The sequence below is a fragment of the Camponotus vicinus genome, unplaced genomic scaffold, assembly GCF_025532165.1.
Source record: "Camponotus vicinus isolate PSW18456_S1 unplaced genomic scaffold, iyCamVici1.0 SCAF_3, whole genome shotgun sequence".
Classification (NCBI taxonomy): Eukaryota; Metazoa; Arthropoda; class Insecta; order Hymenoptera; family Formicidae; genus Camponotus; species Camponotus vicinus.
Window position 1 is genome coordinate 20418497 of NW_028141967.1, and position 113822 is coordinate 20532318.

The 113822-nt window shown below is 32.4% G+C and overlaps 15 protein-coding genes, 1 long non-coding RNA gene and 1 other non-coding gene across 31 annotated transcripts; 8 read left to right on the top strand and 9 right to left on the bottom strand.

Moving 5' to 3' along the window:
- Nucleotides 1-433: 433 nt before the first annotated feature.
- Nucleotides 434-5242, bottom strand: LOC145969235 (uncharacterized). Of its 2 annotated transcripts, XM_083095192.1 has the most exons (3): nucleotides 4947-5242; nucleotides 1763-2214; nucleotides 434-876 (listed from the first exon to the last, which is right to left on the bottom strand). In XM_083095192.1, exon 2 carries the CDS (start codon nucleotides 2188-2190, stop codon nucleotides 1828-1830), a length of 363 nt encoding a protein of 120 aa, XP_082951318.1. In that variant the 5' UTR covers nucleotides 2191-2214; nucleotides 4947-5242; the 3' UTR covers nucleotides 434-876; nucleotides 1763-1827. The 2 variants fall into 2 exon arrangements, with proteins under 2 accessions (XP_082951318.1, XP_082951317.1); XM_083095191.1 differs by lacking the exon at nucleotides 4947-5242 and having other exon boundaries at nucleotides 1763-3337.
- Nucleotides 5243-5779: 537 nt separating this feature from the next.
- LOC145969236 (uncharacterized) lies at nucleotides 5780-15165 on the bottom strand. Of its 2 annotated transcripts, none has more exons than XM_083095193.1 (6): nucleotides 15011-15165; nucleotides 13628-14617; nucleotides 8798-13479; nucleotides 8436-8530; nucleotides 7151-7455; nucleotides 5780-6963 (listed from the first exon to the last, which is right to left on the bottom strand). In XM_083095193.1, exons 2-6 carry the CDS (start codon nucleotides 14464-14466, stop codon nucleotides 6216-6218), a joined length of 6669 nt encoding a protein of 2222 aa, XP_082951319.1. In that variant the 5' UTR covers nucleotides 14467-14617; nucleotides 15011-15165; the 3' UTR covers nucleotides 5780-6215. The 2 variants fall into 2 exon arrangements, with proteins under 2 accessions (XP_082951319.1, XP_082951320.1); XM_083095194.1 differs by having other exon boundaries at nucleotides 14919-15162.
- Nucleotides 15166-15253: 88 nt separating this feature from the next.
- On the bottom strand, nucleotides 15254-17301 carry Dph5 (diphthine methyl ester synthase). Of its 2 annotated transcripts, XM_083095196.1 has the most exons (5): nucleotides 17146-17301; nucleotides 16928-17066; nucleotides 16613-16789; nucleotides 16179-16503; nucleotides 15254-16038 (listed from the first exon to the last, which is right to left on the bottom strand). In XM_083095196.1, the coding sequence occupies exons 2-5, from the start codon at nucleotides 17060-17062 to the stop codon at nucleotides 15824-15826; spliced, it is 852 nt and encodes a 283-aa protein (XP_082951322.1). In that variant the 5' UTR covers nucleotides 17063-17066; nucleotides 17146-17301; the 3' UTR covers nucleotides 15254-15823. The 2 variants fall into 2 exon arrangements, with proteins under 2 accessions (XP_082951322.1, XP_082951321.1); XM_083095195.1 differs by lacking the exon at nucleotides 17146-17301 and having other exon boundaries at nucleotides 16928-17139.
- A 10264-nt stretch (nucleotides 17302-27565) lies between these two features.
- Nucleotides 27566-29871, top strand: Emre (Essential MCU regulator). Its single transcript, XM_083095264.1, has 2 exons — nucleotides 27566-28230; nucleotides 28537-29871. Exon 1 carries the CDS (start codon nucleotides 27889-27891, stop codon nucleotides 28165-28167), a length of 279 nt encoding a protein of 92 aa, XP_082951390.1. The 5' UTR covers nucleotides 27566-27888; the 3' UTR covers nucleotides 28168-28230; nucleotides 28537-29871.
- On the bottom strand, nucleotides 28866-36569 carry Flii (FLII actin remodeling protein). 2 transcript variants are annotated; one of them, XM_083095260.1, is made up of 22 exons: nucleotides 36131-36569; nucleotides 35675-35785; nucleotides 35234-35472; nucleotides 34968-35129; nucleotides 34676-34896; nucleotides 34384-34600; nucleotides 34037-34278; nucleotides 33849-33937; nucleotides 33701-33771; nucleotides 33347-33593; nucleotides 33047-33232; nucleotides 32649-32963; nucleotides 32280-32452; nucleotides 32079-32205; nucleotides 31874-31996; nucleotides 31584-31787; nucleotides 31352-31473; nucleotides 31000-31251; nucleotides 30729-30858; nucleotides 30339-30521; nucleotides 30117-30230; nucleotides 28866-30003 (listed from the first exon to the last, which is right to left on the bottom strand). In XM_083095260.1, the coding sequence occupies exons 1-22, from the start codon at nucleotides 36191-36193 to the stop codon at nucleotides 29869-29871; spliced, it is 3726 nt and encodes a 1241-aa protein (XP_082951386.1). In that variant the 5' UTR covers nucleotides 36194-36569; the 3' UTR covers nucleotides 28866-29868. The 2 variants fall into 2 exon arrangements, with proteins under 2 accessions (XP_082951386.1, XP_082951387.1); XM_083095261.1 differs by lacking the exon at nucleotides 36131-36569 and adding an exon at nucleotides 35893-35952.
- On the top strand, nucleotides 36371-38851 carry Mge (translocase of outer mitochondrial membrane 22 homolog mge). Of its 2 annotated transcripts, none has more exons than XM_083095263.1 (5): nucleotides 36371-36487; nucleotides 36912-37023; nucleotides 37308-37411; nucleotides 37818-37923; nucleotides 38033-38851. In XM_083095263.1, the coding sequence occupies exons 2-5, from the start codon at nucleotides 36981-36983 to the stop codon at nucleotides 38236-38238; spliced, it is 459 nt and encodes a 152-aa protein (XP_082951389.1). In that variant the 5' UTR covers nucleotides 36371-36487; nucleotides 36912-36980; the 3' UTR covers nucleotides 38239-38851. The 2 variants fall into 2 exon arrangements, with proteins under 2 accessions (XP_082951389.1, XP_082951388.1); XM_083095262.1 differs by lacking the exon at nucleotides 36371-36487 and adding an exon at nucleotides 36789-36836.
- A 3391-nt stretch (nucleotides 38852-42242) lies between these two features.
- On the top strand, nucleotides 42243-43367 carry Mrpl17 (mitochondrial ribosomal protein L17). Its single transcript, XM_083092883.1, has 3 exons — nucleotides 42243-42607; nucleotides 42833-43043; nucleotides 43120-43367. The coding sequence occupies exons 1-3, from the start codon at nucleotides 42413-42415 to the stop codon at nucleotides 43251-43253; spliced, it is 540 nt and encodes a 179-aa protein (XP_082949009.1). The 5' UTR covers nucleotides 42243-42412; the 3' UTR covers nucleotides 43254-43367.
- Gcc88 (GRIP and coiled-coil domain containing 88 kDa) lies at nucleotides 43299-50587 on the bottom strand. Its single transcript, XM_083092882.1, has 18 exons — nucleotides 50447-50587; nucleotides 49126-49238; nucleotides 48935-49047; nucleotides 48705-48869; nucleotides 48484-48629; nucleotides 48081-48315; nucleotides 47683-47995; nucleotides 47296-47603; nucleotides 46725-47188; nucleotides 46465-46618; nucleotides 45678-45759; nucleotides 45406-45524; nucleotides 44893-45088; nucleotides 44669-44830; nucleotides 44264-44408; nucleotides 43988-44191; nucleotides 43543-43806; nucleotides 43299-43462 (listed from the first exon to the last, which is right to left on the bottom strand). Exons 2-18 carry the CDS (start codon nucleotides 49193-49195, stop codon nucleotides 43381-43383), a joined length of 3222 nt encoding a protein of 1073 aa, XP_082949008.1. The 5' UTR covers nucleotides 49196-49238; nucleotides 50447-50587; the 3' UTR covers nucleotides 43299-43380.
- Dtd (D-aminoacyl-tRNA deacylase) lies at nucleotides 49443-50587 on the bottom strand. Of its 2 annotated transcripts, none has more exons than XM_083092884.1 (4): nucleotides 50447-50587; nucleotides 50116-50206; nucleotides 49806-50041; nucleotides 49443-49678 (listed from the first exon to the last, which is right to left on the bottom strand). In XM_083092884.1, the coding sequence occupies exons 1-4, from the start codon at nucleotides 50487-50489 to the stop codon at nucleotides 49545-49547; spliced, it is 504 nt and encodes a 167-aa protein (XP_082949010.1). In that variant the 5' UTR covers nucleotides 50490-50587; the 3' UTR covers nucleotides 49443-49544. The 2 variants fall into 2 exon arrangements, with proteins under 2 accessions (XP_082949010.1, XP_082949011.1); XM_083092885.1 differs by lacking the exon at nucleotides 50447-50587 and adding an exon at nucleotides 50318-50433.
- Nucleotides 50588-51124: 537 nt separating this feature from the next.
- LOC145967853 (uncharacterized) lies at nucleotides 51125-58897 on the top strand. 3 transcript variants are annotated; one of them, XM_083092879.1, is made up of 12 exons: nucleotides 51125-51732; nucleotides 52288-53152; nucleotides 53357-53445; nucleotides 53531-53731; nucleotides 53804-53839; nucleotides 54071-54310; nucleotides 54419-54591; nucleotides 54690-55151; nucleotides 55257-55579; nucleotides 55690-55793; nucleotides 55865-57205; nucleotides 57303-58897. In XM_083092879.1, the coding sequence occupies exons 1-12, from the start codon at nucleotides 51613-51615 to the stop codon at nucleotides 57474-57476; spliced, it is 4128 nt and encodes a 1375-aa protein (XP_082949005.1). In that variant the 5' UTR covers nucleotides 51125-51612; the 3' UTR covers nucleotides 57477-58897. The 3 variants fall into 3 exon arrangements, with proteins under 3 accessions (XP_082949005.1, XP_082949006.1, XP_082949007.1); XM_083092881.1 differs by lacking the exon at nucleotides 51125-51732 and adding an exon at nucleotides 51751-51934; XM_083092880.1 differs by lacking the exon at nucleotides 53804-53839 and having other exon boundaries at nucleotides 51128-51732.
- A 1022-nt stretch (nucleotides 58898-59919) lies between these two features.
- Nucleotides 59920-65771, top strand: LOC145967840 (lysosomal Pro-X carboxypeptidase). Its single transcript, XM_083092842.1, has 7 exons — nucleotides 59920-60181; nucleotides 61629-61769; nucleotides 62150-62430; nucleotides 62871-63028; nucleotides 63104-63276; nucleotides 63365-63714; nucleotides 63998-65771. Exons 1-7 carry the CDS (start codon nucleotides 60011-60013, stop codon nucleotides 64200-64202), a joined length of 1479 nt encoding a protein of 492 aa, XP_082948968.1. The 5' UTR covers nucleotides 59920-60010; the 3' UTR covers nucleotides 64203-65771.
- On the bottom strand, nucleotides 65216-69114 carry Klp64d (kinesin-like protein 64D). Of its 2 annotated transcripts, none has more exons than XM_083092840.1 (9): nucleotides 68944-69114; nucleotides 68101-68519; nucleotides 67690-67880; nucleotides 67473-67612; nucleotides 67170-67367; nucleotides 66645-67030; nucleotides 66084-66501; nucleotides 65783-65896; nucleotides 65216-65635 (listed from the first exon to the last, which is right to left on the bottom strand). In XM_083092840.1, exons 1-9 carry the CDS (start codon nucleotides 68956-68958, stop codon nucleotides 65498-65500), a joined length of 2019 nt encoding a protein of 672 aa, XP_082948966.1. In that variant the 5' UTR covers nucleotides 68959-69114; the 3' UTR covers nucleotides 65216-65497. The 2 variants fall into 2 exon arrangements, with proteins under 2 accessions (XP_082948966.1, XP_082948965.1); XM_083092839.1 differs by having other exon boundaries at nucleotides 65783-65908; nucleotides 68944-69111.
- Nucleotides 69115-69310: 196 nt separating this feature from the next.
- On the top strand, nucleotides 69311-95101 carry LOC145967837 (uncharacterized). 6 transcript variants are annotated; one of them, XM_083092837.1, is made up of 21 exons: nucleotides 69412-69500; nucleotides 71103-71374; nucleotides 81999-82177; nucleotides 86201-86451; nucleotides 88949-89034; nucleotides 89183-89381; nucleotides 89679-90046; nucleotides 90358-90583; nucleotides 90671-90819; nucleotides 91008-91043; nucleotides 91310-91404; nucleotides 91493-91666; nucleotides 91865-92062; nucleotides 92144-92413; nucleotides 92494-92667; nucleotides 92780-92972; nucleotides 93068-93294; nucleotides 93354-93573; nucleotides 93891-94011; nucleotides 94078-94289; nucleotides 94482-95100. In XM_083092837.1, the coding sequence occupies exons 3-21, from the start codon at nucleotides 82115-82117 to the stop codon at nucleotides 94634-94636; spliced, it is 3417 nt and encodes a 1138-aa protein (XP_082948963.1). In that variant the 5' UTR covers nucleotides 69412-69500; nucleotides 71103-71374; nucleotides 81999-82114; the 3' UTR covers nucleotides 94637-95100. The 6 variants fall into 6 exon arrangements, with proteins under 6 accessions (XP_082948959.1, XP_082948961.1, XP_082948963.1 ...); XM_083092833.1 differs by lacking the exon at nucleotides 71103-71374 and having other exon boundaries at nucleotides 69311-69500; nucleotides 94482-95101; XM_083092836.1 differs by lacking the exons at nucleotides 69412-69500; nucleotides 71103-71374 and adding an exon at nucleotides 74339-74566.
- Nucleotides 75205-77682, bottom strand: LOC145968116 (uncharacterized). The gene is made up of 3 exons (XR_014437672.1): nucleotides 77427-77682; nucleotides 76043-77354; nucleotides 75205-75981 (listed from the first exon to the last, which is right to left on the bottom strand). It is a non-coding gene; the product is annotated as an uncharacterized LOC145968116 (long non-coding RNA).
- Nucleotides 94778-96821, bottom strand: Svip (small VCP interacting protein). The gene is made up of 3 exons (XM_083092843.1): nucleotides 96594-96821; nucleotides 96161-96328; nucleotides 94778-96070 (listed from the first exon to the last, which is right to left on the bottom strand). The coding sequence occupies exons 1-3, from the start codon at nucleotides 96657-96659 to the stop codon at nucleotides 96056-96058; spliced, it is 249 nt and encodes an 82-aa protein (XP_082948969.1). The 5' UTR covers nucleotides 96660-96821; the 3' UTR covers nucleotides 94778-96055.
- A 2725-nt stretch (nucleotides 96822-99546) lies between these two features.
- LOC145969519 (U1 spliceosomal RNA) lies at nucleotides 99547-99709 on the top strand. The gene has a single exon (XR_014438141.1). It is a non-coding gene; the product is annotated as a U1 spliceosomal RNA (small nuclear RNA).
- Nucleotides 99710-100654: 945 nt separating this feature from the next.
- On the top strand, nucleotides 100655-113529 carry LOC145967794 (somatomedin-B and thrombospondin type-1 domain-containing protein-like). The gene is made up of 6 exons (XM_083092749.1): nucleotides 100655-100841; nucleotides 101021-101620; nucleotides 106100-106300; nucleotides 106824-106902; nucleotides 107663-107736; nucleotides 111503-113529. Exons 2-6 carry the CDS (start codon nucleotides 101362-101364, stop codon nucleotides 111865-111867), a joined length of 978 nt encoding a protein of 325 aa, XP_082948875.1. The 5' UTR covers nucleotides 100655-100841; nucleotides 101021-101361; the 3' UTR covers nucleotides 111868-113529.
- The last annotated feature ends 293 nt before the right edge of the window (nucleotides 113530-113822 follow it).

Genomic DNA, 113822 nt, shown 5'->3' on the forward strand with positions numbered 1-113822 from the left:
CAGCTTTCATGTTTCTCTTTTTTTTAATTTAAATACATGTTAACATGATACATATGCATATAATGATTTTGTTTGCTTGTTCATCAGTTAAAAAAATAGCAATTGTATATGCAATGAATACAACATATTCAGTATTAAATGAATTTCAATTATCCTTTCTCAGTTTCCAAAATATTAATAGACATTAATGTATTAGATGCATAAAAAATAATTATTATAAAGATTAAAGATTTATTATCCTTAAAATCAAAGCAAAATTATGAAATATAATAACAAGAAGTATATATACAGCTATACATTATTCATTATACAAATACATATATGGTTTATCGACAAGATCCACATAGATACGAAATTACAATATAGAAATATTTTCAGCCTGCATTATTCAAATTATCATAATTAATACCTTAATTATATCGCAATAAAATTGATATGAAATAACAAGAAAAAAATATTTCAACATTCATATAATAATTTAACTAACTTCTATCGCATATATATATATATATATATATATATATATGCACATCTCTTGCTTTCGTAAAAACAATGTTTTCTATTATTGCTTTTGTCCTCATCATCATCGTTTATCGTCATCTTTATACGAAATTCAGAGTAGGAAAGATAGAACGAAGTAAAAATAATGATAAAGTACAAAGATTGCTATGAAACAATGTGTCATTAGTTATCATTCATTAATTCTGGAGACGTATTCGATGAATTTCACGAAGTTTGAGCCCAAAAATACACAGTGTTCCAAAAATATACATATGTCAAGCATCGTGAAGATCAATTGATTCAAAAGTTGTTTCTTCGACACTTCCAATCCAATTCTCAGATCTCCTCCGAGTACACGGACGAATCCACATATTACTGAAAAACAAATAATAGATGGTATGAGAAAAAGTATATTGAGATAATCGAAGAGAACGCATGCCAGAGAATTCGGTGCTAAGAATTTAAGGGTCAAGGGCTCGGGGCGCGCTCGGTGTTATATATAAACCGCGTTTGTAAAAGCCACATCCAATGAGATGTCGCAGATGCACACATGTTGCAGCTGTTTACATTTTCCTTCTGCAGTTAATGAGTGCTGATTAATATTAGCACGCATTCGTCGCGATCATCGCGAGCTATTACGCTTCAAAAATAGAATCTAGAAAATAATATTTTTTATTTTATAGGCAATTCTCGCTATATTTAATCAAGCACTTGCTATGTCGATCATGCAATGTCTGAATAAAAGAAAATATTAAATAATGTTCATTATGTGATACACAACCCTATTATCTCTACTGATAAATCTCTATTATATTTCATTATAATTATTTCAAAACAAAGAGCAAGTTTAATAAACTTGAAAATTCTTTAATAGAAAAATTTATCATTTCTGAAAAGATTTTTTTGATAAATTTGTTTGTTGATTTTTTTATTCTTCTATTATTTGTGTTTTAAATATCTACTCACACAAGCCATGCTATAAAACAGTATTTTTAGTCGAACAAAAATCCACAAAAATTAGTTAATAGATACGTAGAAGTAATTAATATCAATATGAACTAAAAGAATTAAACATTTTATATTTATGATAAAAATGTATAATTTTTAATAATTAGTTATGCAATTATATATATCAAAACATAAGAAAAGAAAAAAGTTAAATTAAAGAATTCTTACGCCTTTTACTCAATCTCTCAACAAACACACATGTATAATCAAACGGCCATAAATTTACATCAGCGTAATCATAAATAAGAAGCACCTTTAGTATAATATCGACAGCCTATATTATCCTTCATCCAACGGGAAAAGATCAAAAAGTACAGCCTATTGGCCGTTCTGTTTCAGCAATTTCCGCGTCTTGAAGCCACGGAAGCCGGCCTGGATCCTCGCCGCCGCAGCCTGAACAGCTTGTTGTCTCTTCCGTACCAGGAAACCGCGGATACCCGCCTGGATCTTGGTCGCTGATTTCTCCTCAAGTGCCTCCCGAGTGTTCTGTCTCTTGAAAAGATGGTCCTTCGACTTCGGATGCTCCTGCTGCTGTTGTTGATTCTTCTGCTGATGCTGCGGCTCCTGATGCTGTTGCTGCTGACTCTGACGACGACGTTGCGTAGATTCCTTCAACTGCTTGCGCACACGGTATCCGCGAAAGTTGGCCTGGATCTTCGTCGCTGCCGTATTGGCCTTCATCTCATCGGCCTCCTCCTTAGGAGTCTGCGACATGAACGGAGTTTTAAGACGATCACGCGAAAAAGCTCCGTGTCTCTCGACCGTTAAAATCCGTCGATCCAAATTTCTTAAGTCATTCCATGAGGATCGATTCCGAAAAAACGTCGAGATGCTTGTTGAAATTACATATAAATATTATTTTTGGAGAGCACGTACGTATCTTTGGCTTACAAAAATCGATCCCAAGAACAGAAACAATTTAAAATTATTCTTGATTGCCTGTGAGATCGCTTCTCAGAGAACAAGCTAAATTCAGGATTTTCCTAGCAATCGGAAATCGATCGAAATTGATTCAAAATGAATCAAGAGAGTTTAAAAGAGATGAAGATTTCCTAGATTATTCTTCAAAGTTTATTTTAAAAGGCAAACGTGGGTAATTGTGAGAGCGGAATATTCCCTCGATTATTTATAATTCCACCAGCGGAAGTAGGACAAACTTTAGGATACTTCCAATCATCTATAAATATCGATGCCAAAGTGAAAGAAAGAGCAGCTTCTTCCTTTCTGAAAATTCTTCAAGAAGAAAATCACCTCAATATTTCGCCAATCGTTTTAGAAATTGACTTGAAAAATCGCTACTATGATTAAATGTAAAAAATAGCGAAGCAATCGCAGAAAGCAGAACTTTTCAGTAGCGCAGACCGATTGAACGATCTTCACAATGATCCATAAATATCGATTAAAGAGAACAAACGAAGTAAATCTTATCTTTTTGATTCTTCAGGATTAATGTTAAAATGCGATTTTTCACAGGGAAAAATTCAAAGATGAGAACGATTGTTCTTCCGGTTCAGCACTCTCGCTCACTTCCGATCTCACTATGATCTCTATCGCGCGTCCTCTTGTCTAGAAGCGAAATAGGAAACTGACGCGTAACGGATGCATGACAAAGAGTCTCGGCGATTGTGCTTGTCCATCTCGAACCAAGGATGGATCTATCGCGCATGCGTTCTGTGATGATACCCCGCTACGAAAGCTCTCATTTTCCACGTCGTCGATCGCGTTACGTCTTATTCAGCGCGTTCTAGAGAGAATGGTTAATTTCGTGTAAACTTGGCAGAGAATGAGCATAGACCTTGTCGATAATCGTGGCACGGTTTTTGTACATAAATGATAGCTAAAAATGAACGCTAACTAATTATTTATCTTATAAATAAAATTAAAAAATATGCAATTCAAACTTTTATTATATTGCATCTCGAGTAGAATCATTCCTATTTTTCGAGACAATTTCCATTTAATTTATATATTTAAAAAAATTGTATATCATTTACTCTCTTTACAGTTTGGAGAAAGTAAAAAATTACATGTACAATATTTTGATTAAACTGAAAGATCTTCGCAACAATTACATATATGAAATTTTATGCATCAAGCATCGGAGCATGTTTTCATCACAACTTTCATTTTAATTTCATTTTCCCTCAATTATTTGTTTTATATTCTGTCAAAAGTATAAAATAAATAATTTAATTTACGAAACTTTAACACACCATTTATAAAAATACCATTTAGATATTTATATTCGTCTACTTGCGACTTGATTAATCGCAGCGAGCAAAAAAAATCTGTATTAAAGGGGGACCTCGCAAAGTATCCGTAATATCATCACCCGGGCACAGCATCAATTTCGGTCTCGTGAGTGCGGTTGACGCGCGCGTCACAGTAAATTCGTCGTCTTGAGGCCAATATACGCTGATTGATGATTGATGGTCGCGAGAGTGTCGACGAAAGTCCGCGGACGCACGCGCGTGCGACCGAGAGCATTCCAATTTGTTTGCGTCCGCCGTTGGTCTCGGACGCATATTCGCGTATAACGCTTCCCTTATGCTGATCATCACGAAAATATACTCGCTCGCGCGAACGATATACGTCGTTCAATCGGCCAGCTCGTACATCGATAACGATCCCGCCCATGAATCTCGCGTATATTCGCGTCACGTCTTATTCTCCTTTAACCATCATAAATTTAGCACAAATATATCATACAAATCATATCACAGTTAATTTTCACACACTGCTTTGTTTTTTAAATTTTATTATATCATGATATGTAATTATAAAATTAAAAAACTAATAATTTTACCTTTTTAAGCTAGAGCATAAATGTATATGTTGTTCGCTTATTATACGAGAATGTCATTTTAATCAGTATAAGTTTCATGAAAAGGTAATATCTAAGTTTTATATAGTTTTTATAATTTTATAAAAGTATACGAAAAGAATAGAGAGGAAAATCACTGCACACTATACAATAATATCAACAGCTACAAAAATTTGCAAAATGCAATACAGACAATGAATTGATACGGATATCTCCGTTATTAAATTAAAGACATGTCTGAGAGAAATTAATTTTAACTAGTTTCAATTATCAAGATTCTTTTGTGAGATAGTGCAAAGAAAAAAAATTCAACGGAAAGCCACATCGTTAATTTTATTTTATTCTCTTTCATAGCAACCTATAAATAAAAATATAACAATATAAGAGAAAAAATATATATATATATAAAATATATTATTAAATATTAGTAATATATAAAATATATTATTAAATATTAGTAATATATAAAATATATTATTAAATAATTTATTATAGAAAAATGTTATATGTAAAAATTAATATGCAATTTAGATCCTTTAATAAATTTTTTGAAATGATGCTACCTGTCTCACAGTTTGCGACTCGCGTTCGCGCTTTTGCTGACCTTGCTTACCTCAGGGATACCGGACGTATCAAATACCGGACGTGACAAAGCTGCAGAGCAATCACTGACGACTATCGGCAAGCGCGACTGATTCTCCCGAAGTGGCAATATCGTTTACACACGGAAGCGAACAATATACACGACGAAAGAGAGAGCGGCGACAGGTCGCGGTGATGTCTACGCGCGAGTGACCGCGGCGGTGGCAACGACGACGACGACGATGCCGATGCCGATGCTGTCGTCGCGACGCCCAATGACGTCACTGCGACGTCGTGCTCTTACCTTGGATCCCCGCTCACTGAATGCTCGCGACGATCACGATACTGATTTCTCGTTCCTCTCGTTTCTCTCTCTCTCTATTACGGCGGGCACTAAAAATATGTATCAAGGTCCGTGTACCCGAGGTCCGTTTGCATTCCGCGTGATCGAAATGCAAAACATTGCAGGCTCGAGATTCAGAGCTTTTTTTATTATTATGGACACAATTAATGTCTGGAAGATGACCTTTAATGATGAAACTTCGTCTCTATGTTGCATTTCGATCAAAACTTTTTCAGAGAACCAGTAATTAAAATTGATAGCAATATATAATATTTAGAAATGACTAAAAGATTACATTTTTTTTATCCTCGCAATTTGCGATTAATTCATAGTACTATTATGCATAAACGGCATTATAATCATGCAACGTAAACATCGAGAATATCTTATCACTGAGTATAATGTTTAATTTTTAACTTACGGTTATCTCTTGTAGTTGTGTAATATTGATTGAAATTATTAAATATTTTTTATACGTGAGATATAGATATTCTAAAATGAAAATAAATCAATATAATATATATAATTTATCATATAATTTATTACTGCTCTATGCAGCATTTATAAAGATATATATCTCCAAACTATATACGTAGCGGGAAGAGATCGCTCGCTTGTATTGTGTAGTATAATTGCAAATCCAAAACTCGTTGCATTTTTATATGTGTATTAGTAACGGTATGTAACGTACATTTTAAAATTATTCCTGAGAAATAGTCTCTATTCATCCTCTATTATTCTCTATTATTCCTATATCTATATAATCGAATTAAAAATTAAAAACTCTAAATCGTAGAAGTTAAGAATAATATTTCCTTGCAAAATTATCCTAAAATAATACATGCAAAGTGAAAGTACAGTGATAATTATTATCTCACACACAAGCGACGATCTTAATTGAAGGAACTAATCGTGCCGTGCTTCGATTCACTCCATATATTTTCATAAATTTATAATTCACGTTTTTTCATTCTCCTCTTCTTCCACGCGCTCATGATTGTCGCAAGAGACTTCGCTAGATTCTTTTTTCGCATCTTCGCTATGGGAATCGTCTTCTGAGATGCTCTCAAGGTGCTTGCAATTAGACTTTTGTCTTTCGGTCTCTCCGTCTACATGTTTCCGGTCTTCCATTGCATCCACGATCCTTGGCGATGTTCCTAAATCATTCTTTTCATCCTCGAGGGTACATTCCTCCGATGGCACCGAGCTATTTGTATCTAACGAGGTTTTCGACGTGGTCGACGGTTTTGTCGCGGACTCAGATGGGACAAGTTCAGTTTCCAGACTAGTCACTTCCTCAATCACGACACCCTGAGGAGTGCCCGGAAGAGCTAGGGGTTCCCTGATGCTACCTTCGCCGGAAGTTGTCGAAGGATGAACTTCGTCGGTATTTTTCGAGCACTTTATTGTGTCGTTTAGCGATAAGGAATCCATGTTGCAGCCGAGATCCTCGACACTGGTTATGAAATTCAAATATCGATTCTCATCATCTCTCGGGTAGCCTAACATTAGGATATCCGTTAATGTCGGTTCCGCAGGTTTCACTCCTCCAGCGTTTGTATTAAAATCAGGATGGGAATTCTGACTGACTGTAAAGTGGCAATTGCGAGATGCATCCGCTAGCAGATGCATCACGATTGGAATAGTCGAATGATCGGTAAATATGTTGCCTTTTTGAAAATTTCCTCCGTGTTTGTCATCGTGACTGTACAAAATAACAAGATAATTATATTTAATATATAGTAAAAGATATTTGTAAAGTAAAAAGATATTTATAAAGTAAAATTTATACACACACGACGCTATCTATTTTATGATATATTTTAATACAAGTTATTAGGAAGCGGATAATATTTAAAACATTCTTAATTTCTCTTATAATAATTACTTACACGGAATTGTTCTCGTTGTGACTAGATTTTGCAATATCAGATTGATTAGTTTGTTCTGCATCTTCCTCAATCGCCTTATTCAAAAATTCGTCCGATGTGGTTGAATTATCCTTACGATAAATTGGATCGAAAAGAGCCAACGGCACAGAATCGTGAAATTCGCCGGTATGTTGAAGTCTACCTGTAGCGAAAGCGTTCTCCAACGAGAGAGTAGTATTTCGTAGAGCTTCCTCTCGTCGAAGACGTTGCCTTCCAGTTTTGACTTCTCGCGAACTTGAAGAATGTGGCACCGTTAAATGGTCATCCTAAAAATTAATAATCTATTGAATTATTGATTATATCGTTATCTTTTTTTAATATTAAGAAATGGAAGACATGTTCTTTCCAGAAAGAGAAATACTGTCCCTAGCCCTAATTATACTTTAATAATTACACTTAATTATACTTAAATAATTATACTTAAATACATAATTACTCTTATTAAGGGAAACATTTAATAAATATTTATTTAACATAATTTTAAATTTTATTTTAAAATACAAAATTGAAGGAAATCTAACAGAAATAATATTTATAAAGTCGTGGACGTCAATTCGAATCTAAGAAACAATTATTTTAAGGGACCAGCGCTCTCGAAATGCATTTGCCAAGTTTATTACTGCCAAATGCCAAACCGCCTGTTGCAATCACGAAAACGCTGACGTTTAGCAGTGACCTGCTACTTCCTCTTTTACATAATATACTTCCGGCGGGCGTGGCGTACAAAATATTACGTTCAGCTGTTCGACTTTACAAAACGGAGGAAAATCAATAGATTCAAGTTCGAGGCTTAATTTCAATATATTGAATAACTGCATGCAAAATTACAGTATGTATATAAATATTTGAGAAGGCCTTATTAAAGGTTATTATATATATAAATATTTTTAAGAAGGCCTTATTAAAGGTTATTTATTATATAATTTAAAATAATCCTTCTCTTCAATTATATAATTCAATTATACAATTTTTATATAAAATTTGCAGTTGCGTGCAGCAATGGTTTTTATTATTATCCACTCTTAAAAAAGTCATTAAATCGATATTATATATATATATAATACAAATTGTTATATTAATGCATTTATTTAAATTTAAGAAAATTAATGATAAATTTAAAGTGAAATTTAAGATTTTATTAAAAATTAAATTTATTTATTTAAAAAAAATATGTAAATAGGAAAAAATAGGTAAATAAAAATTTATATATTTTTTAAATTATTATATATATAATTATTATACTTACTATATCTATTTTCTGTGCTGAAGAAATATTGTTCGAAATAGATTTTGAGCTTGCATCTTCTTTCATGCGACGACGCATTAAAAATCCTCGTAAACCTTCACAAAATTTTGTTACTTATTCTTTTATCATTTCTTTAAAAAAATTATACTTATCGTAATTATCTCAAAATAACATTATTCTATCTTCCAATTTCGATAGAATTAATGATCCTCGAACTTGTCTTTTTTAAATTTTACTATGTGACATGAATATATCAAAAGATAAGAAAATTAGCAATCAATTGTTTACACTGTATGTATGCAAACGCAATATAATTAAAATATCAATTTATAACATAATTTAATTAAAATTGCATTACTTACAAGCTTGGATTTTTATGACTGCCGAATGAAAATTATCTTCTTTCTGAATAAGCGATTCGTCTTGGATAATTTCTGGCACATCAGCATTAGGCTCCATTCCCTCGTTAGAAGTAGAAGTTCCAATCACTGTTTCCACGGTTGATGATTTCGTTTCCGTAATCCAATATCCACCATGAAAATGATCTTCCGTCGATTGTTCCGATATTGGTTCGTGAATATTCTGTATCTTTGCTGAAAGATCTTCGGATTTTTCGATCTCGTTATTTTTCGTTTCTTTTTCTGCCTCATCGTCAATGATGAATTCGTCACAAGTAATTGGCTCAGTCTCTCCTTCATCGTTATTCGTCGATTCGTTTATCGAGCCCTTTCTTGACTCTGTTGCTTCCAAAGGCATTGTTTTGATATCAACAATATTTTCCTCTAATTGTAAATTTTCGTGATTATCTGTTTCTTGGATTTTTAAATCTTCTTGCGTGCATTTCTCTGATTTTTCTTGCTGATATTCTTCGTCTATTTCTAATTTTTCTTGTTCTTCTTTTTCCTCAACTTCTAATTTTTCCGGCTCACATTCTTCCCTATCTTGCACCTCTTCTTCACTTTTCTCTTGTTGTTCATGCAATTCTTCAATTTTATTAATATTTTCGTTACTTTGGCTTTCTATAACTTCCTCAATCTTTGTTTGACTATTTTCAAGATTTTCCTGATTATCGGTTGAAACTGTATCAGTGTCAAGCTTATTTTCGACTGTAATCTTTTCTTCATCTGTTTTTATTATTTGTGTATCATTAAATTCTAGTAATTCTTGCTCAAATTGTGCTAAAGGTGCAACATGCGCAATTTCTATACCATCTTTTTCTTCCACTTGCAGTTTAAGTTCTTCAGTTTCACTGTCTATTACAACGTTCTTATCTTCACTATCTTGTTTGATATCTCCTATTTGGCTAGATAATTCATTAATTGTTTCAGTCCTTGCAATTTTATCTAATGTTTGAATTTCCTCTGAAGAAATTTCATGTTCTCCTTTTTCCTGTTCATCAACAGATTCCAACAGAGATTGATTAGATTTGTCATTCATATTTAAACTGCTCTTCTCAGATTCTCCGTTCTCTTTAGATTTTTCTTCTAACGCTTTAACGTAAAGTTGCATATCTTCTTCCAGTGAGCCTATCAATTCTCTCGCAATCTCTTCCTCATTGTCTATTTTTTTTTCCATCTCCTCGTCTCGTAAAAGTGGGCCAACTACAACAACATCTTCTGGTAAAGCCTTTAAACCAATACTGTTTTCTGGAGATTTCACTTCGTCCTCTAAATTGATTTCCAGAGATGACGGATCCTTCTCCAGCCACTCATATTCTGCATGTTCCGCTTGATATAATTGATCGGCCTCCGGAACTTCCGATCTTAAACTTTCCGTGAGCTCTTCGGCAGCAATATCTTCTTCGCGATCAGCCAAATTCGGCTGGTTCATTAATCTCTCGTCCGAAATCAATGGCTCGATCAAGGACGTCGTGGTGTCGCTCTCTCTAGGACTGTCATTGTTCTCTTTCGTTACTGTTCCGTTCGCCGTCATTTTAAAGGACGATACCGTATTATCCTGAAGAGAATCCAGGTTCAACTCTGGCACTATTGGCCTGTCCAGACTCGGACTCTCGATCGATTGATTGCTCACGGTACTCTCCTTTACGTCGCTTGATGTGATTGTGTGGGTATCCTGCGTGCTTCCGTTCTCTTCCGATGAGTTCTCTATCGTGTCCCGGGATTCTACCACAAGATTCATGTTTTCTTCATCTATCAAGCCAGTATCTGCCATTAATTCCACGGTATCAGGCGAAGATTCATATTTGGAAATTTTGCAGGAAATTTCCTCAGCATCCTTAGATTCGGAAGTCATTTTCATGCTAGTTTCTTCATTCTCCTCGTGTTCCACGATGCCTTCCAAAATTACAGGTTTCGTCTCTTCTTCATGTATGATTAGTTGTGTATCATCTTTTTGCTCTCGAGGAGTCTCTATCTCTTCTTTTTCAACGTCTTTTTTCTCTTCTTCTTCACCTTCTTCCTTGATGTTGTCCAAGTCCTGATGAGCGATTATTATCTGACTCGATTTTACTCCTCTCGTACTATGCACGAAATCAATATCAGGCAAAATGTCGACTTCCGGTTGGATATATTCGCCGAAAATTTCCATGCCATTTTTATTTTCCTGTGTTTCACTTTTTTTAGCGATATTGGAATGGATAAATGATTCTTTTTCATTCGTCGATTCAAACTGATAATTCTCATCCTCTAGAGTCGCGGGAGATGAATAGTGTCTATCCGGAATAATCACGGTTGTTACGGAATCAGGTATCTCGCAAGGAGAACCCTCGCTCAGAACGTATGAAAACGGAAGTTCTAAAGAGAGTGACGTTGTTGGACAAGAGTCGATTTCGCGTTTTTTCCGCCCTTTCGTCGCTTTCGCAGTATTTTCATCTGGAAGATTTGTTGCTGAGATTTCCCTTTCGTTCGCAGCACTTTCGCAAGCTACAGTCTTGGAAAATTCATTTACCGTATTATCAGCTTTATTGTTAGACGCTGTTACATTATCATCGTCTGTTTCACAAACAGCTGCTTGAGTCTGATCATCATTGTTTTGTGATTTTAGATTTATAGACTGTGCATCTTCAGTATCAATTTTAACTGTTAATTTTTCCACATCAATTGGTGACTTTTCGTTTATCGATCTTTCATTTTCATCCGTTGATTTTTCGTCTTCAGATACTTTGATTACCTCTTCTGCTGCTTTTGTTAATATTTCCTCTTGATTTGTCACTTCTACTTCATTTGTTAATATTTCTGTTTCATTCAATTTGTTTGTCGATTTTTCAATTTCGTTTACTGAAGTTTCTGCTTCATTTGTCGTATTTTTCATTTCATTCGATGATCTCTCTATTTCCTCTTTTACTTCATCCTCCGATTTTTCTGTTATATTTAATAAGTTTTCCTTTTCATTCATCGATATTTCGATTACATCTTTAACTTTTTCTATTTCATTTGTCGTATTTTTTCCCTCTTCATCATTTCCTTTTTTTTCTTCGTCGTCTTTATTCGTTGATATTTTTTCCGCATCCGCCGACTTTTCTATCTCACTCACAGTTTCTTCCATCTCATCAGCCAACTTTCCTACGTCATTTATCTTCCCGTCAATCATCGACTTTTCCGCTTGGCTCGTTTCTTCGCCAGCGTCATGCATCGCGAGTTGTTGGCTAGCCAATGCCATCTCGATATTTCGTTCTGCCATCTCGATCTCGATCAACTTGTCCTTCAGTTCGTCGAATGTGTTAACTCGCGCAAGATCCATATCGTCGTTTTGAAGTTTCTTTTCCTCATCGGGTTCCAGCGAATCCGGTCTTGGCGGCACATCTACCACTTCCGGCGTGACGTTTAAACTGTCTTTGAAGATTTCTTCCATCTTCTTTCTTTCCAATTCCTCATATTCTTCAAGACTTTCACATTTCTCAATAAATTGTTCTGGAATATTTTCCAGAAGAACATCATCCGTATCTTCATCTTTTTCACGTTTTTCTGCATCAATAACGTCTGATACTGTGCTCGATATTAAATCAGTATCGAGATCCTGTTTTGTATCTACAATCACTTCTTCATGACCATCTTCTGGAAGGATCGCTATATCTTCTATGTCATTCGTAATGTCATGCATTGTTGAGGCTTCCTCAGCATCCTGTGATTTTCTAGAATGGTTGCCATTAGTTGCAACCGGCAGAACCGGCAAGGATAACTCATCTTTCTTCTTCGTCGACTTGGGAGCTTCCGGAGAAATAGGCGGCAGAATCAGACTATCCGAACCGTTCTTAGTGGCGCTCCTGGAGTTTCTAGAAGACGGTGGTCTTACGATTGGCAGGGATACGACGTTTACGTGATCAGAGATCTCTGATTCCGGCAGCTCACCTCCCGCAGAATCATTCTTGCGAGCACCGCCTAAGTCATATGTGGACTTCGAGATATCTTCCAAAATGTTTTGTGTAGCCGTCAGTTTCGCTTCCAAGGTATCATGTGTTGCACCGGACTCATACTCCAATTTATCACTGTGCTTGCCATTAATTTGATCGACGACTCCGACATCACCACCGTTTTCGCGTTTTCTCGCTTTTTTGCCCGATCCTCCACTGCGCCTCCTCGATTTCTTCTCCTCCGTTTCCACATTCGAAATCATTTCGTCTTTCTCGAGATGGTTTTCCGTTTCTTCCTTTTTAATGGTATCGACTTTACGTTCTGGCAATTCATTTCCAGTTTTTCTTTTGCTTTCCTCTTCTTTTTCATAATCGCGTTTCTTTCCATCTCGACTGCGCTGACGAAAGAATTCCTTGTTCCAGGCGAGATCAACTGATCTCGAACGCTTTCCCCGGGATCCCCTGACCTCCTCCAACTTCTCCTTAATGATTGGCGCCGCACGATCGATCACCTCCTGCACCTGTTCCACATACGTAGGCGACCGCAATACTTCCAGACTCGCAGAACTCGCGAATTTGCGTAATACATAGGCCCGGATACGATCCATACTGAGCGCTCTCGACGACACTTTCCTCTTGGAGGAATGTTCGGAGAACTGCGCTTCCGGTCTCTTCTCCCTGTTTTCAATCCGAGCGATAATTTCGCTGTTCGCACCATTGTTCTTGGTGCTCGATCTGACAAATAAAGAAAGATTTAATCTTAAAAATAAATCTAAAAAATTTAATCTTAAAAATAAATCTTTTTAATTCTTATTTATGTGTATTCTTTATTATACATAAATTATTATACAATTAACTAATAATTATAGTAAGCTACTATTACCCATTTTCATGTCCAGTCTTGGCCATTGTTTCACCACTTATTGTTTCTGTTTCGGTCTCGGATTCAGTCTCTATTCGTCGAACTTTTCTCAAAGGTCTTCGAGCAGAGGTTCTACTCGAGCTCGTCGTCGTCGTAGTATGTTCAATATCCTCTTCGGGATCCTTATCCGTCTTGGAAATCCTCATTCTAGATCGTCTCTCATTTCGAATTCCTTTCTCCGTATTGTCAGTCGCTCTCACTTTCTCGCCGCTTAATTTGTTTCTCCTGAGTTCCTGCTTAATATCCTTAGTCTGGATGTTTTTACCGGGAAGAACAGACATTTGCGAGATGATTCTCGTCGCGCGAATGTCCGATGTTGTCTCGTTGTCCTTTGATTTCTTCGAACTTTTTTTCGTAGTCGAGAGACTTCTCGTGCATGTTTGCTTCGACGTTTTCCGATTCTCTCTATCGGTAGAAACATCCGTGCTTTCTTCCACGTCAGCAGACACTTTTCCACGTCTCTCAAAGATCTCGATCTCTTTCTCCAAGGACCAATCGCTATTTGTAGATCTTCCGATATCCTTAGCCTTTTTGGTGGGCCACAGTTTGAAATCGCAACCAAAGTCATGATCGAATTCGCGACCACTGTATTCTTCAGCGTAATACTGTTCGCGCAATTTCAGCAACTTCTCAAAGTGATGCGCTGCAAAAACATATATGTCCTCGGGACGATGACGCAGGACCTCTCTAGTAAGACCTTCGACTACGGACGCGAGCCCGTGAGGTACTCGCGGCGCGATAAGGTATCTGGTACCAGGATGTAGACTAGGACGATCGATAGGCGAAGTAGAGCTCAACATTTTTTTCCCCACTTATATATATTATATTTTCAATATTTTATACATAATTTTAATACTTCCTGCTTTACAATATTATTTCTTTTACCGCATTGATGCATTGCGAAATAGAGTTTTCTTCAAGGACGATGTTAGTGCGACCCTTCGTTTTCATCTGCATTTCAAATATGTGAAATTAAAAAAAATTATTTTAAAGAGTTTACTTGTTATAAGAAAATACAATAATTCTCTCTTTAGATTTTTTTAACAAATAATGAAATATTTACATAATTTCAATACAGTAATATAATAAGGCATATTTTTTTGCAAAAATAATTATAATGATATATATATATATATATATATATATATATATATATATATATATAAAATATATGTGCATATTGATGTGCAATATTATTACGTAGAACACAACAGTGCTCGTGATACTTAACAGTTAACACGTATGTGTGTACCTGTTAAAATAGAAAAACAATAACAAATAAATATATATCGTTATTTTTTACGTTCTGTGTTTCGTGTTTTATTTTCTGGAAATTAAGTGTACCTGCTCGGAGAGAATAAAACAGAAGGGTTGCCACCACCGAGCTAGTGCACCCCCGTGGCACAACTGAATCACCAATACGAGCTTCGTTTGGTGCGGTGGTCGATGCTTATCCATTGATTAGTTGGCCCTGACACGCGGCCACGTGACTTCGCCGCAGAATAATATACATGTGACTTAAAATATGGAAAAGAGAGTCGGCGGAGGAAATAATAGAATAATAATGCGGTATATGCAAATACAATATACGAAAATCAATTTTTCTATCTTTTATGAGGCGGTCTCACGAAACAATACAGTTCGCTTATAATCGATCTTTGCGTATATAGCCGAGAATACTGAACATTTAATAATATAATCAACGACAGCGCTCTTGTAGATTTTACATGACGTAATTCTGAGGATAGAAATTATTATAGATTCCATAATAAGATTTGCAAAATATATAAAACATCATATACTAATAATAAATATAAATCTATAATTCATATTGCACATTTGTATGCTGGCAGGCATATGTATCTTTAGAGAAAGGAGATATATATAAAATATAAATCTAGATTTTTAAAAGTGGAATTTAAAAATTAGCATATTTTAATTAAATAAATTAGTAAAAATATTAAAATGTAAGTTCTTATTGATGACATTTTCTAAAAATATACAATTATATTGATACAACTTGCATTTAAAAAATAAATATTTTATATTGTATTTAATAATTTCTTAATTAACTTATTTTAATTCATTATTTTAAGCATTTATGTATTTCTCTGAGGTAAACAATAGTTTAATCTTTTCTTTATATGAATAAAAAATTTATTGTATCATTTCTTTAAATTGACTTTTATCAAGAATATATTGTGTTAGAAATTCGATCTCAAGAGGATGCAGTTTCTCGGCCGGTATAACGAGGCAGTGCAATGGTGGTCCCAGGTCTACACGAGTCATATCTTGCAGAGAACAAGCAACAATATGCTGATCCTCACAGCCTACCCGTGCCAGACCTATTGCTAAGCTCTGATGTGTAAATGCTATAAAAACAAAAAGAATATTATTTCAAAAATAATGTGTAAATATATTATCTTCAATCACATTAATTAAATCTTAATTATTTATGTACTATTATAGTTATGATTATTATATTTTCTCAATAGAATTTGGTGTAACAAACCTAAATCTTTATGACCATCTTGAATTTTATTGTCGAGTATTGCTATTAACTGATTAGCTGCTTCATTAACACTCATAAATCTTGAAGGCATATATTCCTTCTTCTTTTTCAAGATACTCTCTAAAGTAGGCTCCTTGATTTTAATATCCAAGAGACATAATGTATGCAGTCCTCTTTGTCTGTTAGAAGCTATCTTTTCATAAAAACTGTCTGGCTGCCAAGTATCAGTCCAATACGGAATTGAAATTGTTTCTCCATATGAATACAATTGTAAACCACAGCAACCAACTGCAGTCAAAATTGACGAATTGTGTATGATTTTTACCTAATTGAAAACACAATGTTTTCAGATAATCTTTCTCAAATACTTTAACAAATCATAAAATAATCTAAATATTTCTTAAGAATAATAATTGTTCCTCTATTTTCTGCACCTTTATATTTCTCTCCTTTGCACGCAAAATTAAATCTGTATGTGTAGTAGCGCCGAAAGGATCTCCTACAACTAGAAAAGCAACATCTTCATCTTCATTCCTTGGCAATATCTCATCTGCACCACTCTCTACTAATTCACGATCAGCTGTGATCAGGGAACGTCCATAGAACTCTTCCTATTACATTAACATATGTATGATGGAAAATTGTATATTTAATGTATTAAATTGAAGTTAAACATTTCGTTATATAAAAATATTCGGATTATATTGTAACATGTTTATTTCATAAAATATAAAAGATTAGAATAATACCAGAGCTTTTTGTTGTACTGTCAAAATAGAAGTATATGACTCCAAATATACACGGTCACATTTCTTGATAATTTCGAGTCCCTTGACAGTGACATCTTTCGCATCGCCGAGCCCTAATCCTATCACATAAAACATGATTCTTATTCGGAAATAGCCTCTACGCTCGTCACCTGCTTTGTTGCAAAAAAATAATATACATCTTCCAAGTTTTGAAATACCTTGCTGAAATTTATCCTATGGCAATTATGGCATTCACAACCAAGGTGGTAACAGCAGTTTGTTCTAAAATCTCTATCAGTATCATTACCAATATAGAGAATTTATCTTACTATCCATATACTTGTGATTGGTGGATAGTGTTTGTCTATGGTGTTGACAGAGAGAAGACTGAGAGATGTCATGGCCCGCTTTTAGGTGATCCCTGGAAGCGATACTCCCTCTGTGGACATTAAAAACGTGAACATGAACTACAAAGCCAATGTCCACGAATGTTCTCAGAGGGTAACATATATGTCTCTCTGATAATATAAATAATATAAATAAAAATATAAATAATTTAATTAATAATAATTTATTATATAAAAATAGTATATTCTCTCTTTCCACGCTATTATTTATTTATTTATTTATGTGTGTTCTTTTTCTTCTCAACATCATTTATTTATTTTTTATTTATTTATTTATTTATTTAGCTCGCTCTAAGTCAGTCTTCTAAAATGCAAAACTAAATATTATAGAATTTGACTTTGAAAATAAAATAATCGAATAAATTCAAATAATTAGCATAACGAAAGGTTCCGTGATAAGTTATTTAATAAATAATCAATATTAATTAATTAATGAAAATACTTCTATAATTTAATATTCCGCGTTAGCGTATATTTTATAATATATAAAATATTTCGGCAACGAATTATCGATAACACGGTGTTCGACTTTGGCAATACAAAAAATAAACAGTAGCGCGCTATATTAAAGCTTTAATATTAGAATTAACTATATTTCGACCAATGCTTTAAATTTTCTCAATCCTTGTTATTAAACAATATACAATTTAATCGAAAATCGATTAAATGATAGAAATCCAAAATATTAAATAATTACTTCGATCGTTGCGATTTTTACGGACAATAATAATTATTACAATATTTAGAGTTATAAATATATTTCATCCGTGTTACTTTATCGTTCTACTTGACAATCTAAATGTAATTTGGATTGTGAGAGAACACGAAGTAAATCAATCGAATTATAGATGCAAATAATTAGCATAACGAAAGGCTCCGTGATAAATTGTTAAAAAATAATCAATTTAAATCAATAAATTAAAATACTTCTATAATTTAATATTCCGCGCGCGAATATTTTATATTACAGAAAATATTTCGGCAACGAGAGAATTATCAATAACACCGTGTTCGACCTTGATAAACAGTATCGCGCTATTGTTAATACGTTACACGGCTTTATTATCATTCGCACAGCAACCTTGAGCAATAAAGTAGTGACGTTTCATATATTATCAAATTCTTCCTTTACATAGTCGACCCTGGCGATATAAACAGTACCGCGGTAATGTTCTTGACTTACGATCATTCGCTCAGTGGCTCTTGAGCAGTGAAGTAGTGATGTGAGACGTTTCATATATTATCAAATTCTTTCTCTAAACACAATTGCAAGTGCAACGAGGAACTTTTCGTGAATAAGTGTAAGTGCAACGAGGATTAAAGTGCCACGAGAAAAGAGCGAAGGAAGCAAAAGAAAAAAGGAGGTTTTGGAAGTGGATGGATCAATAAGATATGATGTAAGTCATTAATATAAATTATTTATCACATTCATTATTTATTATATTGTTGCGTCCCCGCGTCCCGTCCCGCTGAATGTATTCGTCACCCGTTGAATTCTTTCGAAGAAGATCGTTTTCGCGCGCGTTGTCAAGATATTGTTATAAACAACGACTGTCAGAGAGTCTAAGCCCAGCTGTCAAGTTGTGCGGATGCGCGTCTATTTGTGATCCGTTTTACGATTATTCTGAATTCTTGTATGTTACTCGCGATTTATTAAAATTCTTGGGCACCTTAAATCGCGTTATTATTTACGAGTGCACGAGCGTCAGCGTATGCTATGTATTTTGCCGATTGTGTCGCGCGTGTTCGATATATATCGCGTTCGATATATACCGCGTTCCGCGGACGCAACAATATATAAATTATTTATCAATAATATATATATTCAAAATATACATATTTCTCGTTTCGTTTTATTTCTTTGATTGTGATTTAATAGTGATTTTAAATTGTAACATATATAATACATATATACTTATAAAAAATATTCCATTTTATTTTTAAATAATTAAAACATTTATAAAATTTGTTATTAATTAATATTTTCAGATACTTTTATGTTTTATAAAACATTTCAAATTAATATATATATTTAAATATTTCATATATAAAAAAATAGAAATTTTTTTATTTATCATATTTTTAAAAGTTTATATCTAAGAAATATAAATTATTTTGTAATTACGCAGTTTATAATATTAAAATATATCTATTTAAAAGTAAAAATGTAAAAATTAATTGCGCGCAATAATTAGGTTTAAAATCAATTATTTTGAACATTGCTTTATATAATAGATGTTCTCTTATCCTTTATATTTTGATTTATCGTATATTTATTTATATTTGCGAATTTAAATTTATGTACTATATTACAAAATAAATTTCAAATTATGTATTATATTATATATAAAATTATATATAATATAACCCTCCCATGGGGTACACCTTGTCGCGGTGGGAGGGCTTAGTACTTGGATGGTGCCTTGAGGTTTATTTTAAATTTTTCTATTTATGATAAATCTTAAGGTGCCTGAATGGGAAGCTAAGTACCCTTTCGCGTCGTCGGTGCCGTCAACGTGCCGCGGACGGCAAGCGCTTCGTTACCGCGTTTTCGCGTTGTAGTATTCTCGCGTCGTCGCGTTTTCGCGGAACTTTTGGACTTTTCATATAAAATCCCAATTTCATTTATTGTCACGAGTCTCTACTTCCGATGCCAACTAACTTGGATGTTTCGAGTTTGCACACGTTGCTATGCAACGTACACTCTTGCTTCGTGCTTCGTCAAGTGATTCGGCCCGAATTAGTTAGAACTCGATCGATTGCTCGGAATGGTCGTCAATGGGTCCCTTCTCTTTGCTCGTCTACAGCCACACGCACTGCGTGTGTTAACCCTGTCGAGGAGTCGAGTGGATTCCCCTAGGCACGATTTTCGCTCGGTAAAAGGGGTTGCCTCCCCATTTTCTAAATTGCTGAATGTTAGCATTTAAAAAATGTGGGTATCCTCTTCTTTTGCCGTCTACTAGCCTGGTGTAGCATATAGCAACCGCGAGAGGCATAATATGTCCGGGCGGAGCACCTGAAATCGTGCTTAGCGGGTCCAGGTTCGATACGAGATAGGATAATTATGCGCGAAAAAGAGTTGGTGAACTTCATTTTCCTCTATTTCCGTTAATCGCTTCGTCTTCTTTCCGGTTTGGGCTTAGTCCTTGCTCGTTGTATCGTTGCATTCCCGACCTGTTGACTCGAAGCTGATTCTCGTAAGTGAAATGGGATTTTCGCTCGTACCGAAACCGGGAGTGCCGTTCAAAGTATATACATATTAAGTATATACATCGCGCGATCAAATAGAAAATTTTTTATTGTACCGAAATAGTGCGGACACCGTTAAGTATCGCGCGTAAAATAGCGGAAATAGCGATATAAAAATATCGCTCGCGAGTGCGGGAGTGTCGTTATCGCGCGCCAACAACATGAGAGGAGGAGGAGGCCTGGGAGAGGCATCTTACATCGGCGGAGCAACCTGATGGTGAATATCTATTATTTATATGTTAATTGTTATAAATCGTTAACTTGTTATAAACGAACAATAATTCGATCTTATTATTTAAATGAATTAAAGAGAAAGATTTTTATAAAAGTCATATAAAATTTTCTATTTAAAAAACGGTTTCAAAAATTTATAAAATTTTTCCATACGTGTTTATCTGCTTATTATTTTACACATGGGATATAAAATTCCGCGCGATAAAAATTTTTTTAAATATTAATTGCATTTTGTGAGCATTATTATAAATGAATTTTATATTTGTATGTTACAGACAACTAGCTTCGATAACAACAACTCCGCTGTTGCGCATCAGTGCCGGTGAGTGAAAAAAACTTTTATTTAACTTTAAGGTAACAGATTCGTAGAGATTGCAGATGTAGATGTAGATGTAGATGTAGATGTAGATGTAGATGTAGATTGTAGATTGTAGATAAATCCGTTGCCTTAAAATGGATGAGCTAGGATGGATTAAATTAAATAAATTAAATTAAATAATTAAATTAAATTAATTCAATTAAATTAAATAATTTTAATAAGTTCTTTCGAACTTATGCTTTGCATCTATTGCGAAAATATATTGAAATATTAATTAAAAAAAGAAGAGATTAAGAAAAGATTTTTTTGTAAAGATTTTGTCTAATTTATTAAATAAAGGACACGCATTAACAATTACCAATTTTATCAATTTTTGATGCTAATTTATTCTTATAATACGCACTTATCTTCTAATTGCTCATAGCTCATCCATCGTAGAATTTGTTTGTAGATATTGTTTTTAAACTTTACTTTAACTTAATATAAAGCCAAATGATTAATTAATTAAATAATTTGTAATATGATAAATACACATATTAATTTTATATTTTACTATAAAATATAATTTATAGAAATTTGTAGTAATTTGGCTTTATTTCAGTTAAAATAAAGTTATATTCAATATTTAACGAACGATCGTGAAATCGAACGATCGTTACTAAATGAGCGTAAATATTTCACGCTCTTTTGCCGGTAATTATCCGGCAAAAGAAGGAGTAATTATCTCCTTCTTCGATCTCTGATTGGAGATCGAGAAAGAAAGTGGCCAGGATCAACGAAAGGTAGGTTCAACTGGCCTGAAGAGTACGGTTAGGGTACGCGGTTAGGGCACGTGACTAAAATATATACATGATTAGGTGAGGTGATGATTAGAGATAGGTTCCTCAAATCTCGAATAATTTTAGTTAATCAGGAAGTAGGGTTGTTAAGGCTATTAAGTAAAATCATTAGAATTCTTCTATTAATATTAGGGTTGTTAGGGCTCTTAAGATCATTAGAATTCTGTTATAGTAGGATTGTTGGAGCTATTAAAATTATTAGAATCCTTTAATAGTAGGGTTGTTAGGGCTATTAAGTAAGATTCATTCTTTCTTTTAATATTCCAATAATCCTAGGGGTAAATTAAAATTATTTTAATTAAGTTGAATTTATTTTTAAAAACGTAAAAATGAATATAACATGTTTTAAAAATAAAAATGTTTTAAAAGGGAAATTTAAATTATCAAAATTATCTTCAGAAATATTAAAGAAATTGCATAATTATTAACGTTTAAGAAATCTTAACATGTTATATTTTATTTTAAAACTTAAAAATGTATGTGTATTAAATCGAATATAATATTAAATCCAAATGTTAATGCTATATCAATATCAAATTATTATATCAATGTTATTAAATATTTGAATAAATGGAATTATTATTTGATATTGATAGCATCATAAATTTGTAAATTGTAAATTGTAAATTATAAATAGTTATAATTGTATTTTAATTATAATATCTAACATTGATATTTTAATTGTAAAATACAATACAATTATGACTATAATTATATTATGTGAAATTGTATTTATGATTGTAAATTCTTATGTAAATTACACGAAAAATTATCGAAAGTATACGTATAATGATTACATAATAGTAATTAACATAATAGTAATTCATTAAATTAAAGTATTTGTTTCTGTAGTATATATTTTTGGAATATTCATAAAAGAGTAACTGTTTGTATTTTCATGTCAAAGAGGAACTGAATATTCTTAAAATAAATTATTAAATTATGATTGCGAAAATACCGTGTTCTTTCCGCGTTCTCTTCGCGTTCTTATACAAGATTATCATTTTAACAGAAGAATTTTATCGCTGTCCCTCTCGTCAGATAATATTCCTAAATATTGCTAATTAAATATAAAGAAATGTCGAATAAGAGAGTGAAGATTCGATAAGATTTGTGATAAGTCAACGATTAAATATTAACTTCACAAAATTTAACGATCACCTTCGATATTATAGAATCGCGAGTTAATTATTATGAATTTAATAATTTATTTTTTTTGGTTATATTTGTATTTACGAATTTTTTTTTTCATATCGGAAAATATTCATAAATAAATTAATAAATTACCGTTGCGAAAACACCGTGTTCTTTTCGCGTCCTTTTTCGCATTCTTTTTCGCGTTCTTAGACGAGATTGTCGTTTTAATAAAAGAGTTACCATTGTTCCTTCCGTTAAATAAACTTTAATGAAAGTTGCGTGGCTCGTACCGCCAAGGAGTCAAAACGATTTTCATCATGGAGAATTATTTTTCATCGGTTCTTGTGAGATCCATTCGCGACGTCTAGTTCGGTGCCCTGTTAAAAATTGGGAATTTTTATTGTAAGATTGAAGGAACTAATCTCAGGTTTTCCTGGCAATTTCCGAAAGCAATGATTTCGGTAGTAATTCAACGATGATACGCTTCTTTAACGTCGAATTAATTTAAATAATATATATTTAGATGAGAGAAATGTATCTTTTCTTTTCTTCGTTAAAAATGTTCTATCATTATTAGGATTGGTATTATTATTGTCTATATAATGCTAGAATATATAATGCTAGAAAGATTTAATAGTAGATTAAATATGGATATAGCGTTGTGTATAAATTTTAGGTTTTCAAGTAATTTCATATTGTAATTAATTTGTATAAATTTTTTGATAAAAATAATTACGAACGAATATATTTTTAATTAATATAATTTGTCTCTTTTGAAAAATTATTTTTAGGTGCTGGGGATATTAACATTAATTTTTAGTTTCTTTTAAGAAACTATTTGCAGGTATTGGACATCCATCGGCATTTTGAAATATTAGTTTTTAGATATATACCATTTTATATATATGTATAATAAAATACATGCACAAATTTACGTATCCAAAATATTTTTATAATTTTTAATAATGTTATATATTATATATACGCGAAATTATACATGTATATTATATAAAATGTGCGAATACTTAAAAATTTCGAGACAAATCGAATGGGTACTTATATCAGTAAGATATTGATTAAAAGAAAAGAAATTATTAATTTAAACGTTATAAGAATAAGAATCTAGAGAATTAATCTAGAATTAATTGTTTAAAATTATTTGATTTATTTTATTTTGCACACTGTTCGAATTGAAATTTTTTAAATCTTGCTGATATCGGGTTCGATTCGTCTCGCGCGCGCGAACCGTACCCCAAATTATGTGTTCGCACATTTAACACAAACTCCAATAATGCATGTATTTTATTATTTATAAATATAATCGTTCGTAATCACATTTCAATAAAAAAGGTCGTTATATCCATTTAATTTTCAATAAAGAAATATATTTCTTAATAATGGAAGAACATGTTTTCTAATGTGCATATCAATTTCGTGAATTGGAGATAATGACGAGGGATAATTGTGGTTGATTTATTACTGAAATCATTGCTATCGGGAATAGTCCGGAAGATCCAGGATTCGTTCCCTCCTACAGTGAAGTTCCCGACATTCAATGGATTACTTAACTTTTCTTCGCAGATTGATGTTGCAAAATCTAATGTAGACACAAGATGTTAATCGTTCTCCATTTTTAAGATCGCTCCTCTTTTTATCGGATATTACTGATATATCATTCGCGTATCTGCAATTGAATATTTTGAATATTATCGATTTATTTATTCGTCGCGTTTTATCGCGAATTTTAAATCGCGATTTATCTTATAAAAATTCGCAAGTAAATCGGTCGGTGAATTGTATATTCGCAAACATTACAGACCTCAAATGATTGTCGAAATATTTTTGATTTTCTATACTTACGTGATAGCAATTATATCGCGCTCGTGTCTATTGAGAGCTTCGATTATTATATTATAAAAATTACGTATCGCGATCAAATATTCCGCATATTATGGACTTATTTATTCGTCGCGTTTTCCCGTGAATTCGAGTCGCGATTTATCTTATAAAGATTCGCAATTGACTCAGACAATGAGTACTGTATTCGTAAATATTACAGACATCAAATTGTCTGTCCAAATATCTTCGCATTTATGTGATAATTATATCGCGCGCGATTATAATGTCTATTGAGACGCTTCGATTATTATATTATAAAAGGTATACATATCACAATCGGATATTCCGAATATTATCGATTTATTTATTCGTCGCATTTTCTCGGGAATTTTAAATCGCGATTTATCTTATAATTTAATCGTTGACTTATGCCTGTTTCTACCAACGTCGTTTAACTTTAATCTTAGCTTAACTCACTCTTTGTCTCCTTCTAACTGTTCTTTTAATTTGCAATTAACAATTACATATTTTTTCTTCGAAACAACTATGTTTTCTTTACACCAATTGATTCCTCTCATTATTTTGTACATAAAAGTATTAAGGTAAGATAATCGAAAAATGAATATTTTACAAGATATTTTACGGTTTATGTAAAATTAAGAAATGATTTCAAGCCTCATAACTCGGAAAGTACTTAATTAAAACTAACTTAATTATAGTATTTTGGAAAGCTCTTGAGATGAGCTACAAGAATATGTAATAAAAATAGCGAGTTCCATTTAAAAAATCCAAAGTGATTTTGCCCTGATCTTGACAACACTCTTCAAGGTCATACTGATATCACCATGTAATGCGTTACTTGAAACCTTACAACTTTTGTTTGAAATATTTTTGTCTGCCGCGCTCAGTTTTTGAGATATTCGGCTGAAACGGGTGATCTGCGACACCCTGTATATACATATATATATATAATAAATTAAAATAAATTGTTTCACTGCACAATATATAGACCATTTAATATTAATTATATTGAACATATTTAGACCAGGAGACGTCATGTGAACACCACAATTGATAACATTGAAAATGTATTAGAAACTAAAATTTTTATATTACTTAATTTATCTTACTGAACATAATTTTAGAATTAATATGATTTTTACGACTAATTGTAAAATCACATTAAACCCAACATTTTATTCAAATAATTTTCAATTAGAAACATTCTTTTACTTATATAACAATAAGTAAAAGTTATCCGAATTATATTGTGTTCGATGTCATTTTAAACGCAAGAATTTCATTAATCCCTTTTAATCAAAAAAGATCAAACAAAATATAAAAGCTTTAGTTTTTATTTTATGGCAATTTAAAGTCATATATTATTATAAATAACGAAAAAATTCCCGATGCCGCAGATTCCGAAATTTCTTACACGAGACTTCATTTATAATATTCACGAATATATGTCAAAAAATAAAATGCATTTTTTATTCATTTGAAAGTAATTTTAATAGAATAATGAGAATTTTGCGATTAAAATAATACCAAACACGATATAAATCGCATAAATTTAATTAAATATATAATTATAATGAAATATTTATTATCAGATTAATTAAAAATTACCCGATTTACGTCATGTTTGATATCATTTTAATCGCCAAAATCTCATTAATTCATTAAAATTACTTTCAAACCGATAAAATTAAAAATAAAAGTTTCAATTTTTATTTTATAAGATGTTTACATTTTCGTGAATTGCGAATGGATAGAGGAAGCGAAGAAACCGATTGTAAGAGACTTCGGAACTCTTTGATGATAGGTCATCTCGCTCGCTCTCTACTCATGGTCTTACTTTCTTTGTCACACTTGACAATCGTGATAGATAGCTCGGAAAGATAAGCGGACCCAAGAATCGAGAGCGAGCGAAACAGTAACAAGAACGAGCGAGACAATAATAGGAGCGAGCGAGACAGTAATAGGAGCGAGCGAGACAGTAATAGGTGCGAGCGAGAGGAAAATAATAGCGCGCAAGAAAAATCCGATTCTCGAGCTCGAGTCTCGTTGCTCGTGCTATTTCTATCTCGTTCGCTCTTATTGTTATTTTACTTGTCCTTCTCGCTTCCTCACGTAACTTTCGCATTGCTTTTATACATACATACGTACATACATACGTATATACCACACACACACACACACACACGCGCGCGCGCGCGCGCGCGTGTATATATATACATATATATATATATATATATATATATATATATACATCTTTATTATTTAGAACTTTTATTCTTAAGAAATGTGTAGGATCTATATTGAAAATAATATCAAACTTTCTCTCTCTTTAAATATATAAATTATTTATTAATAGTCTGGTAAAAAATATCTTATTTTCAAGTATAGTCATATTATGAATAAATTTCTATATATTGTATATAGCTATTTTTAGTATAAATCTCGATATATATATATATATATATATATATATATATATATATATATATATATATGGAGAAAGAGAGACCACAAATCTTATTTACATTAAAGATGTATACATAACTTGTCTTGCATTCATATTTTTGCAGTCATATTGCCGGCACTTTGTGCATATAGTACGGAACAGAACCACAAATCGTGGACATAGCATGTTACCCTTTGAAAAGTTTCATGGACATGGCTATGTAGTTCAATGTCCACGTTTTATGGACATAGAGGCGCTTCAAATACGGGTTCCACCTAAATCAGGGGCATGGCCGCTCTCAGGCTTCTCTCTGTTGGTACTTCCCCCTCCCTTTCCGCAAATTCTCCCATCATCGCAAAATAGACTCCGTCTTTCCGTCTATATATTTTATGTTCGTGGCTTCTACCGGCTCGTGTACGGGAAAAAAGTGATCAGCTGATTTATCTGAAAATAAATCCAGGGAAAAGAGAATGCTGTTGCACAGGGTGAGGTCTTTATTTTACGGCGCGATTATTGTTAAGGAAACGAACACAATATCCAGGCCGTTTCTCCGGTCAACGATAACCACACCATCCGGGGCAATCCTGCCCGAGCCAAAGAGAACTCCATTCAGCTTCCTGGGCGTCGTCAGCAGTGTCGTGTTCGGTCTCCTGGTCGGCGCCACGATCAGCAAAAACATAGCCAACTTCCTGGAGGAGAATGATCTCTTCGTTCCCTCCGACGATGACGATGACGACGATGATAATTAGTACAACGATCAGCGTTTCGTTCCATTATAATTGTTGAAAATAGAGATGCTCTTAATGCTAATGGTAATTCTTCATGCTTCTCGTATAATTCGTAATAATTGTAAAATTTAAAAAATTATTCTTTTAATGTTTAAATATGTGCTAAAAAAATTATATATTTTCATATATTGAAAGTTAGAAGAATTGCTTTCAAAGTAATAGCTTATGTTCATTTCGTTATTGATTTTAACTTATTGATTCTCTCTCTCTAATATGAAGATTACTAATATTAGATTTTAATGATCTATGTTAATGTTAAATGTGACCAAAAAATTCTTATATATAATTCTTACTCATCAAAATTTTACTTTTGCACTGGCTTATTTTCAGAGTCATTTGATGCAACATGAGGTGATACAAGAGGAGTAATTATACAAACTCAAGTGACACATGGAGAGAAATCTCATTGCTTATACAATTTAGGTATCTTATTTATGATTACTCTAATACCTGAGAGAGATTATGTAAATTATTATAGAAATATTTATTTATACAGTTGTTGGAAGTAGAGCTTTTAAAAAATCTATGTATAAATCTTGCTGTTATTGCACATGACGGTGCAAGACACTATTGTGTTTTTTGATCTAAATATATATATAATATCTATAAATAAATTGAATTATATGTTAAATACAGTGTAAGTAATACAAAAACGCTCATTATGGCATCTATACAATCGAGTGGCGTTTTATATCAGATGTACATGCTATTATAATTACATGTATTTTTTTTCAGTCTTTGATTAATATTCACAAATTTCTAAATGCGATTTTCAATAATCCGCTTAGAATTGACATTTTTTAATAATATTTACTATAGGCGCATAGCACAAATCTAGAAAACTCGTGAAAAGACTCTATTTCAACCCTTTTAACACTATACAGATAATAAATTTATCCTTCTTACAGAAAGATTAATATTTCTCTATTAAAAAAAAAATGCTTTTTTTAATATTACAATTCGACGATAAAATATGTATCACAATTCATCGAACAATTTCTTAAAATGTGTACAATCACATTATCTATCTGAAACAAAATTGTAAGAAATAAAAGCAGATATGCAGTCTAATCTGTATGAAAATTCATAAATATGTGTGCATAAATAAATAAATAAGTCTTGTTGAATACACAGAACACAGATTATAATGATTAAGGCAGATAAATCTCCTTTTTAGTGTATAATAAAGTAGAAGAGAATCTCATCACAAAGAATCTTGTTGATTTCCAAAATACAAGTATAATAGAAGAACTATTTATACTTGCATCAGTTAAAGAAACAAATGTAATCGAAAAAACCTGTCTGCTAGTAAAAAAATCGACTGAATACGCCAAACAGATTGATGCATAGTATTAATATGCTCAAAATAGTCCATAAAGAATTATTCAGTTAGTCAAAAGCAAACGCAAAAATATAAGCTTTGTAAATTAAATATATTATTTAATGAGCAATTACCATGTTTTCTCATTTAGGTCAATTGTTCGCATCAAGATGTACAGATTATTGCGATGGATTGACTTCTGTTTGATTGCAAAATGCGAGTAAAAACGAAAAAATAAGATCGCGATATATTACAAGTCTAAGAATGTTGCGCTTGTGTTCATTTTACCTGTGTATAAAACTATTCCAAATGGTAAGCGTAGAGTAAAAACTGACTCGATTTTACTGCGGTGGTCTTTTGTGTAAACCCCAACCATGAAAACATTTCGTGAATCTCCTAGATTCCTTACCTTTGGCAGTTAAAAATAATTTACGCGGTTTCTCAGGTTGCTTCACGCGCAAGTGTTGAATATATACCTGGAAAAGGAATGAAACATTAACTGATTTTACATTGCCCTGAATGCTCGAAATTAATTTTTGTCATTGAACATTTTTACAAAAAGTATGATAATTGAATTTGTATAATTTACCTGAGCCGATTTATAGGCCAATTTGATTTCGACTTCTGAACAACGAGTGCCTAACCAGAGAAACACTTGTTCTCCATTATCGAGGATCATTATATCATCATCTGCCAAATCATCCTGCAAAAAGTAGTGTTATCTATTATTTCTGATTCATAAAAAATCAAAAAACTTTTAAAAATATTATAAGAAGCTAATATCAATATTTTTATATTTATAGAAACTTACTTGACAAAAATCAGTGCACTTTTCACTAATCGTAAAGTATCCCTTCTCATTAGAACATCTAAATAGTCTTGTATAATTCATATACTCTGCATCAGTGTCATAAGGTTTCTTTCCTCCAAGTGCTACCCAGAAGAAATTATCTGGTTCTTCGCCTTCGTTTAATACTTGCAGACTTATCCAAGGCTATAACATATATTTATATTTATTATTAATATAAAATGACATACAAAAATATATTTTGTATATAAAAGAATAGCAAAAGATAATTCTATTTTGAAATATATTGAAATATTTTAACAGATATTTGCTTATATTACTCATTTCACATAAGTACGCAAGTTTGAAATCAGATTTTCAGATTTAAATACAAGTACAAGATATATAACTCACATTATTGAACATTTCTTCTGCAATTTCTCCGATTAAACGAGCGTCTTCGGGATCAGCTTTTGACCCAATCCACGCGTATACAATACCAGTTCCTTCATCAGAATTGTTGAATGGCACATTTAAGAGATAACTATAAATAAAAAAAGAAGATTTGCATATATAAATATATATATATATATATATATATATATATATATATATATATATATATATTTATATATATTTATATTTATATTAAAGATGGAATGTATTCGTGTATCAGACGTCTTACCAGAATGCAGAATTTAATAATGTTGAATCTGCCGGTATTTGGATAAGCCGAGTGCACAAGGCACTTCCATTACTACGCAGATGATAAAACTCCACTTTGTTACTACCCGCAGGTTTCGGCTGTTTACGTTTGCCTTGATGAATGATGAATTTACGCTTGAAATAACTCATAAATTTTAAATTTTCTTGTTGCTGATGTGTTCTCACAACTTCCAAGTTTTCACCAAACAACGATTTAAATTTCTTTTGCAAACTGAAACAGCAATATAAGGACAAGGTTTTTACTTTAGAGATTAAGATAAAATAAAGATAAATTTAATATCTTAATAAATAAATATATCTATATATTTTACCTAAATGTAAATGTTAACCATCCCATATTTCCTGCATCTCTACCTTGCCAAAAATATACTGTACACTGATAATCATCTTCGTATTGCTCCTCACCATCTTCGTTCTCTGTTATATCCAGTGGCTAGTGTAATAAAAAAGCAAATGACCATTTATCATAAATTTTTTACTTTAACAGTTTTTTTATTCTAATTTCTTTTATTTTTACTTTAATAAAATGTGATATCTACATACCATCCAATACCGACATAAGAAAACATAACAATCTGCACTGTAAAAATGTCCTAATTCCTCCTCTGGCAGGCGAACAAATTTTTTCCCTTCCAACACCAACGCTTCCATTCCTTCCAAATCGTCGTTCCACTCCGTCATGAGTTGATGCGCTTCGGCAGCTGACATCAATGGTTGTCGCGGCATAAATAAAGCGGCCAAATCCGCCTAAAAATAACAGAAAAAAAATAAAAGTAATAGAAATAAGAGAAATATTAAAATAAATATTAAATTCTTGCAAAATGTGAACGCACTTTTGTTTCCTGTTGCTTAGCCCATTTAGTAAGATCTGCTCCAGTTTTAGCGACCGATTCAGCTGTCCTAGTGAAATCCACAGCAATCACTTCGTCCCATCCAATAAATTTAGACTTAAAGATCTATGTATATATAAAATATAATGCATGAAATATATTTTAATGAAGAGATTGCAATGGAAATTAAAAGAGTATATATTTGTACCTGGGATTCAGTGCCCTCTTGCAATCTTGTTACCATTGCATATTCCGGCCTTTCTATCATATTAAACAATTCTTGAGATAATTTTACAGCAGCGGCGCGCACTAATCTTGTTGATTTTTTACCAAACCTATAATTATATGTGGAATTAATCAATCAACATATGTTTTGTGTTTAATTTAAGAGTAAATTCTTTATACTTACCAAACATATACATCCAAATAACAATCTAATATATATACATTGCGATTATTCAGCAAGGTATTTGTTAATTTTCCGTGAGGAACTTCGACTTGTGGTAATTCCAGATAACCCATTCCGAGTTGAACTTGATACAATCTAGGCGTAAGAGGCATAAAATTTGGATCTACGTGTTCCTATCGTAAAAACAAGCGAGATTATTACAATAATAAGAAATAATTATAGAATATATATTATATATGAAAGAATTATATAAGAAATAATTATACATTAGTATACATTAATATAAAACAGATAAAACTTAAAATTTTTTCTTATATAATTGTAAATTTATTTTTATTGCGTTATTAAGTTATTAAAAAAAGAACTTACAATAATTTGCAGGTTTTTCCGTTCATGTTCTTCCACGCCTAAATGTAGCAGGAAATCTTCTGATTCGGTGTTCATAACTTCCGTTATAATTTCGGCTTTATTTTTTCGTTCGTTCTTATTAATTTTCTCCGCCATCAGTCGCGCTTTGGATTTTAGCGTGCTTTTCGCTTTCTTTCCATACCACATGAATATTTTATTTCCTGTATCAAGAACAAATACATAATCAAGATCCAGAGATTCAATACAGACTGGAACTGGTTCCAAATGTATAGATGCTCCTGCCGCGTGTACTCTGTATAGACGAGTAATTGCCGGCTGAAAAAAACATAATTTTGAGATTAAAAATTCTTTGGACAACTTAATCATGACATATATATAAGAAAGAATTAGATCCTCACTGTATCCTCCACCGTATAGAAACCAGACGATGTTCGCCCGCCTTCGATGTATGTAATATCCGAATCGAATAGCATTAGAAATTCATCTGATTCGTCTCCCTGTTCCTCTCTGATCGTTCGGCATTGTGCGCCCAAGTAATTTCTCAAATTTACAGCATGGATCGCCGCACACGCTCTTTTATCCAACTGCGGGCACAAATTATAATTAAATTAATCGTGCGTAATTATATGCGTAAATAAATAATTATTAGCATGTCCTTAACTTTTTCTTTTATTATATCAATTCGAAAATACACCTACCGTTGCCTTTTCTCCAATCCAGAAATAAATTGCCCAAGTCAACGATCCACCCTCGTCTATCCCGGTTTTTAAGATGATGTAACAATCACCTTCGTAAAACTTGCCGTGCGCTACCTCCTCGATCTCGTTTGGTAGAAAATTTTCTATTTCCCAGACCGATAGCCCGGGTATTTGACCAGCATCTTCGTCGAAAAATTCGGAGTAGTCTAGTGGTGGTTTTTCTAAAGCTTCATCCCATCGCTTGGGCCTAAAACATTAGTTATTTGATTCTATATAAGTGTAATAAAAATTTATACTATAACTATAATATAACTTTGCTATATAATACATAGAAAATTTATATATTCTACTTACTTTAAGGATTCTGCTTTTGATTCCTCACATTCTTTATCTTTATTTTTATCCTTTGCTATGTCTTTCATGCCCTGAAAATAATCATAAAAATTGCATCTTTTTTTTTTGTATAAACTCTGTTGTACTAATTAATGAAAAAATGGTATACTTTAAGTATCTTAGCTTGATCTTGATCAGCCTCTTCCTGATCTCTTCTTCTTCTCAACCTCATTTTACGTGCAATTGGATCTTTACTGTCTAGAATCAAAAACATACAAAATCGTAAAACAAGACGCACAATATTAGATCTGTTCATTTTACTTCAAATTGAATACATTTGATAGCCATAATACATACTAGCAGCTTGAACTGGAACTGGTACATTAGCACCAGCAAGACGCAATTGATGTTGCAATGAGAAGTCGATATTATAAAATTCGATGCCCGATCCCCTTTGTACTTCTGTTGGTTTTGGTGGCATCACTAAATTTGGATTGTCTCGTAAATCCAACTGTTCTAGATCAGTAAGAAGATGAATGGCGTCTGGTACAGTGATTAATCGATTTGATGTTAATATTAATTGCTTTAATGCACCACATCTAAAAAAAAAAGATAAGTTTCTCTTTACAATATTTTATTAAAGAATAAGATCTCTATTCCTCTTACAATAAAGTAAAGTAGAAAAAAATTTTTTAAATCCTTACCTGCATAATCCTTCTGGTATCATTTCTAAATGATTGTTAGCAGCAGAGAATACTTGTAGAGATGATAATTTTCCTATTCCAGAAGGTATACCCTCAAAATCTAATTCATTATCATTTAAATACAATCTTTTTAATGTAGAAATCTTGCATAGAGAAGCTGGAATTGCACTTAATTTGTTTCGTGATACATTCAAAATTTCCAATTTCATCCAAAGTTCTGAAAGATGTATAGATTTTATTACTCTATTCTATTAATTACATAGGTAAGACAGTTGTAAAGCAATCTATTTACCAATTGCTGTTGATAGTTCCATTATCTGATTGTCACTGAGATTTAAACGACGTAAGTTTGATAAAGAATAAAGTGCATCGGGCACTCGAGGTAAATTGTTTTGTGACAAATCAAGCTCTTGTAAATTGGTTAAAGTTTCTAGACTAGAAGGTATATTACTCAATGTTCGTTGTGTGTTCCGCATTTGTAATGTTGTTAAATTCATCAATGATGGCAGTTGTCTGAAATAATTTAAAATAAAGAATTCTTATTAAAAGAAATATTCTAAAAATTGATACAACATTATTCATACCTTAATTGGAAATGACCCAAAGGATTATGATTCAAATTTAAAGTCTGTAGATTAGCCAATCGTCGAGTTTGTGGTGGTACTGTTTCTAATTTATTGTGGCTAAGATCTAAGAACAATAAGTCTGTCAAATGGATAAACAGTGTATTTGGTATAGTCTCGATACTGAAAGAATAAAAATAATATCAGAATCCTCTCAATATTTTTCTATATGTCAATCTCAATAATTTTCTACATGATTATAATATGTATTAATTGTTGATACATACTGATTATGGCTTAAGTTAAGATTGAGCAAAGAACGTGCTCTCTCTAGGCCTTCAGGTACCTCCTTCAAATTATTATGACTTAAATCTAATGTTGTCAATTCCTCTAAGTGAAATAATTCTGCTGGAATACCACTAGATTTTATATTATTATGTCTTATGTTCAACGTCCTGAGACATCCCAATTCTGTTAATTCTCCATATAAGCGTTCCAACTTATTTTTGACAAGTGACAGATGTTCCTGACAGATGATTAAATCATATCAAAGTACTTTTAACCATTTAATAATATTATATACATATAAATTGTCTTTAATAAATTCATATGAATAATAATTATATATATATATTTAATAAAATAATAATAAAAATAATAATAATAATGATATAAAATATACTACTAATACTACTATTACTGATACTATTCTATGAATGCTGCTTTACCAATTTCAATAATTTGCCCATCTCCTCTGGAATCTCTGTCAAATTTGTTTTGTCTAATTTCAACCATTGTATTCCAGTCATGAGACGCATAGATTCTGGAAATTTGCCATCCTAAAAATATTAAAATAAACTTTGTTATAACTGACTGCTATATATATTCATGTAATTGATCCTAAGCTCTGTCATGACCAAATATTGACAGAAAAAAAATAGCTTGCCATTCATTTTATTAAAAATGTTTTTTTTTTCGTCTTGAGATAACCATGTATCACACTTGTACATCAAGAATATCCTTACTATTGAATCAACAAAATTGCAAACGATAAAAATAAACAAAAAAAAAAGAAAAAAATAAGATTGAGAAACACACGATAATCTAACGATAGGTACATCTGACTGGACACTTTAGAGTCTCTCTTTGAGGTTAATCCCCCGTTAAATCCCCCGCGTACTCACGCCGAAGTCGTTGCTGCTGAAGTCCACGCCTCGCACGAACGGCAACACCCCGGTGTTCGCCATCGCGCCGGGTGGTTGTTGCACGACGACCACGTCGACGTCGACGACGACGTGCGTGCCCCAAGACACGAGATGCTCGGTATCTTGCTAAGTATCGGTATCGCGATGCGTCACGTCCATTCGATCAGGATGTCCGATGTCGTGCCGATCTTATCGTGCCATGTGGCAAGCGCGCGATAACCGCCGAACTCCCTCGCTTCGCTTCGACTGTCGCATCTGGGTCCAACGGCTCGTCCTCGCCCCGTCGCCGGATCGAGCGCGCATCACGACGAAAAAACGACGACTGGATTTTCAGAGGTGGACATCATTCGCAGATGTGTGATAATCGCGAATTAATGACGATCTATTTATCGATTTAATTGCTATTAAAATATAATCGTCTGATTAATAGTCTGTATAAATTATCATTTTTTATTGGAATAAATTTTTTAAATCAAACATTGTCTTGTCATTTTACAGAGGTTACTCATTTTAACTAGTGCTAAATGAAAGCAAAGTAATATGATTAGGATATCATATCGCGACAAATTTTTCATGTATCTTATATTCTTGTCAGATGGATGTAATTTTGTTGTAAATATAAAAATTATTAAAAATATTGAAGCATTAAAAAATGCGATTCTCGAAATGTCCGCGATTGCGAAAGGTTTGAGCATCCCTGTTTATCGCAAACGTTATACGCGATAAATTCGATATCGAACTATAAATTTTTTCTATATAGTTTCACAGTAATTGTCACCTTTCGCGAGAAAAATTCAGCGTGATCGAGATATCGTTGTGGGCAGAGGGAATGGCAGCATGGACATCAGTAGTGCGGGGAACCTCGTCTACAGGTACAAATCGTTGCCTTCGCTTCTTTGCTCCGCGTTAGCTTCGCATTGCGCGCGTGAATCCGAAACTTGAGTCGCGTTGTACCGACTTGGAGCACGCGCGAAAGAAAGAGAGAGACAGGAAGAGGGGGAGAGGGAGAGAGAGAGAGAGAGAGTGCACCGCTCTGGATTGTGAATGATCGTGAACGTGCTTGACGCCGTGTGATTCTCGTCCGCGTTATTCTCGAAACAAATCTGGCAAGCGAGACAAATCGTTCACGCTCATCCTCGTGTATATATGGCTTCAGTTGAGGAGCTGGATCATCAGGTCGATAGCGGCATGGGCAGCAGCGACGTGCGCTCCCCTGAGGTGAAGTCGCTCCTCCCCGACGAAGAGGACGACGACGAGGAGGTATAGGCGATAACGTGTCTCTGTACGAGGAGAGAAAAGAGATGATAACTTGTAAGATAATTGTACATCGAGACATGTGACTTACACGGGTTTTGTCTTGACGTTTGTAAAATACAGGATGTTGTAAAAGATTTATCTTTAGGGTTACATGTATAATTCCATGCATTATTAAGATATGTGGTTACGCGAAGTATTATATGAAAGAAAAGCTCAGCTTTTCTCTCAAAATCAGGTATGTGAAGATGAATAATGTACACATGATCCTTTTCAAAACTCAAGTTTGTGAACCACTTATACATGTACATTTATCTTATGAGTATAACATTTTAATACTTTCTTTAATAATAAGAAATAAGCGTTTTTAATATTTAGTCAATTGATGAAAATTTTTCATATTTTTTTCAAGGATGAGAGCTTAACGGAAAGATTATTAGGACTTACTGAAATGTTTCCCGAGCCAGTTCGCAATTTTGGATATAATGTTGGGACCTGCCTATATACATGTATCAAAGGTACTTTCTCCCAAGATATACATATTTTTGTAAATATATGATCAAATTGAAAATATGTATAAATTGAGAATAAATTTCATGTGTGTTTAATATAAATATATCTTTACAGGTCTATATGCATATTCATGTTCAGCTACATGGCTGGTCTTCAGTTCGTCCACCATTCTTTTCGCACCAATTATATTTGAAATGGAGCGTGCACAAATGGAAGACCTGCAACGTACGCAACAGAAACAAGTTCTCTTAGGCCCTAATACTGCTTTGTCCGGTGTCAACACCTCGGGGCTTCCAATGGCACCACCTGTTCAGCGATAAACTATTATATATTCACACATATACGTGTATAAAGACACATACAGAAATATCCAAATCAGGAAATGTGTTAATTGAGTTATCTGCTCAATTATTTATTAGTATAACTTGTTTATCATAAGATTTTACACAAAATTGTGAATGTAGCGAACGAGGACTCGCATAAATCAAGCATGTAATTATCCTGAGCCAGAATAATTCTTGCAAAATGGACGAGGTAAAATAATAAAAAATTTGAATCGTTCTATATACAAATTAATAAATTAATGCAATATGCATCTCTTGGTCTAGTCCACCCTCTGTGTCTCTATATTCACACCTACAAATTATCTAATTCTTCGTAATTTTTACTGAGAACTAACGTATGATGTCGTGCGACATTTTATTATCAATGCGATAAAACACGTTGCAGAAGCAACAGTAGCATTTTGTTTAAACAAAAAAGGCAACAGCGGTATTCATTGTGAATGAGCAATTGAGAAATTGAATAAGCAATTATACATAATAGTTACTACACAATCTCTGTTATTGGGATAACATGGTGGTTATCCTTGATATATTTCCCCTGTTATATTGTAATTTCGAGAAAAGAAATAAAAGGCATAGTGAAATAGTCTTTAATATCGTTCAATCTATATATCGTCATATTGTTTATCTCTCCTGCATAACATTATGTAAAATATTATTGAGTAATAAATGCAATGACAGCTCTGTATAATAATATTATCAATTTTTATACTTTCTATTTGTGAAATGTTAAGAGTTGTAAAAGTTTCTAGTAAAAATATTGGAAGATATTTAATATAGTTTCATGAAAAATTGTAGGAAATAACATGTTGCAAAATCTTTTGTATATCATAAAAAATAATTTTCTAATATAATTAAATTATATTCTAATATCATTAAATCAATAGTGTTAAGAAAATTTTACTTAAAATTTTAATCGATTGTAATTCGCGATAAATTAGTATATAAACAGAGAGAAGACTAAGAGATATCATGGCCTGTTTTTAGGTGATCCCTGAAAGCGATACTCCCTCTATGGACATTGAAAACGTGGACATGAACTACAAAGCCAATGTCCATGAATCTCAGAGGGTAATATATAATGTGCACAATTTCTGGTTTTGTTCCGTGCTATGTGCACGAAATGCCGGTAGCACCAGAGTATAACAATCATTATTTTGAAAATAATGTATAAATATAATAAATAATAATTTTTATAAAAATAATTTTTATAAATTACTTACCTATATGTGTATCTATGTGTGTCCATACGTTGTCCAAATGATTTTAAATATAAGAATAGACTATATGAATATCGGCGTATGTTACCGCCGGCATAGCTCTCAGGTTTATGAGAGTACTGAAACCTCCTCACCTGGCAAATACCTTCGTTAAGGCGGAGATACAGGGGAGGAAAAATTGAGGAGGAACAATTTTTTTATTTATTTTTATTTTTTTTAATAGAGTTTTTAAACACAGAATATAATACATATAAAAAATATATATTACATAATTATAATATATACAACATAAATTATAATTAATTTGCAATTACATAAAAACCACATTACAAAATATTAAATTATGTAATATAAAAATAATTAATTACAAATATATATATTACAAAATTTAATGCAGAATATATAAAATACAATGCATTAGAAATATGTATTACAAAATATAATACAAATTTAATATAAACTATAATTTTAAACTTAATACAAAATAAAATTTATTACACGAAAGTGTCCAAAGTATACGTATGATATAAAATTTACTAAAAATTTTTACATAGACCAGACAAGACTGATTAGTGATGATTAATTACGCGATATTTATTATTAATAATCGACATAGAATAATAGAATTTAATTAGTTTTATATAAATAACGTATAAACGTAAATAATCGTGATCAAAAGAGTCATTAATAAAATTATTGATAAAATCATTTCTTCGATTGTAAAACAAAGTATTTGCATTATTGACGCATTTCGTGCAGACCATGAAAAGAAATATTTAAAACGTGTAAAGATAGAACAAGCTTTGATGTAAATCAAAGATTAAATTACAAAATAAATTGCGATTTAAAATTCGCGAGAAAACGCGACGAATAAATAAATCGACAATAATCGAATATTCAATTGCGAGATACGCATAATTTTTATAATATAATAATCGAATCAATAGACACGCGTGCGATATAATTATTATCACACAAATGTTGACAGACGAAGATATTTTAACAAACATTTGTGATCCGTATTGTTTATGAACATAAAATTCACTGTCCGATTTATTTGCGATTAATATATACGCGACTTTATACGAATTTCACGATTGAGAATAAAATACATATCCTATTTCTCGCATGATTAGCTGAAGAAATGAGCTCTATAAGTTTTAAAATATAATTAAAAATCGCATTGTGGCCACGTTTAATAGAAAATAACGGAACGAATGATTTTCATTAATATAGTTATCGATCGTCTTTTAAATTATAGAAGAAAATATTTACACTACCAGCATTTTGCACGAACTATTAAAAACAATATTCAAAGACGTGGAAAGATAAACAAAGCTTCAATGTATAAGTCAACGATTAAATTATAAGATAAATCGCGATTTAAAATTCACGAGAAAACGCGACGAATAAATAAGTCGATAATATGCGGAATATTTGATCGCGATACGTATAATTTTTATAATATAATAATCGAAGCTCTCAATAGACACGTGCGCGATATAATTATTATCACGTAAATATAGAAAATCGAAAATATTTCAACAATCATTTGAAGTCTGTAATGTTTGTGAATATGCAATTCAGCGACCGAATTACTGCGAATTTTTGTAAGATATATCGCGATTTAAAATTCGCGATAAAACGCGACGATAAATAAATCGATAATATTCAAAATATTCAATTGCAGATACGCGAGTGACATACCGGTAATCCGATAAAAAGAGGAGCAACCTTAAAAATGGAGAACGATTAACATCTTGTTTCTACATCAGATTTCGCAAGATCAATCTGCGAAGAAAAGTTAAGTGATCCATTGAACGTCGGGAATTCCACTGTAGGAGGGAACGAATCCTGGATCTTCCGGACTATTCCCGATAGCAATGATTTAAGTATTAAATCAAAGACAATTATCTCTCGTCATTATTTTCAATTCAAATTGATATTCACGTCAGAAAACATGTTCCTCCATTACTAAGAAATATATTTCTTTATTGAAAATTAAATGGATATAACCTTTGTTATCGAAATGTGATTACGAACGATTATATTTATAAATAATAAAATACATGCATTATTGGAGTTTGTGTTAAATGTGCGAACACATAATTTGGGGTACCGTCTGCGCGCGCGAGACGAATCGAGCCCGATAACAGCAAGATTTAAAAAATTTCAATTCGAAGAGTGTTCAAAATATAATTAATGAAATAATTTTAAATATATAATTAATTCTAGATTAATTATCTAGATTCTTATTCTTGTAACGTTTAAATTAATAATTTTTTCTTTTTAATCAATATCTTACTGATATAAGGGTACCCATTCGATTCGTCTCTAAATTTTTAAGTATTCGCACATTTTATGTAACATTCATGTATAATTTCGCGTATATATAATATATCATATTAACAAAAGTCGAATTCTATAATATTTAGTTTTGCATTTTAGAAGACTGACTTATAGCGAGCTAAATAAATAAATAAATAAATAAATAAAAAATAAATAAATGATGTTGAGAAGAAAAAGAACACACATAAATAAATAAATAAATAATAGCGTGGAAAGAGAGAACATACTATTTTTATATAATAAATTATTATTAATTAAATTATTTATATTTTTATTTATATTATTTATATTATCAGAGAGACAGATATGTTACCCTCTGAGAACATTCGTGGACTTTGGCTTTGTAGTTCATGTTCACGTTTTTAATGTCCACAGAGGGAGTATCGCCTCCAGGGATCACTTAAAAGCGGGCCATGACATCTCTCAGTCTTCTCTTTGATATAAATATGTATAATTCCATGAACTTATGGAAACACGCACATACACACATGATCCATACTCACACATACACACATGTGATCAATCTTCTCGAGTAGATTTTAGGTTAGAAATTGGAGTGAATTAGAGCAATATCAGCAAAGATGAATCAACCCAACTTGGAGAAATTGGTAAATAAATTAAGATATAATGTCAAGCCACGTCGAAAATTACGGAATCCTCAAGGTCTAGAGGGACGTCTTTTGAAACTCCGAAAAACTCTGACGGCATTGATTAAATACGAAAGACTCGAGTTGAATTATCCGAGAGGCGACGAGGCCAGAGGTTACGTTGATCAGGTACACTCATTGTTCTTTAATTATTGTTTATTTCAGAGTTATTCTCGAAAAAAAAATAGCAATTTATTACAAATATTATAAATATATATAAAGATACGTTTCTTTTCAGTTTATTTATTTTTAAAGATATTTGTAATTCTTTAAAAAAATATTGCGATCCGCATTTAATAGCTAGCGCTTTTTATCTTGTATATCCGGAATTTTCATAACAGTATCATTTTGCAGTTGATATTTGAAGCGATACGCCATGGACCTACGCACAAGGAGACAATGGACATGGCGAATTTCTGGATAATTGAGAAACAACTAGTACACAAATTATTCAAAGTCCTTGTGCCGAGATATCAATATTATACCACATCATTTACAAAACTTCACAAAGCGCCAAATATTTATCCTATAGGCCACTATGACAGAGCAATTTTAGAACTCAGAGGTAGGTCTTACAAAAAAATTTTTTTTTACAAGTTATACAAAAGACTCATTTACTTACATGATTTGTCATTTATCAGGTAATATGTATCCAAGCATAGAACAATATAACCCACATGAAAGAAATTTACTTCACAACTTACTGCTTGATGCGGCAAAGAAAGAATACAGGATGGAAAAGTATAAAGAAATTGCAAATAACATAAAGCAGTAGAAAAAACAGGAGACAAAGAGGCTTTAAAGAATGCTCTTGTACATATAGTAGATTAATTGTTTAAGACTTTATCATTAAAATAGATGTATAAAATATAATATCATTTATATAATAGGTACATTTTCTCTCACTTTTTATGTACAAAAGAATTTGATGGATAATATTCTTTGAATTCTTCTAGATGTTTTTCCATTAGATTCATTTGTTTTCTGAAATATATCAAGTATTGAAAGTTCATAACAATTTCAATTAATTTATATGATTAATATATCTATATATATGCTAATACCTGATATGATCAGGAATTTCCTTGTAGACATCTGTAAACAATTCCTTCCAATATGGCTTAGACTTCTTTTCTGCTTCTTTAAAGAAGTGAAGAATTTCTTCCTTAGTGGAATTTATTAATTCTTGTTCCTTTTCTTGACACCATAATCCAAGCGATTCTAAATAGAAACGGAATTTTGCAAGTGGTGTCTGAATATTCCATTGAGCGATTTCGTCGGATGATCGATAAGCCGTAGAATCGTCCGATGTGCTATGATGTCCAAGTCTAAAAGATTTTTTACAATGTGTAATTTTATTAATTTTATTAGATACAAAAGTTCTACTTTGCAGGAAATATTCTTTCTTTTCAGCAAGTAAAAAATAAGAGTATGAAAAGTTTTTAAATTATAATTGAGAAGATATATTTATTATTATTTGTTATTGTAGATATATTTGTTGTTTCTCACCTATAAGTCATAGCTTCTATCAAAACAGGTTTCTGTTGCTTTATGCAGAAGTCTCGAGCATTTTTTGTGGCATAATACATGGCGAGCACATCGTTACCGTCCACTCTGATTGTGTCAATTCCATATGCTGGGCCCTTAGCCGCAATACCGTCTCCTTTAACTTGCTCGAAGACTGGTGTAGAAATGGCATAGCCGTTATTTCGACTGTTAAAATATTCTCTTATTTTATTATGTATATATTTTATAAAATGAAATTTCAAATTATTGAAAAATTACCAGATGAAAATAATGGGACATGATAAAGTAGCTGCAAAATTGAATGCTGCATGGGCATCGCCTTCGCTTGCTGCACCCTCGCCAAAATAACAAATCACACATGCATTTCTTTTATCCAATTTAAAAGCATAGGCAGCTCCCGCAGCTATAGGAATAAAAATTTCTGTGTTAGATTATCTTATAAAGCAACATTATCAGTATGCAACTTTGCAAATTAATTAATATTACTAAAATGTGTACTACATAAACAATATATGTATATTATATAATACGCTTTCTGATTTGCAAAGTAGCAATTGAATTTCATTTGCAGTTTTTATTTTATATAAAATCTGAACAATATATATATATATATATATATATATATATATATATATATATATATATATATATATATATGATTACCTTGTGGCAGTTGGGTTGCTAATGGAGATGATATAGTCACAAAATTGAACTCTTTGGAACCATAGTGTACTGGCATTTGCTTGCCTTTGCCCTCATCGTCACAGTTGCCATAACATTGATTCATGAACTTCAGCAATGGATGTCCACGGTGTAGTAAGACGCCTGTTACATTATAATAACTTAAATATGTATATATAATAAATACACATAGTGCTATTTCTTACCAGCTTCGCGGTATTGTGCATAAATCATATCTTCTAGAGTTAAAGCAGCAGCGGAACCGATTTGCACGGCCTCTTCGCCAGAATTTGTCATGTAAAATGAGATGCGACCTTGTCTTTGTGACTCGTATAAGATCTTATCCATTATGCTTATGGTCACCATATTGCGATACATTTTTATCAGATATGTCTCAGTTAACTGTAGTGTAAGAATATAATATTTAGTTTTATATTTTGACACATTATCTATTTTAATTTAAAATTATATTTATTGCCTATGGGCGCGGTACATTCGCTAAATTTAATATTAGGTTTAAAATCATTATACCTATAAGATTCTATATTTCATATTTTTTAAATATATAAGATATATATATAACAAAATGACATATTTACAATTAATTGCGTGTCTATGTTTCTATAAATTTATATTATATTTTTAATTATAAATTCTATAAAAAAAATTATTATATTATATTATGAATTTCTATAAATTTATATTTTTGATAATCAAACCTTTTCATCTCTAGGTAATTCAGGCTTGCTTGAAGGTTTCAAAATTCTGTATATTGGAATAGATTCATAACTTTTTTTATTCACAAATTGAATATTATTGGTAAAAACATTGTTGATTCCTAGAAATTGCGGTTCGTTAGTTATAGTGCTATATTGTTTTACCTAAAATAAAATAATTATATATTGTTTTACCTATAATAAAATCTTAATAGAAGTAATGAATAAATAACAGTACAGTAATGAATAAATAAAGGTTTATTTATACTATATACCTGCCAGAGAGCGCATTGAAAGCGCGAAATTCCTCGGAGTAGATTCTTTGCGATCATTTCGTATCACTTCGTTTGACTTCTTCTGTAATTATTTGACGCACATATGTATAAGTTGATAAGTAGTTATTGATAACATTGTGACAAGATTTATTCTCTTTAGCTGAACTGACTACACTAGTTCAGAGTTTATCTTTTTCCTTCCAATGTGGAGTGAAAAAGATAAACTTTGAACTAGTGCAGCCAGTTTGATTAAAAAGAACAAATCTATATAATGCATATATACACGCGCGAGATCACATGAGTAAGCGTAAACACACACATACATACATATTCATAGTGAGTGACATAAGCGAAAAATATATATGTGAAATTGGAAAATCGTTATAAAACAAAATCTGATGAAGAATGATTAAAGTATGTAATGAATTTCTCTAATATCATTATAATACTTTTTAGATTATTATACTTTAGATCTGCAAAATATTATTTATTATTGTTTAGATATGGAGATAGAAAGGAGAAGGAAAGAAACAACTCAAAGAGATAAATTACTATTACTCACTAGAAGAAGTGAAAGTGCAGAAAGGAACTTGATAATTAATATTATATCATACTTGGATATTCAACTTTAATATATTTATTTTTTCTATGTGAAATATATATATATATTGATAATAAAAATATCTTTAATATTAATTAAATGATTTTTCATATTCTACTTTTTTTTATTCGCACTGTTCTTTGCCCGTTTTTTCCGTCACATTATATTTTAATATTAATGCTTAACTTTATTAAGCTCTTCGGGTGTGAAACGCAGTATTGTTGAAATAGCATTTAACATATGCCGTTTACTAGATGCGTCATTTGTCGTCAAATAATTTATGAATACATTTTTTAAGTATTCCAAATTGGCACCTTCTCTCGACTTGCATGCTTCCAGTCTGTAATACAAATTTTTTAAGTTATGTTTATGAGATTACATATTTTTATAATTTACTATTTTTCTGACATTTTATTTTTTTATTAGTATTATTATATAATGATTACCTAATGATATGCTCTTTCAAAGATTTAGTCTCCTCTTGTTGTTGCTCTTTCATATGAAATATTTCTATTTGTTGTTCTCTTAATGATGCTTCCAATTCTAAAATCTTTTTCCTCAAAGACGACACTTGTACTTCTTTCCTGGACAATTCCTGAGTGTAATGCAGTATCTGAGGACTGTCATTCGTTAATAGTTCTGTTACCAAATCGGTAACCGGTTCGACAGTATTCTCGTATCTTTTTAAATGTGTCTTAGTTTCTGTTGTAGCAGCAGTCTCCTTGTTAGGCAGTAATGCACGAAATGACGTTTTTAGAGTCAATATTTCTTTATCTTTTTCTTCCATGAGAGCCATAGATCTCTCTCTTTGTCGAAGTAATTGTTGTTCAAGGGTAGATATTCTATTACGATATTCGATGTCTTTTTGATGCAATGTATGTTCCAATTTTGAACGTTCTTCTTGAAGCAACTAAAAAAGTATACAACGTGATTTATTAATTTAAAACAATTAAATATATGGAAAGCTTTGTCAAGGAATAAATTTAAATCCTTGAATTAACTATTACTAAGTGTTACCTTTTGTTGATGATCCAATTGCTCTTGCAAACTTTTTTCTTTATTTAACATTTCATTGCTCATCATACGTATTCTTTCTTCTAAATTACTATTATGCACTTTGAGAAGATTTAATTGAGTCTTATCATGATTCTTGTCATGTGTCAGAGATAAATTTTGTCTTTGTTGTTGACCACCACGAATAATATTAGGTGACATATTATATTTGTACATTTGATGCTTGTAATCTTCAAATTCTTGTAAAAGTATGTCATACTTTTCCTTGTAATCGTAATGTTCATCCCATAGATCTAAACTATTCAGCAATGCTAAAAATAAAATGAGTTATTAAATTATTTACTTAAATTTTAATCTTATTTTGCATTTTATCGTTGATTAATCATTTACATTTTATATAAGTTGAATCTTTCTTCTGATGATTGAGATCTAGCAAACGAGTAAACATAATTTTTATCTTGGAAATAATTTCCTCTGGCTGATTATTCGACATCATGACTTCACTATGTTCATTATTTTGCAAAATAGCTAATTGATCCTTTAATTTTTGAATGGTTAATTGATCCTGTTGTCTCAATCTGTCATAGCTCCCAACAATCTCGGAGAGTTCAGCTAATCGAGCTTCCAAACAGGCCACTCTTGCTTCATAGATCATTGTCGATCCTCTTGCTTGTTGCTCTGCAGCCGTGGCTCTTTTTTGTTCCTAAGTCAAAATGTATAAACTATTATACGCAACGATTAAATATATAATGTGCTAAATAATATTTGATGAAGAATTTTGTTTTTACTTCACGAATCGCATTCAAATGTTGCTTCTTCATCAAGGCCATCTCAGTTTGTAGGGAAAGAAGAATCGGCGGTGTTTCCTTTGCCGCTTCTTCGGCCTGTTTAAGTTTGGTCTTGGTGATCTCTAGTTCGGCTTCTAGAATCTTGCATTGTGTTTTATTCGCGAGATGAGTCTTTAATTGCCCCTCTAATTGTTCTTTGCTGCGTTGCTCGTTATATAGTAATTTTTGCAATTCTCTGTAAGAGCATACTTTATATTTTTTATTTTTAAATTAATTTATTATGTAAGAACATATACTTTATACTTTTTATCATAGGTTAATTTATTATAATGATAATAATTCTCTTCCTTTGTAAGTACCATGCAAATGGAGCATAATGTACAAAATCAAATTATTAACATACTTTAGCTTCTTGACAAAATCGGCGTGTTCTTTTTCTCTGTCGTGCCGCTCCATAATTAATTTACATTTTACGTGTTCAATTTCGGAATGATTGACATTTTGAGCCTTCTTCAGTCTTTCTTTTAGATCTTTAATTACTTTCTCACACTGTAAACATTAATGTTTACAATTATTATTACATTAATGTTAAGCAATCCTGATAGTAGATATCAAATTTCTCACTTCATCACGATCGTTCCTCAATTGCTTCTTATCGATTTGAAAATTGGCCTCCATTTTCGATTTTTCTGCTGATAAAGTAACCAACTGATTCATTAATACACCTAATTGATTTTTCAACTGCTCCACAGTTTCTGTGTCTTCAGAATCCGTCTGACTTTCACGTGACTAAAATTAAATAGATTATTAAAAATGTACAGTCATTGAACTTATAAAAAAATTAATTATTATACCTGTTGATTAACGAATGTATCATTTTTAGATGTAGATGATTTATCTACTTTTGGTTTATCTATTTTAAGTGTATCTTCTGCATCCTTTACACTAAGCTCTACAATCTTTTCATCTAAAATATTTTATTTTTATAATATCAAGTTAAATGATATTTTAAACAATATTTATGTATCAAAATAAGTATATATACCTTTTTCATCTTGTTCTTCTGATTTACTATCCTCACCTTGCACAATAGTTTTCTTTTCAACAGTTGTCATTGTTGATGGTTAAAAAATATAATTATAACTCATTAGCTAGCATCTGAAACAAAATAGTAGAACAAATTTTTACATAAAATATAATTTTTCATTTCACTCACTTTTATAATTCTAAATTTTTGTGACAAAAAAGCTTTATAAATAAATACTATAATATCCATTCTGTTAATATTAGAGAAGAATCTGAGATTTAATTTTTTCTTTGAAATAAAAATTGTTTTATAATTGCATTAGGTTAAATAAACACTTATATATTTTATACTTGATTGTGTAATTTTATTGAATCACTTATGTTATAAAAAACATATATATACATATGGTTGATGCTTAATCATAAATAGATGTATAGTTAAAAAACACTTTTGTCTTCTGTATCATTGAATTTTTCATCATTAGAAATTGACCTAGTTGGGGATTCTATTTCCAATGTTACTGGCCCACTGTTCTGTATGCAAACTTCCATCATTGCGCCAAACTTACCATCTGCATAAGTTTATCGGAAATAAAATTTTTTAAAATTTCTTTCATATTTAACTCACATGTATATATTTTCATAAAATACAAGATAAGATCAATTACATTGTGTTAAATTGTGTTATCATTGCATTACCTTTGACTAATTCTGGAATATATTTTTTACGCAGTTCAGTAAGAAAGTTCATATAAAAGGGTTCTGATTCTTGTGCAGACATAGCTCTATGAAAATCTAACTTATTTCCTTTCAAAACATGATACAATGTGAATTGACTAATGCACAATATTTCGTATTTTTTATCCACTACACTGGCACCCCATTTTTTACCCTTGTCGCCGTCAAAAAGTTTGGTATTCAATATTTTTCTCACTCTATGACATAGAAATTTACGTTGAACAATTATATGCACTTGTATATACATACATCAATAATATTATCTTATTACATGTATTCCATATCTACCGCTCCATCACCTTTCTTTATACCAATTAAGACGCACAATCCATTTCCAATACTACTAATAACTTCTCCATCAACTGAAAAATTACACTTGAGTCTAATTATCGTGGAGTAATATCACAACACCCGTAAAACTTGTATGAATTTATATTACGTAAATTACAAGTATTTCTCGAAAGGCTACTTACAGTACATCATAAATTTCTTTTTGTCATACAGAGAAAATTTATGTAATTATATTATATGCACATTAAGTCTAATTATTTGAGTATCAATATACTATTGGTAGAATACCTCCAACCTAGAGGAAACTTTACCTGAAACTGAAGCCTTTGATACTCGTTGTATAACTGCTTTCATTTCGCAAACTGCTTGATCTCAATATCCACAAGACTCGCAATCATACGTTATGTCTATGTCGACAAATATCTCTTTCTCTAACTGACAACAAATACAATTATTACAGCTGTAGCAGTCTACTACCAGCAGAATATACACGTATACACGACCTCGAATGCGATCGTATTTTAAAGGCAGGGGTTCTCAAAACGTCAACCGTCAAACACTCCTGAACACTATTTCACGTGCGTTGACTACGAATTATATGATGTATACATCGCTAAAAGTTCAATGGAAAAAACAGAGCAGCAAACAATAGCAATATTTATGCTTTCACGTTAAATAAAAAATGCAATCAATCAATACAAATAAAAATCAATATACACTCGCATAACTTAATTCAAACGCAACTGAATTGGCCCTCTCGCACATACGTCAACTTCGCTCTAATCGCAGCTGCAATTCGTTTCTCGTATGTATACATATATATATATCGATACGATCGTCTAATTATTAGCAAATACACGATCGAGTCGCGTGTTTGGTGGCGAGCGGAGGCGCTAAATGGGCGGTTTGCGGGGTCTCGCTCTAGTGATAACTGGTGATAAAATCGTCGGCGGCGACCAATGACAGGCGAGGGAGCCCATTTCCGCGTACATACGTACGAGCCTCCCACGGTACCGCTCCGCTGCCTACGTCGGACTTAACGAGCGACGATTGTTTACAAGCGCGCGCGCTCGGGTCCTCCCGCTCCCGCCGCGTCGTACCCGCGATTTACTACGGAGTACAGCGTAGCGTGTGTAAATAATAATCGCGCGCGCTCGTCCGTGTCGCGTGTCGTGTCGTAGTATTCGCAGCGGCCGCCCGTCCCCGTCAGTTCTCCGAAAGTGAGACATCCCGAGGGATGTGCGCGTCGCGACGCGTCCTACCCCCCGTCGTACTCGTCGTCGCGCGCGTCGTACGCGACGCGGGCCCCGCCACCGCGGCGTACATCGTGTGTACACCACCGTGACCCACTTGTTGCGTCTAGGTTATGGCGTTATAAACAAAAATATGCTGCGCACAATAGACGCGTCCGTCGTCAGTCGCGTCGCGAGTCGTCGTGAATCGTCGTGAGGTTCGTCGCGCTTGCCGGCACCAGGGCATGGAGGCGGGCCCGGGCCTGAGCCTGTTTCAGGGCACCGAGAGCATACAGCTGAATACGGTGGCGCAGAGGCTTGAGGAAGAGGAGGAGCAGGAGGATAAAAGGCGACGTGAGGGGGAGGTAACGCCAATCTCTTTTCTCTCTCTCTCTTTCTCTTTCTCTGTAGAATTGTTGGTGCACGCGTTTACGATTCGTGAGGAGATTGCATGTGTAGGAGCTCCCCTATGGACGAGTTTGATGTGTGCAGAGGGACAAATTTTACAATGTATTGTTACATTTTGCAAGAGAGGTGGAAAATGATATATCCAAGTCCACACATTAGGTGATGATGTGATAAAATTTTGTCACAGAATTTTTTGATACACTGCTATTCTCTACGCTAGGAAAACAATGCATAAAGTCCACTGTGTAGAGTCCTCCTTATCGAGCAATTTCATTATTGTATTCTGAAAGAACAGAATTTGGAGAAGAGTGTATTAAATTTTTATTGCATAAGATTCTGCTACAAAAAATTGACATAGAAAAGGAGCTATATATATGTATAAATATCTATCGCATATAGTCTCCTTTTTTTCCTTTGAAGAAGAATTTTGCAACATTGTGTATTTTGCGATAAGAAATGATAAAAGTTTATAGAAATATGTCCAAATTTTGTTACAATTGTTGTCTTTTCAGCTCCAGGTTCTCATGACAACGGCATTCAATGATTTAGAGAATGATGATGATGGCAGTTCTGTCGATAGTAGTCACTATCAAGATGATAGTATCAGAGATACTGATTGTACCAATACAGTAGTCAACTCTGGCCTAGAATCGGTTACATCTGCCAAAAATCAGGTAGCGGTGCAAAAGGAACTTGACGTCTATAATCACATAGAGAATGTGAATAATTACGATCACGATGTGATAACAAATCACATATCTGACTCCGAAACCGGTGGAAATGTGCAGGCCGATTTCGATTTATATAGACAAACGGGAACGCCGTATGTCAACAACAGATTCAACGACAACAGCAACAGCAATAGCATGCTGGATACGCCGTATGAATTATCAAAACCAACTGGATACCCTCGTAAGATGCATCCACAGTCGGTTGAGGAGTGCACGTTCGGCGAAACTTATCCCTACAATTACGAAACACCATCCAATCATTATAATACTCACAAACCCAAGAAATACTCCAACAATGGTTTTACCGATATATATGAAAATAATGTACAAAGTAAGCAGATTCACGAGTTCGGTGGAGGCGATAACGCTACCTCGGATCATATAAATCATTGCTACAAGACTAGTCCAAATGGCAGGTCAATAGATGATGATGTAGCGTACAAATCAGCAGAATATAATAGCAAAGAGCAACTCGAAGTATTGTACAAGGTCAGATTAAGGGAGATCGATCGTTTGACTGATGAATTACAACAAGTACAATCGGAAAAAGAGGATGAAAAAAATCAACTGACGAGGAAATTAATGCTGTTACAAGCGGAAGTTGACAAAATTAATATCTCCAGGACTCAAACGCAACATGCGCTGGGTAAGCATAAAGAAAGCTATATAATCATTGAAGTTTGAGCAAAAAATATATATACTAGTATTAGTTATCGGTATTAACAATATTAGTATCGGTATTAGTATTAGTTATCGGTATTAACAATATTATCAAGTATGTATAACTAAAGTAATTTTAATTATTTTGCCTATTTAACAATATAAAATCAGACTGAATTAATTTTTTTAGTTGACGCTAAGGCTGAGATAAGTGATTTGCAAAGGCAAATGGAGTCTCTAAAAGAGAAAAACGCAGTTTTGGAGAAGACAAATCAAAATGTAAAATATACATATATATATATATCTGCATTTTATTTTGATTAATATTAAGTCTTGTAATATCAATAATTTTAATTTTGTATAGATAACGGAAGAATTGAATATTGCAAGAGACTCTGTCATAGATTTGCAACAAAAAATTACTGTGCTAGAAAGAGCACAGATGTTACAAACAAATGATAAGACGCATGAAAAATTTTTGAAACAGGCGCAGGAAAAACATGCGGTGGAAATGAAAAATATGCAGACTCAGATAGATGTTCTTACAGACAAGTTAAATGTCAAGGTATTGCCAAACTCTTTAAGTTATTTTTCATATTTCGCATATATATTTTCTCTATAATTATATTTGCCACAGCTGCTCAATATGGACACTGGCAACAATAATATTTGGGCAAGTCATTATTGATTATTTTTGTAATTGTGCAGAATATATTTTTTATAGCTTCTTCAATATAATTTATTTATTTTCAATACACAGAAAATGATTAATATATATGCCTAATAATCGTACATTTTTAATATAATAAATATAAACTCGATATTTTATTTCTTTTTATATTACTTTACACATTTATATGTAACGTTAATATATTTAGTTTCCTATATTGTTATCTTTTAACAGGAGACGTCGTGTGTTACTCTCGAACATAAATTGGATGATGCTCGAAGAGCGCACGAGGCTCTCATGGTGGAGAAGGGTGACACCATGAATCGATTGGCACAAGCATTGGAAGAAAGTCAAGCCCAATGCCGCAATCTTATGGCCACAAATAGTGCGCAGCAAGTAATGCAATTACAAGCGCAAGTGAAAATGTTGACTCAAGAAAAGGAAGAGCTGCATAAAACTGTACAAGATTTGCAGGTAATTTGAAAGATTCTATGTTAAATATATTCTTTAATTACCCAGAAAATATACTAATTATAAGAAATTGATTTAAAGATAAGATTTTTATTATATAATTATTTGTAGAACAAATTGGAGGTGGTCAAAAGTGATATAGCACAATACGATTCATTATTGACCACAACTTTGGATGATGAATCTGATTCAATTAGACAGATGAAATTAGGCGAACTTCATAATAAATCGAAATCAAAACCAGTTGACGATATCACAAATAAATTGAGAGGCGAGCTGCAAAGGTAAGATCGTCTATATATATTTTAGTTTAAATCTTAATTATTAAATATTGTGTTAAAAATCGTTTATTTTTTATATATGCAATGTAACTTTTGGTTAGATGTCTGGCTGGTCAAGCTGTAAAGAGAAAGGAAATAAATCGTTTAGAGAATACTCTATCACAGAAAGAAAAAGAGTTAAACAAAGCTGTAACGTTAGCTGAAACGTGTCGACAGGAAGCGGCGCGGTATGCCAAGCGAATTAACGAATTGGAGCAAGAATTAAAATCTGTATTAACAGACGAGGCCATGAAAGCGAATGCTAAAATACAAAAACTGTCAGATCATTTAAATGATGTGAGAAAACAATACGAATTGTTATATGATGAGAAGATTAGCATAGAACAAAAATTAGAAGAGGCTTTAGCTGTTAACCAAGAGAGACTTAATAAAATGCATCAAGAGACTATGGAACAACAAGAAAAAGAAGCTATTGATGAATATAACAAAGAATACTTGGAGATACATGCTAAAGCCATAGAAAGAGTAAAGCAAGAAGCACAAATGGAGATAGTACAATTATCGTAAGTATTATTTAATTTAACATTTTCTGAATATTTTTAATAAAAACTGTTATTAATAAATATTGTAAAAATGTATGTGTACAAATGAAATTTCTATTTTTCTAGCGTACAATTAGAACAAACACAAAAAGAGTTAAGTCGCGTGAAAGAATTATACATAGATGTATGTGGAACAAAGGAACAATTAATAAATGAGCATAAAAATGAAATCAAAACATTAAAAAATAAATACAGTTCAATTGAATCACATCACAATGATGTGGAAAAATTAGAAAACGAATTACAAACGCAGATTAAACTATGTAATAAACTAACTAGAGAATGCGAAGATTTCAAAAGCAAAATAATCGAGTTGGAAAAAGATCTGGTATATGAAAGGAGAAAAAAAGAGGATCATATGAAAAAGATACATTCTGAAATAGAACGAGGTAAGTACTGAATATTATAAAAGAAGAAATAAATTACTTTATATAGAAAGCATGATGTCTATAGTAATAAAACAAATTTTATTCTAATTTAATCAATATTCCATTTGAAGCGAAAGAAGAAGCGTTACATGAATTAAGAAATGCACACCCGAATCAAGAAATCAGTTTTCTTCTACCAGATCATTGTTCTGAACATTTAGAAAAAATTAATCAGGTATAATTGAATTCTTACAAATTTTCTTATGTTTTTACGTTTTTGTAAATAATCACTTTATTCTATTACAGTTGGAGGAAGATTGCAAGCGTTTGGAAGAGAAGCTTCAAATCGCCATGCAGGAGCAAAAAAAATTATCTGATTATCAAACTGAATTGGACGATGCCAGATTGAAAATAGCGCAAATGGAAATCTCGCAGGAATCGTGGAAGAAGAAATATGAGAAAATCGTCAATGAGAGAAAGGATCTTCTTGCAAAAGTCTCTAAATTAGATATAGAATTGTCGAATCTAAAACGTACCACAAAGTTCGAAGACTCGGACGACGTGAAACTGAAGATTGCTCGGTTTCAAACAGAAAATGAGACACTAAAAAGTCAATGCGATAAACTACTCGGCGAAAGAAATACTTGTAAAGAGAAAATCGCTGAACTTGAAGCAGAGTTGTTCGATACAAAGAAAAAAATTATCAATTTTGAAGGAAAATTACGGAAAAGCGGTGAGATAACACTAAATTCGAAGAACGAATTGGAGAAAGAACTCTCTTATTATAAGGATTTGGTTGCGCAATTAACTAGGTTAAATAATTCAAAAGAGGAATTCGTCAATGACTCCGCGACGTTGGAACAGAGAATGCAACAGCTTCAGCAGGATTTACGAAGCAAAGACGAAAAACTGAGTAGGCTACTGAAAGATTATCAGAAACTCAAAGATGAAAGAGATCAATTAGTAATAAAATTGCGAAATCAAGCCAAGCAATTCGAACAATACGTCAAAAGCCAAAATAAAGTCTCCGCGGAATTGAATCTGTCTCCTCGTAGCACGAGCGATAGTACCGATTTTCAAAAAATGAAGGAGATTATGGCAAAAGAGGTACGAGAAGGGATGGAACAGAAGGTGGTGAAGGAACTTAGAGGAATTGAGGAACGGAATTTCGAGAAGCGGAAAGAACTAGAGGAAAAATATAAAATTATTGTTTCGGAGTGGCAAACAAAATATAACGAGAAAAATCAAGAAGTAATAATTCTGCAAAACGAAATAATGGCGGAAAAAGCAAAAGTCAGTCAAATTAGTCAAATTATAGGGAACAAACTGGAAATTTGCAATCGAGAATTGCAAGCACGAAAGCTTCAAATCGAAAAATTGGAAGCGGATTTAAAGAAAAAGGAGAACGAAGTTGAAGAGGATAGAAACTGGATGGCTCAGATGATGACCGGATGGGCTGCTGAGCTTAAAGAGAGTAAAACCAAGGAGACGGAGAAGAATGGAGAGATAGAGAAGTTGAAATCTAATGAAGAGAAATTAAACAGTAAAATCAAAGCGCTGAAAGATAAAGAGAAACACACGAAGAGCGATATGGATATGTTAAAACATAAGTATCAGAGAGCGAAAGAGACTGCACAGAATTATAAGGTGAGTAGAACATTTGCTAAATTATTTTTTGTTTTATAAAAGATATGAAAATGCGAAAAGGTGCGAAAAGTATGACGAATGTATGTGCGGATTTTAGAGTTATGCGGAGAAGAGTAGAGAGTTTTTCACAAGTGAATGCAAACGTATCGAGGAGGGATACAAAAAGGCCATGAATGAAGTACAACAAAACTTTTCGGTATACAACGAGAAGTACGCCGCAAAAGTCAAGGAACTTGAGCATCAGTATACAGAGAAAATAGAACAAATATGACTGGAGTACAAAGATAAATGTTGAAGTATGTATTAAGTATTTTTTAAATATATGCAATATAGTTTCTTTTTTTCCAGCTAATATGTAGTTACAGAGGCTAGATATCTTCTTTGTCTGTAATGTAAAACACATTATTGTACAACATCTTATTAGCAGAGTTTTATATTAGGGACCAATATATACATATAAGTAAAAATTGATATATTTCCCGGTAGAATTATTATCGCGTTTGCTTGCCAATCTTGATTCATGACAAAGCGGCGAACGTTAATTGTAGCTCTATAGCTATAGACATCTGAAGTACAATTATCCGGTTAATCGTCCGAGTACTCTAACTGGATAGTAATGTTTATATATAAGTTGATACGTCAAACGTAAGAATAGGAAGGAGCCGTTTTTACATTAACCAGTATATATTATATTACAATTTTTTAATAATTCGTCTATAATTTAAGACGAAACAGTGACTTGATAAGCTCACAAACAAAAGGAAAAGCTTTAGTCACGTGTTTCTACCGAGCATTATTATGACATAATATGCAAGACTGGATCTCTATTGGATTTTTCTCTTTTTTTCTCTTATGAAAGTAAATAATAAAGAAGAAAAATCAAAATATGTAGACATTAAGGAAAACGTTAATTTTCACTTGTAAAAAATTAAAGCACTATTCCGATATAATTCTCTCTCATCTCTCTATCAAAGAGTTTATCTTTGAATATTGGAATTCGTTTATACATTTTATACATGTCGCTAGAAGGGATAATCAGATCTATATTAAGATTGTACAAAGTGACTTTTACAATGTAGGAATTTACTTTACATATAAAAATTCTTGCAACTAAGCGAAAAATCCGAATTGTATTAAAGATTTTTTAATGCGTTAAGCAGCAGGACTGAATAACAAAGATCTTTACATTATCCTTACTCTTAAGTGACTTAATGTGTATATTTAAATAATTGTAACGATAGCTTTCGACGAAGTATCGAAGACGTTCGTCTTTCTTCTTTACATTGAAAATTTGACGAAACGTCTAATCGAACAAATAAGACGCCATAATTAAATTCGACGAACTCTCAATTTTTGTAATTTGCTTATTTTATTATGCAATTGTGTGCAATCTCAGAAAATGGCCAATTATATATCGTATCGGCTTATAAGAATATAATATAAATTAAACATTGTATATCTCTATATATGAAGATCTTGATAAGATTGTTCGATACACACCGCGGATATCGTACGTTTAAATAGATAATATTAATTTACCAGTGTCATCACACACATACAGACAAACACGCGCATACACACACACACTGGATATAGAGAAGTATTATTAATATTAATTAGTTATTGTATTTTTGTATATGTAGAGTGAATTAATTTATTTTTTGTAATAAAGAATTTATGTCGCTGTCAAAATATACCGTTACATTTTATTATTTTATCTTATTTTCCACAATATAATTCCTGATATGTATGTGTATGTATATAGATATATCTTTGAAACAAATATGAAAGATAAACTAACACAAAAAATTATAATCGATTAATGAAAACGTTTGCGATATTGAAAAATATGATAAGTGTATTAAAAATTATATCAAGAGAAATGACTGACTTGAACAAACTTTACTATAAATAGCAAATTGTAATTTGTTTAAACCTATAAAACTTTATATAGCTTTCTCTCTCTATACATATCTATTATATAACTATTCTTTTCATATAAATAGCATTTGAAATAAATATCCAAAATAATTATTGATATTAAATTTGAAAAAAATATCCAAAATAATTATTGATATTAAAGATATTGATATAGGATTGTCTCATTAAGAAGGAAAAAAAAGTATCTCTTAAAATTTGTGTAAAATTTTGTGTAAAATGACGTTATGTGCACGTGCAGAGCCTGTAATATATACGGGATGTTGGATTCAAAGTGGATCCATTTGCTTCACGACACCCCGTATACGACGCGGCGGTAGTGGAGTGTTTATCGGAACATTGGCGTATTATTGGACGTTTTTCAGCAAGCGACGCAGAAACATAATGAGTGCATCCAGAAGCACAACTGCTCAGGCTGCGTTCGGAAATATCACCCGAGTGTACACGGGTATCATTTTATCCTTGTTTAACATGCGGTGAACAACAAGGATAAAATGATACCCGGGGGCACTCGGGTGATGTTTCCGAACGCAGCCTCACTGAGCGGCTAAGTAGCAATCGAATGTGATTGGTGAATTCAAAGGGTGCATCCAGAAGCACAACCGCTCACTGAGCGGCTAAGTAGCAATTGAATGTAATTGGTTTCTATCTTTGAATTCACCAATCACATTCGATTGCTACTTAGCCGCTCAGTGAGCGGTTGTGCTTCTGGATGCACCCAGTGAATCATTTCATCCTTGTTTACATTCAACAATAAACAAGGATGAAGTGATGCACTGTGTCCTATGTGTCGCTTGCTATCATAACGGCTCAGAGATGAGAGCGCGAATTCTTCAGTGAATACACGGATCTCATTGAGATCGCATCATGGATCTACCGGTGAGGATATTGCTACTGCTCGTGGTCGCGCTGTGCCAGTCGACGACGCAATTGACGTTTCGAAACAAATTCGCCGAGAACCGGCGATTGACAGTCAATTATGACACGCCGCCACAAAGCACCAGATACAAATATGAGACCAAAACATTCAACGTGCGCGTGAGTTATGTCATACATGCTCCATTATTACACACACACACATATAATTAATAATAATGTTATTAATAAAAAATAAGTAATAATATAATTAATAAAATATAATTAATAAGTTATTTATTATATTATTTTTTATTAATTATATTGTTATTAATTATATACACACATATATGTATTATATTGTATATATACATTTATATGTATACAGGGTGTCCCAGGTATCTACCGTCCAAAAAAAATTATAAGTAGAGCTCGCTAAACTGAATTAAAGTTCTGCACCATTTTGCACAAAACCACGTAAAATTTCGAGGTATTAATTAAAAAAGATCGGCCAATAAATGAGCGATCCAATATGCGATTTTATAAGAAATTTTAATCACTTCCTAGTCAAATAATTATTTCTCAAATAAAAACCATTTTTAACATTTAAAAATTAACATTTATTTAAAAAAAAATTTTTTTACAGACTAGTCAATCTGATAAGAATTCTGCGCAGTATTTCTTGAATTTTACAAATCTTATAACTTTTTCCCTGTAAAATAATTATAATATTTTTAATAAATATTGATTTTTAAATGGTTTTTATTTGAAAAATAATTATTTGACTAGGAAGTGATTAAAATTTCTTACAAAATCGCATAGAAATATCGCAAAAATACGATCCGATCTCACTTTTCTTATACGAATTATAGTTCGAGTTATCAAAAATCGATTTTTTGCTTTTAATTTGCTAGAACTATTGGTATATTTGATACAGAACTATTGTAAAATAAACTACAACTCCGAAGAATAATTGATTTTACATGATTTGGTGCGGTGCGTGAACTTTAACGCACCATATTTTCGGATTCGATTTTTTTGTATTTAATCATCAAAATTATTTTAAATGTTTACACAAAACTCTAAAACTATTCAAAAGAATGTTAAGAATTCGAAAAAAAACTTAGATTTTTAGATACGATGTTTACAAGTTTATAAGAATCATTTTTACTTCGTTTTTCGCTGCCACCTGATATTCACCGTCGCGAGCAGTCGCATGTTTCGGGCAGGCGATGGGCCATCCTCGCTGGAATGGCCGACTGCCTAGCCACGTGGATCGCTCATTTATTGGCCGATCTTTTTTAATTAATACCTCGAAATTTTACGTGGTTTTGTGCAAAATGGTGCAGGACTTTAATTCAGTTTAGCACACAATCAATTCGAATTATACTTAACATACAGAGTTTCCTGTGGGAAATCGCGCCGAAATTCGGTACACTGGTAATTTTTGCCGAGCTCTACTTATAATTTTTTTTGGACGGAAGATACCTGGGACACCCTGTATATATATTAGTATTTTTTTAATTATTCTATTAATTATTTTTTAAAAACTATTAACTCTAAAATATTCATGTAGAAACTGCTAATTATTATTAATTATATTACTATTAATTTTATAATGTATTTCAAGGTGGATCACTTTAGTTTCGCCATACGGGATACTTTCAATTTGAGATATCTCGTAAATGATACCTGGTGGAAAACTGAGAATGCTCCTATATTTTTCTATACCGGAAACGAAGGTAGAATCGAACTTTTTGCAGAGAATACGGTAAGAATAATCAATTATTTTTATATTTACTAATTAATATATGATATTGCATTATCGCTCAATTAATCATGGCTTAATTAAAGGAAATGTTGATTGTATATGGGTAGTAAATTTTTATTGCACATTAGAGCACTGTGATATTTCATGAGAAATACATGTTTCTAAGATTCTCTTCTACTCTAATATCTAGAAAAAAATATATATCAATTATTATTATAATAAATTTGAAATTGATGCTAAAAATACGCAACATAAAATAGATTGCATAAAATATAGATTGATTCTTTTGTAGAATACGATCCAAACTTCTATATGTTGCGTTAGTTTGAATTTTTTTTTGCACACACACACAATCAATTCGAATTATATTTAACATATAGGGCTTCCTGTGGGAAATCGCGCCGAAATTCGGTGCACTGATAATTTTTGCCGAACACCGTTACTATGGCGAATCGCTGCCTTATGGGAACCAGTCTTTCGCGGATCCGCGGCATCTCGGATATCTGACGTCTCAGCAAGCTCTGGCTGATTATGTGGAGCTTATTGGATATCTGAGATCGAAGCAAGGATTCAAGTTCAGTCCGGTCATAGTTTTCGGTGGTTCGTACGGCGGTATGCTTAGCGCTTGGATGCGCATTAAGTATCCTCACATCGTCCAAGGGTACGTTTTATCACGAGACAATAGCGATAAAGATATGAATGTATGGGAGAAAAATATCACATAAATGTAATTATGTTATATTTAGTGTTGGATTTTATGTTATTTGTGCTGGATGCGACGATAATCAGCGGAGTCAGATGTCACACGATAACATACCTAAAAATCAATCTTATCAATATAGATTAATTCAAAATATAAAAGTTCAAATTTTTCTTTGCTCAGTTTTTATAATTAGATATTTATGAAATATACATTAAAAAATAAATTATAGACGTAGTAGAAAATTGAAATTAATATCCAAAAATCTCTATATTTTGAATATAAATATATAGTTTTATATGTTAAACATAATTTGAGATATATATGATAGTATAAATTCTTAAAAAATAATTCTTACATCGTGCCAAGATTGTAAACAATATTGTCATAATATGTTGCAGTGCGATTGCAGCCTCCGCGCCAATTTTACAATTCACCGGCATCGTGGAGTGCGACGCTTTCGGTCGAATAGCAACATCGGACTTTTATATCTCGAATCCAACGTGTCCGCAGCTTATCCGGAAAGCATGGAGCACGATAACCGAAGTGACTTCAAATGGTAATGAAATAATTCGCTTATAATTCACCTTTATTTGCACGTTATTTCTTTAATTCTTTTGTTCTTACGCTTTAGACGAGGGTAAAAAATGGCTGTCAAGCAATTGGAAGCTATGCGAACCGCTGAAAACTGAGGAAGACGTCCAAGTGCTGAAAGATTTTCTACAGGAAATCTACATAAACTTGGCTATGGTCAATTATCCTTACGAGACTAACTTCTTAGCGCCGCTGCCGGCCAATCCAATTAACGTGAGCGCTTCAAATTTCAAGTTTTTTCTTCAATATGAATTAGTCTGATAAATGTAAAGTCGCTTCTAGATATTCTTCTATTATTTAGGTTTTTTGCCAACATTTGACGAATTCTTCGTTGACGGGAAAACCATTGTTATCAACACTTTATCGCGCTATTAATGTTTACACAAATTATACTGGTAAAGCGAATTGCACTTTTACGAAGAACACGGCACCAAGTTTGGGTGATGAAGGATGGGATTATCAGGCGTGTACAGAAATGGTGATGCCGATGTGTACCGATGGTCGCAATGACATGTTCGAACCGGCAACGTGGAATTTCGAGGACTACAATAATACCTGCTTTAAAAAATATTCAGTATCCTCGCAACCTTATCTGGCTTGTCAACAATATGGCTGTAAAAATCTTGATACTGTGACTAACATCAACTTCAGGTATATAAATAATATTTACAAAAAATTAAGAAAAATATTTGAATTTTTTCGATCGTATATCTTTATCTTCTATGTATATATGATCTCATTTGATCCGATCTTGATTTCCTGTGTTTCTCTTGTAATATGTTATCATTATTTTATCTTTTTAATTTAATTTAATTTAATTTAGGCAAATGTTCTCACTTCTCCATTTCTTCATTTTACTTTTACTTGTTCTTTCCGTTTCTTATATATATATATATATATATATATATATATATTTTTTTTTTTTTTTTTATAGCAATGGATTGCTAGATCCGTGGACGAGCGGAGGCGTGTTGCGCAATTTGTCTTCGTCGGCGACTGCCATCGTAATACCGGACGCTGCGCATCATCTGGATTTACGAGAGAGAAACAGCAACGATTCGCATGACATTATTTTGACGCGCAAATTTCATCAATACTCCATCAGAAAGTGGATCGCAGAATACCGAAGACAATTTTAGAATTTGATGTGACGAGAAGAAAAGTTATCGCGCGGAAAGAAATTTTGTCGATCTATTTGAAATTTTTTTCCTTTATTTCTGAAATTATAAATACAAAAAACAGGACATACGCTGCAACAAACAATAAATAATCAACGCTGCCGTGGACTAATTACTTGCTAAATGAAGCATTGATAAAAACTTAATCGAAAATATACATACGCGATAGTATTTCGATATCACAGTAAATAATAAATGCACATGATTCGTCGGGCATTCTAAAAGAATTACGAGATAAAAGAATAAAGATGCTCTTAAACGACGAAAAGTCTAAAATATCTGAAAAAAATGTCTCATCTCTTTCCGACGTTTTCACGATACATTTCAGACATTTGCGTTGTCTAAAATCTCTTGTTTCAAATCTAATATCACTAGATTACGTAAAAATGGCTACTTTATCAAATAAAAACTCGTAACACTATCGAGATTATTTGATACTAATACTCGACATTAATTATAAATATGCGCACTGTATTATTTCTAGTTTATCTCCTTATCGCTTTGTATAATTTTTGACGCGAAGGAATTATGTAGAGTATAGCGAAAACAAAGCTACCAAAGAGATATATACGAATTTCTAAATATAGAATAATTTTTTTTTTCTTAAGAATGTCGGATTTTAAGCGAAATCCATAAATATCATAATCTATTCATAAATATATTATGATTTTATATTATCGATTTTCTCAAACTTTCGAATTCTTTTCATTGCACAGGTACAGTACGTTTCCATTTTTCTAACGGACTTGTATTTTTCACAATCTTGATCTCACATATATTGTTAATAAATAAAAAAATGCATTTCTAATAATTTAAATACACAATTTACACATATGTATGTGCTTGCATTTTGGAATATTTTTGCTATATTATACTCTAAAATAAAAGTAAAAAATTGAATACTTTTAGATAAAATACTTGTGCCTCTTATATATTTCAAAATAAATTCGAAAGCAATGTGTTTTAGATTATTCTAATTTTTTTCTGATCCGTTAAATATATTCTCAATTAACTGTATTTGTGTAGATAATCTTTGTTAAAAATGTTGTACCTGTATTAAAAAATCTCAAAGCTCTAAAAATGATATCACGACGAAAACGTTAAGATGAATATTATCTCTAATCACGCATATGAATATCGAAGTATATTGCGAAGTATGATGCAAACAAATATAGATGCGTAAATCTCCTCAAAAAATTGATCAAAAAAAGAAAAAGATGTAAGAAAAAATAAACCTCTGTGATTCCACGATTTCTTCAATGTGGTGTACGTCGATGCGCCGTAGTTGGTCGAGGAACGCCAGATCGGCTCCGCACTTTCTTCGGTTGCACGAACGTATTGTCTATTCCGGTGTTGTAAGAGAGATATATGTTCGACATATCTGGCGGTATTGCCTGTAAACAGAGAGATTTTTATGTAATATTTTATAACATTTTAAGCTTTTACGACCAAGATTTTGGAAAATAAATATTACTGAATAATATTGAGAAAAATTTGCTTTTCTAGCATTAAAATAATATATAAAATGAATAGTTTTTTACGTCTTTATTATTTCCTGCTGATGATATAGTTTGCGCTTTACGCATGTTGTTTCCTGTGTACGCTACACATTTTAATTGCCATTCTCCGATATCCTCATTCCAATGAACGTATCTCTTGATCATCGTCTGTAATGTGTAGACATTTAAAAATTCTTTTTTTTTTAATTAAGAACAATATATCCAATTAATTGTTATGTAATTTTAACGGACTCCTTGTTCACTATTTGAATCATATTGATTTTTAAAATTTTTAATTACTTTTATATCATCTGGAAAAATTCGCACTAAAATATCCACATACCTGATATTGAACGGGAATGTAATGATTCACAATAAGATTCTGTAGTTGCAGTTCTCTACCAATTCCCCGTACACCTTCTAATAAACCTTCCATTTCTCTTTGATGTTCCTGCTGCAAATCGGATAGCTCCGCCTTGACGGACATCAACATTGTATATACACGCGCCAATTTTTTTGTTTTCCCAGCCGCTTCCTCTTGCAGAGACGAATACTTCTCTTCGATGTCGATGCGTTCCGCCTCTTTTGCCTTAATGGCTTTCTTCAGTTGTTCTTCTCTGCTCTTTCGTTGCTCAAGTTCAATCGCCGCAGCCGCTAACAATTGTTCTTGAGCTTCTGCTTTCTCCAACAGATTTTCGCCACCTACTAAAATCTTATTCTGCAAATTTTGCATCTTCTGCCGCAAGGCTTCCTTTTCGCTCCTGAAATTAAAGTATTTAAAAATTAAAGTATTTAATCTTCAAAATTTCTATGCTTAAATTTGTTATTTTATATTATAAATTTTGTTTTTTATAATATCATCTTTCTCTTATTTAAGTATATTCTACATTTTCACAAAACTTACTGAGTCTTTTTCAATTCAATGACATCTTTATCCACTGGACTTTTATCATCTCTTTCAGCTTTATCAATTTTCTCCGTCGAATCTGTGTCTCTGTTTACCAACTCTTCCATCGACAATATTTGACTCCGTCTAGCCTTCTTATCTCGCTTTGTTTCCTTCGATTCCTCCGAATTCTCAGATTCTTCTTCGGATTCCGAAAGCTCCGCACCGTTCTCTTCCAACTGTTTACGCAACTGTTCGATCTCAACTTGGAACTGACGAAGCAAAGCGTCCTTTGGATCCTCATTAATCCTCGCACGATTCTTGATATTCTTCGCGCGATTCGCATAACGTAAAGTGCTTATAGTCTCATCATAATTTATATCCGCTGGACTGATGTTTGCACACTGTAATAATGTATTAATAATGTAAGACTTGAAAAGCAGACTTGCATAATCATAATATTAAATATTAAAATAATAAATTTTCAATTATTTAAAATAAATAATATATGAAATAATGTATGAAATATTCTATTATATTTACCATCAACGTTTTCGAATTTCCACCCAATGAATCTTGAAGTAACCTGGTTAGCTTGGAATTTCTGTAAGGCACGTGAGAACTTTGTCCATCAACCAGTGCGGATATTACGTTCCCCAATGTAGATAATGACAAATTAATTTTAGTAGCTTCGCGAAGTCGCTGGCCTGTCGCCTTTGTTTTGCTTTGTCTTTCTGATCCCTAAAAATCAACAAATATGGAAAAATATAGGCATGAGAAAATGTTTGAAATAAAATTTATATTTAAAAAAATGTTTTAATATTTCATTAAATTATATGTACATACTGCTAAATCCACCAAATGAAGCTTCCCCATTTTTACATGCTGCTCTCCATCTTCACCAACCTGACTAGATTCGACTGTAATTGTAAATATCGCGTGGGATCTGGAGCTAGATACATTCATGGCAGTAGCCCCGACAACACCTGCATTTATGAGTTTAGAAAAGTACTTTTAACATATACAATTAATATAGTGTAGTTAATACATTGTTATTACTCACGATTTTTATTGCCGAGCGACATTATGCGGTCCAAATCGTCGGCATTGTTCACCACATATCCGCTCAAGTCTTTTACGAATACTCCGATGTCCGGCCTTTCCTTTACTTCCAATCGAGTATTTTGATCCTTCCCAAGCAGATCTCGGACTTCTTCATTGTAAATCTCTAAGTATGTCGCGCGTACGAGGAATCTATTAATATTAATCACTAATTATTGAACATCCAATCAATACATAAACTTATTTAAACAGAAGTAACTTAACTACATGCATTGTAATTATATATAAGTTGCCTCGAGAAATATATGTTTCATAGAATTATACGATATTATTTCATAAAATAATAACAGTCTCATCTTTATGTTATTATATATCATATTTTTTGATTCCTGACAAGCATGTAATATCTTACTTTTGGTTTTCATCAGCTTTAGCTATGTGTCCAAAAATTTGTGCAAACGTATTTGGAATAATTCCTCTAGCTTGAGGTGAGGTCTTAGCACCAGACATAGTGTACGTCTTGCCAGTGCCAGTCTGGCCATATGCAAAAATCGTTCCATTGTAGCCCTGCAGCACCTTGTCCACTATAGGCCTAGCAGTCTCATTGTAAATGTCCACCTGGGTTGAATCTGTGTCGAATACTGCATCGAAGGAAAAGACTTTAGGTGGTTCTCCTTGCGCTGCATTTGGATTCTCTATAGTGATCTCGCCATTCAGGGCATCCACGTCTATTATATTCCTCGAATGGGCATCCAACTCCTTGCTGCTTAACGGCCGAACTCGCACAACCACCCTGACATTTTCTATTTCTCCTAATTCTGTCGTGCTATCCTGAATAAACATCGTACTTCATAAGAACAGATCTTACCTTCTAAAATATATAATGTTACCTAATTCTAGAAATGTACAACTCCTGATACAATAATTAATAAATGTACATAAGCTATAGCAAATTCCAATAACAAGATACAAAATATTGAAAATCCACTGTACATATTAATATGTATACACTTAATTGGTGTAAATAAAAACTTATATATATTAATAATGCAAATATTTATGAAAGTATGATTACTATTATTATTATTAATATTATTATTTAAATAACAATACTGAATAGATTAATTAATAATAAAATAAATATTGGGCGGAAATTCTGCCTCGGTTGCAGACTCGCGATCGAATTTGACGTTGAAAACTGTCAGGAGAATTCATCATTGACCTGATAATATTTGTTTCGCAGAGTAATACTAACTTCGGTCCCTGGCATCGCGGATCCGTTTACCCGCAATAGTCACATAAAAGCGCGCTTTTCTCACAGCATAATTCGTAAACGTCAAGCGACACGTCAAAGAACGTCGGGCAGACGTAGCAGACGACCTCCGTAAACAGATGGATCGATGCTTGCGGCTGTCGCGACCCGCGATTACACGAGTCTAACGAGATTCGCCAAGCTTACGGACAGCTGAGGCCATCTTTCCTATGATAACTGCAAAGTCAAAGTATCATTATCAGTAACAGATAAAGGGAACATCTAGTTTATCTACATTATTGAAGATTAGCCTACGTTACCGATAGATTAGAGCCTTTCTGTTAGATTGAAATTTGAATGGCAGCAAGATCAGTAGTTTCGTTTTCATCACAGATTTTCATATATCTCGCTTAGGAATTGCTGAAGAAGAAGTGACGATAATCGAATGGAGTAAACTGCCAAAGTATATTAGAATGTCATGGACATTCTTATCATCTTTGTAATTAACGAGATGATTTGTACGAGACTCAAGACGCGTTTTGTCAGAAGGTTATTCCTAGGTCAGTAAATATTGTTATACGATATTCTACTTTTATTCAGTATCTTTATACAATAACTTATTGTGACCGATCAAATCAAACAAAGGCGAAAATTCTCCCAGGTACATGTTAATTTCATAAATGTTTCCTAAACGTATATAATGATATTAATATCATTATATACGTTTAGGAAACATTTATGAATGTTAAATGCACTTAGAAAACGCTTATGAAATCAACATGTGCTACTTGAATTATTTTTAAAATACGTTAACGAATCATTCTATGCAAATATGAAATTAGAAAAAGCTTTAAAAATGTAAATAATTAACTCAAAAGTTTATTCTATATTTATTATATATATATTTTATATTTCCTATATTTATTATTCTATATTTATCAAAGCATCTAAAATTTGCTTTGATAAAATCTTGATTTGGAACGTGCATTGTATCTGATTCTCTATTTTAAACACCCACATTAAAAGAAGTAAGATGAAGAGTCTTTTTAAACTTAATATTTATCTTGAGAAGACTTTAAGACTTAACAGTTGACAAAGTCGAATATTGATTAACTAGAATTTGTTAGAAGTGAAATATCTTGTGTATAATACAATATATGTGTAGTTATAATATATGTAGTGTTGTTGTATGTTCGACTTTTGCATATTTATATTTGTATTGTGCAATTTACATTGTATTAATTAAGCGTCCGATATAATAAGCGCATAGCTCGCGATAGGAAAACGCACGTGAAGAGATCCTGAGATGAGATGGTACACGCACACGTAACGCTTATGCATAAAAAACACATGCTTTCTATCGATGAAAGTTCTAAGCGTGGAACGGCACTCTTATCATCCGACTTAATTTATGTTAATAGACCTCCTTAAAAACTGATCGCGTCGCGACCTGCATTTTATCGATTAACAAGATTCTCGCTTTCTCTTTCTTCTATCATTTTCCCTCTTTTTTACTTTTTCTCTGTTTCTCTTTTATTACAATCTTTTAATTTGCCTCTCCAGTCCTCTCTCGAATATTTAACAGAAAAGGAATAATATAATATAATTAATTATGCCAATCATTATGCAAAATGACCTTATTCAGTAAACGATGATTCAGTGTTGGACAAATAGCTTTCTTATCGCTTTTCTTTTCTTTCTTCCTTCTTTCTTCCTCTATCCATTTTTCATCTTTTTCTCCATTCATTTACTTTCTTTTCATTTTCCTACCTTTCCTCTTATCAGCTATTTACATTTAGTAATAATTAATTATCCTTTTTAATAATTAATTATCTTTTTGCTAAACAAAGTAATTTAATTTGCAAAAATAATAATCCCATATAACTTCGCATGAATATTCTTTCTCGTTTATTTTTCTTTTCTCTTTTCATTCTCTCGTTTTCTTTTCATTTATTTTTCCTTCTGTATTTTTTCTTTAATTTTTCTCTCATAATAACGCGAGAAATAGATAGACTTCATGTTCTGTAGCAATTAATTTTCACCCGCGTTGTTCGAAATAATCCGTTTGGGGTCCAGCCTCGTATGAGCATTACTAACTGTTCCTTTCCTTTCTCTCTCTTTTCACTTCTCGTTTTCCCTGATTTTGTCTCTCTCATCGACAGTTGCCCCAGCGTACCCTTCTCCACGTTAAAGCCGGCTTCGCGCCCCTCTTGTCCCCCCCGGTGAGCGTGGCAGTTCGGAGCAGAGCAGCAGCTGACGGACGTAACAATACGTTGTTCCTGGTGCACGGTAGCACTATGTGCCGCACGACTACTAGAAGGAGAGACTACCAGAAGAGAACCGCCACGATAAAGCGGCATCTTCGATATAGAGCGTCGACCAGCCGTTACACGGGACGCGCGATGTGAGCCCCCTTCGATATAGGATACACCAGGTAAGGCTCACAAGCTCGATTCAATCGAGGGAGAGCTCTAGTTTTGATCTGTTAGCTGTGTGAGAAGTCAAAGGGAGAAAATTGAGAAGAGATGCGATCGTTTTTCTCGTCGTGTGACAAGATGAAATTTGGTCGCATGATACTTACATGGGTAAAGTGACAAATTCATCGACATTTATATAGTTACATTCTCGGACAAAATAAAGGATGTTAAAAATTTGCGGAGAGATGCTTGTTAATAATTTAATACCGTTTGATGCTGCAATTTTATTCTTTGGGCACTAGAGATACGATCGTGAGTGGTATAATAGTGAGATGAATAGAAAATTATTTTCAATGTTGTAAAAATAAATGTGAAAAAATGAATCGAACAGATATAAAGGTGTGAAATATAATTGACAGGTGTCTAAATTAATTTGACAATATTAAAAAGCATTTTTAAAAATGACAGAAATCATGATCATCTCATGTGCGCATTTAATAATTAAAGGAATAACTTTACAGAATAATCGATGTATAATAAAGAAACAAATGTGTATGTGTGTGGATTTAATATTACAAATATATAATATAAAATATTGTGGCAAAAACATTTGTGCAATCGTTAGTTGCTTGTATAATATGCATTCCCTCCTGATGTACCGGAAAATGCAGAGAATTGTTTGCAGTCTTGATATTCTTAGTTAGTAAAATATATCCTAAAAAGGGATGATATTTTCACATAAATTGCCAGTGATTCTCCCTATATGAATTTCGATTGTTACGCAATAAATATATAATATATTGAAATATATATGTGCGATCGTCAGAAAGCACTGACATGATGCTATTGTGCTCGCTCTATCTTCAAAACTTAGAACTCGCAGCATTATTGATCGATCGCTTCTCCAGTTGCACGAACACTAACGTGCAAACTAATCGCGCGAAAACTCGTGATCAAATCTTATAATGTGGCGTACACCCTTGTATATATGTATATGGTAAAACGTGAATATTTTGCGAATATCACTTGGTTCCGCAATAATGTACTGGGTACAATCACGCAAGAGCGGTGTAAAAACGACCGGCGTACATCGAGCTAGCGATGTATTATCACTTTTGATTACGAAGAGTTACGCTTTTGATTTTAATGAATTCAAACCATAATTATGTAAATTGCTTGGTAAAGGATATCACGAAGAATGTCTCACATTGCGACTATATATTATTAAAGTTCTAGTGTTGCGTGTCCCCAAAACACTTGAATCTAATTTTAGAAGATTAAAAATAAATTCAAAAAATTATTTTTAATCTTCTAAAAAAATAGACAAATATCTGAGAACATTCATATATATAACAATATATTATATAACAATATATAACAATGTATTATATTCTGTTTACATAAATACACACACATACACTTTTTCTCTCGAAAATATAATTTATAACATAATATTATTTATTTGTTTTATAATATTAAGACAATTGAAAATCTTGTGCATTGTGTGTGTGTGGGGGGGGGGGAGGGTGTAAGTGTGTGAATGACGTTTATTATAATTATTTGATAGCACCTAATTCATTGAACCACTTTTATCAAGCCAAAGCTAATATTGGCAATAAGTCTCATTAGCTCCTATATAGATCCGCCCCTGTGTTTATCGTAACATGTCGTCGCGGAAAAGGAGGAAAAGGGGATTAGAGCTTTACCAGGAGTCAATGATCCGCACGCAGGCATTCCTCTCTTCTCAGGCTTCACTGACAACGAACGAGGTGTCTCGCTCGAATACTTTCTCATCTACTGTCTCGTTGATCACGTTCCCTCATTATACAAACATATAATTACTAATACATTTCTTTCAAAGCAATATTAGAAACGAATTGAAAGTAGATTAATATGTGAGTATCACATTACACAGTAATTTTTTCATTAAAATAATGAAGAAGATTAAGAATGTAATATATATTACAGGGGGTATTGTTGCTTTTTCCTATCCTAATTTTATTTATGAGCTCGAAATAAAGAGAAATTTTAAAGAGTTCGGTTATAATTTGAAAAAAAAAATATGTTCGCTCTTCGCTGATGCTTCGTCTTCCCTTAATTGGCGATCACGTGCGATCTGAAGAAGTTCTCTCTTTAGTTACTATTTATGGATTCAAAATAAAAAAGAGACTCTCAAAGGGTACAATTAAAAGTAAGAAAGAGTATGTTCTCCTTCTATCGATCTTCTGTCGTCTTTCCGTAACCGGGCAGACAGGACTCGAAACAAACTTCTCTTTTAAGCTACTCCTTATGGACATAAAGTGAAGAAAAAACTTGAACGTTGCAATTAAAAATAAGAAGCGCCATGGCCTCCTTTTGCTGTCGATTTCCTCACTTCTCGGCAATCAAAGGAGTCTACTTTTCGCTTCCCTTCATGTACGAGAAAAAGAAAATCGAACCATAGTAGATTAAAAGTTAAAGAGAGAGATGCCCTCCTTCTGTCGATATCGTGTCTTCTTTAGCGAAATTGCGCTCTAAGGCATTCTCTTTCTAATCTGGTCTATATATATATCCATTCCATTCACGAGATATCCAAGAAAGTTTACTTTCCTAGTCTTCTCGTCAAGTACGTGGGAGTGGAAAATAAAAGACTCAAGAGAGAATCTATTTTTAAGAGATGGAAGTTAATGAATGATCAATCCCGTTCTCTCCCAGAGAATATTTTAAGAATAAAAAGAATGAAGAATTCCTGTTCTGGTCTTCTGGTTTTCTTTGCCATGGACTTCCGTCCTCTCTGGGACACGTGAGTCAAAGAGGTCGCCCTTACGTCGCTCTTACTCCTCTGAAGAAACGAGGAGAGAGGAGAAAAAGGCGAAGAGAGAAGAAGAGAAAAGAGACACGCAGAAGAGTAGGGAGCAACGCATACACAGCCGGAGGAACCCGGAGGAGAGAGGTTCTGTTATCCGGTCGCGGTCCTCTCTCCTCTCGATGGTGGCAGGTCAGTGTTGCCGCGCTCGTGGCCGAGAACGGCCGTCGCTTCTCGCCGGAGACGTCTCTTCTCTCTGCCATCTCTCGCGCGTGCACGCGGGGGTGCGGAATAAGGGCACGTCGCGTGCCCTCCACGAGCGACAAAAGTGCGTCCGCTGGCGGCGGCGGCTGGCGACCAGGACGATGCGTCGCGCGACCCCGGGAGTAAAACCGCCGCCGCGAAGCGACGCCACTGCGACCAGGTATGCGCCATATACTCGGTGCTATGAGAGGGCCCGAGAGCACCGCTTCCGTTCGGGATACGCGCGATCGTGGAGGAGTTATCGTGCCGGAAACCTGGCACGAGAATCTTCCCGCCACGCGCTGAAACCTTGTTTACCTTCATCTCGTTGTGAATGCGTCTACTGTATTACTTATATTCTATTTATTCTTTGTAGAAAAAGATTGATAGAGTCTGATAAATCTAGAAAATGATAATAAATTAAATGATTGACAATTTCTTAGGTGATCGATATATAATTGAATATAGTTGATATAAGTTGATATAATTGAATATAATTGAATATAGTTGAATAATTGAATACTTATAGACAATAGATAATTATTAGATGAAATAATTGATATTAATAGAGCTAAACTTGATGAAGGATTTAAAACAAGATTCTATTTGATATATTTCAGAAACGTGAAACTTCGTACATTGTGATTTATACACAATGTATATAATACAAGCGCAGTATAAATACAATACTTACAAATATAAATTAGAATTGATAGAAAAAAATATATTTTTTAAGATAGTGACAAATTCCCTTATTCAACTTGATGATGTGAGCATATTCTTTTAAAAGATATGATCATTCAACAATTAAGATAATATGTCATTGAATTGCATTACAATTATTTTAACTTTTAAATTAGAGAGATATCAATTAAAAATTTCAACAACACAAAATATCCTAATTCCGGTTATTAATTGTGTTATAATTTTATGTTTAATAAAAATATTACAATAAAAATATTATTATAAAAAATTAATATAAAAAATTACTATAAAAAATTAAATATTGCAATTTAAGATTTATCTTCTTCATTAGTATATTAAAAACTTTTAGATGTTATTAATTATCATAAGACTTATCATTATTAACTGCAACACATAATGTTCTGTGATATACATGGGAAAAATGATCTTCGATTATTACGCGGCTTTTGGAGCGTTACAATTTCAAATTGACTTCGTTGTAATAAGACAGTAGAGATCACAGATCTTCTCTTTTCCTCGTGATATCTTCCTCTTTTTTTCAACAGGTCGCGGTCATGGCGTCACGCCATGTGAATCGGATTTTGCTTTTCGCTCTGATACCTTCCACTGTTTAACATTGATCTTGAACTCCTTTATATAGTATAAGACTTCCGTCAGGAATATAAAATTCGTTAAACTTACTATAATCTTTAAACAATGTTTCCATTTCAACGAGATGATAATTTTTCTAAATTAAAGTCACCCTGTTACATCCTGTTATATCACTTTGAATTTTATATTAATTTGCATTTAGTTCCGTACAAGAATTATTTTCTATTTCATTTTCTTAAATGTATAATAATTTTATGGATATATATGGGCATAACATGGAATGCATCCAATTAACCGCGTCTGCAAACAGAATTTTAATTAGTATAAATATTTAATTTTAATATAATAAATATTAAATTACTTTTTTTAATCACACAATGTTGTTTCATCTTCTTTATATAAATATTTTTGTTTGAGAGGTATTAATAATTATAAAAGCCTTATGTTACGCGACCATATTTTTGGACTCGGATAGCTCTGCTTCGAGCATGGCACGAGAATACCGAACTCGAACCAGACGCGCATACGTCTATGTAAATATGTAAATACGTATAAACCGAGGCGGGAAACAGCCGGAATCCTCTCTCCGTTTCGGCAAAACGAAAACAGGTTCCCGCGTGACAGCTTTTCTAAAATCTTTGGAATGTATCGCCTACAGATTTTTCTATCCTTAGGTATTTAATTTAGGATTTGTCTATAATTATGAGTGAAGCCATTAAGAGATCGAGAATTAATTACAATATGTTTTATGAGCCTTCTACGAGTCTTCTATTCTTTTACATTTACATTATCACTATAAGAAATGTAAAATGTATTGTGAGGAAGAAAAATGATGTTTCGTATTTTCTGATGCCATTATCTAATCTTCAAATTCAAATTCTTTATCTAGATAAATTAAATTCTGAATTTACCATCTTTAAGTTTCCAAAATTTCAAATTTTATAGTTTAAATAATCTCTTTATTAGAGATATTTAACTCTTCAAAATGTCAAAATGGCACTAAAAAGTTATATCTTTGAATCTACATATTCGTAAGGTCGCTAGATTCATGATCTCATTTCTCGAGTTGCGCAATATCCAGATTTCACGAATACATATACATCATGTTTATATTATACGCATCAGCTTTTAACTTCTGTGATTTCTGAAGAATTATTTCTTGATCGTCGGATAGCAAGACGTGGCATCCTCGGACACCCGGTATTCCTCGGTCGCCTCTAGTTCGTTTTTCCCCGAGTAATTCTCTGAAACTCTTCTTCTCTCTTTGTATTTTTCTCTCTTTCTCTCTCGCTGTCCTTCTTTCTTCTTTTCTCTCCCTCTTTCTTTTTCTCTGGTGATGCACCTTGCACCATAAAGTCCGACTCGTCGGCGTCATCGGCTTGTGGCAATGTTAAGTGGCCGTGTACATACATACACGCTGAGGCACAGTGCGTAAGACAGATGTTGTCTTCGAGGAGCAAATAAAATCGAAGGAAAAGGAAGCGAAACGATGACGACGACGACGAGCGACAGTCTACCGTTCTGTTCCATTACCTTTTACCTCGTTCAAGTAAAAGCGAGAAACCCGGACAAGAGAACACCGCGAGCTTCGTGGAACGCTTTTCGAGAGGATAAAAAAATAATTTAAGCGTATATAGAGACGAAAACATCCCTTTTTACATTTTTTTTCTCTCCTAAAATAAAAAACTAGGAGTCATAAAAAATGCACATATTACATATTCATATATCTTTGTTTTCAAACTTGCCTTTCGCAAATCAATTTCTGTTCTTTCCATCTTTGCATTGCGTGGAAGAAAAAAAATTGATCAAAAATCCGCTGATGAAATGCACTTGGGAATTGAAATTTTCATGTCGCGGCACTCGGTGCCGTTAAGCAACGGTGCATCGTCTTCGCCGCTGCATCGCACTGCATAGCACCGGAATTATTTGATGCGCGCGGAAGATTGTAAATAATCATCAAGCTCGCGAACGATGAGGTTGTATCGATTCAACAGAACCATAATTCCTTAGCGACGGAAGTATTGAACTATAGCGCGCGCGCGTTTTCACGCACGTGATTTCGTTCGGTCAATATTGGTTGCATTCCAAGTCATTGCACTTTCTAGCGATCACCGATCTAGCTTTCCTTCTTCGAACTTGCGATAATAATGCTAATTATGAATCAATTCATTTAGATGTTATTAAATTTTTCATTAAGATGTTAAAAATAATTCAGCAATCGTATCAAAATGATTGCTTCATTGCGACTTCGAGAAAAATTTATTAAAACGCTCGATGAGGAATCAATTTATTCAAGTGTTAATAAAGATAATTTAGCGCCTATAAAAAAAAGTAAATCGTTTTTTCGCCGCGTCTTCATTAACGGCCAGTGGATTACGAATAGGATAATACACGTGCTCGCTTATAGCTGCAAAGCGGCGGTCTTATATATGTTAAGTTAACGGTACGGTAACGGTCGATGTTAACTGCGATGTTCACTGCGCGATCTTTAATACCGCCGTAATCGTTGGCCCATTACTCAAATTACTCGCTCTTGCTATTAACCGTATGAGAGACGCAACGCCGCTGCAGTCAAGCGCATTTCGATCTTCGATTAATTGACGAGCATTTTCCATCGACCGACCTTCGGATCAATCGAGCGGTTACTCCTTGACTTTTTTATTTTCACGTATGAAAGATATATTATTATGGCACATCTTTTATAATTTCTATGGCCGAAATCTTTATATTTGAAAATAATTACGCTATATTTAATATTTAATTACTTAATTTCTACTATTTTTAATGTAAATATTATATCCGTACATGACAATAATAGTTAATGATTATGTGGATTCAATCTGTAGATATATATCTATGGATAATATTTTAATCAATATGTAAGATATAATCGCATTGAAACGCATTATCCTACCATAACGTTCACAACGCCACGTTTACCAGGTTAATTGCACGGGGGTGCGATTTCAACCTGTTTCCTGGCATCCAAGGGGGTGGCGCAGGCGCGAGACTTTCACCATCCCTTTGAGAGGGAAACTGACGGGGTTCGGCGGCAATTTGCGGGGGGAAGGATCAAAGTTTCCTCAGTGTTTTCGCGTACGCCGAGCACTCGTGATCATCGCGAATTTTCGCAGGAGACATATCCTCGCGAGATGTCGATTAAAAATTCTTCGACAAGTGGTGTGTCCTTCGAAAGTGTCTAATAAAATTATTCAATTAGTGACGATGTAAATTGCAGCGCAAGATTAATGAAATTTTATAATGTATGAGATTGCTCATTCAATCTATTTATAATCATCTGCACGCGATCGAGACGTAATTCAATCACTTTCGGGCTTGACTATCGCCGTTTAACATTAATCGGATATTAATTCGAAAATAAATCAATGCTATGAAACCGATCTTATGAGTTCAATAATTTCGCTCATTTTGGAGCAGAAGCGAAATTTACATATTTTGGTATATGATGTAAACAGTGAACAAATTCTTTGCCGGCGATTTTGGCAGGTCAATCGGATGAATTCTATGAATCTTGCGTGCACAGTTCGAAATAAATTTATGTCTCTAAAGATGATATCATTTATTCTCGAAATTTTCCAAATATTAGTGCTAGTAAAACTGCAATTAAAAAAACTGACTGTTAATATTTTACATTTTTATTAATACTTTTTATAAAAAAATATATATATACATTTGTATTCCATCGACTAAATAATAAAGTCTCGCTCTTCTCCTCACGAGTGTGAAACACTACAGATTTCTCGAGCTGCTCTACTTTATTAATCGTGGACGCGAAAATTTTTTTCTCACTGGCTTTTGTATTTGCAAACTGATGGGACTCGAGATACTTGTCGATATGCAGTGGGAAAACTGATGCAAATATTTAACAGGCGATATTTCTAGGACGGTGATATGAAAGAAATAGACTCCGAATAGCAATAGCGGCTGTTTAGCGGCGCGCGGTTTCCGGAACCCGGTGAACGCGATCGATAGTTTTATCGGAATCGCCGCGTTCGGTCTAAAGAAGAAAGTGTCGGGAAAAAGTATGCAGCTACTTTCCAGCTTCATGGGTCGCCAGACGAAGCGAGGAGCTTCCTTAAAAAAAGGTACGTCGCGTCGCGGATGAGTGCGCTCGCGTTCTCATGGAGCCACGTGACATTAATCAACTAGTTCAGCAAGGGAAGAGAGGAAAGCGAGTGGCAAAAATTTCACGCGTGGAATATACACAAAAAAGACACTAGAACTTAAGAGATGACACGAACCATCGTGTTGGATGTCTTCTAATTTTCTCTTGCAAAAAGAAAGAAGATTCATTGAACAAATGCTATGACAAATTTTACGTCAGACGAATAAACGTCAATAATTTTACTGAACGCGTAAAACGGAAGATCCATGCATGGCTTCACATATCACGCTTTGTTCTCCCAATAAAAATAAAAAAGGCGACCAAAATTGCAGTCGATATGCTATATTTAAACTATATCATATAATATAAAAATAATTGGAATATGGAGACATTTTGAATCAATATAAATCAATTCACTCTATCTTTCTCTCATGATTTGACTTCCGATGTTTACGAGCATTTTGCGTCACATGTTGCATGTATAAATATCACATATTAGTTCCATGTGACATGATAAGACCGATACATTATATTGACCGTTTGAGTAAATTGTTGAGTTTCTCTACATACGCGTGCAGAAACTATGTGGAACGCAGCGATAGAATATTAAGGTAAAACAGGCGCATGATCTAATAACTTATTTGATCGATACCCTTGAAAATGCCTATACAACGTCAGCATGAAGCCGCTACGCTCACGCGATGTAGATGCTCCGTGACCAGTTTTGTACGGTACGGCGATCATCGAGAGCATCGAAATTGCTTTTCGTGGTGCCTCCATAGAGGAGACCCCCGTGTGCAAACACCTGATTTCGAGTCCTATTCAATTCGTGACACAGTTTGAAAGACGCTCGAGACGTCGTCGATTTATGCGTAAGAGAGATGCACGTGTAATAAATTTTTATGCAAGTTTCTAAATATAAATTTTATCGGTGTACGCACGTGGGGACTGGGGACTCATGTTTATTTTATCGATTTTTATCCGTCCACATAGTAGGTACTTATTCTACTGTCCTTATCGCGCGTATCCTTCACGACACGCCAACGATTTACTTCGCGTATATATTCGAAATACAAAGAGCGTGATTCGCCAAATTCAATCTGCGGAAGTAATTACTCTTGGCACACAGTTGTACGCGACGTCAACCACGTGAAAGGTTGCAACGTTAATTTCACCCTATATGCGCCTTCATAATGTCAAGGCTATGTCCTGAATTATCGTTCTTATCCTTCAGCTTGATTTGTTGTGAAATCAGTCGTATATTATAACCATACAATATCAAGAAGATAATAGACTGCTAATATTACATAAATAATTTGTCTAGTGGCAAAAATTTAATGAATTGTTTCTAAGATAAACAGTGACAAAAGCTTTTTTGTCTAGAAAGGTTTACAGATCTATAAGGTTCTTGTCTGTTTCAATAAGCGTTGAACAAAATTTTTCTATTCAAGGATATTATCGTGTAATTTTACCAAGTATTCTGTATAAAGTAAATTTACAGAGTCAATAAGAACTTAATTCAAAGGACTGAGGAGAAACAATTGTTAGGCGAGACAGTTGGCTTAATAAATGGAAGCTTTCCGCGGGATACGTCGCGTGGATGCATTTCTTGGAGTGCATGCATTTCTACTCAGCAATATCTCTTATGCGTGACACTAGTCCTAGCTCCTTTACCGGTGCACTGATTGATATGCACCGCGCATACAATCCACAGAATTGTAAATTTATTATAAACTGTAGATTACGTTCCACTTGAATTAAATAAAATTCAATTAACTCTCAGAACAGGTACTTTAACAGAGTTTCAATATCACGATAAAAAGAATAGATAACAAGGAAAGGCAATGAAATAAAAAAATAATGGAGCACGTAAAATCGTACTCTTTGTTATTGATAGCGAAATGCGTAAAATGCGAAAAGTAAAATTCACGCATATATAAAATACTAGAATCATCCTTTAGTTAATTAAATAATAAGTCTTTGCATAATTAGCAATCATTAATAGAAATTCAGACATCGTTGCAGCTTAAGATCTACCTTCTTTCCACATACTTAGCGCTAATGCGGTCGTTTAATTCTCGCTTTATGTTTACCTCAACTGCGTTCTGAATTTAAATCCTCTTTACAGTAAACACTTTATGCACGTTGCGCACATCCCTCTAACGTTGCGGATATATTTTCTGTTCCCCAGGAAAGCGCGAATCCAGCGGAGGCGGGAATCCTGCTGGTAATTGGCCGTCTTCGACGGGGGGTCCGGTCAGACCCCTTAACAGTACCGTTTACGGCGGCGGTGCGGGGGGCACCAACATGACACCCGACGATCCCGCGCCCGACGAAGAATTCGCCCTCGCCGTCGCGCAAAAAGCACAGGTAAGGCTGCTTATCATCAGCGAGAGAAGGGTTTTTTGCTCGATCAAACCGAATAATAAATTCTTGATAGCGAATCAACAAGCGCGTATGCCGTTCTCTCGTGCCGAGTCATTTCCTCGCCTCGTCGAGAAATAGGCCACGATAAATGTTCTCGTCTATGCATACCTTAGTCGAAACATTTTATAAATTTATTGATATGCAAATGACATTATGAGCAAAAAATCTTCGTAAATTTTTGACTCATTTGTCCTAAAAATTCACTAAAATATATTGAAAATTAAGCTTAGATTAGATATTATTAAAAGACTGAATTAAATCCATGTGGATTTAATATAAATCGCGGAGGGATTATTATTACAAAAATATGAATTGTTTTAAATTAATTTAAATTATTAATCGAAGTTTTGTCACGATATATTTAAAGTAAAATTTTAATTAAAATTAATAATTAAACTCATAAGGGGAAAAGTTAGGACAGGCACAAGGCTACAAAGGTACAATCGTAGAATCGTGTGAATTGAAATTCACATATATATATGTATATGAGACTAACTCAGATACGTACTATTTCTCGCGTGGAATGCCCCTCAAGCGCAGGTACGTATATTTCAATGGCCGATGTCCCCTTGTACGGCGGATATTTCTCAAAGGAACCTACGCAAGTTGAATCGTCAATTCCGTAAAAGCGACCGGGCACAATATTCCGTGAAGAAGAGAGGAGCCGGAACGATATCCCGGCAACGTGTTCGTGATGCATACAACGTACGCATCGTTGAACGTTCGTTGACGTCGTTATGACTATTGTCGTAGAACTCAATGATTTTTTACGTTCGCTTTTGTGGTTTTGAAGTCGACCTATTTAAGCTTCAAATGGTTCGTTCATAGGAAAATGTGACGATATTTATTCAGCTGATTTTATAGTTCCAGGATTATATTATTGATCGATTTATTTAACTTTATTCGGATTTTCATCTTAATAGAATATCTGTTATTTATAATGATAAAAAATTGTAGCGCGAGAAAATTTCAGAAATAGAATCAGTCAAATAATTAAACAGATGATAGATAATTAATGTAAAGGAAATCTTGTATTTTTGATGAGAAAAAAATACAACGTAGAGAAATTTATAAAAATTATAAATGGAATAAATTTAAATGTATCTTTTTCTTAGCAAATTAGTAGCAATTCTGTAAATGCTGTATGTAGTTCCGTTTCGTTGCTCATTGATGTTTCGTGTCGATCAAATTGAATTTTAAGAAGAAGAAACTTCTTTCACGGATCGTATCTGAAAGTAAATAAAAATTGTTGACATGCTATATAATGATTATGCGGAATATGCGGAATATATAAAATATTATAAAATTTTATTGATCTTAATTTTTTTAATATAATATTGAATATAATTTTCATATTTTTTAATGAATTTAAACTCTGTTTCTTTTACAAAATTTTGCTAATAAATTCCAAAATAAAATTATGAAAAAATTAAATTTCCTTAATTAAATGAACGATGAGACTTGTTTCAAAATGTTCTAAGGCACTTTATTTTACAAAAAATCGGTTTTCCAAATCAGATGAAAGATGAAAATTAAATACTTGAAAGCCTTTATGGAAATTTATGCAAAACTGAAATTATGGGAAATTATGGGAAGTCATTGAAATAGTGCTTTCCGGTATGGAACTTGTGAGATTTCTCGGAGATCTTTATCTCACACTTTTTTCCAGTTGTTCTATCGAGAGAAATTAACTCTCTTGATAATAGAATCTTTCAAGGTAAATTTCGAACACGTGCTGTATTTAAAAGAAGTCGATTGCGTTTAAAATAATTCTTTTTACATACATAAAAATTCAGACACAATTTTTGCAATCTTATTGAATATGATATACAAACTCATCTTTATGCTAGAATATTATCGCAAGAATATTATAATCTATAATTAATTTCTTATAATTAATACGAAAAGATAAATCCTAGAAAGTGCTCTTTTCTTCTACTATTGAAATAAGCAATTTATTATTATAAAAAAATCAATGCAGTTTTACGAAGAATATTTCGCAGAATTTTTTTTATAATTAAGACTAGCGCTTCCGTGAAGAAATATCATGAATTATAATGTAAGGGAAAAATAATATCGCCGCTGATGATATTTATTTCGCTGTAATTTCATAAATGGGAAAAATATAGCTCTCGATGAGAAACACACGGCTCCATCGAAGTTCTTTCGGAATATTTTACGAGAAGCCGTACACGCCTCTCTTAGCATTGGACAACTTTCCAATTAATGAAACGTTACGTTCTTGACGGAACAGGTTGAATTATTATTGCGTAAGGGTGCATGTTGTATGCGACAGCGATCTTACGTCCTCGAGACGAGATCGAGAAGTGCGTCGAGGTATCTCATTGCGTTAATATCGCTCTAGTTAATTTTAAAAGCGGAGCTCACTCGAGTTTAAAGATATGAAATAAATTCTGTAAAAATAAGATGTGTTTTGTAAATCGCATTTCGAAAAATTGTTTCATGTAAACTAAAAATTCTGCCGCGAAATGTCATTATTACATTTATTAATTATAATATTATAATATGGCTGTATGAGATATTATATATTGGATATTGAAAAATTATTAGAGCGCATTTAAAGGATTAATTAGGCTAACTTACGATAAATTTTTTTTAACGGAAATATCTTTCCTTTCTTAGATTATCCTTTCTTAGATAAGATTTATTTTCATATTTATGCGATGCTATTGGAATGCGCTTTTATTCGGTATCAAATCATATTTTCTCCTTTTATCGCCATCGAGGAATCTAAAATTTCATGAAAAAGAATCGTAAAAAACCTTTCATTTCTTATGCTTACAATATTTATTATTCAACCACGAGGTTAATGACGCTCTTCGGTGACGTCAGAAAAATCTCTTGAAAACGACGTTGCACGCGACATTGCGTGTAAGCACGCAGGAATCATGTCCTACATCCTAGCAAGACGAAGATACGACGTCTTGGACGTTTCGCGTGATGTTGCTTTCACTTTGCGAATCCGGGGACAAAAATATTTTCCAAGAATATTCTGAAATTGCGATATATACGTACGGTTTTAACATTTCAAGGTAATTGCTGTTAATGATATACTGCGAGTAAATGTACGGGTGGAATGTCACTGCAAATTTTTTCGCTAATATCTCTTTACCTTGCATTGAATACGACAAGAATGCACCGAGTGCACTACGTCTACATGGTATTTAGCTCACGAGTAGTAAATATTAAAAAGACACGGAGAAAAAATAAGAATATTATATTTTACATTCTCGTATATCTGCGGATAATTATTTCTGATACAATTGTAGAAATACAAAATAAAAAAAGTATATTTTATTAATGTAGATAAATATAATTTATAGTAAAGGAATAATATTAATTGTTCCATCTAATTCTCATTCATATCCGTTTTTAAACTATATTTACTCATATTTAAGTAATTTAACATTTTTATAGTTGTTATTCTTTCTTAGATAAATTCTTAGGATGCAAAAGAAAAAAATAAATATTTATATTAGCTATCGACATCAAAGATGATAAATATGTGTATAGGGTATGAATATAGAATATCAAAATTATAACTGAAGAGAATATCACACAATTACATAGCTGATGAAAAAATAACATTCTCGATATTAAATCGAGTATATAAGCAAAATAATTCTGAATTAAATAAATATATATTCGATAATAAAAGTGGTTCGTAGCAAGCTGTAATGAAATATTAAATCGATTAAAAGTTTTTCGTGTCATGTACATTATCCAGAATTAATTATCTCACCATGGGTGATAGATAATTAGCATTAATCATTTGATCATTATTAACATCAATGTTAATGCAACACTTTGAGCACGTTATGCGAGTCGATTATCGCCGGATTAATGCGATGCGTGCGATGGGAAGGCCCCCAATGCCTTCATATTTATTTGATACATGCAAATGCATGCGCGCGTGAATGCATCGAATGAAATATCTCTTTGCAGAGAGACGCAGAGGCAATCCGCACCGCTCTGTATCTCGGAGTGGCACTCGCGATCACCTGGATAATAGGAGCGGCGGGACTGTCATTGGCGTGGCTGGTTCTGGTCCTGGTACTGGCTGCGACGATCGTTAAGGCAAGAGTATCCCGGCTTCTTCAGACGGAATTGCAACACGAATTGGCCAGGTTACGTAGGAGACGGGCTTTGTACAAAGATGAGACCGCTGAATGGCTCAGTCTGCTTCTCAATAAGTGGCAAGTACCGTTTCCAGCAGTTATCGATGACCAAAGAGGCTAATTGTGAGAAAGGAACACCTGGTATATGTTAATGTACCATCTGCTGTATGTTAATGTCGATACGCGTTACTTCGAGTTGTCTACAAAAGCGTGCAATTATTGTCAAATCAACTATTATAAAGAAATTCATACATCTTTTATTAAAAAGTATAAGCGTTTTTAAATAGAAAAATTGATTATTCAAATTTAAATTAATTATATATTTATATATATTTTATATCATTTTATACATCAAATTGGTCTTATTTAAAAAAAATAAAAATAAAAATAAAAATATGTTCAAAGAGAAAATTTTGCAAATATAGCATGATAAAATATATATACTCCTGGACAAAATTAATGCATAATTTTTTTTTTCACTTTTTTTTTTAAATTTTTCGTTAAAATCTAAATATCAGCTTTTAAAGAAAAAGTGAAAAAAAATTGTGCGTTAATTTTGTCCAGGAGTATACATTATTGCTATACTTTTAAACTCATAAATTATTTTTTCGTATAACTGAGAAGCGGTAATAACACTATATTACTATACTTTCATATTCATATATATATATATATATATATATATATATATATATATATATACTATATATCGCGAATGTCCTCGTAACGGATGGGTGAATGAACTTTTCATTTGAGAACGAGTACTACATATTGTAAACATACCACATTCCTACTGCATGTGATGTATAGACGTAGCCTTTCACGTTTCTGCTACTCGTGCCGCGAATAAAATCCTTGTTCGTCGTTGCTGCTGACATATGTTGAATGGAATGATTTGTCGATTTTAAAATTGACGTAAATTAAATAAATCGTATAATAGAATCATATATCAAAGCAGATTATAAAAAATCATTGTTAACTAACTGGATTCCAAATCAGCTTTAACAAAATATACATAAAAGAAAAATTGAATGTAATTATATGTAAATATAAATCTTTATATGTAAACCTCTTATTTAAATTTATAAAACGTATTCAAAAAGATTGATTATTTATTACTTGAAAAAATAAAAATATTAATAAAAAATCTTTAAAAGTTTTGAAATTAATTAATTTCTGATTTGAAAGAGTTTTAAAATTTTGGTGACACTTATATATTATTAAATGTGTACACACATACACATATGTATGTATGTATGTATGTATGTATGAATATATATTTAAGAATGATCATCTTCATGCATGATTCTTCGTTTGTCAGTGATTGAAAACAGCTAAGGCAGGCAGAAATAGATATAGGAAAAATGCTACTTATTTGGATAGTTGATAATCTTGTTCGAGCATTCCTGAACTGTCGGCTACGAGTTCTCACCGAATAGCGAGAATATCTATATGCGAGAAAATATGCGAGAAAAAGCGATGGATTCAGCGCGACATATATATATATATATATATATATATATATATATATATATATATATATATATATATATATACGTACACACATAAAAGAAACAGGCGCGACGATCGTCATACCGGCATTTATTTAATCATGTGGGAAACGTACGATGGCTATGAAAGAATTTCTATAGAGAATCGATTCCATAGAAAATTCCGTAGAATCTAGAAAGCTTGTATAATAACTCGCAAATACACTCTAATTTTGTACATGTGTGACAATATTCTGAAACAAACATGTTTGAAATAATACAAAAGTTTTGTTTAGATTCCTTGCTTCGAAAAGAATAATGATATAAAAAATTAAAAATAATTTAATTAATTTTAAAAATAACATAAAAAATTAATAATAAGTATAAATTATTTCTTGAATAAAAAAATCATTAAATATAAATATTTATCATAATAATACAATTTAAGAGAAAGAGGGGAAAAAGAGAATATATAATATCCTAATGTACATTAAGGAGGGAATTTATGATGGAGAACACGAAAACATCGAGATTGAAAATAATAAGATATTATCAGTATATTCTAAAAAATGACAAGTGCGTGCAGTTTCGTTTTTTAATCTATTCATGAAACCGCGTGGGTTGTCGAGTATTATACGATTCGACTCGTTGTCGATGACGAAAATGGGATGTCATTAGAGATAAACTCTGAAAATAACTCGCTTCTCATGACACCGAAACGTCAGTACACATTTTTCATGCTTGAAAGACCATTTTTTATCGTATTAAATCTGGCTATTCGCTTAATTAAACTGAATATTGAATGAATCGTATCTTTTTTATGACGTCGCCCTTCGAAATATCTATTCACATTCAATATAAATGAAGGAATGTAAAAAATTAGAGAAGAAATTTAAAATATTCTCTGGGATATGGGTTTAATAAATTGAAATGAAAACTAGTATTTTTTTAATTAAACCCGTCAAAGAGATAATAGAATGTTCCGATTATAATATTAAGTAAATGACACACACACACACACACACACACACACACACACACTCTCTCTCTTTCTTTCGTTTATATATCGAATATTATTTTCATAGGTGGAGATTCAGCGCTGCCAGTATTTTTTCCTTGGCGAAGGAACGACTAGAGCCTCTCCTTAATGAAGCTAAACCAGGTATATTAGGTAAGGGCATTATTCAAGAATAATTAGGTGATTTACAATGAGAAAGAGACTATAAAGAAAACTCTGCTAAGGAAATTAATCATTGAACGCTCGAAGGATTCCAAGTTATTTCATCGTTGACTCTTCATAAGAGATCTTCATTATTCAGGTCCGTTAGAATTACGCGAACTCACTCTTGGCGAACAAACACCGTGCATCACTCGCGTGAGAACACTCGATTGCTGCAGTGACGATGACCTTCCCAATGGACATCATTCTGGCCAGGCTAAACTATCCATCGAAGCGGATGTGCGACTAGACTGCGAACAATTCCGCATGCTCATCACTACACGGTTGTTTGGTAAAGGGTGAGAAATGAAAAGCCTTTGCTATATTACAAATCTTTAAGAATATTTAGATATTTGTAAATATTTTTATATTTTTTATCGTCATTTCACGCAAATATTATTTTATCTTCTGCATTTTATTTATAATCTTGCTGCAGTTATTCAATCAATATTATACAACACTCCAAATTTCCTCTTGTTTTATTCTGGATTGCTCTAAGTTATTATAATTAAGATTCACTATCGCGCGAATTCTAAATTGATTCTTTCTATCTGAAACAATTTCAAGAATGCAATTTTAAAAATGTCTCGTGCTAGCGTGGGGATGGACATCGATCTGGCGGTGGAGAAGCTATCACTATCGGGCACGATCGTAATCGATCTAACGTTAAACACGTCGGCGCCGTTTCCGCATGCGACCGGACTTAGCGTGAGTTTCTTGGAAAAACCGGATGTCTGGTTCAGCGTAAGAATTCTACGAGCAGTGCAAATGATGGAGATGCCATTGATCAAGACCTGGATTCATGCGGTGGTCACTGACGCCCTGGCCAGCTGGCTGGTCGACCCGGGTCATCTGGAGGTAAACCTGAGGGCGCGCGAACGACCGGGTCCTGGACTGGATTCCGTGACCAGTTCTATGCCGCAAGGAGTGCTCACAGTTGTTCTGAGTCAGAATGGGTGTCCTGGTAAATGTTCTTTAAAATGATTGTCTCTTACATTTACTAATATACGCATCAACTGTATTATTTTTAGCGCGCAAGAATCAACCGATGAAAATTCTTTTTTCACTATACATGCGAGAGAGAAAATTGAGCATAAATTAGGCTGAAAATGTAAGAACACACGAATGTTGAAATTTCTTCATTACATGATTAATATAATTAAATCGTGTAATTTACATATCTCGTGAAACACGCATATGTTACATTATGGTTGATGCGTATTATTATAAATCTTTATAAAATCACTAGAAAGTTCTAAATGAGTCTTTCTCCAGCAAATGTCGCCGATGAGGTGAGATGGCTCGTGGTAACAGTAGGCGATCAAAGACGAATCACCTCGAATTTGAGCTCCATGTGGACTGAAGATGTATCATTCTTGGTCGGGTCGTTAGACAATGAGAGGGTCACTATCAAACTGAAAACAAAACGGCTTGTCAGTACCATCACTTTGGCGCAATTTGAATTGGCATTAGGAGTCTACGATTGGGAGAACTCGCAAATGTAAGTAGCATTGAATTATAGAAACTATATTGTCTCTTATTAATCTGTTAATATATTTATTAATACACTTATCTTGATTTGACACAGCGTTGAAACCGTGTTACAACAGAAGAAACCGTCCCGCAATAGCGTTAACATTCCGAGCATCAATGCGCGATTAGAATACACTACTCTTCCACATTTGGATCCCGAGTTACCACAGCCAGAACTAATAGCCGATAATATGCATCTTGCAGGTATATATACATATAAATAAATTTAATTAATAAGATATAAATATAAAAACACAGAGGAAAAATATTTATTCGATTATACATATGTATATTGAACTTATTCTTTCAAGTTGCGACGAAGTCTTAATAAAATGTCCGACATTTTTTCCCGCGAAATAATCAATATGAAATATCGTATGAAATATTTTCAGTGCCGCGAGACTTTTGCCACAAAGCGCACAAAGCAGGTAAATCTGATCGAGATATCGAGTGACGAATGCGAGTTTGAGCATGATTTATGCAACATTTTTTTTTATTTAACGCGTTGCTTAATTAAGTGTGTACGCTTGATTATTTTACCGAAATATTCAGCGGATAGTAAAGCTTCCAAATATATACAAGCCTTATATTTTATCTTTCGCTTTTCCATAAAAATTCGTAAAAGTTTTGGATGCATTTTTTTTGTAGTAAGAATGAACGAGGAATTTTAGTTTTAATGCATCGTAATTTTCAGGAGTATTGGTGGTTTGTATTCATTCCGCTGACAATCTCAATGGTGATGTTACACAGTGTAATCCTTACTGCATGTTATTTAACAATCGGAAAAAGGTAAAGCAATTTATCTACCAAATATATATTTTTACGATAGAGTTATATTTATGTGTGAATCATTAATAAAAGTTTTATGGATTTTTAGGTCAAAACGACGCATTATATTCGTTCAACTACATCTCCGGTTTGGGACTGCAGAGCGCAATTTTTAGTTAAGGATTATACTCAAGTATCACTGAGTTTTGTTATTTATTCATGGAACATAGCGAAATCGATGGATACAGACATGCTTGGATTAGCAATGCTATCTCTATCTCAGGTAGTCTACATTTCTTTTTAACAAACTAAATGATTCAGCACGTTAAGCTGAAATAAAGTTATAATTTGCGGGGATCAATTTAAATATGATGTCAATTTAAAATAGATTGATTTTATTGTTGCATTAAGCTCTTTAATTTATAGTATCGTTATTATCATGTATTCTACGATATTAATGAAAAATTATGTTCTATTAAAGGATACGACGTGGATCGTTAGAAAAGAACTCACACTCAGCGGGTCCAACATAGCCTCCTCTATGACAGTCTCCGTTCTTTTTTATCCTGTCAAAAGCATACAACAAGTGGTTAGTAGTCGTAGAAGCAGCATAGCTCCGACCACGCTGGACGACGAACCAAAAATCAAACGAAACAGTCTGCCATGGATGCAACAAGCTGTAAATTTATTAGAAATCTAGTATTTTTCTAGAAGAAAAATATTTCAACATATTTATCTCCATTTTTTAAAACATTTTTAGAAGTTGTTACTAACGCACAAGGATGTTGATCCTGCTTCCTCCGACATATCGAGTTTACTATCCACCGGAAGTGGTTTGATGGAAGTGACACTATTGCGTGCGAAGGATCTCGTTGCGAAGGATCTGAACGGTTTCAGCGATCCTTTCTGCGAACTGAAATTAAACAACGAGACAAAGTACAAGAGCAGCATAAAAAAGAAGACGCTGAATCCTTGCTGGGATGAAAGTTCCATCATGGGGTTGCCGAAGACCGGAGAAGCTTTAGATATCGTAATTTTGTACATTTACCTATTTCGTGCACTAAGATTATCATTGGAAGAATAAAGAGATGATTTTTTAATCGGTATTAGGTGTTATGGGATCATGATACTTTCGGTATGAAGGACTATCTTGGGAAAGTATCATTGACTCTCGAGGATATCAGAAAGCTGTCGAACAGCGATCAGTCCCATTGGTTTCCGCTCAGGGGAACCAAAACGGGATCTATAGAGCTGAAAATTAAGATCTTATCAGAAGAATGCGAGGTAATGCGCTCATATGCAACAGTAATATTCTATTATACAATGACATCATATTTTTATCTTATTACTATTTATTTTTCATTAAAAATTTTCATTCGTAATCTATGAATTCTAGACGCAAAGTACGTACGCAACCAGCAATGTCAGCGACAATTCTTCTCGTTTAAATGTTGAGCCTGACTCCTTATCGAGTATTGTGCGAAGACCTTCCATGGAGAAGTCTAAAATACGACTGCATTTAGATCCAGTCGTACCGCCACCGCCTCCACCACGGACTGTCACTCTCTTAAAGCCGACTAATCAATCTGGTAATATTTTGGTCATTTTTTCTCTCGATCGTATAATAAAAATTATTTCATTAAATATATAATTTACTTATAAAATTTCGATGTCTCTTTTATAGAAAAGGCTAGTATCACCAGTAAAGAATCCAACGAAACAAACGGGACATCGAGTTTCTGGATTCCAAAAGTTATCGAAGAATCTGCGGCTGTTTCCGTCGACGAAGCCGATACCACCAAAGTGATCGCAGAAAGACGTTCATCCCAACATAGTTTGACTCCCAGTCCCGAACAAAGTTTTGGCAAAAAGTTACCACAGTACAACAGTTTTCGGATGATGAAACAGAAGGTAAATACGATTGAATAATCGTGATAGAAGTCTCAGTTCAAAATTTTGTATAATTGTAGGTGAAGAGAGGTTTAAAACTTCGTAGATTCCGTTCAGAAGTGACTATAGAGGATAAGAATGATAGCAAGGGCATCACGCTGAGTTTAGAACCCCGAGGTGGTGGAGAAGCCGACGCTACAGAACTTCTCTCAGAATCCGGTCTGGCGCATGCAGTATCGCAACCAGATATGTTGGGCAGAATAAGACAGCCCAGTCCACGCTTGAGATTAAGGCCGAATGGTCAGTAGATAGTATTAAAATATCGCATCATTATGTCATGTTTTAAAATTATTTTAATACAGATGTTTTCACTATAGATCTTTGTTATCCTCGTTGTTGATTTGAACTGAAAAACTGAGACATAATAAAAATATATTAGTAATAAGAATCTTTTTATGAAAAAAATATAATAAAACAATTTTATATATAACATATAATTAAACATATTTTGAAAACTGAAATATAAAATAAATGCTAAAATGAAATAAAACTATTTCTTCAATTCTAAATTTTAAAATATTAAACAAATCAATATAAAAATATCAAACAATTTTCAGACTTAAAAATTGTTAACGGCACTAGAGAGAAATATTCCGGGGTAGAAGGAAAAGTTCTTCAGGCGCAGGGTCTTCATGTAGCGCACATTGCCCAATTATATTGTCGAGTGAAGCTTCAAATGTAAGTGTATTTAATGTTGATGATGAAAATTCGCGTGTGTGGATGACAATGACCGGAAATTTCCAGATGCACCAGTCCGGATAAGATTGTGTCACCTAATGGTGGTAAAACCATTGCGAAATCGCGGCTGCTACCGGCTATGCCTAATCCTCAATTCAGTATAGATTTCCATATAGACGGTGACGGCGTACCAAGGCAAGCTTTGCTGATATTTGAGATCAGGAGTGCTAGCAAAGAACTGCTGGCTAGTCGGCGTATAACTTTACATGAATTGCTAGGTATTTTAATTATTTTTAACGTAAAAAAAGATATATTTAATTGCACATATTTTAAAATTTAATGGCATATATATGTTATATAATAGATAATTCATATTATATACATGTAAATTGAGATTTTTTTCTCTTTATAATCTTTTTTATGTAATTAGTTTTAATTATGACATAATTATATCGTATTCGAATTTGTAGGAGTATCCGCAGCTAGCGACGAGATTCATACGTGGTTGGCGCTGAATAATGGTGCCTCATTGGAAGTACAAATTGCTCACGGAAGAGAGCTTAAGAATAAGTCGGCGAAAAAATTATTTCGTTCTTGGTCGGTTCATCGGATAGGGAAAATATGAGATTTAAAGAAAATCAAATACTGCTGTTGTACATCCATTTAATATATATTAATAAGAGCGTAAGAAACTTTTTTCGTTCTCTGAGAAAGAATCAAATTTCGGGAAAAAGGAATTCTGTCAACATTTTTTTGCAAATGGAAATAGGCAAAAAAAGTTTATTTTTACATAAATAATATCAATTATACATATCTATTTAAAAAAACACTGTACAAAAAAGTTTATGGAAATTTTTTTCCAGCTACATCTATTAAGACTTCAACAGCATTCCATATGATGTTCTTTAATCTTTTATATGATTATATTGACAAGAAATTTTGCATTCTGATACATAATTTTTGACAAGATTGTATAAGATGAATTTTATATATACATACATACATATATACATGTATATATGTATGCATGTTGGTAAGTCCTAATTTATGTATATTAAGATTTTTCTAATATTTGCAGAATATTAAAAAAAATCAACGAGAAATATTTCGGAATACCATTTCAATTATATAATTGTAATTTTCGATATATTACATTTGTACATTTACATGTATTGTTATTTCATATATATATTTATATGTATATATATAAAATAACACATAATATAATAATAATAATAATAATAATAATAATAATAATAAATGTATATTTTGTATTATCTCAAATATATATACTATATAACATTATAAATATATTATCAGAGTTTAATTGAGAAATTGCGCCATTTTACACCAATTATTAAATATTATAGATATAAAATTTCTATTTCAATACATATAAACTTTCTTATATATATAAGTGATTATATATATCACAAAAATGACACATTTTAGTCTTGTTTCTCGATGCACATTTTTTTATAAGTATAGATATAAAATACTTTAAAATTTGCAATCATAAGAACATAGTTTTGTTAAAAGAAAAGTTAATGCATAAAAATATTTTTTCATATTTGCTGCTTTCTTTGTTATAACAATTTATTATAATTTACGTAATTGTGTGTAATTGCAAACATTTATAAATATGTGTGTATACAATAATTTAATATATTTATATATATATTCTCATCTCTCAGAGTAAGAAAATAGAGAATTATTTATATTTAACAGATTCTCTCAAGCAAAAGCAACTAAGCCTTGAATATAATGTAAAACTATAACATTTTTGGTATGTATATTTAATTGCACACATAGTTAAATTCTTTAGTTAAATTAATATATCCAAAATCTAATCTATTCTCATAACTTAATTCTATATCAATGGTACAAAATAAGATTGCACTTGTGTGATTATATTAATATTATTAGTGACGACAGGTCTACCTCATTTTGATCGACCAAGTATTATATGGAATATTTAATACCTTGTGAAAATTAATATACAGCCCATTTCTGTTATAGTAATATGCATCATCTTCTTTTTTGATTAATTTACCTGCCACTGAAATATATCAAGGTTTAAATACTTATCCAAATATACAATCGAATAATTTAATACAGTAGCAAGAGCGCAATTGCTTTGTGATTTTACCTTTAATGCAGGTTGCATATTGCTGGCAGCAGCTTCTTGTTCCCGTTTCTCAAGTTCCAATGCTCGTTGTTGTTGTCTTTTAACAGATTCTATATCTTTTATACCCCTTTGCTGTTGCTCAGCGATTCTTTTCTCAGCAGCTTCTGCTTGTTTCCTACGTATAGTCTCCTAAATAAACGTAATATACATAAAATAACACGTCAAATAGCAAAACGACGTAATTTTATATATTTTTCATATTTCTCTATTATATATTAATTATAAAGTTTAAAAAAACAAAATTTTGGAGTTCAAATAGTGAAAATGATAGAAGCTATGATCTTAAAGGAAAAGAAAGTTGATCAAATAACAATATAACGATATAAAAGCATCATACAGTCAAAATATTGATATTTTATGTACGGATTTTTATAAACTTTTGCAGAAGACGTACTAGGTCGGGCGTGAGATCTTCGTATGACGATGATTCTTTGTAACAGAACGCACAACAGTTGCCCATGTTGATATGTTGTAAAACAAATCTTATAATCACTCGGAGTTTGTGAAAAGATTGCTGTTAAATTAAGTTAACGATAGACAAAATATACATGACAAATCCAAAGTAATGGCTGGTAGCTGTTCGGTTCGGATCAGCTGTCGCATGTCATACGTATATGCTCGGTGATACGCATGCGCAATATCATGATTGAGCCATGTATGCTTGGCATCCATAGCTCAATCATGATATTGCGCATGCGTATCATCGAGCATATACATATGACATGCGACAGCTGATCCTGAATGAATACGTTCGATTGATTCAGTAAAGATTATTCGTAATAATTTGTAATATGAAAATAAGTTCTTTGCGTTTATTATGTGCATCATTTTTAATATTAAATAAAAAAATTAAATTAAATAAAATAAGAAAATTGTAAGAGAAATATATTTCTTACATCGCTTTTCTGTCAAGTAATAATTCAATATTAAATTCTGATATTATATAAAATTAAAATCTAATACATTATTGTGTGTAGATATATGTATCAAATTTTATATATCTTTTGTTAGGGAAATAGTGAAATTTTGAATAATTCAGAAAATTCTTAATGATGAAGGAATTATCTCAATTTCATTGAATTTTCTCAATTTCACGTTACAATCAATTTACGTTCTAGTGAATTTTTTTAATATGTCGAATAACGAAATGTTGCACTTACATCGACTAGAATATTAATAAAGCGTGTGTATTTTTTTATCTGTAAGGGAGAAGTTCTTCTGTAAATTTATACGTCAAAGAAAAATAATTCCAAGTTTAAAACAAAACATGCTTTGTATTTCTAATTGAAATCATAAAAAGCCACAATATATATCGACTTACTGCAATCCACAACGATACATACATCTTCTCTTATTAATGTCGGCGCAGCTGGCGCGAACATTGTGAAACGGCCGACAAGATTGAGAAAATTAATTGTCGTCTTCCAAGAGTGCGCGTTCCACCTCCGTGAAAAGGGACTGTGGATATTGAACATGTTACACACGTTGTTTGCACGTGCAATTAATCAACGGTCCTAGCTGCCTTGGTATCAACCTGAAATTCTATTCGATCGATTCATACATTTCTTTGGGATCTTTCTCTTCTCATAAAATACTTTTTTAAGCGATAATATGAAAACTCGCTACCGAAACTTCCGAAACTTTTGAAACTCTTCATATATAAGTATCATTGGCGAACATCATCATTTTATCATTAAATTATATTCGGAGTGCATTTCTATTATTCAAAGTCATTTCATTATTCAAAATCGGAAAAAATACTTTTTCTTCTGCAAAAAAATATTTGCCTAAATAGAGATTAAAATGTAATATAGAAATGGTAAAATAATTATTTAATATTATTTGATATGTAATGCCAATAAAGTTTCATTAATAACAAATAATAAATGTTATAAATAATAATTTTTTTAATAAATATATATAATAAAGAAACAAGATAATATTTTAAATATTATATATGTAACATTTCCTATTTTTTATTATTTTGACGACATTTTTATTAATATACAGATTTATTAAATCAAGATTAATTTTTTTTGTATATGTAGATATACATATTCTGTAGATACTGTATGTATACTGTATTAATTAATGCGCATATTATAAAATATATTTGTAATCGTATAATAGATAGAACAGACATAAAAATCTTCGATGCAAAAATGTAGATTAAGTAAAAAAGGAAAAATAATAATTAAGGATTATTTGTTCGCGTGTATCGTTTCAGCATCATAAAAAGTATTAAATAAACATTGAAAAGTTTTTATACATTCGTACGAAACTCTAACGACTTTTCTCATCGTAAACCAGTGGAGCACGTGCCTAAGGTTGGATAATAGGAAGCAAGAAACAAGAGAGAATGAGGAGATTATGCTCGTGGCAATTATAGAACACGCGGCAAACTTTTGCAATATCTCTCCAACTTTTATTGCTTAATACAGACTGTATTCTGAGAACGTGAGTAACTTTTTAATCTTAGTGCGCTCGTTCTTTTGCTATTCTCGTATATGTATATTAGCTATTCTAAATGCCATTCGATCTTCATTACGAATACATCTCTCTGTAAGATTTGCTTCTTGATCAAGGATCTTGTCTCCTTTATTAATAATATATAATAACATACTTTATTAATATATATATATATATATATATATATATATATATATATATATATATATAATTAACACACACATCATATATGAAATTAAATTTTCCCTCATATTTTTATTATTTGATAAATGTAGATACATGTAAATATTTCTGTATTTATTCTATTTTCGTATCTCTTTTGTAAAAAACTAAAAATTACAATGTAAATCAGTCAATAAATTACTGCAAAAATAAAAGAATACATAATAATATATATGTACATAATAATATATACACATAATACTAGTTTAGCAGATAATTTTTTTAAATTTAAATAAATTTAAAATAAATATTTAAAATAAATATAGCACATTTTAAATAATATATAAAAATAAAAGTATAGAATATTTAAACAATAGAGTATAAATTTTTTAATATAATGGAATATATAAATTGTAAAATTGAATTGTAAAGCGTATATTTTTTTAAATTTTGCATATGTTAAAAGTAAAACACAATAATATTTAATATTTTCCGAAGAATAAAAGATTAATAATTTTTCACTACTCTCTTTCTCTCTTTCTCTCTTTCTCTCGAAAATGTTGGATTGCGATGGAGAAACATATGCAGAGTCGGTCGGTATCTCTCGTGCGCGTAGTTTGTAAACTCAACGCTAGGCTTCGCAGACGAGAATCGATTACTCGTATTTGAAATGACATCTCAATGAGGATAAATTGAGGCTCGTCGCGAACGAAAGCATACTTACCTGGCGCAGAGGTTACCGTGATCAAAAAGGCGGTTCCTCCAGGGCGAGGCTCTTCCATTGCACCACGGTTGAGCTGACCCTTGCGAATATCCCTAATGTGGATATCTCGGGCGTACAATTTTTGATAGTCGGGACTGCGTTCGCGCTATCCCGGTCTAAGATAATAAAAACAGAAAAATTTTTCAGCATTACAAGAAACGTTAAAGTAAGAATAAAGATCTTCTTTAATGTTGATTAGTCTTAAAGAGAAAAGATTTTTTTCGTTTTGCTTTTTCGTGAGTAGAAAAAATCTTTCTTGGTTTAATGTTGTTATTGTTTTCGTTGGTTATAATGCATAATTAATGAGAGATGTGCTGATATATCTCTCTCAACGAATCACGAATATTAGTATTCTACTCTTTAAAGATATCTCGTATGTCTTGCAAAATATTAGATTATTTGTCATACGCAAGCAAGTTCGTGAAGGAAAACAGCTGATAATTATTATGGAATAATACATATAAGTAATCAATATGTAAGATATTTTTTATATTGTCTATATATTGCAACATTGCTTTTCAAATAAATTATAACAACTTAATATAAAATGGAAAAATAATTTAAATAGTTTTCTAATTTGGAAATACATACACATCTTTTAATTTTGTAAAAATGCAATCTACATCAAAACAATAGAATAACAATGATTGATTCATACACTCTATAATAAGTTGATAATGATAGAGTATTAGATATCATATATAGATTATTTTCTCAAAATCATATTTAAATTAATCAAAGAATATATAGTCGATAGAATGAAATACACTTGCTATATCTAATATAATTCTATATAAAATTAATAAATTGCAAACAATGAATATGTTTGCCATAACACATATTCGCTAAGAACATATCTCTTCTCCTATCGAACTTGTAATATAAGAAGACGTTTAATGGTTCTGGGATGCCAAAATATACGTTACCGTTATATACAGAACGAATTGTTGCCCTTTAAATTCCATTAAAAGCTGCAGGCACTAAATTGTCTGGTATCCCGTGAGGATAGCAACGGGCATGCGCCCAGGTAGATGCCGGCTGCTGCGGTTCCCGTGGGAGGTGCGCCGAGTACGAAAAGCAAGGACGACGAGTCGGCACAAGGCGCAACATAGTGCGCGCCTAGTTATGTTCTTCTCACGCTCGTGGGGTTGAAACGCTCAGTTTGATCGAGACACGGTCCATCGAAGGGTCGTTCCCGTAGCCAACGCGCCCGCGAAAATCCAAACCGATGCGTGTCACGAAGTGTTTGTAGGCATTCCTCATTTTTATTTCCTCTCTACTGGCACTTGAAAATAAATGTGTACTATGCTAGCTAAAGATAAAAAAAAATTATTCAAGATTTTAATTAATTAATTAGTTTAATTAATAATTACAAGATATTAAAATTCCTAAGATACATCGAGCGATAATTATTTTTCTGTTCAAAGTCTCGTGATGTGAGAAAATTAACTCTACGAACTTCCCATGCATTTTCGAAGAGCGCGATTCCAATCGATAACCAGTAATTCTGGTCGCAATCTCGAACATGATTGCCGCTAAAACCGGAAGGATATTCTCTCCAAGAGATTAGGCGCGATATCTAGGAAGCGCAAGGCGGAATAGATCGACATGTCGACGATCAATCGCGCGCTTTAAAGTGGGTCGAGGAGTCATAACGTCACGGTCACGTGCGGTGCGTTTCCACGTCTGCTAAGGAACCGCTCAAGGTCGTTGTAGTGGCTGGTGGCGGAAAGAGCAAGGTCGTCAGGGTCGCGGAATCGCGAAGAGAATGTGGAGGAAGGACGCGACGTTGGCCGGGTCGATCGTCGTCGTCGTCGCCACGTTGATTTCTCTGATCATTGACGGGACCGTCGCCGGAAGCTGCAGCTCCGCGAAGCTCTGCTGCCAGGGCAGGGACTCCGGCTGTGTCATCCAGAAGGAGTCGCCGAACGCGATTATCGAGAGCCCGCGCGATAAGCCGTGTTACTGCGATCATGCTTGTCTCAAGCTCGCCGATTGTTGCGATGACTTCAAGGAGACCTGCGGTGGTATGTGCTCGATGATCTTTGAAAGCGATAATCTTCTTGAAAAAAAGATTCGTGTGATAAATAGATGAGTCATTATAAAAAAAGATATCGTACTATTTTTTGTGTACTAATAACTTATTTGGAAATAATCGAATAATTTTAGATGAATGATTAATCTGAATCATACAAATCATTCATTTTTAACTTAATTAAATTTTCTGTATCTATTTAAAGTAAAAATTGATCCTTTAAATACGTTGTTTTTTGCAAGAAATAAAATGAGAGATTCGTATTCATGTTAAAAGATAAATCTTTTTAAAATCATCGATTGCAGATATAAGAAAATTTTATAATATAAATTATTATTACTATTAATATATATACTTATTATTAGTAGTATAAGTTTATAGTTTAAATAATTCAATGTCTATATCAATTACCAAATCTTAATAATTATTTATAATGAAATCTGGTGTAAAATCAAAACATGGAATAAAAATTGTACTGATTTCAATTAATCGAAAATTTCGAAGAAATCAATTCTAGAGATTAATTAAGAGAAGATGACATGAATAAATAACATAGTCTGTCTTTACTAATGGATTAATTCGTGTTAAGTACATGGTTAGACATTACGGGACATTATGGATTTTGTAGGATTATATTTGATTAAATACTTATACAATGCATATCTATTTTAAGGTCTTGTAATACGGTCACTTCAAACTTAATAATCTATAATCAGCTATTAAATTTTTAATTAATATTAGCAATTGCGTTCTTTATCTAGAAAAAAGTTTTATTGATAGCAAATTTTATTCACGCAAGTTTTTTTTATTATTAAATAGTTTATTTTTTTCTCATCTTCTTCACATATATTTCTCAATAAATGAATTAATAGCAAGTGATATGATTTATTTTTTTTTATTTTATAACACTAAAATCAATATTTATTTTCAATTTTCAATCAAAATTGTAAAAAAATTCTGATGTTATGTTTCAACAAGTATCTACAATAACAAACGATCTGCAAAAATTTAATCGAGCAACTATCAATTTGATGTATGGATGCTGCATTTAACAAGAAACGACGTACTCTTGCATGATAAAGCGTTTCATGCATATCGAATGTTTGATGTTCCTTATCGTATATCGTATAAAGTTATCGACGCATAACGTATTCTAAAATTTGATAAGAAATATTAAGAAAATCAAATCTTTGTAAAAGTCATTTATTTATGAAAAAATTGATTAAAAAATTTTTCAAAAGTCAGTTCACAAAAGATTGGATATCAAAAATAAACACAAAAAATATGCCTATATAAATCTGTACGTATATGTAGGTGTTTTATGTTCAAAAGAAATGGTCCGTAAGAAATCATCCTTTATATAGAGATAGGAAGAATTATTACCGCTTGTATTGCTTAAGTAAAGCTGATAACGGAGCTCTGCCCAAAAGGTCAGCTCTGACAAAGTATAAAAGAGAAGAATATTTTTGCAAACTTATTCTGTAATTTATAGACCGAATCTTTATGGTCATATTTTATAAATTTGACATAATATTGAGATAATGATATTTTCTCAAGTTTTTTGCTCTTTGCAATATCGTGTAGTCCCTAACGCATTTCAAATCTATTATAATAGAATATTATCTTTACTTACTTTTTTATTACATTAAATATTGGAATAATTAAATTAAGAGAATTTAGATTTTTCTTTCTACTTTTCAATATTTCTTTCTACTTCTCGATATTTTATTTTATTCTCCTTTTGTCGTAATTAATTTTTGGAAACCTTTGTTACTGTTTGTCGCTAACAAGAAATACTATTGCGATTTTGTTGCCCATATTTACATAATAAATAGTCAAGCTGTCCTATATGTGGTGCGCAGTCTGAAATTATTTTCATTTTTATTGGTCGCCGAGTGACGTCTGTTAGTAACAAAAAGAATTAATGTTATTCGATTCACATTTCCATTCGTTTAACGTGGCTATACGTTACCAGTTTAATTGCTAAATAATCAATAGCATACATATAAATTGTTCACTATAATAACAACGCCAAATAAAAACCAAAAAAAGTTATAATTTATTGTAGATCAATCATGAAATGATTGCAAACAAGGAAGGCAGCAACTATCGATAATAAACATAATTTTATAAATTTTTTTAATAAACGTATTTTTATTAAAAATGTAATTTTATTAATAAATGTAATTTTATTTCGCTGCATTTCATCTGGAATGTTCATCTTTAATGCTCCGATTTCTTCTGTAAAACTTCGATATTCGCCAAAGGCAAAGCTACGCCGGAACGCGATTATCACGCTTACCTGCCGAAGTTCTTCTCGACTTAAAAATGTAATGCATAGCACTTGTGACTGAAATTTTTCGAATAGCACAAAGCCGTTCGTCCACAAGCGGGATAATCTTGCTCCCATTCTCATCGAATAAGTTTGAGACGTAATCTATAGATTTTATACGAAATCAAGAGATGTATTTATTGCACATGCATTCACATCAAATGGATTGTAAAAAGCAATCATATGAAAAGAATATTCATGCGTATTCTGTCGCTCTCTGTAATTCATTTTTAACAAAAATTTATAACATAAGTCTTTTATCGTTTTATAATAACTCACTAAGAAAAAAGATTATTAAATATGTTTCTTAAGAATTACATAAAAATATTTCAGACAATTTCAATAAACTAGAGATTGATAAAAATAATTGCACCGAGTGTTTTACTTAATAATATTTTGATAACAGTTTTCAAAATTCATCATCTAAAATAGCTTAGAGAGATCGTAATACACAAAACTTTCTCGTTCATTTGACACGAATGGCATTAACCCGTTAAATTTCAATAGTATCCGGCGACAGCAATAACACATATGACATCATCTTACATAAATTACCATAGATTAGAGACGATCATAGACGCATTATATTCTCGCTGTCTCGATCAATTTCCAACATCGCATATGTCATTCGAGCATTCGTATTCAGTGAACCGTCGATCGACGGGTAGACAAAATAATTTAGTTGGTGTACACAATCGATCGATATAACCGTGGTCACGATCAGGTTTGGCGGACCAGATGAACCTCGATTCTCTCTAACGTTGAATAACCATAAAAGAGAAACGATAAATAAGTGATTATCTTGTTCTATTTGCCACTTGCTGGCAAACTAACGCAAAATTTTGCAGCTTGAATTTTATCGCCCAGGTGTGTTTTAATACCGGTTTATTCTCTATAAGTCTATAAAATATTCCTCTCATATTTATGAGTGTCTACTAAAAAATTGATCGCGTATGATAAATCTTTAAATTATCACTAATTGGAAACGTCGAGAAAATGAAAATGCTATATGAGAAAATATTGAAAATGTGAATAATTACATTAATACATCAATTTGCGTAGGTAAAAAACGTGATTATATTAATATGTTAGCATCCATCATTTATTAATTATACATTATTTACTGTAAATGCAAATGCAACACGAAATATTTAATTTAATTTCATTAATTTTATTTCTCCTTTTCGTAATACGTATTGTTTTAATATTTTTATTATGTGCCTCATTTATGATACATTTCGCTTTGCAAAGACCTCTTCAAAGACCTCTTTTCTATATCCTGCAGATAAAAGAGCAAGATCTTATTTATTCGAATACTTTTTCCTAATTGCCTTTTCAAACTGCGTAATGATGCTCTATTATAAAAGAAGAACATTTTAGAAGCATAGTATAAATTGTGCTGTTCAACTTTTTGTGTTCAACAGAAGGTTAGATATCCCTCTGGGTTAATTGCCCAGATGACTCACGTTTTAGATGGCTGTTAAAAATTTGACGCGAAATAATTACTGCTTAATATTTCATCTGCAACGTTTAATTAACGCCGTTAACTAACTATAAACACATCGATCGTTCCATTTTTTAAATGTTGCGATAATGGTTTTCGATTTTGCGCGATTCTGCGTAAAATGGAACGGTACATTGAATTTCTACTTGCAATTTTTATCTCGCGTACTTCACGTATTTTTTAATGGCAAAGTATCAGTGATTGCTGACACATTTATCGCACTTTTATTCTCCTTTAATACCCGTTCTCTCGAAAAGGCGATATAGCAGAGTGACGTGAACAATGCACGGCGTTTCGAAGAGACGCTCATAAATCGCTATTTCTGCGAGCTGCCTTTTTATAGGCGGCGTAAAATATCTGGAAAATAATGCGGTTGATCCTTTGATTTCTATTGGAGCATACACACATCTCAGCGCTGTATTGTATTTTGGAGAATTACATCTCGTATAATAATCGTGTTAGACAGAGTTAATTACTTGAGAAGTTAAAGTAAGGAGCTTGAACGAGACTTTTCCGAACGTCCTGCTATCGATTTGTCGATCGCAGTGGCGGTTTCGAAGCAATTTTATCGTTCGTCCACGAGATAAACGATTAGATGACCACATCTTAACGCCAGGCTCATCCAATCCTTACAGTGGTGGACTGCGCGGTGAGCGAATGGAGTCCGTGGAGTCCATGTGATAACGGATGCGGAAGTGGCACTCAAAGACGCAGCCGGGTGATCGAGATCTCGGAGAAAAACGGCGGAAAGCACTGTCCTCGTCTGGACCAAGTCAGGACTTGCCGCAGCTTCCAGACATGTCACGCCGGAATTCGCTCGCAACCGCACGCTAAAAGTGAGTCCGTTTCCAGCAAATGAAATGAACCGGCGAATGAGTCGCATTTCAATTTAAGGAGAGTTTTTGAAACGATAAAACTTAATCTTGATTTATATATAGTATTTGATTTCCGTATTATAATTAATCGATTATTGAAATTATTATCACGTTTTTCTGCTCTAGATTCACGAAATAAAAAATTAATAGTTTTCTTATAATAATTATTACGATTTTCGCGTGTGAAATTAATTAGTAGCTAAATTTTAATATAAAGAATAATATAAGAATAATATAATTTAATATAAGAAGAATTTAAAGAAAATTGAGATATAAAGAGAAGAAACATTAATTATTTTCTCTCTTCTTGCGTTTTCCAATTTTACACAACATACACATACTCGCGACATTTTCCACGAGCATTTTAGAAAGTTTACAATCATACGCGGTTTACCCTCGAGATCACGTATTTACCACGACGCAAAATTCTTGACGTCTACCAACTGTTTCTCGATCCTAGACAATTTTCTTTCATTTGCCGCAGGTGTGACGCTTCTTGCGCTTTTTCCGGGTGATGGGAATACTACAGACGTAAGGATCAAGGATAGAATTGTCGATAAAAGGTAGGTAGGTCAAGCCCCCATGCTTAGCTTTGGATCGTGCGAAATACGATTTGCCACACGTGTTCCCAATTCGAACAGAAACAATGCTGTTTTCAGTTGTTCGATCGATGCATCGTAAAAATAGATAAAATAACGACAGATTCGTGAGAAAATTAAAGTCCAAAATTCTTTATATTTGTTTCGCGTGGATATTGTTAAAGTAAATTCTTAAAATAATCAATTAAATAAATAATATAATAAATTTATTTACAATAAATTTCTTAAAATATTTATATATGTGATGATAATTCATACTTTGTCTTAAATTCATAATCTTAAATTGCGACTTACATGTGTTATTAATAATGTAACGCAGTTGGCGGGCAGATTAATTGGTGCCCTTAATTTTCAAAGTTCATTAGCTTCGAGATCACAGACAAAGTTTATCACGTTAAAAGATGTCTCTTGAAATTTCTCGACAGATACATTTTTAATTCTACTTCACTGTAACTAAGCTAAAATCGTCAATGTGCCGAGAATCTAATTTGACACGTGCTTCAGCTTGTCACAAAACACGTAGCGCGAATATCGTGTCGTAGAATATCAAGATCCTTCGGTCATGTTGTCGAACGAATAAAGCAAGTTACAAGGCCGGCAGCAGGCAACGGAATCCTTTGGGCCATTACACAATAGTCCGATGGCTGAAAAGAAAACATGAGAGAACTCGTTCTGGTTTACATTTTGCAATCTGCAATATAATGCGATATTATACACGTTTCAGAGGCAGCTGCGTTGCTTTCACTATTGTACGCGTCTCGCAGGGTTGCAGTAAAATTTTGGATTTACTCTCGGAAGGTTGGTATAAGTAATATTATATACGATAATTGATCTTCCAATATAAGAATCGGAAATATTATTTAATGGAATTCTACTTTCATTATCGAAATCAGATATTGAGATATAAAGAAATATATTTTTCTCTCTCAGAAATTGTGCGCTTCCTCTCTATTAAATTTTGTGGAAAAACTGAAATTTATTTATTTCTTTTTACACAGATATTAGTATACATATACATAATTTAGCAGTATTTTTTATTATTTACATACGTTTCATCTTTCGATGTTATAATTTTTAATTTTTTTATTAAATTACAAATTATAAATTGTTATGAGAGTCGGATGCATTTTATACTTAAATAAAAATGTAAAATACTGTTATTTGTGTATCAAATTGAAATATCATTTCGTAGAAATTTATAAATTATTAAAAGTTCAAGCTTTAATTTCGATAAATATATAATTATTGATATAGTTATATAATAAATATATAATTTAAACAAATATCTCATTTTTTATTTTCTGATAATTAAATTAAATTAAAAAACATCTTAGGACAAACTTAGGTAACATTTTATTCTGTAAAATTTTCTTTGTCACGTTTTTCGTTAAAAGATTTATAGTTTTATATAAGTTCTAGAAAGACTTTTGTCTTTTGAAAGCAAAAAATTTCAATTAAAATAAAATATATAATACAAATGCTATTATACAAGCATTACAGTCTTAATGTTTGTGAATTATATTCTTACAATTTTTTTTTCTTTAAGAATTAAAATTTAAAATATCAAAAACTATTGGAAAAGAAAATTAAAATTATCATTTTTAATAATTAATGAAATCCCATGAAATAATATGCTAGCTTCACAAATGCTTACTATTTGTATATTACATATTATACTTAAATATCAACATAGTAGACCTGCATTTTTTTTAAATATTACATTTATGTATAAAGGACCCCGCGGAATCCTTATGGAAAATTCTTTCGGTCAAATGTTTCGAAACTTTGCAAAAAGATAGTTCTCAACATGTAGATTAAAAGTGTCCATGGGCATGAAGCTCTAAAAATTCGAGATTTTCAGCTACAGCCATCCAAAGTGATAGATTTTTGAAGGAGTTTGAACCAATAAGGTTGATTTTTGGGCCAGAGCTTCGCACTTTTTTGATTGCGTATTTGTATAGTTGCGGTCGAGAGCTTTCCAAAACACCCTATGAAAAGCTTTTTACGTTGGGGAAAGTGAAAGTTATAAGTCCTCAAAGTTTAAGAAACATAGGCATGTAGGAAGCATGAGAATTATCAAGACTATCTGATTTATGATTTTTTGTGCTAAGTAGACTGCCTTAATTGTGTGTGTGTGTGACAGATTGAAAATATATACATGTATTTGTTATTTTATCCTCCTCTTTTTAAATACAGACTTGGAACTGTCAATGGCAGAGTTACTTTATTTGTTTTTTGCTTTTTTTTGCTTTTTTTGTTTCTACAAAACTTTTGTATTTACTACTTTTTTGTAAAATCTCACCCAACTAAGATAAGCTACCGTTGCCGAACTTCGGAATATGCAGAAATTCAAAAATCTACCACTTTGGATGGCTGTAGCTGAAAATCTCGAATTTTTAGAGCTTTATGCCCATGGACACTTTTAATCTACATGTTGAGAACTATCTTTTTGCAAAGTTTCGAAACATTTGACCGAAAGCCATTTTCCATAAAGATTCTGCGGGGTCCTTTATGTATTTCTTTTCTTTTTTTAAAAAGTTTTAAGGAATCGAAAAAGCTGCTTTCTCATGTCAAGAATAAATAAAGTCAGATACTTACAATTACTTAAAATTACATAGTCTATTTTAAAAAAACAAAGTATATATTCTCTTAAGCCTATATTTCCTCGTGGAAAAGGAAAAATAAAGGCAGATATTACACTAGAGAGCTACTTTTAAGACTTAACATTTTTCAAGTTCTTGTAATTATAATGCTTTGAAGAGTCAATAAATGTCTGTCTTGTTGGAAAAAAATAGTTCGCATTATAATAGGATCCGCTTTAAGGGAAAAATTATAGCTTCATGCTACACTTAGCAGTTCGACATTGTAATAAAAATAAAATTCTGTAGTCGGCACATGCCTCGCAAGAGTTTTAAACTTGTAATATTAATTTCAACTTTTTGATATTCTCATTTATATCGCATGACGCACGAAACTCGAGAGATTATGCGCTCGCACGCGTTTATACATTATATACTATAAATATATATATTATTGAAAAAAGCTATTTAATTTTCTTTTAAACAAAATATTGCCCTTCTTTTAATCAAACTTTTGAATAAAATGTAATTTGAAAACATTTATTAAAACAATGTAATTATATTTTGACAAAATATATTAAGCATGTTATGATGAATATTTTATCTAATTAAATTGTATACAATTATAAGTTCTCTATTAATCTTGTAATTACAGTAATTTTCTGCATGCTCTGTTTTACTACAAAAGAACGAGATCTCTTATCTAGAATTGTATAATAAAGTAGGGCTTTTAAGGGAATCCAAACCTAAACTCCTCAAAATTTGAATACGTAATTCGCATAATGATGAATCGCGTCGCCAAAGTGGAAATGAAGCGACTCGATCTAGTCTCAATTAACGTGCGCTACGGTTGCGCGACGTAACGTCATGTAAATTGGAGCGTAGCTTCCGCGACGCTGTTCTACGACGGCTGTTATCGCGAAAGATCGACCGGATGAAGTGGATGCGGTGGCGAAGATAACGGTTGTTTCCTACCAACGACATATCAGACGCAGATAAGACACGAACGCGGAAATTTGCGGACAAAAGCAAGTTATTTCGATGATGGCTTACTTATTATCTTTATATCATTAAATTAGGCGTTTTGTTTTTCCCACTTTATGCATTTTGGTCTAATCACTTCGCTCTTCTTATCAAACTTAGTAGAAAATAAATCTTTAATTACTTTGTGATATTTATAGTATATATATTTTATTTAAAAGATGATTGAAAAAGAGATTATTTATTTCTTCCATGCCTTTCGATTTTGGATGACTTCCAGTTTTACATCTGTAATATTTATGTAGTATAAATGAATTTTTTAAATATCTAAAATAAAATGTCTACAGTACCTGACGATATCTGGAATAAATAATAAATGTATAAAATAGAGATAGAAATAGAAGATAGAATAGAGATAGAATAAAGCATAAAATAGAGATAAAATAGACTACAAGAATGAAATAATAATAATATTAAGCTTAATATTATTTAAAATTACTTAAAATTACAATTATAAAACAAAAATAACATAACATGTAATAACATTAAAGTTTAAATAAGCAAAAAATAACAAATACACATAAAAATAAAAATAAGAATTAAAATTAAGAATTAAAACTTTGGTTACTCTCATTGGTCTCTTAAAATTAAAATTGAAATCAAAATTACAAGCAAAATCAAAATCAAAATTGAAATTGAAATTGGATTTGAATTTCAATTTTAAATATTAACTATTATAATTAAAAGATTAATTAATAAAATGATTAATAAAAGAAAATTAATTATAATACAATTATTAATTTTAACTTTTTTTGTCAACACTATACGACGTTAAAAACCGCAAGAGAGTATTTAGGCGTCTACGTGAAAAGCGTACAATATTAAAAGCACCTTTTTTCGATAGACAGCGCATCGCTCACGGGCCTAATTATAACGAGACGGTATATAATTATAATAAAATATCGCTTTCGAACGAAAGCGATAAGCGTCTAAAATTGTCGTAGGTTCACGGATCTGCGTGGAACGTCCCGATAACGAGAGTCTGGATCGATACGTGGGGATCGGCAGGTGGAAACTATCGACCGATATCGCTGGCAGCAACAATCGGCGTAGTCGATCGACGAATTCTTCCTGTCACGGCAAATGGATCGGCGATTCACGGTTGCTGGTGGATTGTCATGATCCGCGATGCAAGCAAGTGCCGCCTCAGTATACCTCGCAGCTGTTCCGCGGTCGCAGGGACGTGGACACGGACGTCGTCGTCATCGTCAGCAATCCGGATAGATCCGTGAGAAGACGTAGAAGAGGCAGGCGACGGAAGAGGAGCAGAAGGAGGAGGCACGACGTCGCCGCTGTCGTGGAACGGTGAACGTTCCTACGGCGGCTTCCGTGTCGCAGCTTCTTCCCCGCGAGTGTCTCACTTCTCACATTAGAGAATCCTTTCCTCTCTTCCTTCCTCTACCCTACGTCTATTATACATGTATAGTGTATGTGGTAATTGTACGTGAGAAAGGCACTTCAGAGATTGATCTTGCAGAAATTTCGAGTCCCTCTTCCCCCAATGAAGTCGACTTTGAATTATAAAGATTGACAATATGAATAGCATTTCATAAATTAAACTTCCAAGCTACAAATAAATAGCAGAAAGTTAATAGAATTTTAATTTAAAATTTAATTATTTTTTTCTTTACCAAAAAATATTGGATTTTAAAAATTTTGTAAAAATGAAAAGAACTTGCGAAAATTATATTCTCGACATAAATTCCATTTTTTCCATTCTTTTAATATATTTTTTCTATATCTAATATTACCAATCAATAATTTTCTGCTATCTTTTTTGTTTAATTGTATTTTATTTTCATTAATTATTATTTGTAACCATTTAATTATAATCTTCGACGTGAATTTTTCTCGTGTTAAGTCTTTTAAAGCTCTAGAAGTTAGAATAAAAACTATTTTATTTTATTTCTTTCTTCCTTCTCGCCTTTTTTTATCCTATCTGGCTGTAGCAATCGGAATCAGATTATCCTGATAATTATCATATCGATTTTATCATTAGAGCGGACTTGCGAAGCGTCCATCGGGAGACAGTGTTTCTTATTCCCTTGACACTTTGCAGAGAACATGCATGATTATCGATATCAGCACATCTGTGAGCGCATTATGTGTTAGCATTATGATTCACATTGTGATTGTAGATTTAATAAATTGTTAGACGACAAGACTATGGAAATAAGGATACCAAAAGGAAACGAGAGTGCTGATAATATATATATGTTGCATTTCCTTTTTTATTATTTTTCCTCTGCTCTTTCCTGCTCTTCGAATTTAATCTAATATATCATACGTATTGTTGAAGATATGTGAATTATATGTATATACATATAATTCATATATCGTTCAAATATAGCGTGCAAATGAAAAAGAATTTTATCATTATTATAATCATAAATATTTGTATTTTATTAATAACATGTGACTATATTATAGTATCTTTCATGAGAAAGAAGATTTATAAAATCAAAGAGATATATACATATACTGCTTTATCTATGTAATTTTTTTATTATCATTTTATGATGTAACCGACATTGTAAAAATTCTTTTATATATTTAAGATACAGGGTGTTCCAAAATTAGTATCATTTATAATTTGAAAATTGTAATGCCTCGATACTAAGACAAACAATATTCTCTTTAATTCGAACTCTAACAATAAGGATTTATTATGGCTTCGTAGTAATGTTAGTTTAATGTATGCGACACCTTGTAAGTTTTGAAATATATAATTTTCAATGTATCCCTAAATATATACATATATTATATCAAACTTGTATTGCGAATATATCATATGATATAATAAAATTTTCATGAAACCTCGTTTTTTAGTTTTTAGTATCTGCGGCTGTAAACGCGCGGAATGTTATCATTTACGAGTACATATCGAGTGCATGTCGAAAGGATAGAGACTCTCGAAGCGAGATGAACAAAATGTAAAAGCACAGTCAATAAAGGACACTTGCACATCTGAGTTATTGAGCATAATTGAATTAAAGATCAAGACAATTCCTTGCCCATTTATCTACAATCTTTCATCTTTGTTTCTTTCTTTAAAATATAAAATTTTATTACGATCTATCTAATAATGAAGAATATATAACATACACTCGTATATATGTATATCGATTAGAAATTAATTAATTGAATGAAATACTTGTCAATTATTTAGCTGGATTATAAATTACTATATTGGATGATAATTGCATGCCAACAAACATGATAATCATCACAGCTTATTGTTTGTTATCATTCATTTCATGAATA

Bases quoted from the DNA above. Each gene is read 5' to 3' on its own strand.
- LOC145969235 (XM_083095191.1), bottom strand. From the start codon at position 2,223: ATGTCGCAGACTCCTAAGGAGGAGGCCGATGAGATGAAGGCCAATACG.
- LOC145969236 (XM_083095193.1), bottom strand. From the start codon at position 14,466: ATGTTGAGCTCTACTTCGCCTATCGATCGTCCTAGTCTACATCCTGGT. The intron at 8,531-8,797 runs GTAAGTAATGCA...AATTTTGTGAAG, and splicing joins AGTCATAAAAATCCAAGCTT to GTTTACGAGGATTTTTAATG. The intron at 7,456-8,435 runs GTAAGTATAATA...ATTAATTTTTAG, and splicing joins CAGCACAGAAAATAGATATA to GATGACCATTTAACGGTGCC.
- Dph5 (XM_083095196.1), bottom strand. From the start codon at position 17,062: ATGTTTTATGTGATAGGATTAGGGCTCGGCGATGCGAAAGATGTCACT. The intron at 16,504-16,612 runs GTGCAGAAAATA...GTTTTCAATTAG, and splicing joins CAAAGGAGAGAAATATAAAG to GTAAAAATCATACACAATTC. The intron at 16,039-16,178 runs GTTTGTTACACC...TTGTTTTTATAG, and splicing joins AGATGGTCATAAAGATTTAG to CATTTACACATCAGAGCTTA.
- Emre (XM_083095264.1), top strand. From the start codon at position 27,889: ATGCTGTTGCACAGGGTGAGGTCTTTATTTTACGGCGCGATTATTGTT.
- Flii (XM_083095260.1), bottom strand. From the start codon at position 36,193: ATGGCGAACACCGGGGTGTTGCCGTTCGTGCGAGGCGTGGACTTCAGC. The intron at 34,897-34,967 runs GTATGAATAATG...AAATTATTTCAG, and splicing joins TTGGGTCATTTCCAATTAAG to ACAACTGCCATCATTGATGA. The intron at 33,594-33,700 runs GTAAGTAGAATA...CTAATGTTTTAG, and splicing joins TCAAAAGCAGAATCCTTAAA to GCCCAAGCGATGGGATGAAG.
- Mge (XM_083095262.1), top strand. From the start codon at position 36,804: ATGCGATTCTCGAAATGTCCGCGATTGCGAAAG. The intron at 36,837-36,911 runs GTTTGAGCATCC...TTTTCTATATAG, and splicing joins AATGTCCGCGATTGCGAAAG to TTTCACAGTAATTGTCACCT. The intron at 37,412-37,817 runs GTATAGGCGATA...ATTTTTTTCAAG, and splicing joins AAGAGGACGACGACGAGGAG to GATGAGAGCTTAACGGAAAG.
- Mrpl17 (XM_083092883.1), top strand. From the start codon at position 42,413: ATGAATCAACCCAACTTGGAGAAATTGGTAAATAAATTAAGATATAAT. The intron at 42,608-42,832 runs GTACACTCATTG...ATCATTTTGCAG, and splicing joins CCAGAGGTTACGTTGATCAG to TTGATATTTGAAGCGATACG. The intron at 43,044-43,119 runs GTAGGTCTTACA...GTCATTTATCAG, and splicing joins AGCAATTTTAGAACTCAGAG to GTAATATGTATCCAAGCATA.
- Gcc88 (XM_083092882.1), bottom strand. From the start codon at position 49,195: ATGACAACTGTTGAAAAGAAAACTATTGTGCAAGGTGAGGATAGTAAA. The intron at 43,807-43,987 runs GTGAGAAACAAC...AAAATCTTTTAG, and splicing joins ATAGAAGCTATGACTTATAG to ACTTGGACATCATAGCACAT. The intron at 43,463-43,542 runs GTATTAGCATAT...GATATATTTCAG, and splicing joins GAAATTCCTGATCATATCAG to AAAACAAATGAATCTAATGG.
- Dtd (XM_083092884.1), bottom strand. From the start codon at position 50,489: ATGAAAGCAGTTATACAACGAGTATCAAAGGCTTCAGTTTCAG. The intron at 50,207-50,446 runs GTAAAGTTTCCT...GTAATTTTTCAG, and splicing joins ATCAAAGGCTTCAGTTTCAG to TTGATGGAGAAGTTATTAGT. The intron at 49,679-49,805 runs GTAATGCAATGA...AAACTTATGCAG, and splicing joins TATTCCAGAATTAGTCAAAG to ATGGTAAGTTTGGCGCAATG.
- LOC145967853 (XM_083092879.1), top strand. From the start codon at position 51,613: ATGGAGGCGGGCCCGGGCCTGAGCCTGTTTCAGGGCACCGAGAGCATA. The intron at 53,446-53,530 runs GTAAAATATACA...AATTTTGTATAG, and splicing joins TGGAGAAGACAAATCAAAAT to ATAACGGAAGAATTGAATAT. The intron at 54,592-54,689 runs GTAAGATCGTCT...ACTTTTGGTTAG, and splicing joins TTGAGAGGCGAGCTGCAAAG to ATGTCTGGCTGGTCAAGCTG.
- LOC145967840 (XM_083092842.1), top strand. From the start codon at position 60,011: ATGGATCTACCGGTGAGGATATTGCTACTGCTCGTGGTCGCGCTGTGC. The intron at 63,029-63,103 runs GTAATGAAATAA...CTTACGCTTTAG, and splicing joins AACCGAAGTGACTTCAAATG to ACGAGGGTAAAAAATGGCTG. The intron at 63,715-63,997 runs GTATATAAATAA...TTTTTTTTATAG, and splicing joins GTGACTAACATCAACTTCAG to CAATGGATTGCTAGATCCGT.
- Klp64d (XM_083092839.1), bottom strand. The intron at 67,881-68,100 runs GTAAGATATTAC...TAATATTAATAG, and splicing joins AAAGCTGATGAAAACCAAAA to ATTCCTCGTACGCGCGACAT. The intron at 65,636-65,782 runs GTAAAAAACTAT...CTCTGTTTACAG, and splicing joins CAGCAGGAAATAATAAAGAC to GCAATACCGCCAGATATGTC.
- LOC145967837 (XM_083092833.1), top strand. From the start codon at position 69,419: ATGGACATTCTTATCATCTTTGTAATTAACGAGATGATTTGTACGAGA. The intron at 69,501-81,998 runs GTCAGTAAATAT...TCTGTTCCCCAG, and splicing joins TGTCAGAAGGTTATTCCTAG to GAAAGCGCGAATCCAGCGGA. The intron at 93,295-93,353 runs GTAAATACGATT...GTATAATTGTAG, and splicing joins TTCGGATGATGAAACAGAAG to GTGAAGAGAGGTTTAAAACT.
- Svip (XM_083092843.1), bottom strand. From the start codon at position 96,659: ATGGGCAACTGTTGTGCGTTCTGTTACAAAGAATCATCGTCATACGAA. The intron at 96,329-96,593 runs GTACGTCTTCTG...ACGTTTATTTAG, and splicing joins AAGATCTCACGCCCGACCTA to GAGACTATACGTAGGAAACA.
- LOC145967794 (XM_083092749.1), top strand. From the start codon at position 101,362: ATGTGGAGGAAGGACGCGACGTTGGCCGGGTCGATCGTCGTCGTCGTC. The intron at 106,903-107,662 runs GTAGGTAGGTCA...TACACGTTTCAG, and splicing joins GATAGAATTGTCGATAAAAG to AGGCAGCTGCGTTGCTTTCA. The intron at 107,737-111,502 runs GTTGGTATAAGT...AAATTGTCGTAG, and splicing joins TTTGGATTTACTCTCGGAAG to GTTCACGGATCTGCGTGGAA.